Genomic DNA, 144,179 nt, shown 5'->3' with positions numbered 1-144,179 from the left:
TCCATTGGCTTGCATAGGGGTAGAACTGGGAGAAGGTTCTCTTCCAGAAGATACACGTGCCACTGCGCTCCAGCAGTTACTACACTCTGGCAGACAGGACTCTATTAGGGTTCCATATCTCATTAGTCACACAGCGTCATTATGGGAGCGAGGTATGAGCGAGGTGCTAGGAAGGGCTCCCTTTGCCAAGGAATTTTACTTCTGGGACTTACCCACATTCCGAAACCTGGCTGAAGCTTTGGATATTGGATATTGCAGCTTGGTGAGAAGGGGGTTGTGAGACTCTGAGTGATCTATTCCCCAATGAGGAATTAATTAACTTTCAGGCAGCACAGGAAACCTTTGCAGCAGGAGGTGGCCATTTCTTATCACATGCTAGCATTGCCAACATAGCCCAGGAACTATGGCCCACTTACCCGACTGTCCCGCTCTCCTCACTTATGTTTTGAGCACTATTGGAGCTGGGGAGTACACAACACCTAGTTTCACATCTATATTCAGCCATGCTGACTGACAAACCTAAGACCCAATTTACAGACAGAACGGCATGGGAGAAGGAAGTGGGGACACCGATAGAGGAGACACTCCTGCAGAGGGGGTATTCATTGATTCGCACAGTATCCTGCAATGAGTGGTTTAAGCTGATGCACTTTAATAATCTCTATCATACCTACATCATTCCGGTACTCCTGCACAGAATAGATCCCACTAGGGCGAGTGGATGTCACCACTACTCCGAAAGTAATACTACATTCCTGCACTTAGCATAGCACTGCCCTTTGGTTGAGGCATTCTGGGATGCTGTGGTGCTGCATCTGACGGACATCTGTGGCATAAATATACAGCACGAACCGTATGTCTACTAGGGGACATAAAACCATGCAAGGGCAGAAAAATGGAATATAAATTCAGTAAGCGGATTGTGGCAATTAGATGGATGGGTCAAGTGGGCCAGAGTGTAGGTGGCTGGAAGAGGGATGTGACAGAATGGATGGTAGCAGAGGAAGTCCACCTCAGATGTAGGCGAGAGGACAAGGTGGTGGAAGATCAAAAGGTATGGGAGTAATTATTGGTGAGGTTTGAGGAAAGGGAAGGGGAGATGCTGGAAGGAACGACAGATGAACACATGGGCTGTTAGGACTGGTGGCTGCAATCACAGGAGGGGAGGGAATGGGGATAATTGTACAAGAGAGATATATGTAACATAATAGCCCATGAACCGAGATATTATGTTTATGCTGCATGTCAATTAGATGGAAATGGCAGCGATCTTTCTTTTTCTAAGGATTTGTAGAAAAGTTGTATTTCTGTATTGATTTTAGTGGTGGAAAAAATAAAAAGATTTGTTTTGGATATTTAGAGGGGGAGACGTTTAAATATAGTATATATTTAGTATGTTTTTTGTGGTCTATATGGCCTTAGCCAGAGTTTTAGTTTTACTGTGATGCGCACCTGTCTCATAAAAGCTGCCTTTCCAAATATATGTGTTGTGGTTCCTGGTTTGTCTTACCTGAGAGGGGATCCTGTGGGGGAAGATAACATAAAGCACTCTCCCTGGGCACCTCCTAGGGCAACAGGACGTAGGTATTGCTAGGAGGTTAATAAGGAGTGGTACTGGAGGGGTCTTAGGTGACATGCTAACAGGTTAGGGTCCTCTTTTGTCTCATGCAGCCAGCCCAATCGCCCCTTTAGTAGTAGTACCCTGATATTCTTGTATGTATAGATACATGTTAACTTAGTTAAGAAACATACATTATTCTGCAATATGCTTCCCTTTGTTGTCGCTACCATTGTCCCTTGATGTAGCTTTCCTTCTCTCTTCTCGCCCCTTGTGCTCATTGTTTGGTCCCCCAGACTCTTTGGGTAAGGACATTCATTGCGACAAGTGGAAGACTCCTAAGGGAATGTTGATGCAATGGGATGCTTGTCCTGCTTACAGCGTCAGTGAACTTTAGATTATTCCTGAGTGCAACTCTTTAAATGTCATCATGGCAACAAGATAAGTACATAGGACTAGTCTAATCTTCTAAAACCACAGAAATAATTTTCACAAGCATTGCTAGCATCAAGCTACTCCGTGGAATGGATCAGCAATGAGGATCTTTTCACCGCGTTGACGCCCCAGTGAATTCCACCATGCATTATGGAAGTGTTCAGTAACCTTTTGCAGTGTTACAAACACAACAGCCACATATAGTTTTCTGCCAGAATTCCAACCGTGTTGAGGCCATAAAGTGTTTTTCAAAATATGCACATGTTATAAACTAATGTTATATGGCATTTTGTAGCTATTCTCCACCGCCCTGCTATGATGGAACTGTGCCTGCACCTTCTAGCTAATGTTCCCGCCTATGTACAGTGGACAACTGTCACTTGTCCTGCAAAGTAAGATCTGAGAAAAGGCTCTCAGTGTTTCACATCTTGAACACAATGGCATCTGATGACTTCCGGTTTCATTAAATTCATGCCACGGTGCCATCATGCGGCAATTTTTTGTTGTGTATATCTGCGATGTGCACAAGATAACATTAAAAAAGGAAGTGTTATTTATTTGTTTAACATCTGCTAACAGTTGCACTGGGTCATGTCAGATGTTCTGTGCTGTCATGCAGAAAAATAAAGAATTGCATCATGTCATTCTCCTCGTCCATGTACATTTTTGGGTTAATAATATGTTTGAAGGAGCATAACCTGGCTGCACCATTATGCTTCTTAAAACGTGAGAAGAAGGGGTGGTTATTTTTCTTTTTGCATGCGTAAAAAGAATTGTTAAATGTACTGCAATGAAGTATATTAGTAAAAGTGCACAATGAAGTTAATATTTCATGTAGGCCATATATAATCTTGGTTTGCAAGAATGTCTATGTTATAGTATTTTAAAAATATTTCTATTCCACAAGCTAGACATTTAAAGCATATTTGAATTTCAAGTATATTCCTTTTCCTTTTAGTTGGTCAGAGTGAAGGCCACATTATTTTTGTATGTTCTAATCTTCAACGTGAAAGCTTATTTTTCCAAAACTTCAGGTGTTGAAAGTCCCAGGGAACTCATTGTACACCAGAGATAAGAGAGTGTGAGAGAAGCGCGAGATGGAAGGAGTATCCTGGCATTGGCAGTTATAGCTTTTGAGATTTCTGAATGCAAGGGTGTATCAAGGTCACAGAATACTAAAATGTTAATTATAATAGATTTGCAGTATTGTATTTCAAACAAGAGTTTAGGCTGTGATGTCATCACACCTGGAAACTAAGATTTAAGAGCGGTTTAGCTGGTGAGAGATTCATATTCTCTTTGCCCCTTGCGAAGGGTGGATCTTTTTGAAACTTTAATTTGGACTCTGAGGTTTAATGTGTGACTATTCAGTTGCACTTCAATTGATTTTAATAATCTGGTAAATTATCTCCCCACCCCACGGAGCAGAGAAGAAAGATTCATTGGACCCCAGAAAAAGAGATATGGCCCGTGCTGGATCATATACAGCGTGCACACACAAATAGAATGCCCATCAGAATAATTAATAAGATTTCTGTGATCTGCACACATTTCAACTTCTAAACCATCAGGATCCTGCATCTACAGCAACAATGCAGTTACTTACTTTATTTTGCAGTCATTGTTATTCTGCACTTGATGTGTTTTATAGCAGCAATTAAGTCAACAATGCACATTTTCCATAATACTGTTTCTTTATTGATATTGCATTTATATTAGTTCTTTAAGAACCCTGTTGCCATATTACAGCTCTGTTACATTTAACCATGTTGATGGTGCATGATTCAATTTGTTGGGTGTTTTTGTTGGTTGTCAATACATAAAATTAGAGACTCCACAAAAACAGTTATTGTAAAGGAGGTCCATCTATTCCATTAGAAAAGGTGGAAGGAAAGCTTCCTGACTTATTTATTGGCAATAGAGGCTTATAAAAAGCAGTAGAAATGACAAAATGCATTGTATACCACTGTTTGGGTTCTGACGGTCAAGAGATTTTCAGAACATTGCCTGGAGTAGTTCTAGCTGAGGACACATAGGGGGTCATTACAACATCGGCGGTAAAAGCCGCTTACCGCCGTGCAGAAGACCACCAATACACCGCCGCGGCCACGGAATTCCGCCACAGCTATTATGACACACATCACGGAATCCGCCGAAATTGAGACACCCACACAAGTCCGCCACACCAAAGGTCAGTGATAAACTGGCGAAAACAAATCCTCCACCGTCACGCCAACAGAAACACGCCCATGCTATTACGACCCACGAATCCACGCAGCGGTCTTTCAACCGCGGTATTCCATTGGCGGTACACACCGCCGCGCTCAAAATACACACACATCTCCAAAACACTGCCACATTGGACAATTCAAAATACACACACCTGATACACATACAAACACCACTCCCACACACCCAACACAATATAAAACACACACCCACATCACCCACAAACCCTTACGACCACAATTACTGAGAGAAGGCCAGAGAGAGACACCACCATCAACAATACTAGCATCCACGGGCACACAACACCATCGACCACACAACATCCACGCACAAAACACCCCACAACACTACACATCACCACACTCATCACCACATACACCACCCCACACATCACCCACATCAACCAATGGCACGCCAAAGACACCCCAGGTTTTCGGAAGAGGAGCTCAGGGTCATGGTGGAGGAAATCGTACGGGTAGAGCCACAGCTATTTGGATCACAGATGCAGCACACCTCTATAGCTAGGAAGATGGAGCTATGGCGAAGAATCGTGGACAGGGTCAACGCAGTGGGACAGCACCCAAGAAATCGGGAGGACATCAGGAAGAGGTGGAATGACCTACAGGGGAAGGTGCGTTCCGTGGTCTCAAGACACCACCTGGCGGTTCAGAGGACTGGCGGCGGACCCCCAACTCCTCCCCCACAACTAACAACATGGGAGGAGCAGGTCTTGACCATTATGCATCCTGAGGGCCTCGGAGGAGTCGGTGGAGGAATGGACACTGGTAAGTCAAATCTTAACTATCATATCCCCCACCCTACCTGCATGCTATCACACACCCCCACCCTCACCCCTCCCCTATCACTCCAACTCCTCACTAATGTACTAATAACACAAACCACACATCCCAACACCAAGCCCTGCATGACACAACAAAGCATGGACACCCATCACTTAAGCATGCCCACTGCACATACCCATAACAACCCCTAACCATCATCACACAAGCCCCCACACAGGAATGCTAGCACTGGGGTACACGCTCACCCACCCATTGCACACCATGACACACACACATGCAATAATCGTGCTTTTATACCCCTGCAGGACCACTACCTAACGTCACCAGACAGGAGGGTCCAGACATCTCTACCCCACCCACAGAAGAGGCCCACAGTGATGATAGAAGCTCTGGCCAACTGGATCCAGATGACCAGCCCGGACCATCGTGGGCCTCGGGACAGTCGGTTCCCCTCGCACAGGCACAGGCCAACACTGACCTTCCACCCTCTGGAAACACCAGTACAGCACCCACCCAGCGGGCCCATACCTCCGTCCCCAGGACACGTCAATCAGCTGTGTGTCCACCACTACAGGGAACCCAGGATAACCCACCACCCCAACAACAACAGGGACCTGGGGGCAGTGGCAGTGGGCACACGGTCAAGGGGACGGAGGCACAGGAACACAGGGGAACTGGGAGGGCTGCTGTGCGACAGGGGGCGGACAGGCCAAGGGAACCCACTCTCCACGAGGCCCTCACCTCCATCATGGGAGCATACCACCACTCCCAGGAGACGATGGCTACGGTACTGGCCAAGTTTCAGGAGACCCAGCGCATGCAGGAGGAACAGTATTTGGGGTTCAGGGAGGAACTCAGAACCATCAGCTCCGCCCTGGGCACCATCGTAGGGGTGCTGAAGGACATACAGAACACCATGAGGGACACTGTGGCACTACAAGGGGCCCCTGACACTAGCATGGACGATGAACTGCCCACCATCTCCGCCGGCGCTAGTGGACAGGACGCCCCGCCACCGGACCACCACACCAGCACCCCACCCCCTGCAGACGGAGAACCACCCCACAAGCAGTCCCTGAGATCCAGGAACAGGACAGAGCACGATGGCAAGACCCCCGCCAAAAAATGAGACCACCCTGATTGTCATCCCACTGTCCCACTTTGTAACCCTGTCCATATTGGAACTGCCCCAGCTCCACTTCCTATTTCCATATGGGCAGTGCACCTGTGAGACTAATAGACTGGACTCTGCCATGGACATTCCTCCACCATCACCCATCACCATTTTACCACCACCTCCAATAATTAGCACTTCAATAAACACCCTTGAAGCACAAAACAATCTGGAGTCAGTCTGTGATTTTGAAAAAGTGTATTAGCTATGACAATGACAAAATCCGTTCTCAATAATAATGTCAACATACCTATGCCACACATCACAAGTCCATGAAGGATGCAAGCAGATGACACACGTTGGTAACCACACCTGTGAAACCGTAATGGAAATGTACAACTCAGTTACCCAATACTGCTTGAAATTGACAGACAGGATAGAGGTAGAAGTGTGAAAGTAAATGTATTAGTAAAGAAAGTGTTCTCACCTGTGTGTCACTGGAAGTATTGCTGTATGACTGAGTCCCTGTTGTCAATGACTTCTTCCTCTGCTTCCTCTTCATCACTGTCCACAGGCTCCACAGCTGCCACAACACCGTCATCTGGACCATCCTCCTGCAGAAAAGGCATGTGGAGTCGCAAAGCAAGATTGTGAAGCATAGAGCAGGCGATGATGATCTGGCACACCTTCCTTGGTGAGTAGAATAGGGAACCACCTGTCATATGGAGGCACCTGAACCTGGCCTTCAGGAGGCCAAAGGTGCGTTCGATCACCCTCCTAGTCCGCCCATGGGCCTCATTGTAGCGTTCCTCTGCCCTGGTCCATGGATTCCTCACTGGGGTCAATAGCCATGACAGGTTGGGGTAACCAGAGTCCCCTAATAGCCACACCCGATGCCTCTGGAGTTGACCCATCACATAAGGAATGCTGCTATTCCGCAGGATATAGGCGTCATGCACTGAGCCAGGGAACATAGCATTTACCTGCGAGATGTACTGGTCTGCCAAACATACCATCTGTACATTCATCGAATGATAACTCTTCCGGTTCCTGTACACCTGTTCACTCCTGTGGGGGGGGACCAGAGCTACATGGGTCCCATCAATGGCACCTATGATGTTAGGGATATGTCCCAGGGCATAGAAGTCACCTTTAACTGTAGCCAAATCCTCCACCTGAGGGAAAACGATGTAGCTCCTCATGTGTTTCAGCAGGGCAGACAACACTCTGGACAACACGTTGGAAAACATAGGCTGGGACATCCCTGATGCCATGGCCACTGTTGTTTGAAATTACCCACTTGTTAGGAAATGGAGCACTGATAGCACCTGCACTTGAGGGGGGATTCCTGTGGGATGGCGGATTGCTGACATCAGGTCAGGCTCCAACTGGGCACCCAGTTCCTGGATTGTGGCACGGTCAAACCTGTAGGTGATGATTAAATGTCGCTCCTCCATTGTCAACAGGTCCACCAGCGGTCGGTACACCGGAGTATTCCGCCATCTCCTCACATGTCCCAGCTGACGGTGCCTAGGGCGGACAACAGCGACCACAGAGTCAAGCAATTCAGAGTATGTACCCACATCTACACAGAACACGAAACAAACTCCAAAAAGTTGTCTGTATGTGTGTTGAGTCCAGGCCTAGGTATGTGTGACGCAGTTGAAAATGAAGCCATGTGGGCCCCTGAAATGGCGGCTGCCTGACCTCTAAAGTGGGACAATGGGATGTGAGGTAACTGCGCTGGCGTTGTACACCGTCGCGGTAGGCGGTCGTAGACCGCTGCGCAATGCTGAATTGGTTAACATTAGACCCTATGGGTCCCAGGAGCCAATGACGCAGTGCGCCGGCGGTGATGATACGCACCGCCGCGGACGTGACCGCCATTTTCTATCTGTTCAATCACTCGATACCTGATCTTCGACAGGAGAGGACCTACACTGCAAGTGCTGCTGTGACCTCGGTCTGGAAGAGACAATGGCTTGTGCGTCTGGGGAAAGGGCCCCTGCCTTCACTGCACAGGAGTTGGAGAAGCTCGTGGACGGGGTCCTCCCCCAGTACACGCTACTCTACGGTCCTCCAGACCAACAGGTGAGTACATAGGGTGCAAGTTGTATGGGCTATGCCTGTGAGGAGAGGGCTGGATGTAAGAAGGAAGGGAGCTGAGTTCCGCGAGCATGAAGGAGTGTGAATGCATGTGCCACATGGCAAGGGCAGGGATGTGGGCCACTCACTTCGACGGTGCAGTTGTTAATGACTTCTCTTCTTCCCCTGTACATGTCATGTAGGTCAGCGCCCACCAGAAGAAGGATATTTGGCGTGCCATCGCCAAGGACGTCCGGACCCTGGGGGTCCACCAGAGACGGAGCACCCACTGCCGTCAAAGATGGGAGGACATTCGCCGCTGGAGCAAGAAGACTGCGGAGGGTCAGCTGGGGATGGCCTCCCAACGTGGGAGGGGTGCCCGTCGCACCATGACCCCCCTGATGTTCCGGATCCTGTCGGTGGCCTACCTGGAGTTGGATGGGCACATGAGGGCATCACAGCAGACACAAGGGGGTGAGTACACTCTCATTCTGCTGACTTTGCGCGCAGTGGAGGGGTTTGGGTGGGGGAGGAGGGCTGTGGGTTTCCCTAGGCCAGGGCGAGTTAGGTAGGCAAGGCCCCTCCGTAATGTAGGCCATGTGGCACTCTACCCCACCTCAGCAGAGTGCCAAGTCGAGGTACAGTTGTCCCTGTGTCATCTATGTGTGCAGATGTCCACCATAGCCATGTAGGCCATATCCCAGGAACTGCATCTGTAGAGCCCAAGAGCGCGGCGTAGTGCAGGGGGCTGCTGTGTCTGTATTGTCCGCCAAAGGTAGCGGTAAGCCATGCACTCAACCTGTCTTTCTTCTGTTTCCCAACCCCTTTTTGTGCTCTCCCCATTCTTTTGTGCATCAGCATCATCAGGCGGAGGTACAGTGGCACAGGAGCACCAGGGGGCTGCATCCCACATGGCCATGGAGGGCCACACCACAGACTCCGAATACACCAGTGGGACGGAGGGCGAGGGGAGCTTCACAGCGGTCACCGGAACAGCAACCAGCGACACGGACTCGTCCTCCGATGGGAGCTCCCTTGTGGTGGCGGCACCATCTGTGCCCCCCACTTCTACAGGTACAGCCGCCACCCCCCCTACCAGCACCGCCCTCCCAGCAGCCCCTCAGCCTTCGCCACGTGCCCGCTCACCCAGGAGGGTGGGCATCACCCTCGCCCCAGGCACCTCAGCCCCTGCCCCTGTCACCCCTGCTGCCCTCAGTGAGGAGGCCATTGACCTCCTCAGGTCACTCACTGTTGGGCAGTCTACCATTGTGAATGCCATCCAGGGTGTAGAAAGGGAGTTGCAACACACTAATGCATTCCTGGAGGGCATTCATTCTGGTCAGGCTGCCCATCATCGAACCCTGCAATCTCTGGCCTCAGCACTGAAGGCAGCCATTGTCCCTGTGTCTAGCCACCCCCTCCAACTTCCTCCACCCAGACCCAATCCCCTGTACCTCAGCCTATCCCAAGCAAACCTACAGACCAGCCTGCACACACCTCAACACACAAGGGCAGCTCAGGCAAACATAGGCACCACACATCCCACAGGCACTCACACAAGCATCACCCACATACAGACACAGCAACATCCACTGCCTCCACTGTGTCCCCCTCCTCGTTGTCTCCCTCCTCCCTCCCAGTGTCGTCTACACTCTCACCTGCATGCACTACCACTACAGCCACTAGGACTCGCACCAGAACACCCAGCACCACACCCCGCTCACCTGCACTCACCACCCCCACTACCATTTACACGTCCCCTGTGTCCTCTCCCAGTGTGTCTGTGACGCCCCCTCCCAAAGTACACAAACGCGGGCACAGACACACCCAACATCCATCCACCTCACGACAGCCTCCAGAACATGCACCTGCACCCAAATCATCAAAAGTTACACCTCCTACAACCACCTCCTCTTCCTCCACTCCCAGACCCCCTCCAGCTACCCGTCCCAGTGTTCGTCAGAACCTTTTCCTGAGCAACGTTGACCTCTTCCCCCCCCCCCTCCAATACATAGGTCCCGTAGTAGCCCCTCAGCCAAAAAATGTCCGGTACCAGTGGTGCCTGTTAGAGGTATGTGGAGTGCACCGGGCACCAGGGCAGCCAGTGTGACACAGAGCCAAAGCACAGCGAGTCCCCCCCCTGTGAAGCACCAGAAGTTGGACAGTGCCCGACGGGAGAGGGTGAAGACTCCTGCAGGCAAAGCCGCTCACAAGGGTCCCGGGGGGAGTGTTGAGTCAGCTGTGACTCCTCCCAAGGTGGGGAAGGGGCAGAAGAAAGCGCCAAAGTCTGGGAAGAGCAGCACGGCGGAGAAGGCCGCCATCATCCCCGCTGCCCAGGACGCCACCGCCAGCCCCATCGTCACTGGTCAGGAGACCACCGCCAGAGTCAGTGCCCAGGAGGGCAGCACAATCGTCACTGGTCAGGAGACCACCGCCAGAGTCAGTGCCCAGGAGGGCAGCACAATTGTCACTGGTCAGGAGACCATCACCAGAGTCAGTGCCCAGGAGGGCAGCACAATCGTCACTGGTCAGGAGACCACCGCCAGAGTCAGTGCCCAGGAGGGCCCCGGCAGCCACAGCCCCGCTGGGCAATGAGGGACCGCCATGACACACACCGCTGCCCATGTCAGAGACAGCAAAGTCAAGCACCGCTGAACAGGGCAAAGACCGCCATGGCAAGCACCGCTGAACAGGGCAAGCACCGTTGAACAGGTCAGAGACAGCAAAGTCAAGCACCGCTGAACAGGGCAAAGACCGCCATGGCAAGCACCGCTGAACAGGGCAAAGACCGCCATGGCAAGCACCGCCAACACAAGCATCGCTAGCCCATGTGCGGCAGGGGCAGTGACGGAACTGGCACCGTCAGGGGGAGAGTGATGCACTCTGGGCACCAGTCCCCCTCCAGAACCAGTGGAGAACAGCATCCACTACCTGAGTCCTTAATAGGATGATGCACTCTGGGCACCAGTCCCCCTCCAGAACCAGTGGAGAACAGCATCCACTACCTGAGTCCTTAACAGGATGAAGCACCTTGGGCACCAGACCCCCTCCAGAACCAGTGGAGAACAGCATCCACTCCATCTGTCCTGCACAGGATGAAGCACCCTGAGCACCAGTCCCCCTCCAGAACCAGTGGAGACTGTTATCCACTTGAGAGACTGTGGCTTTGCACTCCCCAGGATGGTACAGTGGGCAAACCACCCACTGTAGAGACTTGAGAGACTGTGGCTTTGCACTCCCCAGGATGTAACAGTGGGCAATCCACCCACTTGTGAGACTTGAGAGACTGTGGCTTTGCACACTTTTGTCTATGTTGGCGGTTTCCGCCACGGTCATAATTCCCTTTTTTTTCCGCCGGCCTGTTTGTGGTATTACCGCCGCTTTAACACCGTCTGCCAGGGTTGTAATGACTCCCATAGATTTTAGGGACTTTGACAAAGGCATAGAAGTAAAAAACTGTTTCAAGCACCACATTTAGTTGACTCTAGATGTTATCATTTTTATAAATTGGTACAAAACCGAACAAAGTTTCTTACTAGTTAGAGAGAACTAGCTGAATTTTAAGAGATGAATTTTTCGAAGTAAGCCTCAGCAAGGCCTACTAGTGCAAGGGGTTCGCCCTTCTATGCACAAAGTCCTCAGACCATATAGGAAGAAGTTGGCACAGAAACTGAAATAAAAGACAAAGTTTATTAAACCTAATGAGGTGGTACTATAGTTCAAACTGCACCCTTCGGTAATGTTTGAAGTAGCACACTGAACTAAGAGAGCATGGTCCTTTTATACCCACGCAGGGGCTAAAAGAAGGTGGTACAGTTATAGAAGCAAGACTTATATACAAATAAGGTCATATGGAAATGCACAGTTGACAGGTCGGAGGGGCTAACAGTTTTCAAGGACTAGTAGACACATTACTGTCAGTTACTAATTACTAACAGCTGCAGATCTTACTGGGCATTTGCGAAAGTGGGAGATGCTAAATATAACTTGTCACTAGACAGATTTTCAAGAGTAGTTAACAGGAAGGTAGGACAGAGCACATGGCGAGCACATGGCAGCATGTGGCAGAGAAAATGGCTGCCATGAATACAAAATGGATTCCGCGAAATGTTCACAATAGTTGCTAAATACAAGATGTCTTCTGCTAATGCTTAATCTAATCGCTACTAAATTACAACAGACAACCCTTTCAGCATTAGCTGAAGACATTCGTCTTTCTGGGATAATCTAAATATTCATCTTGTATATTTATGCTCATCATTTCAGCTATTTCCTTATCTAACATGTGTTGTGCTTTCATTTCTGTAATATCTCTTTTGGTAGGCATACAGGCAGTAATACACATGGAGCAGAACATTGGACCACACTGAATACAGATACAGCATGTGAAAAATATTGCAATCACCACACACAGGATAGTCAGTAGTTTACAGCCCCAAGCGGAAACAAGAGCCCAAAACCATCCAGAAAAAGTCCAAGTACCAGTCTCTGTGAATTTCTGCAGCAATTTTATGCAATTTAGATATTGCATCATATACTGAAGGTGAGTGATCTGGAATGAAAACGCAGCAACGACTGCGACATGCACCACCTCGATCAGCTAATATCACATCTAGTACCATACGAGTTTGGAGCGCTACAATCCTCGCAATTTGGAGCTCCTTGGTAATATTCCCAAGTGCCAGAGCTGCCTGATTGGTAACAGCTTCCACAACCCTAGTCATTCATCTCACTTTCCTACTGTTTAACGCAGCACCCACAAAGGAGAACAACCCTAAATTAAAATCAACATATTGTTGCAGGCTAGTGTCCGTTTGGTGTACCTCATTTGTACTTATTGTCCGTTTATATCTATTTTTAATAACGTCATTAAACAGTTTAAAATCTTGGTGATATGATGCAGGTGCCAAAAACACAGGGGGTAATAGAAAAGATACATAACACACACCTGACCACCCAACAGGTAGTTGGTAATATCCATAGTTACCACAAACAAAATATGTATTATGTGAAGCTGTAAAACTACTATTATTTACACCCTCAATAGTTAAACTCAAGGTACAATCGCTTGTCCCCACTGGAATTCGCCCAATGCTACGTATACATAAATCTGCTTTAGTTTTTGTAACAGAAATCACAAATTGTTCTTTCTTGTCAGAGTCTCTTATATTTGTGAAGACATATGGTATTGAAACATTGTCCGGTTGATACTCTTCCCATTCCCATTTAGTTCCTTTGGCTTGGGGATACCCATCTTTGTCTTGGTAGCATACTTTATTAAGGCGAAAAAGAAGTCCGCCCTATGTAGGTTTTCCAGATGCAAACAAAAGCGTATACCAAGCTTGACAAGAACCACTGTGTGAAAAAGGAAGAAGAATGAAAGGTGTTCCTCCTTTCTTTTGATGCGCAGGTATCATTCCACATACCCAACAGTTAGTAGTATTTGTAGCATTATGAGTATAATGCAACATCTGAATGGAAGTATGATTGACGGTGCTTCTGCTCATGATAGGGAAGCGTAAAGTAATAGTGATCCTCTGGTACTGGAATAGTGGCAACAAAAAACTCACGAGCCGGAGCCATCTTTTCAACAAACCAGGTGATTATTGCCATAACCACCAAAACAACAACAAACCCCATAGTACTAATGATCACTTTGTTATTCATTTTAGCAACAGTGATAATCGACCCTTCCTGAAATTCATTAAAAACAATCGTTGGAGCTCTTATCCCTGGGCAGCCGCTGATTTCTTCACCATGGGCCAAGATGGGTGTCACTACTCTAATGCATGGCTGATCCCCCCCCCCCCTTGCCACATTGGCTCTCTGTTTCACTAACCCAGGGAGGTAGCTCAACCAGTTTTTTTCAGCACTATAGATTCTTTCCTCGGTCTCAAATTATATTGCGACACTCCAGAAATCATATGGTCCGGGAAGAACTCCGCAGATTCGTCAGGTGATATAGCACAGCCTTTCTCCGTAGTCAAGATCTCTCGATGATCGGTCAGCACAGCAGGTTCCACCAAGGTAGGTAGCACTCTCTTGCAGTGAGTACTATGGACCCAATTCTTTCGGTTTGTCACTCGAAATGCTGTCCTTGTCGCAAGGAGCACCTGCTCTGGGCCTCGCCACCTTGGTTCCAAGCTGCTTGATCGTTCAAAGGACTTAATCATCACCTGGTCACCAGGTTGGAGTTCATGGCCTTCACCTGTAGATCTATCAGGGAGTGCTTCTCGAACCTGTTGATGAATATAAACCAAATTGTCGGTTAACTGTGCCAAATAATCATTCATCAGGACACAAGGTACATCATATACAGAATTTGGCTTAGGAACTCCCCAAATGTTCATTGGCCTTCCAAATACTATTTCATAGGGGGTAAGGCATGTTCGAGAGTGTGGCACTGACCTAATAATGCCAACCGTAATGCATCCGGCCAAGTTAAAGATGTGGAAGCTTGTATCTTCGCTAACTTCAGCTTCAAAGTAGCATTATACCTTTCCACCAACCCTGCTGATTGTGGGTGGAAAACCGCATGGAACTTCTGTTTGATCCCTAATCCTTTCAGGACATACTTAATAACTTCCCCAACAAAATGAGGTCCGTTATCATTCCATAAAAGTCTGCAAACATCAAACCTAGGGAAAAATAATTTCAAAAGCACCTTTGCTGTGGTAATGGCAGTATTATCCTTTGTGGGGTACGCCTCTATCCATTTACTGAAGGCACATACCACCACCAAGACATACTTTAAATTGTTGCAGCGTTCAAGCTGAATCTAATCCATTTGTAGAACTTCGAAAGGTGCAGTTGGTGTAGCAAACCCTCCCGCAGGCGTTCGTGTCCCTTTTCCAGGATTGTATTGTAAACAGATCAAACAAGACCGTACTACTCTCTTAGCTGTACTGGAAATTTCTGGATGCTCCCAAACTTGCGTAAGCAACTTCGTTATTGTTGAAGCTCCAACCTGTGCCAGCCCATGTGCCATCTGAACCATAGGTTGTACAAAAGCTATAGGCAATTTCCATTTATCCATCTGCTTATTCCGCCAACAGCCCTCATCATCCAATTCTCCTTCTTCAGACCATTGCTCACGTTCTTTCACAGAAGCAGATTTCTGTATATCTAATACGTCTTGTCTAGCATTATGCCAACGTTCAGCTTGTGACTTCACTACATACATAGAAGTAGTACTTTGCTGCATCGCATTCTCTCGTGCCACGTGGTCCGCAAGGACATTACCTTGCCCTATCTTATCGGTCACTTTCTTGTGTGCACTACATTTCACAATAGCTATTTTCTTTGGATATGTCAATGCAGTCAAGAGGTTATGCACTAATTCTCCGTGCATTATCTGCATCCCGTGGGATGTGAGAAAGCCTCTCTCCTTCTAAAGCAAACCAAAATCATGAGCCACTCCAAAAGCATAGCAGCTGTCTGTATAAATGTTCACACATAAGTCAGTACTAAGCTCACATGCTCGTGTCAAAGCTATTAGTTCAGCTGCTTGAGCTGACTTCTGTGGTATACGAGCTGTCTCCACTACCGTGTGTATTGTGGTGATTGCATATGCAGCTGAGGTCGTACCGTCTGGCAACTTCAAACAAGACCCATCAACCCACAATTCCCCGTCTACATCTGGAAGGGGCGTATCTTGCATATCAATACGACCCTTTGTCTGTTCTTTGGTAAGGAATATACAATCATGTGTTTCTTGTGACTGAGGCTGAGTCACCGGATATGGCAACAAAGTGGCTGGATTTAGTGTTGCACATCTCTTCAGTGTAATGTGAGGAACCAGCAATGTCAATTCATATCCTGTCAGGCGAGCGCTAGTTAAATGTTGCGTCTTTGTTTGATTTAAAAGAGCATCAACCGCATTGGGTACTAACACCAACAGCTTATGTGACAAAACTATCCCTTCACTCTGACGTATTGACACAGCTGTTGCCGCAACTGAACGAAAACACCCATGCAACGCTCGAGCGACAGGATCAAGTACTGCTGAGAAATATGCACAGGGACGCTGCTTATCGCCATGTGTCTGTACTAAAACTGACAATGCACATCCATCTTTCTCATGTACGTAAAGTGCAAAAGGCTTCGTGTAATCTGGAGTACCTAACACTGGTGCTGAACAAAGGGCTTGTCGTAGCTACCGGAAAGCAGTCTCACATTCATCTGTCCATGGGAGGGGCAATGGAGTATCTTTAGTCAAAAGTGCTAGCAAAGGTTTGACAATGTGTGAAAACCCTAATATCCATTGCCTACAAAAAGAAGTAAGACCAAGGAATGCACAAACATCTTTCTGAGTAGAGGGTACTGGTGTGTCTAAAATTGCTTGAATACGATCTGATGTAAGTGCACGGCCCTCCTTAGACAAAAGGTGACCTAAATAGGTTACCTTTGGTCTACAATATTGCAATTTCTTTTGTGACACTTTATGATGTTGTGACGAAAGAAAAGAAAGTAAGGACAAAGTGCACTTTTCACATTGCTCAGGGGTATCAGCTGCCAACAAAATATCATTGACATATTGTATGAGAGCCACACCTTCAGGCAAAACAAAAGAATCAAGTTGCCGTTTTAACGCTTGACTATAAATACTAGTACTCTCAGTATAGCCTTGAGGAACTCTGCAAAATCTATATGATTGTTTATTCAAAGTAAAACCAAACAAATATCGGCTGTCAGGATGAATAGGGATCGCAAAGAAAGCATTCTTCAAGTCTATCACAGAGAACGTAGTTGCTGTCGGGGGAACCAAATATGTCAGATACCACAGGATATTGTGGTACCACAATCTTATTCACTTCTCGTAAATCAATAATGAATCGGTAAATCCTAGTATCAGTATCCTTTTTCAGAATAGGAAGAATCAGACTGTTTCAAACATTATACGAAACTTCCTCAACAACTCCAACTGCAATAAGATCATGCACAATTCGTGTGAGTGCTTCTTCGCCCTCCTGTGAAATTGTGTATTGTGGCAAACGTGGCAATACAGCTCCCTCCTTGACACTAACATGTACCGGTGGAATAATCATTTGTCCCACATCAGTATCTGAAGTAGCCCACAAAGTACTAGGGAGTGAAGCTAATGTAATATCCTCTTTAACAAGACAAACTCTTTCCATCACAGGATGATTGTCATTCAAAATAACACGCACCCCTTCAGGAGAGCATTGTATTGTAGCCTTGAAATACTTGAGCATATTAAGACCCACAATATTGTCTGGTGTATTTGGAGAAAGCAAAAACGGACATGGAGCAGTAAATTTATCAACATGGAATGCAAGTGGTTGTGACAATGGGCTAGGGGAAGGTGTTCCATTGAAACCTATCAATGTAATGGTTAAGCCAGACAGGGGAGCCCTTGGAAACAATTGTTTAGACTAGGCGCTACGAGTAGCTCCTGTATCAACCAGAAACTGATCAGTAGAACCCAAAACATGTGGTGTAACATAGGGACCCCTCTGATCTACTGGAACTTCAACTGATTCCTTACCCCATCCTAGGCAATCCTAAGCATAAGCAGAATCTTGGAAATCAGGCTGCACATAGTTAGACATCTGGTATTGGTTCCGTCTATCAAAAGTGTTAAACCCATCCTGCCTTCGTACATTAGCATCAAACCTAGCATGATCATTCGTGCTTCTTCTAGGCCCTGAATATCCTGAGCGATTTCTCATTTGTCCCCGACCACGTGAACACTGCTGAACACGTAGTGCTGGACAATCGGTAACCCAATGCCCAAATTTCTTACAATACGCACACTGATCAACAGACAAATTTGAACGAGTGTAAGAAGAACCATAAGATCCACGTCCACCTCTATCACTACCTCTAAAAGGCAGACCATAAGCTTGAGCCAACATAACCTTCTTCTTTAATTCTTTAATCTTTGTATCCTCGCTACCTTTTGCTTCTAATTCCTGACGTTCATAATACTGAGCCATAGTCAAAAGAGAAACCGGAGTAGAGGTAGTCCATGAACTTTCACTAGCTTTTAGACGACTAGCTATTCCTGGTAACAGATTTGCTACATATTTATCGACAAACAAATGTCTGCCCATATCATCTGACAATAACTGGCCGCTAAAATCATAAAATGCTTCTTCTAAGTGTGTAAAGAAATCAGAGACCGATTCATCTGCCTTTTGCTTACAAGACACTAAAAAAGTCCAATCTATCTTTTTAGGGGGAATAATCATTTTTAACTTAACTAATATGGCTGCGGGAAGATCTAGAATCAACTGATACGGCTTTTTCGCAGGTTCCCTATCCCCGTCTATCTGTTCTAGTTCTTTCCATGACGCCCCAAAAACTACACGATCATTAACTTTACGAACAGTTCTCCAGATATCTGGCGGTAATATCAATCTGAAAAATAAATCAATGTCAGCCAAAGTCATAGTACAAGACCTAATTGCTCCCTCAACTTCCTCATAAAAGGCGGCTGGATTTTTCCGCAGGTCAGGTAATGCTGTTTTAAGTGCCATTACATCTGCCCTATTCCAAGGAGTATACGCCCAATTATAAATAAAATAACCCTTAGCATCAACAGAAGTTTTATCATCACTTGTACCCGATCCTTTAGGAGGAACATACAAAGGCGCGGCCTCCCGCATTGGTTTCGCGTGAACTATCATAGTCTTATCTGTTCCGAAGATGGAAGCTTGCACCCCGCCGGTCTGAGATGTCTGTGCAACTACGTCCATGGCACTTTTCTCCTCTCGCAAACGGTCTGCCGCAACACATAATTTCACCAAACGCCTGATTGCATCAGCCACCTGGGACAAAACAAAAAGACCATCATGCATTCGCTTACGATCAGCTGCTACATCATCAGGCTCTAACTCATCAGAATATTTCCGAAATAGTTCAATAACTTCTGTGCCAAAAGCCTCAGTAAAATATAGCTGCTCCTTTTCCGTCCACCCTTTAATGTTGTCTAAAAGTTCAGAAGCAGAGACAACGCTACGAATTGCTTTACGAGCAATAGATCTAATCTCAGACGCACGGTCAGCAGGCAACATAGAGCGACTGTCTCGCACCTTCTGTTGCTCCGAACCGGAGACCTCAGCTAACTCATGATGGGTAGAAGGAACTACATACGGAGGTGGAGGGCGATCTAGTAACAAAAAATCATTGTGCGGTTTATTAAGGATAGGATAGAGAGGTTGCCGAACAGTGTATTGGCCAGTTACCTGTAATTTACGTTCTTTCTCTTCTATCTCCTTTAAATCATTTATTTCTTTCTTTCTCATTTCCAATGCTTTCACATATACATTCTTCCGCTGCTCTTTCTCAAGCTAGGCTTGCTCACGCTTCACTCGTCCACGCACTTCTTTCTCCCACATTCGTACACAGTCAAACATATCTTGCCTAGACCTTCGCTTACACATACATTGTTCCACGTACTCAATCTTTCGAAAATCAAATGACCCATGCATAGGCCAACGTAACTCAGGATCCGCACGAGTGTATTTATTCCATAATGTGCTGTACATTATAGAAGAAAGACCATGTTTAATACACATATTTATATTGGGGGTCCTCTCTGAGGGTGCCAGTTGCGATTTTTCCAGTCTCAAATTGTTACCATTGCAAAAGCAACACATCCTACGAAGTGCGCTAAAAACAGGCATGCCAAAAAATAGTGCTGAATATGCAGTATTATAATCAAAGTAGTACTTAAGGTGCCGTTCAAATAAAAATGTAATTGGAGAAAATTCTCCTCATTACCTGCCTATATAAATTGCAATTTATACATCAATTCAAAGGACACAAATTGACTAGTCACCCAAAACACGAGAGCCAAGGTAAGAGGTGAAACAAAGACATCAAAACCCACAGCAAGTGCCGTAAAACGGCTCTTACCAATCACAGGGCGTTCAGGTTCCAACTGCCAAGTTCTAAAATCGACCAAATGGTCACTGCATGACGAATGAACAAAAAGGATCTCACTCGAGGACTGGCGCCATCTGGATGGTCAAATCAGAAAGAAGGGGAAAGCGCTGTGGTTGCCAAGTCTCGGGTCTCCTCAGGCATTAATCGTCCGCAGCGAGATCCCAATCCTTCGTCGTAGCCAATCCGTCAGACGTCCGAGTCGCCGATGAGTCCCTGTTCGGGCGCCAATTTGCCGAAGTAAGCCTCAGCAAGGCCTACTAGTGCAAGGGGTTCGCGCTTCTCTGCACAAATTCCTCAGACCATATAGGAAGAAGTTGGCACAGAAACTGAAATAAAAGACAAAGGGGGTCATTCTAAGTCTGGCGGGCGGCGGAGGCCGCCCGCCAGTCTTCCCCCCTCCAAAATACTGCTCCGCGGTCGCAAGACCGCTGAGGGTATTTTGGCTTTTGCACTGGGCTGGCGGGCGACCGCCAAAAGGCCGCCCTCCAGCCCAGTGCAAAAACCCTTCCCACGAGGACGCCGGCTCAGAATTGAGCCGGCGGAGTGGGAAGGTGCGACGGGTGCAGTTGCACCCGTCGCGAATTTCACTGTCTGCAATGCAGACAGTGAAATTCAAAGTGGGGCCCGCTTACGGGGGCCCCTGCAGTGCCCATGCCATGCCCAGGGGCCCCACGACACCCCATACCGCCATCCTGTTCCTGGCGGGCGAACCGCCAGGAACAGGATGGCGGTATGGGGTGTCTGAATCCCCATCTGCGCCGCCATGGAGGATTCAGAAGGGCAGCGGAAAACCGGCGGGAGACCGCCGGTTTTCCTCTTCTGACCGCGGCTGAACCGCCGCGGTCAGAATGCCCTGCGGGGCACCGCCAGCCTGTTGGCGGTGCTCCCGCCGACCCTGGCCCCGGCGGTCTAGTACCGCCGGGGTCAGAATCACCCCCAAAGTGTATTAAACCTCATGAGGTGGTACTACAGTTCAAACAGTACCCTTTGGTAATGTTTGAAGTAGCACACTGAACTAAGAGAGCATGGTCCTTTTATACCCACGCAGGGGCTAAAAGAAGGTGGTACAATTATAGAAGCAAGACTTATATACATATATGGTCATATGGAAATGCACAGTCGACAGGTAGGAGGGGCTAACAGTTTTCAAGGACTAGTAGACACATTACTGTCAGTTACTAATTACTAACAGCTGCAGATCTTACTGGGCATGTGCGAAAGTGGGAGATGCTAAATATAACTTGTCACTAGACAGATTTTCAAGAGTAGTTAACAGGAAGATAGGACAGAGCACATGGCAGCATGTGGCAGAGAAAATGTCTGCCATGAATACAAAATGGATTCCGCAAAATGTTCACAATAGTTGCTAAATACAAGATGTCTTCTGCTAATGCTTAATCTAATCGCTACTAAATTACAACAAACTGATGGTGAATACCATCTCAAAAAACCTCAAGAAGTGTTCCGAATATGGTCATCCTAAATTACATGAGGTTGTAACATCCATGAAGGCGTTAGAACAATACGTTTCCTGGGTGAAAGAAGCAAATAAAGATAAGCCTGTAAAAGGGCCAATGACCATGTGCTGTGGGAAATAAAGGAGCTGATTTAGATCTTGGCAGTGTTACTGCCAAGCCACGTCAGCGGCAGACCCAAAAAGACCGTCAAGTCTACGGTGTTCTGCCTGCCGTATTTAGATGTTACAGCTTTGCAAGCAAATTGACTGGTGAGGGATTGCTGACAGAGAGAGAAGGCAGCGGGACCCAATGTACTTCGTACAATGGCAGGAGCTATGGAAGAGAGGTGAGTGACACACACATTGTCCCTTAGTCATATGAGTACCTCTGCACTACACAATACACAACACACCACATTCACACAATAACCCATTGCCATTCCAACACAACACAACCCCTACATGCTGAAAACACTTGACTTACATCCTTGCCACAACATGCACACCCATTGACACAGCACCCACACATGACACAACCACAACAGCCAACACAATTACACACTCAGCTACACAAACACACTCACACACAAGCACAACTACACACATCATGGCAACGTCTGCCACACAACAATAACACTCACCTGAATGTGTCAAACAGCAGCACAACATACACAACAACATTGATCCCACATGAAAGTGACACAAATACAGACACAACCACACCATCCACTCCAGCTCCCTTCACCTTAACCAGCCAATCCACACACACACAAATTGACTCACATGCACACTAGATAGCACAATCGTACCCATACAGGTCCCTTTGCAATGTGCACACTTGGACACCGTTGTACAGTGTGAATATACAGTCATTGTGGTGCTAGCATTTATTTTGCAATGAATGATGACACTACAATGACAGTTGTGTATGTGTGCAATATGCATGTTGTGCCCGTGTGTCCCCAGCCATGTGTGACACCACTGTGTAACCCACATGTGCAGGTCAAAGTGGTTTAAAAAAATTACTGTGACATGTATATGCCTGCAGTGCTGCTGACCTCCTGTACGTTGGGTGGGCACTGACCTCCCTGTGCAGTGCGCAAGATATAGACTACTTCTGTACACTACAACTGGTGAATTTCAGTGTTTTTTGCAATTACAATGTTACCTTGTGAGTGACATTTTCACCTAGCTCTGATGCCACTTTAACCTTTGTTTTTGTTCAGTGAATTTCTATGTTTCTTATATGTAAAGTTAGATATTATTACCAAACTTAACGTCACTTTATCTCTTGGCTTCTTCAGTGGAAAATATATATATATATTTACAAAGTATCCCATGGGCCTAGGCGCTGGTGGTGCGTTTATGGATGTTTGCGTCTGTAATGTACAGTCGAACTCCTCAGTGGTATCAGAAAAAGATTGCACTCACGTTTTGGCATTGTCCTTGTTCACGGGTAGGGTATGACCAACAGACGTTATTTTTTAAAGTGCACAGTGTCAACAAGAAAGATGGACATACAAACAAGGCATTCATACAAATGGTCACAATCTTAAAGTGTGTGCAAGTCTTTACAAATAAATGGAAAAACTCATGTCAAAAAAATAATAACAGAATCAGGATGGACACTAATAATAGACAAACAGAAAAAAACAAATAAAAGCACATACCATGTGAATTATATGAGAAATATTCATAAGCTATTCCAGTAATAGTCCTTGCACCACATGCGTGCTCTGAAGTGCACAACATAATGACAGAAAAACCTGTCAGCAATGCCAGTGAACCTTTGAATAGCTTAGAGTGACAAAATATGTGGAAATGCATGGGGTCAAACTGGACATGTCAATCTGGCATAATTGCCACTTCCAGGGCCTAAGCATAATGTGGTGTGTATGTTATTAGAGTCATAATGCCCAAATCAATGGTTACCAAGGTGAACATATACCCAAACAGACATCACTACATGAGGAGTCAAAATCAGTACCCATGGATCATGAAGTGGGAGTGTGACAAACATCACAGTGCCAATCCCACATTCGACTGGTGACTGAAGTAAGTATATGACCAAGGGTGCCAAAGAGATATAAAGTATTAAGTATGAGAAAAAAAGGTATATGTCTCCCTGGGTAATCAGAAGGGATGGTGCAGCTGGGGGTACTACCCCACCCCAACTGAAACAAAACACACTGCCCAAGTAGGTGTATATCAAACATAAGGGCAGAGACGAAGTATCAGAAATACAGAATGGTCAGCAGATTCATGACATCCCTATAAATGTACACCGAAAAACAACTACCACATTAATAATGGTCCAAATAGATAGTAAGGAACAATCCAACGGTCTTACTGCATAGTTCCACCTCCAAAGATAAATAGAAAACAGGTCCCGGGCACAAGAGCATCTGTGAAAAAAGTTGAAAACTTAAAACAGGAGTAAAATTAAGTCCAGGCAGATGTTTTACAAGCAAGCAAAGCAGCATAATCTCACAAATATAGTAGGCAAGATATCTAGTCAATTCTTCATCAGAATATAAACCCAGCAGGGTTAAAGTGCCTACTTTGATGATATATCTAGACTCCAGTTTCTTTGGGATGCTACTGTACTGCCATTCAAAGTAATTGGTCGGATTCTTTCGCCCTTGCTGAATTCTCCTAAAACAATACAGTACATAGTGCAGCCGGAGCAACACCTTTTTATTGCACCTATGTTTTCCATCCTAGGGCCATTTCCACTATTCCTTGTAAGACTTTGCTTGTTCCTGCAGCCACTTCCTTTGCACAACAAATCCGGCAAATCCAAAGCCTAATCCATACCACTCTTTTGGCCTCTAAACAAGCAATGAAACAGAAGGAGGATTGTCAACGTCAGAAGGCACCCTCATATCAAGCAGGACACAAGGTGTGGCTTTCCTCCAGATTTCTGCCCTCGCGGTTTTCTCTAAACAAATTTAAACCTCGTTTTTATGGGCCCTTTCGGATACTGCCAGTGTTGAAACCTGTTCGACTAAAGCTGCCTCATACCTGGAGAGTTCATCCTGTTTTTCACATGTCCGAGTTAAAACCTTTCATTCCTGATCCGTACAACTGACGTTTTCAACAACCTCCTCCCCTTTTTGTGGATGGCCATCCTGAACATGAGGTGCAAGAAATCTGTGATTCTCGATTTTTCCGTAACAAACTGCAGTTTTTGATCCACTGGAAGGGTTATGCCCTCAGTGATTGCTCTTGGGAGGATGCCTCATCCGTCCATGCCCCCGGTTTGGTTTGCCTTTTTTATTCCCATTGTCCTGAAAAGCCTGGGGCCTCGGGGAGAGGACCTACTGTGACGCAGCGCTTAACCGCAGCATCTCTTTTTTCGGCTGTGGTCAGACCGCGACTCCGATTATCGGAGCGCCATCTTCTGCGTTTCTGCACCACATTTACGATGCATTTCGGGAAGCACAGTTTGTGCTCCCGGTCGCATCATCCTTACCTACTCCCATGACATTTCTTCTTGCTTGTCGGTGGTGGACTCCTCTTCTTGTCTTTTTCCTTCTTTTCTTCTGGTTTCTGTGCACTTCGTCTTTTCTTTCTCCTGGTGTCCATGCTGTCGTCTTGCTGGTTTCCATGTTGTCTTCTTTCTGTTCCTTTTTCCCAGCATGCCTTTTTTCTTTTATGCTGCTACCTTTTTCCTATTCTTTTCTATGGGCCTTTCTCAATCCAAGATGGTTTTGTTTTCTCTTTCCTGTGTTGTCACTTCCTGTCTTCCAGTATATAAGTCACTCAGTCCTGATCTGCTTTGCGTTGCAAACACTTCCTTCTGGTTGTGATCCTCGCTCCTGTTCGTCGTGTTTTCTCCACTTCCTGTTGCTCTGATTGAGATTTGTTCCTAATTTTTTTCCCCTTTTCACTCTTGGTTTTTCCTCTTTCAGGAGTTCCTGCTTTGAGGTGTTTTCCAACGTTAGTTGGGTTTTTTCCCTCTGGGACTCCTTCTGGAGGATACAGTCTGCTTAGGCATTTCCTGTCAAGCAGCACCGTGGCTACTAGAAAGGATCGCCCTTTTCTTGTCCAGTCCAGAACCAGCAGAAGACCGGGTGCTCTTTCAAATCCTTCAGTCAAAGGTGAGAAGCATCGTGCAGATCGTGACATCGCCTTGCACTGCTCATTACCATAGATATTACAGCAATCATGGTATCTTTCATAACATCATTAATAATATCACTGTAACATTTGCTGTAAAATAATTCATAAAGAATCTGTGCATGGTAAGTTGTAGTTACCTTAGGGTACGAGTTATAGTTACTTTAGATAACTCTAACTATAACAGGTGAATTTCTTGGGTTTGGTACATTTAAAATGTGAGCTTAACTATAAAGTACCTGTAACCCTTGTTTTTTTTAAGTGAATATATATGCATGTATATATGTGAGATTGTGTGTGTGTGAGTGTGTGTGTGCACACGCGTGCAATTAAAACATGTGAACTAAAATCCTGTGTGAAACCTGACAAACCTGACCAGTAATTGGGTGCCTCTCTGAGAGTCTTCGGTTATGCATCCAAATATACCAGATAACAAAAAACAAACAAGTTATAGAGACATCTGTCCGCATATTCCTCACCTTTGAATTTCCCAGACGTAAGACTAGATCTAGAAGATTTTTGATGAGCAGTATCGCTACATGCCAGTAGGTGGTTCCATGCGTCGTCACTGTCATACCAGTCGCAGTCACCTATATATGCACCACCTCTGCGCGTGGACGTCAGTTCTTTTCTTTCCACGCCAGTTAGCGCTGATCCGAGAAGAGCTACCCCTCTGCCTTTTTTGACAGAATTTTTCGACATTTTGTCAAAAAAACATTTTGATGTTTAACAAAGGATACACTCTGCACGAATAAAGTCAAGGTTTTCAACGTATTCAGAACAAAACAAAATCCTTAATAGTGAGGATGTGACGACAAGCACGTGAAGCTTTTATTGGCATCTGATCTTAATCCTCAATAGCCGACGTGTTTCATCACCAATGTGACTTTTTCAAAGGCTAATGTGTGTTTCCCAAGGACAACAAAGTAGACTTGCAGGAAAGGTCAATTCGTAAAATCGAAAATTCATCACATCTAAGTAAGTAGCCACAAGTGCTTAAAAACAACAATGTTTCATAGCTTGTCAGTAAGTCCTGTTGCAGATATACTAAACGTCTTCTTAAAATATTCAGGAGCAACTAGAAGTGACGTAAAAAGGACCAATGAGGGGCGGTGTATCCCCCAAGCTCAGTCTAGGTATTGTGAGGTACCAAAAGAGAGCAGCATTCAGAGCATGACTGTAGTGAGGCCACAGTCTGAGGTCAGCAGCATAGCAATGAAGCGTTGAGTCAATTGCAAGTGCTGTGTGGAGGATTTCTTCGAGGAAGACAGGGTTGTCACCCAGCTGTGTGACACTTGTCACCACACCAGGTAAGTTACATTGGTCTGTTTATGGTGTCTTGAGTGCGACCACGACACCAAGTTGTGCTTGGGCTACAAGGCCATAGCACTAACGTCTTTGAGGGAGTGATTCCTGAAGCTGGTAGGGACCCGGCAGGCGACACTACATTATGTCAGTTCTCGGATGTCTCGGTCCCAATCGAGGGGAATGTCGCAAGACTGCTCCAGGAACCCCAAGTCCTCTTCATCCCATTGGAAATCCTCTGGACACTCTGAGAAGAGGCACAAGAGATATAAGAAGTCAAAGAGTGCTTTGACTTCTCCTCGTCAGTCGGTCAATGATTCGAGTAAGGAACATTGGCGTTCCCGGCACGGTTCTGTGAGCCCACTCCTGCGGTTGACTTCATGCCTTCCCGCGTTTCTGTGAGCCGGAGAGACCACCTCTCAGGTAAAGGAGTTTTACAAGGTCATGTGCCATGTATTTGAGCGGGCCGACCCCTCCTGAGCGCTGTGGGGTCAGAGGGAGCTCCATCAAATTCCATGCCAGTAACTTTGGCCCCGATGGGCCCCAGTGGATCCCATCTTGGATCTGGACTGGAGCCGGTTGTGCCTCCATGACCTTCCCTGAAGCTGGTCCTGATGCTCCTGGAGGCGCCGGCACCCACCAGCTGCACCAACTCTATTCTGATCCCACACAACTTAGAGTCGGAACAACGTCGATCGGCGTCGATTCTGGTGCCAATAAAACTCAGAGATCCTAGGTTACCGCATGAGTCCTATTCTAAAAGGATAGGCATGGTAGAAGAATCGGAGGGGTCACTGGACCCTTTGGAATACCAGTTGGAAGGACAGGTGTCAATGGATCTGGTGTGAGGAGATGCCAGTGGATTGGATACCTCTCCAGATATTGGCTTGCTTTCTCCCCCTACTGTGGCTACGGAGGAGGGAGCATCTTGGTGGTGGTGGAGGGCAGTGTAGGTCCTTGACCTCGAAATGCCCTCAGTGGTAGTCAACACTAACATCTTGATGAAAGTGCTTCAGCCCGGATCTTCCTCTTCTAAATCCCTGCTCCCCTTTCCCTGTTGGGAACCTGTTCCAAGCCCAGCACAGGGGCTCCTGTGAACAGGACAATCACCCTTGGCCACTGCCCCTGCCCTCGGTGACTCACCTTTCCTCACCCAACACCCCACCCCAGAAAGCTTGGTGGTCCAGGCTTCCACTTCTCATGGCGCGTTCCCTATCACTACCTCAGATAGGGAATCCAAAAGGCTGGATACCTTAGGCAAGAAAATGTTTTCTTCCACCAACTTGGCATTGAGGTCGGTGAACAGTGCATGCCTCTTCAGCCACTACTCTCACACACTGTAGGACATGGTTGCACAAGTGCTGCCACAGGTCCCGGAGGCAGCCCTGGCCATTCTCTCCCAAGCAGTCAAGGAAGGGAGAGATGCAGCCAAGTTCACCATCAGTTGTGGTTTGAATACGACCGACTCCCTGGGCAGAGCGGTTTCATCGACGGTGGCACTTCAACGTCACACCTGGCTGAGGACATCTGGCTTTTAAGGAGATGTCCAGCAAACCTTATTGGCATGCCCTTCAATGGTGCTTGTTTCTTTGGAGAGAAGACAGACTCAGCACTGGCAGGCTTTAAGGACTCATGGGCTACAGACAAGTCTTTGGGCCTCTCAGTGACTACACATCCCCAGTCTGTATTTCGGCCCTTTTGTGGCTATAGAAGGGGTGTGCCACCGCACCAACCCTATGTCAGCCACCGTCCTGTGCAAGCTTGTTAAGCTTTGTGTAGGCGCGTTGCATACCGACCCCATAGGTCAGATAGCCAGAGTTCGTCCTCAACCACCAACCTTCCAGCAGCAGCAGCCTCTAAGCTCTCCTAATATAACTCAAAAAGATCATGGCTGTCCAGTGGTGGGAGAATCCACCATCATCCTAACAACTGGCAGTCCATTACGTCAGACAGGTGGGTCTTATAGTTCAATAAGAGGGGCTACTCCCTTCCCTTCAAATCCTCCCTTCCCCCTATACCTCCAACACATGTTCGTTTGGCAGAGGATCATCTTTTGTTGCTCTGCGAGGAAGTCACAGCTCTCTTTGCCAAGGGAGCCATAGAGAGGGTTCCTAAATCAGAAGTAGGCAGTGGTTGGTATTCCCGCTACTTTCTGATACCCAAAAAGAACAAGAAGCTTCGGGCTCTCTTAGACCTCCTCAAAAAGGAGAAATTCAAGATGATCACTGTGGCTCAGGTCTTGTTTGCCCCAGGCCATGGTGACAGGATGGCAGCATTGAACTTGCAGGACGCGTATTTCCATATTCCCATCCTGCCTGCCCACAGGCTTTACCTGTGGTTCAAGGTGGGCCACAAGCACTTTCAGTTCACCATGTTCCCCTTTGGCCTTACCAGCACCCCTCGGTGTTCACTAAGGTGATGGCGGTGGTCGCAGCTCACCTGCGGAGATTAGGGGTTTTAGTCTTACCTTATCTCGACGACTGGATGTTGAAGGTGGGCTTGCCCCAGGCTGCATCACCCATCTCCAAACTGCTGCGGACCTCCTGCATTCACTGGGGTTCACTTTAAACATGCTGAAGCGAGACCTGACTTCTACTTAGATGCTCCCTTTCATAGGAGCTCTTCTGGACACAGTGCAGTTTCGAGCTTACCCTTCAGAGCAGCGAGTTCTGTGTATTCAGGCTATGAGACCGAAGTTTCAGCCTCTATCCTGGATTGCAGTGAGAATGACTCTGAGGCTGATAGACCTCACGGCCTCAAGCAGGTGACACATGCCAGATGGCATATATGGGCTCTGTTCAGTGGAACCAGAAGTTCCAGTGGGCCCAGCATCAGGGGAATCTCTCCGATATGGTCCAGATATCAGAGGGTACTGAAAAAGACCTGCATTGGGGGCTAAAGACCCCTGATTGGGTCAGAGGCAAACTCCTCTCCATTTCCCAACCAGATTTCACAGTTGTAACAATTGCGTCACTCTTGTGATGGGGGGCCAGCTGGGAATGGTGGACATCAAAGGACTCTGATCTCTGGTGGAATCCGGAATCCACATCAACTTGCTGGAGCTCCAAAAGATACGGCTAGCATTGACAGCATTTCTTCCCTATATCAAGGGAAGGATAGTGCATGTATTCACGGACAACTCCAAAACCATGTGGTACTGCAACAAACAGGGCGGATGGGTTTGTGGCCTCTTTGTCAAGAGGCCTTTTGTCTCTGGACGGGGCTAGAATAGCAGGGCATAACCCTGATGGTTCAGCACCTGGTAGGTTCTCTGAACACCAGGGCTGACGAACTTAGCCTTCGATGCCTAGTGGATCACGAGTGGTGTCTCCACCCAGAGGTCACGCAAGACCTCTTTCAGCAGAGGGGAGAGCCTTGGTTAGATCTCTTTGCCTCCAAAGAGAACGCGCAATGTCAGAGGTTTTGCACATTGCAGCTTCCAAGATGACTATCGTTCAGGGACCCTTTTCAGCTTGAGTGGAGTTCAGGCCTTCTGTACGCCTTTCCACTCCTGCCCAGAGTTCTAAAGAAGATCAAGAACGACTGGGCACAAGTCATCCTTGTGGCTCCGGTCATGGCATGGATAGTCTGAATTCCCGAACTCCGATCAGGCTGCCCCCTTTGGGAGGATCTTCTATCGTAGCAGCAGGGGAGGGTTCTCCACCTAAACCTGTCAACACTCCACCTTCTTGCATGGAGTTAGAGCGGCGACAGCTGACAGCTTTTGACCTTCCTCCCAAAGTCTGTTATGTTATTCTGGCATCCAGGCATCCCTCCGCCAAGACGGTATACGCTTTTAACTAGCCAGTCCGTATGCCTTACTGATGCTTTTTTTATCTTAGCGAGATAAATAAGTAGTGACAGTTATGTTTTTGTGACTAATTATAACTGAAAATGTTTCAATCTGAAATTATTACACTGTGCATTAAACATTATTAAGATTTGTGGAAGTGGTATTCCTAGTGTCTCAATTATGTATGTCTCCCCCTTACCATCACAGTCCTCTGCAGTCTTTTGCTCTGTTTGACACTTAAGGGTCTATTCTCAAATGTAAATCTACATGTGTAGATTTACCTCACTGAAAATTACTCTGACGCTTTTGAGCAACTTTTGGTTATTTACCATTTAATTGTATGAAGTTACTCAAATGTGTAGACTTACATGTCCCCATTCCCTAAAATAGGGGGTAAAGCCAATAAAAAAAGTCAAAAACAATGTTTAAATTACTACTAGTAGTGACTTTAGAACTGTATTTGCCATTCCACACACATGTTGAAGACCGCCACAATCAGAGCAGAGATCTCCATATTGTAAACTATATGGAAAAGATTATTATTTTTTTAAATAAAAATATGAAAAACTATTTTGTTAAATATTTATGTTAATTCTTTTAACATCTATTCTAAATGTAGAATAATATAAAAAGTTAAAGCATTCATAAATTAATTTTGAATGTAAAATAAGTATTTTGACTACATAAAATTAAAATAAAAAAAATATTTTTCTGAAGTTGAAAATAAAAGAAATGTCCATGCAGAGTAAAAACATATTTGTTATTATGTATTAAAAATGATTGATTAAAAGTGATGTATAAAATGAATTAAAAGTGATTTAATGATTTTACTAAATATTACCAGAGTATTTTTAAACTTTAAAAAAGTTAATGAAATATCTTAGAATTAGATAATATTTATATTTATTTATAGATAATGTTTTAACATTAAATAATATCTATTTATATTTTTAAATAGTTTAAATAATGTAATAATTTTAACATTAGTTCTTGTGGGGGTTCTATTTTATGTCTCTACATTCATTATTATATATGGAAGGGTGTTTCAGTACCAGTGGTAGGCCATGTCTTGTGTTGAAATTACTCCATCTCTGAGCTGGAATACATTTATGACTGTTTTGGGTCCTCTTTGGCTGTAGTAAATATAGAAAAGCAGTTTGTGAATATCAGTGTGCTTACTCTTTTGTGAGTGGGTGCATGCCCCTTCCTAAACCTCACCTTATCCTTCTTTAAAACCCCTCCTGCCTCCTCCTATTAGCCCCTGTCATTTAGTAGTTAGTATTCCCCATTTTCCAGCCACTCCCCTCAGTCTCTTCCATATTTACTACTAAAATTGATATTTATGTGTGTGGAGAGCTCAACAGTTGGGGCAGAGATCTTTACACAGGAAAGATAGGAGAGGCTGAGGCATAGAACTCTCCCTGTATGTTTGTGAATAGCATTTTGTATGTTAGCAGTACTATTGTAGTACTACTAAATGTACTACACAATGCAGTTTGTAAATAGGCCACCTTAAACCCTTTTCTCTGCTAACATCCTTTTAAAATCCTCCATCTGCATATCTTACACATCACCCCCTTCCTCTTTATCACTGTCTTTTCACTCGGCCTTGTCTGTACTTCCTTGAGCCTCCCCTCCTTTACCATGACCCCACTCCCCCACACAAACACACATTCACACTTGCTCTCTCCTCTCACCAGTAAACACTGGATTTATTTTCCTTTGCAATTGTTTACAGCTGTGAATACGGCCTTGTAGTATTTTGTTCTGAAGTATTTGCTGTGTGACTGGAATATGCATGTGTAGGCTGAGAGATGGAAAGTGTGTTGTACAGTGTTCAGAGCGTGTCAGTATTTCACCGGACGTATGGATATCATTAAGCAAAGGGATGAGTTTACATTAACACCTAGCTCATTGTCAAATTCTCTACATACAGAATTTACTTAAGAATGTAAATAAATGTATGCATAGTTACACTTATTGAAGTGAATCTTCCTTTAAATGGACTGTAACTACTACACTAGTTCACATTTTTTCACATAAATGGCAACTACAGGCGGCATATATGTGACCATCACTCTTCATGTGCTCTGCAGATAGGCCAAGGGATGGATGGGCATACAGTCAGATCACCTTTCTGAATTCCTGATAGGAATTGTGAGAAACTCACATTATCTTTTGCCTCAACTCCAGAGCTCTTAAATTGTGCTGCGTCATGAACAGTCACCCACAACTTGAAATCTCCAGACATGTGAAGGCAACTCAGTTCACAGTATGACCTATGTAGAGTGACAAAAAGTAAAGAAACACAACGCCTGGAAAAAGCAAATACTCATAGGGAATACAAGGTGAAGTAAGACCTGTGAAATATAAATGGGGACAACATCACTGAAATTGATTATCTGATGGGTTTTTGATCATTTTTGAGAAATGGAATACACTATGGCAAGACCGTAGGCTTCGGGCTATGCTTCTCCTTCTTTGTTGTTTATTGTTATACACACAGAGCAGCCAATCAAATTAGACTTTAATAAAACTACATTTCTCAAAAATCTTTGATGACATCATGGTCCCCTGCCAATGATGGTCAATGCCACATATATAGGTCCTCTGGAGCCATTTTCTTCCTCTTTCTTTGCTGGTGCAAGACAAGTGGTTTTTCATTTCTCTCTCAATAACCTCTATTACTATTGCTTGTTTGGATTGTATGCAAGTGGAACACGCGCTTAATCACTATTGGCACCCAACGGGGGTGCCCGGAGGCAGGAGATGAAAAGCATAATTGCAAGGACTGTCCATTCCTCTTTCTAGCTTGGCATGCGTACTCTTTGCGCGGCGGGCATTTCCCTTACCGATATTGGGAAGCGAGCTCCACGCTTAGGCTCAACAGGTCAGAGCCAGCTGCTTGACACCCGAGGCCTCATTTTTCACCTCGACAGCAGCTTCCAAACGTCTCACCCGTACCCTATGCCAGTGCAAGTACAGGCTACAACAGGATTTTTCCCGAGGGGCTCTACTTCCTGTCAGTCTACAGGTTCTCTGTAGCTGGAATAAATATATATATGTTCTGGCCTCCTGAAAAGCGACCTACATCTCAGATTGGCTGCTCTCCCTCTGATTGTCAGTCTCACTGAGATAGAGATATTGCCATTCTCAAACATGCATGGCACAAAGGGACCTACCTGAAAAATCTCCTGCTTCCTCAAGACGATAAGGATCTTGTCCATGCACTTGTCACGTCTTGTCACTCAATCAATGAATAGAGCATTAGCAGTCGCACTACAATATATAGCCCGCCAATTAAAAAGGTACGCCCTTACGATTCACAACCCAATGTCACATCACCTCCCCGACAGACTGACGACTCCGCACAGTCCTCTAACTGGCCTCACCCAGAGGCCATGTCCTGCATATCCCAATCCTTGACTTCAGACCATACCTATTCGGCACCCAAAGTGTCCACTGGCGCCTACCCCTCAGATTGCCATTCTCCGGATGACACTGGGGCTTCCTGCTTCAATTATTTTGATTCCGATGACAACACCTACTGAGCCCCCAAACGTTGTCATGAAAACCCACGCAACCTGTCCTCTTCCCTTTCAGGCACCTTATTGACCGAGGACTCTACACTGGACTTTTACCCTGACAACTTAGTTCATCCCTGCTCCTCCGACTGGTCACCCCTCCCAGCAGTCTCAGACTATGCCCATGAAAGACTGCGCAAGGCCTTGGATTAAATCGGTCCGTAACAGACTTTGCTTTGAGTGTCCATGCCCAGACATTCCACATAATGTCACAGAAGCCCCAGAGGTTGACGCAAACTTGGCCACTTTTCTCAAATTATCCTCCAAGGATTCCATTAAAGGGATCGACATATCTTGAAAAGCCTGCCAGGACAAGCTCCTTGATATATCTCGCCCCTTATGCAAAATACACAACATGGCTGTGGCAGTAAAACAATCAGACACCTCTGTCGACCCTGACACTTTGGCGGCAATCTGTGCTCATGTGCATAGACCCTAAGCTAACTGAACTGGTCAATGGGTGCCTTGGCAAATGGGATGCTTTTTGGCAATAAGTTCATCAAGGACCTTGGAAAGTTCGTATACCCATTTATGGCCTTGGACAAGACTCAGAGTTCCATACAAAAAACACTGAATCAATTACTTTTTGCTAGGGCCGGCCATTTCAGAGGGTGACCGTCAGGCCGCTTTTCCTTTCGCAGCCCCCATCCCTTCACCTCAACCGGAGGTCATGGTAATACCGCCTAGAACAGAGACACCTTCTACCCAGCCAGAGCATGAGGTGGTCGATCTCGTTACAGAAGAGGCTCCCTCCGAGAACAGTCTATCCACAATTCTGGAGCGAACACTCAAGGTAAGATTGATTTCACCAACTAATGTGATTTGGGGAGGCAGGACACATTTATTCCTAGCCAACTGATCTTTTCTGACTTCAGACCCTGGAAACAATAATGGGGTTCAGACTAAAATTCTTTGGAGTTCTCCTCCAAACCAACTCTCAAAGAAAGAGGCAATCTGCCCTTGTCTACCAGACCCCTCAGGTTTCTGCAGCAATATTTTGTAGTAACAAAGAAAGGGGGAGGCTCCCGCCTGGTCCTAAACCTGAAGGGTTTTAACAGTTGGATTCTATACTGCCACTTCAAAATGAAGGGAATCCACCTTTTGAGGGACATCCTTCGAGAAGGCGACTGGATGGTCCATCTGGACCTGAAAGAGGCTTATCTCTAAATCCCGATCTGGCATCCACACTGGAAATTTCTCCAAGTCCAATGGAGGGGCCAATGGTTCCACTTCCAAATCTTTCCCTTCGGACTCTCTTCAGCCCTGTGGTGTTTCACCAAGGTCATGTGCCCAGTGGTAGAAAGACTATGCTCCAAGGGTGTTTGTCTGATTATTTACCTAGATGACATTCTAATAATAGCCCAAGAGATTCAACTCCTCCTGGACAAACCTTCATTGGACTATCCAATTCTTACAGGACCTAGATCAATACCTCTTCCTCCCTTCTATCTCTTCCCCCTCTGAAACTAATAAACAGTTCAAAAAGAAATCAAATCCGTCCTTCACAAGGAACAGTTCTCTCTGAGGACTTTGGCCACAATAGTGAGTCTCCTGGCCTCCTCCATCCAAGCAATCTTCCCGGCCCGCTACACTATAGGATCCTACAACGCAAAGATACGACATCTCCAAAATGCTGTGGATTATTCAGATCTCTTCTCACTCAACCCCGAGACCAAGGATGAACTTCAGTGGTGGCTAGACCACATGTCAGCTTGGAACAACAGAGCTATTTTCAGTTCTCAACCAGACATTGTTCTGGAATTGGACGCCAGTCAGTGGGCCTGGGGCGCCATGTGCAGAGACATTTCCACCAGGGGGTGTTGGCCCCAAGAGGAATCCCAGTTGCATATCAATTGCTTAGAACTCTTAGCCAGTTATTTCACAATTCAAATGTTGGCTCCCCTCTCCAAATGTTGCATCCAGCTGAAGCCTGTCCCACCAGTTGACCTGTTTCTTCTCTTGGAGACTGGATCCACTGCCTAGTTTCAAAGATGCCTTCCTTCAACATTGGAACTGTCATCTTCACTACACTTTGCCTCCATTTCTAATGATTCCAAAGGTTGCAACTCAAGCCCTCTGTCCACAAGTGGAACTGATCTCGGTCACATCATTGTTGAAGGCTCAGCCTTGGTTCCCTATCCTGTTAGAAATGTCTCAGGATTTTCCAGTCCTAATCCCCTCTTTACCAAATCTTCTGATGGACCTGATGGGTCGCAGTCACCACCTTCTTCTACAGGGCAACCTTCAACTCATGGCTTGGAGCATTTCTGGGCACAATTACCACTCTGCTATTTCTGCAGGTCATACTTTTCTCGAGGGTAAGCCTATTGGTGAAAACTCACTGGTAAGTAGGGTCATTAGGGGTATTCGTATTTCCAATACTCCTCTTCCGAAGTATTCAGCTCTATGGGATGTTAAAATCGATTTTAACTTTCTGCAGCGATGGCCGTGTAATGCTAACCTGTCTAGTAAACAGCTTTCAGCAAACTAACTCTTCTACTGTGCCTTGTGTAGTGCAGGAAGGTGTCAGGCGTCAGAGCCCTGACATCTTGGGCCGCATTTTTCCCCATATGGGGTCACCTTTTCCAAATCCAGATGCACAAAGAACGTTTTCCAAACAAATCACTTACTCTAGTTTGACCTGAAATCCAAAACTGTGTACTGTTCATTGTCTGAAAGAATATGAAGATTGTACCAGAGAGTTTTGTCAGTCTAACGGGGTCAAGTCCTAATTGCCCTCCAGAAATCTTTTCACCCTGTGTCTTCCGCTTCATTGGCTCGCTGAGTGAAACTGATTCTTTCAGAAGTAGGTATAGATACTTCTAAGTTCAGAGCACATTCACTGAGAGGAGACATGGCTTCTAAGTCATTCAGTCTGGGTTACCATCTACAAGACATTATGGAAGCAGCAGATTGGTCTGTCGATTCTACATTTAAAACTTTTTACTACAAACTGATTCTAGATGTAGCTTCTTTAGTCCTACAACAGTTTTGAGCAAGCATAATCTGAAGCCTCCAGTCCTGCCATAGATTGAAAAATGTCTAGCTTTTGTGTCAATAATTTTCAGTTCTATTAAGGGCACAGAAGTGAGGATTATCCCACCCGTCCGTTCATCAATACAATAATATATGAAAATTGTTTCTATGCAATCATAAACGCAATTGTATTGCTGATATTTTCCCTCCCATTTATGTAGGTGGCAGTTGTGATGATCTCTATTATAGAGTTCTGGGTGTTAAGAGGTTTTATTTTATCTTATTGCAGATTCTGAGCAAAAGAATTGTTGAGAGGAGATTAACCTTTCTTCTCACTTTCCAGTAATGGACCCAATTGGTCCTTGAATGAGTTATTGGTTACCTTCGCCCCCCTGAGTCAAGCTGTAGTTGTTCAGTTCAGAGGCCTATCCAGTTGCGTGTGAAGATTCATGGATCACATCATGTGGTCAGGCAAAGAAAGAGGAGGAAGATGGAGCCAGAGGACCTTTATATGTGGCAGGGACTGTCATTGGCGCAGGGGACATGATTTTTGGGAAATGTTGTTTTTATTAAAGTCTAATTTGATTGGAAGCTGTGTGTGTTTAACAATAAACATCAAAGGATAAGCATAATCCTCACCTCCATGCCCTTAATAGAATTGAAAATTCTTAAAGCGAAAGCTGGAAATTTGTTTGTGTTTTTGCCTGTAAAGTTAAGGATATGGCGCCCTATTTTGATCCATGTCTGGGCCAGAGACTTGGAAGCGCTGCTCCCACCTAAAGCTCCAGACACGTCTTTTTAAAACACAAAAACACAACTTTAAGGTGACTGCTGGCAAGTGTGCTGTGTTTTTAAGAACTGGAGTTGACCTCTATAACAGGTTCAACCCACGGCTTCCTCAAAAGCAGTGAAATTATTCGGAGCAAACGGCAGGCCTTTAGTATTGCCTCCAAAGCCACCTAAATCAGCAGGGCCGACAAGGGTGGATTTCTGATTGTGCGGTTGCTGTTGCGTAGTTCCCATGATGCATATGCCTGCTTTAAGCGCAGTCCCGTGCCCAGGACACTTGGTGACTGTCCGCTTTAAACCCAGGCCTGCGTGCTGTTTCCTGTGTCCGTTTTAAGCGGGCCTGTGTGCGTGGTTCCCTGTCTGTGCCCGGGGCCCGCCCCCTTGGAGGGCCCTCCTTTGTCCTTGATCTCTGTGTGTGGGAGTGACGGCGGCGGTGGGGGCGCAGGAGGCGGTGGACCCGTCGGCGCGCCTTCTGGAATACGCAGACTGGCGCGCGGAGGCAGCGCCCTTTTAAGAGGGGAGGAGCCCGGATCTTTGATGTGCGGAGCTGGGCGGCTCACGTGAGGGGTGGGCGCGGCGGAGGGGGCGGGGCCAGAGCCCGTCCGCAGCCCCAGCCGAAGCCTCGCCAGTCAGGCTGCAGGAAGGAGGAAGGAAGCAGAGTCGGTCGCCGCCCGCCCGCTGCTGGGCCTAACTGATCAGTCCAGAGGGAGCCGCCGGAGCCAGGGCAGCGCCAGAAGCTCATCGCCGAGGGGTGGAGGTACGGCGCGGGCCGGGGGCAGTCCTGCGACCGACTCTGTTTACAGGAGAAACAAGATGGCTGAGGCTAGCCACTGATCCCCTGCCGCCTCCGAGCATCGGAGCTTTCGGGGCGAGAAGCCGAAGGTCCGGAGCAAACTGCCTCCACTAGCCTGCGTCGCCCGTCTGTTGTACCCTCAGACCCACACACCGCCATCTGGGGCTCGGGAGGAGAGCGCCCCCACCCCCGCCTCAGGGGCCCCCGGAGCACTCGCGCCCCTCTCATGAACACAGGAATCATTTCAGGGCTGAGCTGGTGGTTTTAAGACCGGCCTCGGGCTCTCGTTTGCATTTCAGTTTTGTTTTTGATGAAAACAGTGCACAGTGCTTTTGTTCCCCCCCCGCCCCCCTATCCAAACAAACCGGATAATAAAAGAAAAACAAACTTAATTCATCCCCCCAGTGTACCTGGCTCCGTGCTCTTCAGCAGGAAGACCGATTCACTCATTATTGAAAGAATTACAAAACAAGATGGCTGAAGGTGGCCGTGATGAGTGTGTTGGATTTTTTTGATCAGATGAAAAAGGCACAGCAGCAGCTGCGAGCTCGCCGTGAAGTTTCCCTTCGCTGAACCGAGACCAGTGCCGTTAAAACAAAATAATCTAGAGCCGGATGTCACTGGAAGCCGTTTTATTTTCCTTTTTTGAAACAGTCTTCTGTGGGTTGGGGCTGTCGTTTGCGTCGGTCTACTCCCACTCTCGGTCTGAAATAGCTTTCATGTCCGAGGGGGAGGGAGAGTGAAGGAGGCACCGAGGGGGGAAGGGTTATGATTAACAGCGGACACATTCCTCCTCACTCTGATCAAGGCATGCCTGCTGACCAGCACAGCATTTCTCCATCCTCCGCCTAAAGGCTACAATGTGCATAGCCTAAAAGACCCAAGGCTTTTTTAAATGTATTTTCCTCTCACGAGGATACATTGTATATTCTTATTTTTTAGTGAGTGATACACAAGAGATCCTGCTGGCCATAACCTGTCTTGCCTCGTTCGACTAGGTGGAAGGACTGGCTTATTGTTTTTTTTGTTTGTTTTACTCGCCCAGGGCTGGAATTTAATACACGTGATTAGCTGGTCTCTCCCACGGAGCTGCCTCCCCCTAGCAGTACAGTTTGCCGAGCAGCCTTCACAGTTTTGAGACTCTTTTCTGGCGAGGCCTATTTCCTCTTCCTCCCTGGCCATTTTTCTAGACAGCCGGATTCACCCACATTGATTCTGTTAAGGAAGGGTGTTCTGAAGCGGTTCAAACGCAATTTATACCACTAACCATATCAGCGCAGATCCTGTTTGACCGCTTGTTTGGCACTTGGACTTTTTATGTTTCTTCGTATGGGTACAGAGTGCGGCTTGGGGATCTCACGCTTCTGGAATTGATATGCTTGTATTTTCCCAGGAGCCATCTTTTAAGCAACTTTGCCTCGCAACGCTCTTCTAATTGAAGACACAAATATCTATCGGCACATGGTGAATGTACGTACTGAACTGCGTGATGGTCACGAACTAGCAGAACCTGAGCACTCGGTCGTTAAATCCGTGCAGTGAGATAAAATCTCATTACTTAAAAGGTGCACGTTAAAATCGGCCCATCTCCCAGGTGTCTTCTGTTCTTTGCTAGGACTTTGCTTGTCCCTCATTCTGATGGAGATGGCAGAGAACTGGAAGAACTGTTTCGAGGAGGAGCTTATTTGCCCCATCTGCCTACATGTCTTTGTGGAACCAGTACAGCTGCCCTGCAAGCACAATTTCTGCAGGGGCTGCATTGGCGAGGCCTGGGCCAAAGAGACTGCTCTTGTTCGCTGCCCTGAGTGCAACCAGGCCTACAACCAGAAACCCACCTTGGAGAAGAACTTGAAGCTTGCCAACATTGTGGAGAAGTTCAACTCGCTCAATGTGGAGAAGACTCCCTCGGTCTTACACTGTGTGTTCTGCCGCCGGGGGCCGCCCCTGCCCGCCCAGAAGATCTGCTTGCGCTGCGAGGCGCCCTGCTGCCAGTCACATGTACAGACACATCTCCAGCAGCCCTCCACAGCCAGAGGCCACCTACTGGTGGAGGCAGATGATGTTCGGGCTTGGAGTTGCCCTCAGCATAATGCCTACCGACTCTATCATTGTGAGGCCGAGCAGGTGGCTGTTTGCCAGTTCTGCTGCTACTACAGTGGAGCCCACCAGGGACACTCGGTGTGTGATGTGGAGATCAGACGAAATGAAATTAGGGTAAGTGATGTACCAGTGTTGATGCGATGATGAAGTTCATAATGCCGAGTGGTAGAGGGACTTTCTGGACATAGATCACTTGCTCGCTGGTAGCAAGCAAGGCCAAAAAAGTGTTGGGGTTTCTTTATATTGCACACAAATTGAACATCACCTGGCTGTGCTGGCATGTTTCTATTTTTGTGCAAGCTTTGACTTAACTTTGCTTGTAAATGCATCTTTTTATAGTTAGACTAGTGATCGTTTTTTTGACGTTATGAGGACACAGATAACTTGCAAACCTGGAGCAGCCCCTTACACTCAATTAGAACTGGGGTAAAAGTGGAAAATTAATGCATAATGTCCTGTGTGATCCATTCAAAATTATTTTACCTGTAAGGATAAGTCAATATTGCAATAAAAATGTAATCAAGACCAGTTATTTACAGTATGGCTACTTGAATTGGAAGGTTAGTTGAGAATATTCATTTAAGTTCAGGCGGTACCTCTAGGGCGTTGCATTTGATACATGGTTTTTTCTTTGGGGTCAATCTGGATGTCGTATGACACTTTTTTTTTTTTAAACAACCATCGACGTTTGTGTAATATTTTTTTGGTTATGTGTACATTTTTGTACCACTATGAGCACTGCACAGTTTATTTGATTTTTTTTTTTTTTTACATTTGTTTTGCTTAACCTAGACTGAGGTCTCATGCCCGGGTAGGTCATTAATACTTTGACCCATCGTTTCCATTGCTTCATGCCCTGAGGCCAAAGCTTGAAATTGTCTTTCCCCTTGCTAGTCATAGCAACGACTGACCCATACTGGGTTTGGTATGTATTCTTTGTGTGTGCTTGCATGTCCATGGAAAGGTTCCAGTTAAGAGATCAGTTCGGGCATGGTCTGTTTTTATAGACATGGACGCATACAACGGATGGCCCCGATATCAAGAATTGAATGTAAAAGCCTCATTTGTGTCCCTTTTCGTCTATGTTCTGAAGTACTGTCACTGAACAATGTAATACATTGGCCGTCTCGGACAGTGAGAAAGACCGAACACTGTCGCTACAAAAAGACATAAGATGCTGGTCTCATTTGGTAAAGGTTGATAAAAAGCAAAATGGTGGTGAGTTGGCTGCATGCCACCAGGGAGTGAATCTTGGGCGATGTTTGGGGGAAGGGTGGCAAGAGTGAGTTCATAAGAATGTAGTTCCTGGCAGTGTGCTGGTGGTGGGGGTTGCATTGCCCACGCGCCCATGGCAGAGATTCAAGGGCAATGGTAACCTTAGACTCGCCTAGCTAAGTGGCAACCACCAGTGGCCAGGCTATCCTAGGCATTTGTTGGTTGAGTTGTATGGCTGAGTAGTTTGTTAAATTAGAGCATGTCTTGCCAGAGGTAATTGGAGAACAGGTTTGGATGTTGAGCTAATGGTTATTAAGGACCAGCATATTCAAGTGGCTATGCGGTAATACAACATTGTGTGCCACCGTCAAAGGCTTTGGAGTGATTTCTATGCATTGGATGGGCCTCAGACTAATAGCATCTATGGACAGTGATTAATTTTATTTTAAATATTTTTTTATGGTATCTAATAGCCTAGACAATTTTACTATTTCGTACATGATTCAGTCACATTTCCATTTCCATTTTTTTTATTTTTGCTTTATTAATTCACTACTTGACTGGCAATTTATCTGGGAATTTCAACACTTTCTTACCCAATAAGCTGTTCTTGCATAGCCAGATGAGTCACTTTCTTTACAATCTGATTAGTAGGTGCGAACTTTGCCCCAGTTATATATAGATGTAGCCCCTTAGAAAACTGATATGCTTGTCAGTCCACCTGAATTTTTTTTTTTTTTTTTTTTTACTTGAGAACATTAGGAGAAGCCATGCCTTTCCTGTGAAGTTGAATTTTGTCCCTGGCTGGCTCAGCATTGTGGCTTCTTTGTTGTGCTCCTGTCTGAGTAGAGGTTTGAATCGACACTTCTTAGTATCCTACTGGTGCAACACCCATCCGGCTAAAATTGTTCTTACAAAACAAGATGCCCTAGAACTTTCATATTTAGATGACATTTTTATTACATCACACTTTGTGTGACGAGTTTCTTTAATGTGCCAAACATTGTATTTTGGACCTGCTGCCAGGAAGAGAACAGTTAGAAATGAGTTGGTGAACTTGTTAATTGCTTGGTTATGTACAAGTCGCACGACTCCCTCTTACTGTGACCTCAAAAAAACAAACCATATTGGACGTTGGACTTTAGAGTGTAGTTAAGACCAGTACGTGGATGGGAATTTTTTTTGATAAATTTATTTTGATTGTTTCCATCCCAGTATTGTCGAATTTTTCACACACCAGGTGTCTTCATTGATAGTATGGTCACTAAATGTTCAAATGATTTTCTACGTCTGTCTCGGTACTTTTGGGACTTTCCAGCGTGTGTTGCATTCATGTCGTGTTGACGTTTTGAAGACAGTTGAAAAATCGGATACTTTTGGTTCTCTTTTACCATGTCTCTCGCGCCATATTACAAGAGGGCCTACCATATTCTAATCTCACCAAGCTGTGCACATAAACTAGGACGATCAGTGTTACTTTTGTGCATTTTTGCTTGCATCTTAGCATCGCCCATGTCACAATTTAACTTATTCAGTTAAAATAAGCATTTTTTTGCCGAAGTGGGAAATCAGATAGGTCAGAGACGCACTGTACAGTAAACATGTAGATTAGATTAAAAAAAAAAAAAAATTATAGCACAATTTGTGGTCGGCTAAATCAAGATTTTGCATTACATTTTAAGGGACACAACGGCGCCCTGTCATTGGGTTCATTTAAGTAAGGTGTTGAGAACAGACCGGAAGCTGCACGATCTGCTATTTGGGTAACTAGAGACCATTTGCTACCTTCGTTCCACTCCACCACAGAATCTATGGTTATAATTTTCTGTTTTTAGGATCTGTGTGGTTCCCACTCCTTTTTGGTGATGCTGGCTAGTCTTTGGTGTCCCAGAACCGCCCCAGCTATAAAGAAATATGGTAGTGATGTAGTCTTGTGCTTTTACTGGTAAATGTTTTTTATCAGAGCCCAAGATTTTAGGAGGTGGCTAGTTTTGTGCTACTTAGAACAAAAGCACGTAGATTCTTATTGAAGAGATAAAAGATAGGATGTAGCCAATCAAGGACGCTGAGAAAGTCTGAATACCATTTTAGACATCCTGAGGAAAGTGTGGTGACTCCTATGTCCATGATGCCACCCTGCACAGAAAACAAATGAGAAGTGCAAATTCTCCTGTTAGATGATCTCACAGACCACCATATTGGAAAAGGCCATTTGTGTGCCATGCTGAATTCTTGAGTGCCACTGTTGCCCTTTGTGCACCATATGGCTTGCAAAAAAACCCTGTGGGTCACAATGAGCATGGAAGTGCTGAAGCGACATTGGCATTAAGGACCCTTCACATCAGTCTGGACGTGGAGTCTGGCAGTGCACATGTAACACTGATTTTGTCTGAACTAGTATGTCTCTTGCCCTTGGACCTGTCTTGAGTAAAATTGGGAACAAGCCTCAAGGTCAAAACATTACTCTGTGCTGCTCTAGACTAGGAAATTTCAAAGTTAATACACTTGGAGTGATATCTGCCTTCAAATTGTAAGTATATAATCACTGTTGTGTCGCTGGGCCTCTTTCAATTGGCACCTGTCCTAGCTCCTTAACCAGAGATCGTTGGCATTGGCCATTTTGCATGTGGCTCCCCTTTCTTGTTCATTTTGCATGTGGCTCCCCTTTCTTGTTATTTCCCTTCTCTCTCGTTTAAACTCTTATTAAGCTGTCCGACGAAAATCAATAAGATTCAGCATCTTGAGCAGTCACCTCTATCACTCTTGGCCCATATACCACATCCAATCTTTGGAAGCTTTACTGCTTGCTTCTCCATATGAGAATTCAGTGGAAAAATGGACGCTTGTATGTAAAATGGTCTGCAATAGTGCCCAGGGCAACCCAACTCAAATTACAAGCCCCTCCTAACCACCCAAGCCTGAACAGCAGAGTTAACAAATGAGCTGCAGAACTGGACCAGCAGGTCTACCACATCTTAAGTACATGTTCAAGTGTGGGTCACCTTTTGTGCTAGGGTTCACATGCAAATCATGAGAGGGAAGTTGAACCATGGAGTGTTCTTGGGAAATTGTGTAAATGTATAGGAGTGCTTTGTATTTGCCCCTTACTGTTACATGGTCCGTATATAATATAGCGAAGAAACTAAAGGGTAAAGTGACACGAGTGTTGGGTACGGTTAGATTACGATAAAATAAATACAGAAATGCATTGCAAAAACACGTTTAAGTGACGTTATAGTTAGCTGTTGAAATAACACACTAAGGAATGTTTAAAAACCAACCAAACACATTCACACATTATAATTTACTGAGCTAACTATACCTTGTGTCCTTGCCATGTACATATTTCATCCCTGATTTCATCTAGGCATTGGTAGGGCGCCCTAAAGGGTTTGTGAACTTGAAGTAATTCAACATACCACACCTGTGGCAATAAGTCTATTCATCCTAATCTGATTACTTCCTTTAGACTGCTAGTGTGTAATATAAACATGTATATATGCCACTAGTAATACATATTACACACTGGCAGTTGCCACTGTGTAGTTCTAGTTGGTCAGATTCTATAGGAATATATGTATTTTTTTGTTTTGCTAATATCTTTGGCTCCGGTTCATGAGTATGCATGAAACTTTCCCTCCCAAAAAATCATGCATCTCTTCTGGAAAGTGTCAGGGTGATCCATCAAGCGGAGGTCAAGAAATAGTGGGTGCCTAAACATTGATTTCCCGTAATAAACCTTGGCCACAGAGGCAAAAAAGTAACAGCTGAAGGAATGACACAATTTTTGGTAGAAAGTGAAAACTTCACCCAAAATGCGTGGTTTTTGTGATCTGGTGTAAATCCGTTCTGCTGTTTGCAAAAAAAAATGCACTTAAAGAGGTGCTTGGGGAGGTCATGCTAAAGGTTTTCTTAAAATCCTGATTTGGTTGCGGTTTGGCAGACACACACCAGAATTGTTTACAATCCTGTGTGCCTATTAATTTGGCATATGAGCCTCTAATTAGTTATACGAGGAATGAATGAGCCATGTGCGAGGTGATTGAAAGCAGCAGTTCACATTATAAAATATTGTCAAATGTACATGATTTAATGTTATCACTGTTAGCCAGAACATTATTTACCAGTGTTCCCGAGATAGTGACATAAATTATTTGTCAAAGGGTAAAGATGTGTCCCTCAAAACCACACCATCCATTTATTCGATATCTGGCTCTAGACATATCATAGTGGTTAAAGCTAATCATTTAAAATCGTTTCCTAGGTGTGTGGTGTGGTGTTTTTTTAAACATCCGTTTGGTTCTAAAATCCTATCTCAGTATAGGTTAATTGTTAAATAGTTTTATTGAAATTCAAGGCAGAAAGCAAAATATTAAAGATTAAAAGAAAGATGCGAGCTTTAAGGTGTAATGGGGAGAAAAACATGTTTTTGAATAATTGAGGCTAGAGTACTTAAATATTTTATTAACGTGAAATAGCACAGGAAGCTTCCACCCGCCAGTGTTAGTGGTATAACTGTCTTCACCTTCCAATTTGTGGCTTTAATGGGTAAGGGTGTCATGGTGCACAAGCCAGCAATCTGCCTTTTGTTGTTGAAGAAACAATATTTTAGAGGACTTGGAATTAAAGGGGACATTCTCAGTAACGCAAGTCAGGATGAAGGGTTCCATGAGGGTGTTCTGAAGTCGAGTCGCAAGCTTGTGATCAGACACAATGCTTTGTGTTTATATGTAAGAATTTCTCTGAAATAGATCTGCAAACCTTTATCCCAAAGAAAACATTTACACCTCTTCCAAACAGATCCTTTAAAACTTCAGGTTCTTGCTTTACTCTCATGTATCAGAAAGATGTGTGACCTTTGGAATTGACAAGGCCATTGTCTAGGCACGTCTGGGTAGAAATGTGGAAAACAAATCTTTGACACTTTGTAGACCAACAACTACAGACAGTTCACTGTGCATATTCATAGAATATATTTTTCATCTCTTAAAATTTGAAATTGTAACTTCACAATGGTAATAGTTGGTGATAAGTGATTTTCCTGCCAGTATCCTAGTACATGTGATTTATCACTGTAGGCAGGTTGGCAGCTTTTAGAGGGAAGGCATACATACGTTTTTGTTGGTCTTCGGAGGACAGGTCAAAGAATCAATAAATGATCTTGGCTTACCATTGGAAAAAGTGGATGTGTAATCTTAAAAAAAAAAATACCTCGGTAACCTTGTGCCCACTAAGCTTTGAACTCATTTTCTTTGTATGTTCTGCTTCACCTTAAATTGAAATATGGATTTGTTGTTCAGGATTATCTGGTTAATCTTCTTTGCCTCACATTTTGAGTTTTCTCCCAGTAGTATTAGCCGAATGTTTGCAGATGTTATATTTATGGCTAAAAGGTTAAGGGCTATGTGGTTCTGCCTTTTCTATTCAAGCTTATGTGTACCTCTTGATCTCATGCAAACACAAATGTAGATGTGTTCTTGAGTAGTTACTTAAATCACTCGCCTATATTGCCATAATTGGTTTGACATTGTTGAGGTTGAACCCATTTTCCAATGCCACTTTCATATGCCAGTTAAGACACCAGTTCTAATGTCCAGTTTTAGTTTCAATCTATTGAGCTTTAAATACATTGCAGCTAGCTTTCCAGTCCGCATACTACTACTTCCTGCAGCCTTTCGCACACTGCTTCCTCTCTTCAACAGACTATTTTGTGAGTGCAAAATAAGTTCAGACTAGTTGTTTGCCCAATTATGTGATCATAGTACGGCATTATAATGCACCCCGAAAGCTGTATAGCTGTTTACATGAATGCAGTTGAGCTTCTGTGTGCTTAAACCCTTGAGGTGGCTCACCTATCAGCTGACTCTTCGTGACGATAGAAATATTATTTCCTGGGGGTGCAGTCATGAGGGAAGAGATTTGTTTGTCATGTCAGCTGAGCCACAGAAACTGAAGACCTTCAGAGAAGTTAATTCCTTACATTTGTTTGGTTGCTAAGATTAGTTCATTACAGCAGCGATCAAGCAAAAATAGCTTGTCTTTATTTATTAATTGATGTAATGATCACTGGTGCCTTTGGCATACAAGATTTACACTTGTTTTTTTTTTTTTTTTTTGGTATGTTGACTCTAAAGCCCATTTTCCCACTAATTCTACATCACTGCTGTGTTGCTAAAAAAACAACAACTTTTTTCGGCATAGCAAATGAAGCAGTGCCTGGGAAAGTATAACTGAATTATTCAAATTATGATTATAACCTTGATAAATGTCTATGAAAAGTACCTGGTGAGTTCATATGTTAACTTTTATTTGTCAGATAAATTATCCATTTCTTGAAAACGGACCTCAACTTAAGACAAAAGAGTGCTTTTATAATATAATCACAAATTGTCAAATTTACATTTTAAACTTTGCAGAGGAGCTGCCCCATTTAACCAAAAATGTGCGGACCAATTATGTTTGGTGTTCCAAAGGTTTTGTCACGGTTGTTGTGAAAAAGAGATCTCCTAATTCAAGCAGCATATAGTGTGTGTGTCATACTATCTGCTGTTGTGTCTAAAAAGCTTAGATGTAGTTATCAAGAAATCTGGATTTCTTTGCAAAGTGTGAAGGCAGAGGCTACTGGGCTGCATCTATGGAAGTTGAGGTCCTTTCAGCTGGTGTCCTAGGGCCTGTCTTACTATGGCTCTGCAAATTGGACCAGGCTTTGGTGTGGGAGAATAAGAGCGCAGAGCTCAACTATCAACCAATAGATATGCAATAAGTGACAACCAAGCCAGATACTTTTTTCTCCTTCTAAAAGAAGTACTTTAATAACCAAATGTAATATGCCCAGTAATGGGGTTCAGGTACAGGGTTCGTCTGCGCGCAGTGGACTATAATCAAGTTGTGGTACCTGCACCACCTGTGGATCTGATTAGGTGTAGTTATCGCTGCCTTACTACAGTCATATCCTCTTCTAGCTGTAGCGCCCACCAATTTATAGAACTTCTACTCAAGGAGAACATCAGCCAAGAATTGGCTCAGGTGCAGTACTCCACCCTGGCTAGAAGATTAGTTGCACAGTGTGGATACCCATAAGTCATTTATTCTCACATCTTGGTAAGAGTTCTAGTGGTCCCCTTGCAGAATTAAAATATGCAGTACTATGGTAGTCTCTTAGACCTTCCTACATGTTTTACCGGTCTGAATGAAGTGCAGTAGAGCGTGTGGTCATCTGTGCTCTTTGTAGTACTACCTCAAGAGTCTTTCAGGAGCAAAGCTGTAGAGGTGGCCTTCACAGCAGACTAGGATCACCTTTCAGTCTGAGCCCTTCAGTCACATGGTTACATCCTTCAGCAGCATAACCAGTGTGACTGAAGCAGCCCTGCCTCTCTTTTCACTCCAGGCCGTAATCAGCGGTTCTTTGGTCCTTGTCTGTTGAGGCCTCTGAGTAGTCTGGGCCGTCTTCAGCTATAAGTGTGGCAGTGTCTGGTCACACGTCTAGTCGGTGGTAGCAGGCCCTTCAGGTCATAGAGATTCCTGGCTGTTAACTGGTGTTAAAGATGGTGGTTCCTTATACATAGTTTAGCAGATGAACCATTCAGGGAGGTCGGACGAATCTCTTATCTGGTCTGCACTGCTCATACTCCTGCACACAAAGCGGATTCTTCCGAGTGTTGTTCCCCTCTCTGAGCAGGTATGCTTCTGGCGATGATTTTTAACATCTGGGAAACTGGTTGTCAGACATACACCTGGCCTGGTTGCACAGCCACTGCTTGAATAGTCTGAGGTGCACCCTCTTCTTTGGTCAAGAAGAAACCAGCACCAGAACAATGTGCAGTGGTTTGGGTCCTAATTGTGATCCATTTATTTGAGGTTGTGGAACACATTTGGGGTCTTTCCCTTTTTAGATACCATTTTCTGACCGTAGTCAAAACAAAGCCTTTTTGCAGTGTGCTGGCTCTCACAACTTGTGACCAGGGGCATAGCTTTGGGTCTTACACCCTCTCCTCCAAATAAATGTATTTTATGGTATATAGTTGGGTAGGTTCTTCTAGTTGGGTATGGTGAGGTCTGTCGGATCGCACCAGGAATTTTTACATACACAGACAAACACATGAACACCCACTCTCTCCTTCTGTTTTGAATATCTTCAACATGTTGGTTATTTTACCAAATATTTTCTCTCCCTTGGTACCCCTACCAATCCGCATTAATCTCCCTTCCCACTTACCCCTTTCTTGCACCCTGCTTTTCGTAAAATGTATTTTAACATATGCCAGTGATTGTTGAAAAATCCTGACCACCAAGCTAGACCCTTTGCCTGTGCATGATTCAAGCAGGTGTATCCGAAGCATGCCACAGTGTAGTGTTAGCCATCTGCACCTGGCTACACTCTCCTGAAGTAGGTATCTCGAGACAGATGAAGGGGCATTCCATGTCTAGAAATTTCTTCAACCTTCAACAGAATCTGCTGACCCGTGCCCATCAGCAACCAAACAGCATTGCTCTGGAAGGACTATTGATTAATAACTTATATGCACCTTCTATCTTATACCGTGTTCAAACCAAGGACCTTCCTGCATGGATCCCACTGGTCACAGCAATCCTACTCAACTACTCATGGAGTCTTGTTAAGAGGTGTACCATATAAAATCATTACAGTTCTTAGTAAAAGATAAGATGTGTGTGAATATCCAAAGTGTTTGAGTGTGTACTGTTCACTTTGCTGTTTATTTCATTTGCAACTGTGAACGGTTAGCGACTGTCCAGGCATATATGTTAATATGAAACCTCTTCTTTTTTTTTTTTTTTTATTATTTTTTTATTTTATTAGTTTCTTCCAAAAGTGGATTGTAGCAGCATTTTGACTCTTGTTTTTTGTCTTGGCTTCATGTTATATGCTTGAAGGTTATAGGAAGGTCTGGGCGATCTAGTTGATCAGAGTTGAACGAGAGAGTGCTGTCTACATAGGAACTCTGCCACTGTGATTTTGATGTAGTGGGCTGAAGAAAACGGTACATGATACAATAACAGACCAGTGGATGAAGAGGACTGGCTAGAACCACTCTAAGTAAATATATTATACATATAATATTAGTAAAATAAAAATGTGTTAGATAAAACCAGACCTAAAGATGACACTAATGATCCATGGAAGTTGGAAAACTTTTTTTGTATTCTATCTGCTGGGGCAAATTTGCAATCTTTTGAGGTATGCCATTTATTTTTTTCCATTACAAATATGGCACACGTTTTTTTTTTTTTCTCTGTATTGAGGGAAGTTATTTTTGATACATTTGTAACTATAGTGAGAAAAAAAGGGGGGGCGTGGCAAACCTCTGACGAAGATGACCGCTTTGTGTATCGGCTCTGTGGCCCAAGCTCTTAATCATCTAACATCTGCTTAGCTGTCCATGCTCTCCAGGCTAGTTCGTGTGGCTGAACCCTGGAGAAAGATTGTCGTCTGGCTTTAAGCGTGCCCTGTGCAGCAGAGCAGCAGTCTGGAATCGCGATGACCTTCCACAATATTGGATGCGCCGGAGCTTGTGCGCAGCCCTGCGGCTGGCATTGCTGTGGTGTCTCTCCTTCTGTAGGCAATCGAGGGAAGCCCAGCGGCTGCTAAGAGCAAGGACAGAAGGCAGGAGCCATCAGCTGGTGCCACCATTACGGGAAGCGCGGTGGAGTAACAGATATGGGGCGAGTTTTCGTGCTGCAAATATAGTATGTTAACTGCATTTCTCAGAACAGCCCCTAGAGGACACCACAATAAAAACAGCATTTGGAAGAAACATGGTCATGTAACCATGCAGTCAGCCCTTAGAGAGCATAATCACATGGAAAAAAATGGTGAAAGTAATGCTGTATAACTATATATTTGGATCCTAGAAGATATAGTGCATTACTTTTTCAAGGCCAGCAGAACTATTACAATGATATTAAAGACAAGGCCCATAAAACATAACTTATCTCGGCTGTAAAACAAAGGTTCCAGCCATGGGAAAACTTAAAAATAATGAATGGTGGTGGGGACTATCATTTTTAGTCCCCATTAACATATTATGAGAACCTAGAGATGATGTAGACAGAACACATTGTGGTCAATGTTTTGAAGGTGGTTCCATTGTCCTAGGAACACCACACGCTGAGTTATGAGCAAAAACATTTTTTTTAAGTTTTTCCCCTGCAAAGCATTCTGGGACAAGTTTCTGTGCCATGAATATTTTAATATGTTGATATGACAGTAATGCTTACAACATACCCTAGAGGACCCCACAATGAAAATAGCATGTGTAAGTAACATGGTCATGTAACTGCAAGTATGCTGCCCCTGGACCAACACCGGGTGACCATAGTGGTCTTCCTCAAGGAGGGTAAGTTGCTGGATGACTGCGCTTCATATAGACCAAACTCGCTCATGAATACAGAGGCCAAAATACTTTCCAAGGTGCTAGCTGGACGCCTGATCATGGTGATCTTCATGTTAATACACCCAGATCAATCAGGCTTTATGCCTTGGAGAAGCACTGCTCTTAATCTATGTCGTCTGCATGGGCTGCTGGGGCAGTTGGCGACCCTGTGAGAAGAGCAGCCACTGGTGTTATCCATAGATGGCATTTGACAGAGTGGAATAGGGAATATTATCTTTAAAGTCTTGGCCAAATTTGGTTTTTGTCAACACTTTTTGTCCTGGGTCTCTCTCCTCTACACCGACCAATTGGCACAAGTCAGGGTCTGTGGTAGCCAGCCCTGAGAATTTGAACTCCGAAGGGTAACCAGACAGAGCTTCCACCTTTCCCCATTAATATTCGCCTTGGCCCTTGAACCTCTTAACGGCATGGATCTGTCAGGACCTGCTGATCCAGTAAATCCATTTGGATAGACAGTAGAAAAATAGAATATTGCTGTAGGCAAGGTGATATACTGCTCGTTGTGACAAACCGGGATCTCACCCTGGCCAGATTAATGCAGATGATCACAAATTTTGGGAAATACTCAGGCTACACCATAAATTGGCACAAGTCCACCATATACCAGCTGAAGGGCCGTATGACGCAGCTGCTGCCTGACTGCAGCAATGGTGGCCATTGAGGCGTGTTGATACCTTGGGCTCTTTATCACACCGGACTCTGATCTTTTTTACCAGAAGAACATGGCCTCTTGCTGGACAGATTGCGACTGGATGTAGGCCACTGGAGATCAATGCCATTCTGGTTATTGGAGAGAGCGACGCTGTTCAAAATGATGTCCCTGCCCTGCTTCCTGTACGCTCTACACAATACCCCCTGTGAAGTCCCGGGCTCCTACTTTCAAGCGATAGTGGGGGAAATCTCACTCAGCATGTAATCTTACTGGACGTAACCACCAATGAGAATGGACTTGGCTGCGCAGGTGCCTCATGGTGCAACTATGGCACACGGTTGCAGTGTTTCTGGGGGTGGAAGAATAAGGTGACACTAGCGACCTTGCTCTGAACTGTAGAGGCATTCGGGGTTTATAAGTGGGACCTTATAGGCATCTCCAAAGTGGGAAATCTTTGGACACATAGCAACATTATCCCTTGGGAAAACCTCAGGCAGGAATACCCACTAACTCTTACTGAGGCATACAGATATTTGCAAGTTTGTCATACGTTATGAACTTTGCGACCCAGAGACACTGACGTACCTGATGCCTCACCCATAGAAGACAGACTGCTAGATGGTCTACTGCCTGATAATTCACGTCCCTGATCTAGAAGAAAGATCCTACATAATACACCAGATACCCTGACCTAGCTGAAAAGAAAATGGGACCAAAAGATGGGCTGCTTTGAGGCGGGGGAGTGGGAGGAGGCCATGGCAAGCCCGAGAAAGGTTGCAATAAGATCAGGGTTCCGACTAATCCAGCTGCGAATTCTACATTGCTCCTACTACACCTGAACCATCTTGGTAAAAATGGGATGAGTGGAAGAGGTGCACTGCCTCTGCAGTCGCTGCCAAAGGCTTGCATTCTTTCATATAATGTGGAACTGCCTGGTGGTGCAACGCTACTGGACGGTAGTTGTAAACTTCCTAAAAGAGGTGGGTGGAGGGGGGTCTGAGTCTCTCTGCGAAACAGTGCATACTGTATATTTGGGGAGACACCGGAGCCACAGGAGCCCAGCGGCTCCGGATGAAAATGGGGTTGGTGGTGACCAAAAGAAGCATTGCTAGGTTGAGGAGCTAGCCTACGCCTGGGTTTAGAGGCCTGGAAACGGGACATGCATGATGCCTGAGCAGGGTGGTTTACGAGGGTAGAGGTCCCCCCTCCCCCAAAATGGGGGAAAATCTGGAATGCTTACAGAGGCAGTATTTCTGGGGCCGTGCACAGGCCTGAAGATAAGGGCTAGCCCAAAGACACTACAGGGTCCGAACTTACAATATAAGGGTACGGGAGTGGGGCAAGGGGGACCTGCCAGTGCAATGGTGCTGTACAATATATGCCCCTTGTTATTCTGCAGGCTATGGTTATAACTGTGTTAAAAAGAAGTCGGGAAAAAGTATTTTTTTTTTTTTAGTCCCTGTTAGAGTATCACACTGTCTTGAACTCTAAAGAATATTAGGTGCTAGGCATAATAGGGCCCTAATTTTTCTACACAGTTTTAGAAAATTCTTTTCCCCTCCAAGTACTGTGCACTTATAGCGTTTTTTCTTTGTGTGCAGTAATATACAATGTAATTATATTTTTGGGTAGATTGTAAATATTCCTTTGAGCCGCGCCACTAGTGGTTGCTATCCTCTTTGTACATATGTATATACACATACCAAATATTTTAAACCTGGTATGTTGAAGGGGAAATGGCGTCATCTGTCAAGTAACTCAGCGGTTCCCAGAGTAAAGTTAAGTTCTTCCTAAATTCTCCTCCCTGGCTAATAAGTTTGTTATTGGAGGTGGTAGCAGTGATCGACGGAGAGTAGTTCCACTGTATGGAGGCACATGGCAACAATGTTCTAATCTAGTCCTGAAATTCTTCCACAGTACTTTTGTGACCGACCTCCATTGCTGTAAATTCAAATCATATCCCTGGCTTTTGTATTGAAAACTTAGTGCACAGATCCATGGTCCGTATCCAAGCGAAGGCCTGCATTGGCGAAAGTACTATGGCTGAGATGAAGCAGAAAACCATATTCTTGTAAAATAACACAAACTATTTAACAGAGCAGTTTAAATAAATGGCTTTACTGCTGCATATTCCACTAACACAACTGTCCAAGCATAGTTTAAGGCTGCTTCTGACGCAACACCTTAACCACCTATGTCCATTGACCTTGTCCAACACCCTCCGCCCACTTAATGCATTATTCTCCAGTTTGTCATTGTAGTAATTTTATTCATCCTATCTCCCATTGCTTTTACTTGAATGCACAACCCTACATCGCACAAATCTGCGCTTATAGAATCAGTTGTGTTTGCGCTCTTCATAATAGCTTTCCTTCTCTTCTTGCATTTCGTGTGAACACTTCTGTCCAGTAGCGCTGAAATTGGCTGCTGTCCTACTATAAGCGGGAAATAGATCGGAGTTCTGGTTAGACAGGTCTGATAGTTTGTATGGGTAACTTACATTTAACTTGTTTGTGAAGGAGCGAGTGGCTGCCACATCTTGTATGCTGACCTCGTTATAAAAGTTGGAGTCCTGCACCAACGTGGGAGTCTTGAGTTGGAACCTTGTCAAAAGATCTGAGAGGACACCACACACCCCTGAACAGACCTGGAATCGTACATTACAAGACAGTGACTTAAATGGAACAAGTGAGCATGCATCCAGCCACTTAAAGCCTCGTTAAGTAGTCGCCAGAAGGGAATGAGCGACATACAATCTAATCTGTGCTTGGTCTTCTTTGGAACTAGAAAGCATGGAAAGAAAGGGGCCTGCTGCACAAAGGTCCAACTCGGAGCACAGTCTGTTTAGAACAAAAAAAACACACAAAAAACACCACGTATAAAGCTTGGTGGCCGTTTCATCGGGAAAACTGACAGGACATGTCTCTGTCTAAAGGATTATTCCTGTAATGAGGTCAAAGGTGGGAAGGAAAGAGCAGAGATGCAAGCTGAGGACGCTGCCATCGTAAGCACGATGACTGCTTTATTTAAATACCGAGGCTCAGACAGGGCGAGAAGGTTGCCAGTGAGAGGGCTGTCTGAACGTTGGGAATAGTATGACATCAAAAGGTTTACCAAAAGTGCTTGCCGTAACCATACAGAGACCAACCTTTACATCTCAAAAATCAAATGGTGGTTAAAGGTAAACAGCCTCCAAGAGGAACCCTCATCCGGAACCCTGAATTGCCTAACAGATGTATGCAAATATAAGCATCAGAGGTCTGCGTCAGTGTTCCCTTCAGTGGCACACAAGGTTACTACTTCTTGGGAACTGTTGATGGGAGCCTGTCCCACAACAGAATGCTAGACTTTCCCTGGAGTGATCATCCAGAGTGCGTAAACCGTGTCCTAATTTGTATAAACTTTGAAGGCTAGATTGTAATTCGGAGGCACAGCTAGTACAGTTCCTTTCCTAGTGCTTCTGCCAAACGCTGCTCTCTTTTATCCTAACTACCAGTGCACCTGGAGCAGTTGTGCAGGCCCGCTGTTTTTTATGTTATCATTGGAGGACCCCTCTTATTTCCTAGGGCTCTCTGGATCTCCAAACTGCCACGTTCTATGTAGATAGAGGATAACGGAAGGTTCCCAACCCACGCTTAAATTTGACCAGACTCGAAATGTGCACTCTCAAAGCACAGCGCTTGGAGCCAGGGTTAGTCTTTCCAGTTTAGAATGATGCTGGAGACCTTTATGGTAATGGCTACATTTGTGTGTAAACTCGGGAGCCTTCCTCGGGACGTTCTCGAGTCCTTTATTAGGCCAGATCCACCTTCTCTTAAATGGTCTGCAATTGCAGTGCTACATACGTTCTTTTTGGAAGCCTTAGTTTTGTGACTCTCCATGTGTGCTTTTTCTGGTCCGTTTGGCGAGCATGATTGTCTAATTCTTTCTTGAAATTTCGCGTGATCTGCTTCTTGGAGGGTGCGGAGTGTCATGTGTCGGGTGTTTCACCTGCTCTTTCTGCCCTAGCTAGGGTTTGATCGTAAAAGATATGAGGGTCTGTTTCACATTTTGCAGCCCGACGGCAGATGCATTTGGCACAGGTTTTGAACAGCTGGTACTTTGAAGGCGCTCTCCAGCATGTTCAGGAACTATGGAATTCATAAAGATTCTAATCTTTTCCTTTGCAATTCTGTGGAGCCAATCGGGACATAAAAGGCCTCTACCCCAACAGTTTTGGGAGCCAGTTGAGAACGATTTAAGAGTGCCGGAGCTTCCGTAACTTGGCAGTCTGCTTGGTCGTTTGCTGGGCGCTTTTATATTGTGATATTCTAAACCTGTTCATTAACACCAGAAGGATCACTTCTGACATTTGATTTTGCACTTAGCTTTACTCATTCGCTACGGGCATTGGATAGATTTTGTTTGCTAGCGGCCCCATCTCATGCCCTCTTGCTGTGCATCGGACTCCCTTGTGAGCTGCCTTGAAGAATGATTTAACCAAGGCGTCCTGGCAGTCTGAATTGGGTGACTTCTCATCCACTGTTAATCTATATATATTTTTTTTTTCATGCTCCAAATTCTGATGGTCAACCGCCGTTGTTTGTTTTACCCGGTAACTTTTTGCAGCCTTTATTTTTTGGAGCCCCAAGCATTTTTCTGCCACGATGGACGTTGGAGATCTCAAGTCTGCATTATTGTGCTGCATTTCTGTTCCCCCTAGGATCTGTTCAAGTTACAGTTGGTACAAATGCCACTGCAGAAATCTCTAATTTTATTCCGCCTCCGCAACCTGGCTTTCCCTCCACTGGCCTCTGGTTGCTTATGAGTGGAATTCAACGTCTTCTCTGCACACGGTTGGTTGTGAAGCATTTCATCGGACATTCCCCACTGTTGAGAAAACAAGCTTGAATGCTGTCCTGGCCAACAAAAGAACCCACAATCGTGAGGGTTTAGGGATGCTGCTGAAAAAACGTTTGTTTTCATGCCCTCTCTGGTTGATGTACAGCGCTGCCATCTTCACCTTCTATGGCAAGATGCTTGCATTGGTGATGTGGAAGCATTGTGCTTTAGAAATGAACAGCTAGAAGTCTCCAACATACTCAATCGTAGAAGGGAAAAGGGGCCTTTGAGTAGGTTGTCTGTGAGGAATCTGCAGCCAGTTTATCCTGCTTTCACCTTTTTGCGATCATCCAAATGTTCATCGAGACTGATTATAAGCTGCTTTCTAGCTGAGAAAGCCCACCAGCATAGGAAGACTCTAGTGCGGTGGTTCCGAACCTGAGGTCTAGGGACCACTTTGGGTCCGCGACTTCACTGCTTAGAAAATTCAATAATTTTAACAGATAAGGTCCCCAGCATTCAGTAATAACTCAGTGGGGGTCCCTGGGTTCCAGTATTAATAAAGTGGATGTCCACAGAAGTCAAACGATTAGGAACCACTGCTCTAATGCCAGAGCTACTCGTACGCTAGCTTCTTCAGGGGTTGGTTGGGTATCTGTATGAAACGAGGTTCCAGCTGGCCAGTTAGTGTCATTGGGCAGTTTATCTCTGTAGTGTCTTAGCTGTTTTTGGTAGGCCAACTTGTACTTATGAGGAACACAATTCAGTGTATCTGCACTTCAGGTATGGCATTGAGCTTGTGGCTGGCCATTGTGTGAATCTATATAGTTATCCATATGTGTATTATTTTTAAACTTGCATAAAGGCAATCAAAGTTAAGTGTGATGGGGCTGTTTTTGTTTCAGGAAAGTGAATGCTACTCAGCAGCAAATCTGTGAGACCAGGGTTAACTTGCGAAGCCATCCATGTTACCTGGAAGGAGTGTTGGTTGGTGGATGTCTGGTGCCGTTTCGAGACCCAGGGATGAGAATCTGTTACTAAAGAGCTTTTGGGAAATGGTTGGTAGGGGGTACCTTGGCTTAACTCTTTAAATGAGAAAGAGCGAGAGAGTTTGTGAGGATGTAATTAAATGGCCTAGTGTCCTTATGAACAAGGTGCCTTGGGCTGCACACACAAATATTTCATATAGGAAAGTAGTATTTTCATAGTCCTCTATCATTTCCTACCATAGTTCAATACATCTGTTGCTCAGGAAGGTAAAGCCCCATGTGCTTTAAAAAAACGCTTCCTTTCACGTGATGTGGTTTTCCGAGCCTTTTTTGCAGTCTTGTGAAATTTCTTGGAAGCCGTTGTGCAAGGCTTATGTGGCAAATACATGCATACGCTAGATGCCACTGGGTGAAAGCAAGCAGGGCAAGGATCTATCACGTTTCCACGCATGGGTGATTATAAATAATTATATAGTCTAAAACAGTCTTATCTGAGAGTATGTTACTCATTAAAAAAAACAACAACAAAAAAACCTATGCGCTGTAGATTTGAATGCCTTACAATAAATGACTATGCCCCACCATGGATCCAGTGTAAACAAAGCAGTGACTGCAGTTCAGGTGTGATGACCACTGACATGGTCTGCATCTGTCGCACTCAACTAGTCGAACGGGTCTCCCTATTGAGAAAACGTCTAAACGAAGGGGGTATCTGCAACTGCAGACAGGCAATATTTGCATGCCTGGACCCAAACAACTTGTAACGAAAAAGTGCTTTTACGAAGTTTATAATGTTGATGATAATAGATTAGCCAAGGTTAGCCAACCATGCATTTAATTTGGTTGCTCCTTCTTCATGAAATTTGTTTAAGCGATTCGTTTTACAGTTTTTGGCAGTTAAGTTTTAAGCTATATTCACGCTGTATTAACTAGTATTCATTTCGACATATACTTGTTTTTTTTGTCATTGATGACAATTTTTTTTTAGGCAAATCCTTGTCCCGCTGTTGCTGCTTTAATATTTTGCTAAGTGTGTTGGTCCCCTAAAGGTAGGTGACATGAAGTTATTTGCACTGGTAGGAATTTGCCTTTTTATAGTGAAGTTATTTTAATGTGGAGATTTGTATAGCACTCAACTGGCTGTTGGGCATTTGATTAGTGTTTTGTAATTGTATTAGCCATACACAGTAACGTTACTTACCTACACACTGGATGTAAGCCAATGGCAGATAGTATTTTTTTGCCAGTTTAATCCGCATTTGTGTTGGGTTTTTATAAATGCTACTTCTTTGATGGTGTGCTGTAGTTCTTCGATCTCAAAGGCAGAGACTCCTAACCCAGTGGCTTGTACCCAAGGACTTGGAAGCTGTGTTCAGTAGCCTAGTAAGGATGCCAGGGGCTCACAGGCACGCAAGGAACGTGGACGCACGTTCATCTGTTTGGAATAACAAGACGGCTGTAGTCTGGATGCAGAGGGCCCTTTGTACCCTTGAGCCAGGGTGCACCTACAATAGTAATGAAAGCTCCACCAAGGTCTGAGTTTGAAACTACAGGCATTAAAATGAGCAGGAGCTGCAGTTAACCTTGGTCCTGATAATAACCAATAATACTCTCAGCTTTTCAGAAGGTAAAGACTAGATCAACTGTGCACATAAGTGGCTGGGTGGCTTAAACTTTACTTATGCACCTTTTAGATGACGTTAGTATTCGTTGATTGTGACCTTCTAACAAAGACCTCGTCTGCCATATTCTTTGTGTGTTCGTTTTTTTTTTTTTTTGTTTTTTTTCCAAACGAAAGGAAATGCAAACCGGTAAACGTTATATAGCATCATGCAGTGTGAGTATTTCAGGGGGTTAGAAGGTGTGGTGAAACTTTGATAGTGACGTTACTAACAAGTCTTTGGGTGGAGTCATCAGCAAATCATTAACAAAACTTTCTGGCGTGGCCACTTGATGGGAGATGTTCACCTTTACCTGCGGTACAGGTGAGCGTTGGCTTTAGTAACGAGCCTTGCTTAACTCCTTGTGTTCCTAAATAAAAAATATATAAGGCGCTACATTTAACTTATTACGGAAGTCTCCTTTACATTAAAAGCATCAACCAGAACCTCGGAATTAAGTCTATTGCTGAAGTGAGATTCTGGACTTGCAAAATTTGAGAGAATTCATGTGAAGAGATTCGTTAGTGACGCGGGCCTGGGAAGGTATCGTGTGGTACATGGCCTCCTGGGATTTGTGTCCGTGATTTGAGCATGCCTTCGCCCGTAATGGCAGAGACGCAAAGCGAGCTGGAAGCGGCTGCCGCGCGAACAGATGCCGCAAGATTAATATCCGACTTGGCAGCCCCTTGCAGAAGGGAAGCCTGCATCATCCGCGAGGTGTCCCTGCGACCGCCATGTGCCTCCAGGCGCCGCGGAGGGGTGGGGGATGGGCGGGGGCTGCACTCGAGCCGTCGGCTCACGGGCTCCGGAGGAGGGATTGCCGCTGGTCGGAGCAGGGGTGCTTGAGGGGGCTGGACATCCCCCGCAGCGCCGGACCCGCCCTGCCGAGCGCTGAGAACATGCGCCCACATTCCGCGGTGCCAGCCCCGGGTGCACGGTTTACCCCGGCCCTCGCTGCGTGTACAGGGAAGTCCTTCACGGCCGAGACTCTGCTTCCACGTCAAGCTGCCACACGCACGGAGCCAACAGCCACAAAAAGCGGAGACATTAGGAGCGACCTTGGCGGCGCTTACATATATGGGATGTGAAAAGTGGCCGGGTTTAGCTTAGGAAGTATTTCTAAGGAAGTTCCAAGAGTCATCATGACCCATGTAAATAAGGGCGCGGTTTAATGCACGTGAAAAAGATTCACGTGCTTCGCTAACTCACGTGGACAGAGATTAGCGTGCACTCAGATATTTACTTGTTTATATAAATAACCATATTGGCCTGCGCCATAAGTAATAAAAACGCTTCTCAAGGTGATTCAGTCCAATACAATAGAGTATCAGCCCACCGATGCGAACGCCAGCATCCACCTTATCGGTGCGTCCCGGCGGTTAGTTTTTTGTTCCGGCGCGTTCCTTAATAAGAATTTAACGTTAATTTAAAAAATAATAATAATCAGTACTGTAACGTGTTCGCGTTTGTCTCGACAGTGAGTCCCAAACCTCTACCACTAATCTATGAAAAGTTAGGCTTTCATTTGAAATACTTGGGCCAATATCTTTCATAAAATGCGACTGTTTACCTAGAAAATGTGCAGTGACCCAAATCCTCGGCGTTGGACGGTAGCTCCACATGACAAAGTGCATTTTCTTTTCTATCCAAGCAGCAGTTTTTTTTTTTTTATTTCCATGCTGAATTTAAATTCGTTTGTAAACGCCCCCCACGAGAAGCCGGTGAGGGTCTGCTTCCAGTATTTCTCTTCTGCTGCTTTTTATGGTTAAAGGATAGAGTAAACTCTTTGAAGGGAGCAAAACAATCTGCAACATGTACGTGATATAGTGCCAAGAATCCTCTGGTACAGCTGGTTGGTGGATAAGTAATTCCACCGAGAGCCCTTTAAAACTCTTGTAGTAACCGTCAGGCAGCAGTGGTGTTTGTAACATTGAAGGTACAACGATCAGACCAGGCTCGGGCCTCCACGAATGCTTGTATGCGTTACAACTGATTCGCTGTTTTAAAAATAATATAATATAGTATAAACCCCCACCTCTATGAAATTAAATTTTCTAGCTGTTTGACTGTAGAACTTTTTTCTGAAGGGTCTGGGGAAGGTAGCTCGTGCTTCAGCACTACTGATACCTTGCCTGTGTTGAATGGTATGTCCATAAGTTTTTAAGATTCTTAGGTCTACACAACCCTTGTACCAAAAGCTCGGTTATGGATTTTCAGCCCTCGCCCTTTGCAAGCCTCTTTGACTATCCATAGATGGCTGTTGATGAGCCTGCCCCCCTGTACTCCCTATTAAGAGTTCTGACTGCCCTAGGTTTAATGAATGACCTTGAAGTAGAGAAGTACACTAAAGACATGCAGCTTTATTCTACAGATACAGTTTGGGGTGATCCTTCTTGTATCTTGTAATTTTTAAACTCTGTACTGGTTAGTAGTCTCCAGTTATATGCCACTAGAATTTAGGTTATAAACTTCAACGATACTTATATGCCACGAATTGAGAGGTCTTAATTCCACCTGACAACGGTAAAACGCCAGTTCTACCATCAGTGCTGACCTGTTCTTAAAGGGCGTGACTTGTGACTGCAGTACTTCTGCAAAAGCCTGAAAAATAGAGTGGAGGGCGGTAGGTGGGGTGTGGTGGGGGTGGCATTAGTAAGTTCTTCCAAAGATTTCTGCTATAGTCTAAATGCTGATATGATGCTTTCTTCTTATTCTTTTGCTTTCCTTGTCCGTCTTGGTTTTCCCCTCCCCCTGGACCATAGCCTCTTTACCATCTTTCTTATTGGCTGACTTCTATTCTTCCCTTGCTAACTTTTTCTTTTTGCTTAAGCACTTCATGACACCGTGTGTTTTCCAGCTCCTTTCCTTTGTGAGCTTCTCTCCCCTCCAAGGCGCACTGCGTTCCTGCCTCCTTATATGCTACTCTCTCCTGTGTGGTTCTCCCCCACCTCATGTTGCTCTTCATGTGCTGCTCTTCCCTTCCTCACCCACTTCCTGTTGCTTCTCCCTGCCCCATAGGTCCTCTGTTGCCATAGGCCCACTTTTTTTTATTTTTATATATATATATATCTTGTGCCTTAAAAAAATAAAACACTTTCTTGCTACTTTTTCATTTTTTGATCTTGCCAATCCATTTCGGGTTGGCACATAAAAATAAATAAAAAAATGATATAAAAATGTCGCCCTCGACCCAAAGGCATGACCTTGATTTTGTCAGTATTTGTTTATGGTTCAGAGCAGTTGCTGAAGCGAGCTTTGAACTGGGTTTGCCAAAGAGATCTGGTCCCACATACAGCTGCCTTAGTTTTCTTTAATAACTTAGTAAGGGTCAATAACTTCCTGTCACCAATTGCTGAAGGAAATGTGAAAGTAGAATTCCCACTAGACAAATGTGATGTGGCACCATCACTAGGGAGATCCGCAGAAGGTGAAGATTAGAACCTGCCTCCTCCCTTATTGCTATACTCTAATGGCTTACGACCTTCTGCTTTGCAGTGCCTCTTGCAATACTTGTGCACAGGGATTGCCCCCACAAAGGCTTAATTGTGCCTTCCGAAGAGCTTGGCTGACAGTCATTGCAAGATGGCAGTTTATGTACATTCAGTGAGGTTTGAAACTGAATGGCCCGTTAAGCACAAGTTTACAATGTTTAGTCTGGAGTTGTCATTACAGTTCCCGGTGCTGTCAGCCAGGCTTCTGTGGGCTGGGAACACTTACAATCCGCCCACCCCCAAAACTGAGATGAACCAAAACATCATGGCCGGTGCTGAATTGGCAGGTCCTTCTGGACATTGCTTTTTTTCTTTATAGGTCACTGAGACGTGTCTCCTGCAGTTTACTTACTCTTACTTCAGCACATCAGCCCCAAGCCTTGGCAGGTTCAGCCGATTTGTGTCTGTACTCCTATGCTAGGAACCTGCACTTCATTCATCCTATCAACATTCTAGGCAGTTCATCCGATATCACTTCCCAAGTCTAGCCCTGTAGACTGAATGTGATTCATAACCCTCTGCTGACGAATCTTGTCTTTGGAACCGAATGGCAATTTACTTCTGCCTGATGTTAAGCTCTTTCTAATTTATTTTTTTACTCACCACGCCCTTTTATGTTGGTAATTCTAAAGCTGTACCCCACGAGTGGCAGGTCCTGTTCTCCCAACTAGCCTTGCCTTTTTGAAGGCTCGTCGAAGGAAGCACATTCTGGCTCCGTTAAGTGTTCTTAATTGGACCCCTTGGGGCATGCACTCCCAGGTCTTGTGTTTTATTGATATATTGCCGAAATACTTCTCTTCCAGCTTCCTTGTTTGTTGGCAGGTGGCACTGAGTGAAAGCTGAAAAGATGATAAACCTAGTTATCCATTTCGGTTGGCAGCTGCAGCGTTAGGAATGGTTACCTTCTGCCCACTGTCCTAGCTTTATGCCAGACCTAATTGGAGAGTGTTTTTTGTACGTGGCAAACGATCTGCTGGGTTTCATGAATTTTCCTGGCAAAAAAACGAAATAGACCTTGTTTTAAAAAGTGTTCAAATTAAGTAGATTAGCTTGAAATTTGTGAAAGCAGATAAAATGTAACCGCAAAGATGATCTGCTGGTCAAAGAGATGTGGTTAATTCAGTGTGCATGATTGCGAGTGTTTCCCCTGTTGTGTGTTGCCAGAAACTGGAGGGAAAAGTACAGAAGAATGTTGGCTGAATAAATGGCCCATGGGAGGTTGCTTCTTGCATGTATTGTCTGCCATAACACATACTCACTAACTAGACTTGGATCCCCATGTGAAAAGAGGTTCCTGTGGAAAATGGACAACCAGACTAGTACATTTTATATATTTCCTCGCCCTACACTAAAAGGGCACATCTCAAGTCGGTTATCCAACTTGCATGTGCAAGCTTATCTATCTCTACAAGGGAACTTAAAGTTCTTTACCTGTTATTAGGTAGCTCCCGGCACCCTGTTAGATCAACAGCAGATGTTTATTTCCCCATCCACCAAAAAATTGAATCTTCCAAACGTTGCCTGACTGCATAAATCCATTTCCTCTGCCATCTTCAGTTGCACCGTGGTCTTTATGCCTCTGTGAAATATACGTTCCACCTGTTAGCCTTAGTCAGTTCTTATTTCCGGGCATAACTCTAGGGGGTTAGACAACGCAGTTAGTAAGGTCTCTGAATGATGGAGCTGTGACCTGGGTGTTGGTACGGATAAGGGTTATACTAGTAAAGCAAGGTTCCTATCGGCTTTGAGCACACTCAACATTATGCCACAAGAAGGCCCACATACCATGCATTTGAATTATCGTCCCAGATGTAAGGCCGAAACCCTGTTTTCTTTTTATGCTGTAGAGAATATATTTGTTTAATGCGTTTCTCCGCCTTGTTGTTTAGAAGTCTTGACTATTTTCAGTTATTGAACTTCTATTTCATACTCGGTCTAGCTTATGCTGCTGTGATCCGTTCTTTTGGCTCCGTTGTGCTACCTCCGCTGAGGACTCTTAACTTGCACCTGCCAGCTTGAGCTTCCAGCATGCTCTTCCTCACTTCTCCACTTTTCATTTTGCACCTGCATTCCTAAATGACCTCTGTATCGGTTGTTTCAGTATCTGAACTATCCCTGATGTTAAACTTTTCATATTTGTCTTGTGTAATGCCAAAGCATGCAAAGAAAAATGTGTGATTCATTCGACCTGAAGCTGGACAGTATGCTGCACAGATGCCGGATTACATCGTCTTTTTATCACAGAATTAAAGCATTCTTGACTGCGCATTCAGTTCCTCAGGTGTAGCAACATCCCTGATCGCCTACTGCAGTTCTGAAAGGTGCACGTATTTCTAGCTTGGACTATCCATGAAGACTGTAGGCTTGTTCGGTAAATTGTGCTGATAACTGTTTGAGCAAGACCAAGGTCTTCACCAATTTCAGCCCGAAACAGGGGGCCCGGAGCATGAGACTGACAATGATTTGAGAAGACTGACTTAATGGGAACATTTTATTTTCTCCTACTAATAAGGATTTATATCATTACTCCGGTTTCCTTTTTCCTTAATACGTCTGGCCCAATACCAATCCATAAACGTATGGAATTGTTCCTTCCATGATTCTTGGTACTAGGCGAGAATTTATTTGCCCCTGGAGCTGGCCTCCTTTGTGGTTAGAAGGCTACGAAATCCGTTTTTTTTCTTCTGTTCTCTTGTCTTCGGGACTTTAGTCTATCAGTTACATAATTCACACTAGTTCCAAACTGAGCCTTCGTGAACTCTAGATAAATATTTCCATGTTATCCCAACCACTGTATGTCGTTTTTTTGTGTATATGCCTCTGTCCGATGGCCGTCTAGTCGTATGTCTCTATAACCCGAGCGCATCCATACGTCGGGTCTGTCCAAAATAAAGCGCTAGTTAAAAATAATTAAAAGAAAAAAAGTGAAAAGGCGGTTTCACGTTCCATCTTCACTCCCGTTCCTCAGGAGTTGCAGCAGAGGCATTGAACGTGTTTTTGAGGCAAGCATAGCTTAATATAACTTCCCAGCGCACGCGCGAACTTCACAGTTTTGACGTTAACCGTTTTTGGGTGTGGACGAGACTACTGTTGTTATTACTAAGGTTTGCTGATATTTCGGCCTGTTGTTTCCCTTTTGAATAACATTAATCGAATGACTTTGACATATATCAAGTATTTTTCGGCTTCATGCGAGAGACGCAAGTTTTCTTTTGTATTTACTTTCTACCTTTGTACGCCGTTAGGAAGTTTTGGGTTTTTGACGTTAAGGATAGTTTAGCATATGGTTTCAAATATCAGTTGAATCGAAAACCTTTAAAACTCCAACGTGTATTTACTGGAGCCAATTCGGAGTTGGCTTTTATGTTTTACATTGGAACTATGATTCGAAAATGTATGCGTATTCTAACATTTTAACTTTCAGCTTTATTCCGCACCTCAGTCGAACAACTGAATATTGAACTAGCATTCAGGTGTTCCTTCTCCTCCAATGCCTCTGCCTGTTTCAGAGAGCAAGAATGAGTATTGCTGGTTTGTCACAGTGAGCAAGATCACGGAGTGTGCAAGTAGGTCACTGCTTGCAGGTCAGCTGTAAAAAAAAACTCTGGTGCAGATTTTCTCAGTCACATTCTTGAAGTTTATTTAGACTCTCCTGGAGGCTGGTTGCCAAGTCCCAGATTGGTCTCCACCAGCTCCCCTCTTCCGAAAAACAAGTCCATTAATTTCCTGTTTCTTCTCCCCTCCTCCCCCTTCCTTTGGGCCACCTTTGCATCGGTCTATAAAGGGATAGATAACACGTTTCTAAGTTGACCGTTTTGGGAAAGTTTCATTTTTACCTACTCATTGTACTTTATTTATCCTCGAGTGCAGTATTTTCACTTGTCTCTTAAAGATGTTCAAGAGCGATTTGGCCAATTTCCTGGAGGAATGAGTGCATGTTTTTATGTTGTCTATGGGGTCTTGCATGTCTTGATTGCCATGCAGGACATTAAGAATTCAGTGTTAAAGCAGAACTTTTTTTTTTTTTGACCACCCAGAAATCCGTTGTGACTAATTGATTTGACTGCACACGAATCTGTGTTCTGTCCAACTGAGCAAGTTTAGACGACAGTAACATGGCCGTTCTGCTGTTAACCTCAGAACGCGTGTTGGCGAATACCCTTGGTTTTCAGCAATTCTGTACAGTGGAGATGTGCCCTCTTAGTCTGTAGAAAAGCAACCAGACGAAGAAGTGGGTGATAGGTTCCTGGACCTGGCTCTGTGAATAGCTCATAGAGGCATATCACACCACTAGGAATCACAACACGGGCAGCTTCACAGTAGATGGTGGATAGAGGTAGGAGCATGAGCTTTAGCAGAATTGGCTGCACTTGAAGAATCAAGGGGTCTGCGCATAAAAGCAGTTGTGGAGCTCTGGCCAAAAGTGGTAGCTGGCTTCTTGTCTTGTGCCGCTCAGGATGACCCAAAAGGTGGGGAGGGGAGAGAGAAAGAAAATATGTTATCCTCTTGTTAAAGGGCACATGTTGGAATGCCACTTCTTCTATGTACGGTATACAAAGAGGGGGTGGGGGCGCCAAAGGAAAAACTCTTAGTACCATGGAGACGGACTGTCTGCAGATACAGCAGTGAAGGATATGGTTGGGCCAATCATACCGAATCTTTGGATAACAAGTGCATTGTCCAAGTAAAAGCTGAGTTTCCTGGTAAAGGGCTTGCAATAATGCTTACTACTATAATGTTTTTCAGTTCAAAACTCGATTAAAAAAAAAAAAAACCTCTGCACGAGTGTTTCTCTTTTGGCCCTTTGCACATCGCTATGGGGGTAAAAAGTTAATGTTTGAGGCTTCAAAATGAGAAAGTTTAGAAGAGCAGGGATTCTCTATAGTTGGCTTCCATGTGGAGGTCAAGGATTCTTCCGTTTGGGTTCCTGAGTGGATGAAATTTGTCATCTGCTGTCAATTTAACATGAAGCAGATGTCGGGTTCTAAAGTGTCTGGATGAATATGGGTTATAAGCATTTCTTGTGAACGTTAGCGTGAGTGTTATGAGCGTGTTGCTGCATCTTGTTACTATGTTCATACCATCTACCTTATATTTTCTCCACTTCACAAGTCTGTTTTCTGAAAAGACCATTCTGTTTGAATGCCATGATTACTGCTGAACGTCCTGCTGCCTGACCAGTATTTCAGTAGAGATCAAAGAGAAAAGCCGTCTGGGTAATGCGGGTAGGGAGATGTCTTGATTGACATACATGTGGACCAATAGGGACTCTACCATTTTGTGTGTACGTGTATCCTCCCTTCACAGACCCTTTTTTCCCCTGCCCTAGTTATTTTCCTCAAAGGTCTGACACTTGAACTCCAGTGTGACCCTTTGATAAGGTGCGTATGTTACTCATGGACTGCAAATCTACTCCAGCTGACCGTCGGTGAGATTACCAAAATAGAGCATGTATGATTTTTCCTCTTCAACATCGATCTTCAGCCTGTGTTCTTAGGGTTATGAAAAATCACGATGTTGTCTTGTTTCATATTCCTCACTTCCCTTTCCTGCTGACATTGTGTAAGAAGTAAAAATATCACTGGTATGCTTAACCTTTATCCCTTAAATTATATCTGCTAAGTGGAGAGGGCAAGAATCCCTTGAAAATGTTGCCACTGAAGCCTGACATCCTTTTAGAAGGATTGGCCTTGTGCTTGATGAGAGATGGTACTGCATGTTCCTTTTAATGCAATTCTTGCTGGGTGACGTATAGTTTTATATAAGGTAAATAATAAAATGCAATCATCTGAAAACTGAGCAAGGCATTAGAGTGAATGGATAGAGTCTGTAGGGTTCAGCGGGGTGGAAGCAGCAGGTAAAAGGCATAAACTAAATATGGTGGACAAAGTGTGCTGAGGGAAAGTCCTAAGGAGGGGGCAGTGTGACACGAGAAGGGGGTACAGGAAGCGAAAAGGACAAGCTGTACCTGTGAGTAAAGGTGAGCTGTGAGATCATTAGGAAAGGGGGGAGTGTAGTTAAGAGCAGATGGAGAAAACTGGAAGGTTGAGGTTAGATTATGGAGCATGCATGGGTCAATACCATCTACTTCCTTCCTACTTTCTATTACTTTCATTACACCTCTCAATTGATCACTTTAATAAAAAGAGTGAACGCAAAGGAAAAAATAACTGTAGATGTTAGTTGGTTGCTAGTGGACTTCTATATCAGCAACGCATTGCTAGCCTTGATCTCTGTGAGATTTGGCCCGTGTGGACAGAACTCTACCTTGCAATGGCTCCACACAGTGAGCATGCCCGTTTATAAAGTCTAGGAGTTCCACAATTGTTGTGTGCACTGACTGCATTGGTTGGATGATTTCAGTGCAGGGTGAACTGGTCTTTTCGCGTTTCCACCTTCTTCCCCTGTGCCTTATTAGATGGTTCAGCTTTCGCGGCCTTTTGAGTATTGTCACTGGCCACAGAAGTAAAATGAGTGTAGACGACCGTGGATTTTTGACTGCATGAGATGTTTAGGCTTGTTTTAAGATGGTGAGACTCTCTATATACACGGGCTGGTTGGTGTAGGGGATAATATGAAAGGTGTGACTTTCTATTGGTTCAGAAGTGATCATGTCTTCCCTAGGTGGACAACCATTGGCAAAGCCAGTAGGCCGTACCTACGTGACCTATTGGGTTTGCTGTGGTGTACAGCATACCCTTGCGTTTCAGCATGGCTAAAGAAGGAAAGGAAAAAGGCTATGGCATGGCCAGTTGTGCCATTTTGAATATGCGCACCAAATGCATGCATGCCTCTACACAATGATGTGGGCCCCCCTTTTTTAAAATTGTCTGTTCGAGTTGGATTGCTAAATAAAAAGAAAACTATTTATTGTGAAAAAAAAAATTCCCCAGCTATGGTGCTGGGTGGGAAAGAAGAGCAGCACATGGCCAAGGGAACAACCTGTTTTTTTTTTTTAAATGAGCAAAGGGGCAATAAACAACACAGGGGTGGGAGAACCACTTGTGAATACGTTTCAGAAGTGTGAGTGAGAGTGTGTGAGACACGTCTGATGGAATGCTTAACCAAAAAAGAAAAAAAGTAATACTTCAAAAATAAAAAGCACAAGGACACAAGTAGTGCGCCCATGGGGAATGCAACCACATACAAGGCAACACAATAAAAGCACTTGAGTGATGGGCATTGGGTGGGCTCGAAGTCTAAACTGACAATAGGTATTTTTGCCTACAGACTGCTTTCGCTGAGACCTAAAATTCTTTTGACCTTTATTAAAGGGGAAAGTAGTTTTTTTTCCACGCCCAAGTCTGGCTCAACACCCTAATGGTTTCAATGACCTTTTTTTTTCTTCTTTTTTTTTTTTTTAAATCTCACTGTGGTATATACATCAACTCCAGGCCATTGATGTGTCATCCTGGCCAGATGTCTCAGCCTAGCCCTTTGTTACACTGTTAAATGAGTCTGATTCTACGCCCCAATCTAGTGCTGTCATAGAATAACCAGCTAGGAGAGCAGTTTTCTCTAAACCTTTCTGTTGAACCCTGTGAGGGATTGTCCCATTTGCTCAGGCCACAAATATATGTTCCATATTAAAAGCGTTGAACCCACCTCGAACTACAGTATCATATTTACTAATTTCGTAATCTGGTTGGCCAACTTTTTTGCACACCTTCCAGTACCATTGGCTTCTGGTTTAGCCTTGCTCATGGTGAAATAAGTTCTCGCTTCACTTGAGAATTTCTGAGGTCCTAAATATTAATGTACAATAGCCGTTTTACACCTTGTTAAACAACTTAATGTACTTTCCCTCCCTCCTTCCTTCCTTCCTTTAGCAACCATTGTTCCATATCCTTTATTTCAGGACTCGTGGTAAAATGCTCTTCCTTGCAGTAAGAATGCGACAGAGCATGCAGTTGGGTCCTCAGTGCGTTTGTTGTAATTGTCCTGGCCGGGAAACAGGCTTGGTGTTTAATTAAACCCGCTCCCCGCCTTATACTTCTGGTGGCATATTCTGGGAGACTAAACATTTATCGTTTAGGTATGATGAGAGTAGGAACAGCTACACGCAGTGTTAGTTGCTTCAGGCCTTTTTGTCTCTAAACTGGCAATTATTTTGCCTTCTTCATTAGACACACATTCTTTATGGTGAGTACAGTGCTATCGTATTTGATAACGTCTAATCCATGCCATGTTGTTGAATTTCTTTATGCGGGTGCCGTACATGCATGTGACCTCAGTGGTGTAACCCAAGAGGGCACTTAAAAATAAGGAAACTGGCTTCCTGGAAACCTGAAAACGGTTCAGCTATTAAAAGTTCGTTTGAAACGACAGGGGTCCAGCTAGTGAAGTATTTGAGTAATTAATTTTAAACTATCTGGCATGTCGATTTTCACAGACTGTAATTACGTATTATGAAACGTCTTTAAAAGGCTGAAATAGCCGTCCAGGAATTGGAGACTTGAGGAGTCATGAAAAGGTCACAGTTCTTCCAAAGATTACATAGTCCTGAAGGTCATCCGGTATAAACGATTGGTGTATGGCACCTGAGCGCACACTCCTGCTGAAGTGCATTTTGTAGAGGCTACCATGGTTACTTCCCCTCCCCAGTGGATAGTGTTCAACATATTCACAAGTGAAATCCTAAGCCATTGGAACTGGGTATATGTTTAACTTCACACACCCACGTCTCCGTTAGAAACTGTTCAGGAGCACATTTACTGGAGTGCGGTGTATGTGATGACCGCGGAAATAATCCACAGAGTGATGTTAATTTATAAATAAGGAGGTGAGATAGGCCAGGATAACAACACTTTGCTATGTTGATTATGCACGTCTTGCAATATCAGTTCATTTGTGAATAAACCACTAATCTGATCGTTGCAGTGAATTATGTCCAATGACTTTATTGGTTGTGTTTTTTTTTTTTGTTCTTTCTAGTGGCAAGGCACCTTTGCCCCACATTAAAAAAAAAAAAATCCTTCGTTGTGACAATGTACCACTTGACACACCTTTCATGGTCAAGCTGTTGGGCACTGTGGTTCTGAGCTCCTCCCCTTTAAGGTCATGTGAACTTTAGTTTAACTTGTTAGTTACCAGTCAGTGTGGTAGACTTTCATGCAACTGACTGTCTTCACCAGCACCCCACCATGGACATATAGGTCTTTGGCACTTAGAATTGACTTTCTTTCATCAAAGCAACAGTTCAGCAAAAATTTAGGAAAAGCTAACCGGTCTAAAGTTTCCCTGCTACCTTTGAGGAAGAAGATAAAGGTACATCAAGGAGTAGTTATGCCTGGAGTTTGTAAGGTTAATCTATCTAACGGAATTGTTATTATTGGCCCTAATTCAACATTCTGAAATGTCTTCATTTGGCGTAAAACATTTGGGTTGTATCTTCTTTCTATTTTGGAGATCAGTCTAGTCAGGCGTTAATTTAGAAGCTTTGATGTATCCTCAGTAATCCCGCCTCTGTTACCAATGTACTGTGTGACTGCTGTTTCCATAACTTAGCTTCTCTTACATGGCCTGCACTTTGTCACTCATGCTATGAAGTATGGATTATGTCATTGGAGTTCACCTTGACGACATAAGTACTTGTCTCTTCTCGAGACTTTAGAATGTGCAGTCCCAAATTTTTATGTACCGCTTTGAGCAGTGGTTATGCTTCCCAAACCTTCTCCGTGGTGAAATCTATTCCAGGAATGCAGTGTCAAAAATCAACAGAGCGCCCTAAGGAGGCCGGCCCTTCCCATGCTCCCCTGTTAATGAACTGCTTCACAAATCTACTACTTTCTTATTTTTAATCAAGAGTAAATGCAATCGTTTTTGTACCATTTTTAGTAGTGTCATTATAGCATTTGTGGTAAATGTGTGCTGCAGAAAGAACGGTTAAAATACATGCTACTAAAAATTAAAATGGAGTATAATAGGAAATTGACTGGATGTTGAACAAAAAGATGACCTGGAGATGTTCTCTCTATTGATTAGCCAACAACCTAACATTATATTATAAGTATTGTTTTATTTCGGTTGGAAGATATTTTTATGAGTTAGCATGAACATTAAGGCACCTGTGGTATTATGGTACTGACAAATGATTGCTCAGCCCACCTCCTTTTTGGACTTCTACTACCCAGAACACCTTCTGCCACAGTTGCTGCACTCCCTCCCTGACAGTATCCACATGCACATTCTGCATTCCCTCATCCAGTCCCTGGACACTCTGCCTGTTGCATACTCACTCTGCACACCCTCACTTACACACTTCACACTCGGCAAGCATTCTCAGCCATGTTCTGCCTTTCAACCTGCAAAAAATCAACCACTCCCTTGATCAAGGAAACAAGAATTCTCATGTGTGCCTCCAAATTTTGGAACACCATTCCTTCAGCTGCTTGGACGAATCCCTATTTGAAACTTCAAGAAGGATATTAAGAATCTCCTTTTTCAATGTAAGGTCGATATTAAGTGGGCTCCTATTGATAAATTTAGCATTGCTCAGCTTCGAGGTCACAGAGAGCCAACTTCTTTAGTTAACTGGAGAAGTTATTTGGATATTGTAGTGATACCTCACACAATTAATTTGATTTATTTTGGATCGTTTAACCCTCAGGCTTAGTCTCTTGCTCTCCTTGCATAATTGACTACCAGCTCCTATGATGGAGTTTGATGTAATATCATTATCCTGCACAGGTTAGGTTTCATCCAATTGTTTAACCTTATTATTTGAAAAATAAAAATGCCATTTTAATGTATCGGCAGACATATTATTGATGTTGATATTAAATAGGTGACATTTCAACCGAGATTCTAGCCATGTAAGTTGAACATGTTATAATGCACAAGAATTGTGGCAGATCAGTACAAACGACACTGTGGCCCAGAGTATGGCAGTAGCAAAGTTCACACTGAGTCCTGTCTGGCTCGCAAAGACAAGCTGAGTAGAAACAAATATCATAAAGCTAAGAAAGCTAAACAGTGGAGAAACCAGGGATGTGAGGGGGAAGAGGGTATGGCCTTTGCTTAGATGGAATCTGGTGTTGCTGTTTAGTTACTAGGTTGAGTAGGCAGTAGTTCTACCACTTACTTGAATTACCAATGAGGGAAACGTGCTGGAGTACCAAGTCTGTATGGGTAACTTGACAAGCATTTTTTCACCCATGGGATGCAGGTTTTGCACCTTGCTGATCTTCTCTACAGGGTAAGCTTTGGGGTGGTGAGGGCAGGGGGCTATTTCAGCCATAATAGTTGTTAAGCTCTGTAGAGTTCAAGACTAGGTAGCCAGAGAGAGGGGAGGAGTGGGAGCCTTGGATTTTCAGTGAAAAGTAGTTACTCTCTTAGCAGGAACTAGAGCTAGGTTAGCAAGTCGTGAAGCTGCTCAATGTCACCTCCACACCCCCCTTTTCTTTTTCTTTTTCCTAGAGCTACAGTCTAGTCTACACCAGGCCTGTGTATTTTGAGGGTAAAGGCTTCTTGACAGTCTATCCTCCTCCACTCTGAAACAAGCATTTGCAATGCAATGGGTCTTGCGTTTGCTTGAGTTAGACCTGTTACCATTGTAAATCCCTAACTGGACTTTTATTGCCACTTAACTTGAAAATGAAAAGTAAAACAGTTGACATAAGCGAGCCGATTCAAAGTGCCCTGGCCTGCATGAGCACAAAGGAGAGACACAAAAAGAAAAAAAAATTGCTCGCAGTCAAACGTGTTGGCAATTGTGCAATTATTCATGCAACAGGAGCAGTCTGCAATGTGATAACAAAACCGCCCCAAGGAGGGATAAACGCCAAGCGTTTAACGATGATGATGACAATGGATTTTTGAAAGGCAAGCACATGAGCGAGTGAAAGTGGTGGGTGTGGTTAAAAGCCCACCAGACTTACAACAGGTCAAAGCGCTTTCACGCTTGACATAAAAATGAAGGAGTCATTGAAGGGATTGGTAAGCTGTACCCAGCCATAGAGTTATCCCTGGGCTCATCTCCCCATTTTCAGCTTTTGTCATCTCTGCTAATGAGAACGACAAAAAAAAAAAATCCAGGCCTTCCTTTCTAGCCTCAGCAAGGAGCTTGGCATATAAGTAAGATGCATGAGTCTCTAGGTCCTCTGCTGATGCTGGCCCCTCAGCATTTTCAAAAGAACTACCAGCGTACTTTTGTGGGTGTATTCCCCATGATGGGTCGTTGAGCTGCTTTTGGAGCTCATGACCACATAGGACAAACTGCATTATTTAGCTATGCCTTAATTTCACGCTGGATTTTAGTTCTAGTTGTCATTGCTGTAATTTTTTCAGGACAGCTTCACCAAAATGCTACCTTTTTCCTTAACTTCACTTTTTCCAGTAAAGTAGACATGCAGGAGATGCATGGGAACACTCCTACGTGAACTTGATTCTCTCTGCTAGCAAGAGACCTTTCTAGAGCAAATACTAAATTTGGCACTACTGCTCTTGTTGTATCATGGGTCAAGTAATTTCAGATGCCTTCCTTAGGGGTGTTCTTCTTTGTAATTGGCTCCCGTGAGCTGGAATAGGAGTGAGTTAAATGGTAGAGCAAGGGTGTTTCATAGACAGCCGAGTGACCCCTGTTCTATGTGCCCTCCTCTTTATCAACATTTTGCCTTCAACCAGATCAAGGCTGCCTTCGTGGTTTTACCGACAGAATGGCATCTTTTCAACTCAAGATGTAAATAGCTGGGGCTGTTTTCCAGACTTTTTGAACGAGCCTTTTCTTTGTGTATCGATTTGATACCAGTGACTGGTGAGTACATACTTTCCAAAGATTCACTCTTGTGACCATGCATTTTGGGACATACATGAATGTAGGCCTTCACGGCTATAAATTGATAAATGTCTGTGTTCTTACTGCTGTAGTCGTAGCAAAACAAGGAGTGTCTAACGCCTGCACTCTCGGGTCTAACTTAATACTTGGCTTTTCAGATCCGCCTGAATGAACCAGTGTAATATTTGCCAAATAACTTGAACAGTTTATTGTCCAAACGGAAGTATATTACATTAGAAGTATGAGCAGTTTGTGAAACCCTTTTGTTTGCTTCAGGTGGAGCTAGTATATTGAGATTGCAGGAACGCCTGACTGCTTTCTATGACAATTGGACCCTGTTAGTGCTCAGCTAGTTATAAAACTATCTGGTAGGCTGGGCGGTGACTCATTTCCACATAATTTACCAGCAATCTGAACGTAGGAGTGAAAAAATAAACTAAGATCTGTTATCCCTGCCTAGGCTGGATTCCTTGGTCACCAACCAAGGTAGCTTTACATAAGTGTGCAATCCATAGTACTAATGCTACACATCTTCTGCCCCTCCATCTCACAACGCAAAATCCTACTCTTTGTTCAAAGTGTAATCAAGAGGTTGCTGCTGATTAAAAGTAAGTGTGAAATGGCTGGCTCTACGAAGTCTTTATGGTGAGTAATTCTAACTTGCACTCGATGGAGAATGGGCATAAACCTACATTTCCAGCAGTATCTCTTATAGAAGGTAACATTTTGTAAATCAGGCCATTAGTTTGTGACTTACTTCTGAATTCCAGAGATTAAGGCTCCCAACATTGAATTGCTAATCTTGCTTGGCTATCTGTTGGGGATTTCACCTGTCCCATAGAGACCTAACGTGTTCCTTCACTTGTCAGTATTACAAGCTTCTCTTTAGTGTTTTCCAGAATTTTAGTCTTTCATTTGATTTGATTTTTTTTTTCTGAAATAAGATATTTCGCTGTTTAATCACTCTAAAATGTATAGAAAATTAAAGTCATGTCATGTAGTTGTGTTAACCAGGACAGGTTGGTCCCCTTTCCTTCTCTATTGCCCAACCAACTGGTTGCAGCCTTCTGTGGCGATTATTGTTCTTGAATAAATTTCACCTAAAACATTACAATTAATTGTAGTTGCCTTGCACCAGGCATATTCCGGCTGTGCCCATTGCTTCCTGGCACCATGTAGTGTTATCCATCCACCTTCAGGTATTGCTCGTAGTTTTCCCTTCCTCCCTATCTTAGCTATCTACTGACCACACTCCCTTCCCAAGTCACAGGAATGAAATGACTGGTTACCAACATTCATGCTTTCAAAGGTAATTGTACCGAACACGTCTTAATGACATTAAGCGACGCAACCACTGCAGAAAGTATTAGCTGTTATAGTATTAGCTGTATCATCTGAAATATTCTTCTGAGTTAAACTTTTGTTCAAGGTTGTGCACATACTACAGAATCCCTAGTTTGTGTACTCTTTTATGGCCACACAGGCTGTTGGCCCTTGCCTACAGAATCAAATAAATGCTGAAGAAAACAATCGATAAAATGTTGACCAACCCTCTTCAGTCATCTGTGTAATTAAGATGTGATTAATTAACGTCATGCGTGTATCCTATGGTTGTGCCCTCCTCTGATTTGCCTGTGACACCTGACTTTCGGTAATATTTTATTACAGGTAGTATGTGGTATCCCTGTTGTGTCCGAGGAAGCCCTAGCTGCATCATTTAACTATTATTTTTACACAGCAGAACATGTTTGTTTGGAACTTGAGGTAGAGAAATTAGTGGTACTCGTTTACAAGTCGGCGCAGGTGAGGGTTGGCTGTAATGCCCAGGAGAGGAACAGGTACAGAGGGACGCTTGACCTGGAGGAACCTAACGGGTAACTGACCTAAGTGCTGTTTGGGAGGCAGGCGCTACTTCTGACAATTGGAGGGAACAACAGAATGTGCCTGAAGCTTGTTTGCTTTGGTTCTGACAGTGGATTAAGGGTCGGTGCTGCTTGAGGCATCAGATTTATCATAGGCTACTTACTACTCTGAAGGTAGATTAAGACCACAATCTTCTAAGTATTGTAATGAGGATCACGTTTGCCGGAACCTCAGCTTTTTTTTCTTAGAAGTAGTGTTCTCGAAGAACATTTTACAGATGAGTGGACTGAAAGTATACCTTCTGAACAATCAAAAATTTTCTAGCTTATGCAACAAGAATTTTCAATACTATCAAGGACACGGAGGCGAGGATTATGCTATCTCTTCTTTACTGTCAACACACAGCAGCCAATAAAAAAACAGAACTACATTTCCCAGTATCATACAGCCTCGTTATGACCCCCAATCAGGGCCCACCATCTAGTGTGTGTGTGTATATACCTTCCATACTATAGTCCTTCCTCTTTCTTTGCTCAAGAATATCCAGAATCAAAGACGAACCAACACCAATCAGCAAATTTGTGGTGCCATCCCACTGAATCTTCCAGATGAGGGAGTCAAAACAGCACAATGGTGCAACTTAAGTCGAACAGCTCTCCATGAGGAACTCACAATGATCTCAGTGGAACTCTTTCAAGTAGCTTTCTCATCTGAAAAAGAAAAGCTGACGTAATACCTCATCTCTGATAAAATGCAGCATATTACATATGGTGGGACAAATTATCATAATACAATATGCCATCAACATTAAATATACAACTTTTGTTAATTTGTCACCCATACCACGGGTGGCATAATCCTCACCTCTGTGTCCTTTATAGAATTGAAAATTCTTGTCACATAAACTAAACTTTTGATTCTATGTCCGGACCGGAGGCTTCGGATTATGCTAGTTTAAAGCAGAGCTATTACCCCAGAAGCTAAATCTACAATAGGTTTATGATAAAATAGCTTAAAGGTAGAATCTGAAGACCAATCAGCTGCTGTCATAATATCTTCCAACCAAGAGCCTGAATTAAAAGCTTTAGAAGCCATAGCTCCTCTTAACAGAATGGGCTCCAAAAACAGAAATATTAATTCCTGCCTCTTGCAACAACCATCTGACCCATTTAGCTAAAGTTGCTGAAGACAGTGGTCCAAATGGTTTCTGTAATGAAATTAACAATTGACCAGAATGATCTCTCCTAAGTTCGCGAGTAACATCTTAATAGACCTTTAAACAATTCACCACACATAACTTTGAATTATCTGTAAAACTTGGGTAAGAAATGCATGTAGAATGCGACTTAGTTTGCTTAGAAATCTGAAAAGAAACTCCTGTAGGAATGAATACCCTACCTGCGATATCGAGGGCTTTAACATCCGAAACTCTTCGACATGAAATCAGGCAAAGCAACATAGTTAGTTTTGCTGATAATTGTTTTCGTGATAAACAATCATTAGCTGGCCAAGCAACCAGGAATTTCAAAATTATATTTACTTCCCATAAAGATGAATACTTAGGTTGAGGAGGGCATACTAAACGTATATCATGTAAAAGTTTATATATTAAAGGATGTTCTCCAATAGGTTTACCATCTACTCAAGGACGTATGGCCGACTGAAAATTATTAATCGTCCTTTAGGCTAGCCCTTGTGCCGCTAGTTGGTACAGAAAATAAGCAATCAACTGCACTGATGTCCCCAAGGGATCCACACTTCTCTGACTGCACCAATCCAACCATCACTTCCAGGTAGAGGCCTCTCTTATGTGTACTAGGCGCCAGAGATTGAGATAGGAAGAATCTAGTGTCTTCCGAAACCTCGGAGACCTGTTCTGACACCTTGAAATCCTCCAAGCCATGTGTGACAACTAGTCTTCCTGAATGAAAGGAAGAGGCTGCCCCGTTGGCTCCGATAAAAAGATCTGTCTAACTCAGAATGTGCACTGGGACAGCACACCACAATGCTACTGGAAACCGTTACTGGGCCTTCCAGCATGGAGTCACCAAGATCATCTATACCTTCTGACGAAGGACCAGGGAGAGAACTTGGTGAATCATGGAAAAGGGGGGGAAACGCATAGTTAAGTTCCCCGTCCAGGATTGCAGGAAGGCGTCTGATCGTAGAGCCATCGGATCTGGCCCCTACTATAAAATCTGGGAAGGTGAGTATTCGGGCGGGATGCGAACAGATCCACTGAGTAAGGACCCTAAAGATGATTCAGGAACTGAAATACTCTGGGATGTAATCTCCAATCGCTGGCATCTCGGAGATATTGAGAATTCCAATCTGCTAATACATTCACCTTGCCTGGAATGTATTCCGCTATAATCTGTCCACACCTGGCTCCCCAGCCCCATCGGCTGGCATCCGATCCTGCAACGGTCTCCAACACCAATGTATCGTGCGTGATCAACGCCCAGTTGTACTAAACTAAACTCACTCTGCCCCCACCAACAAAATCTCCTTGGAAGAAAGAATTGTTGCCTGATTGAGAGGAAACTTGCTTGCATTGTCCTCTGTGAGGCCCTCTTTGAATACAGCCTCTGTAACCTCTGCCTCTTGAGGGATAGAAGTTGGAGTTACTTTTGCCTCCGTAATAAGGACGTGAGGTCTGGGAATTGATGTGGCCTGGCGCTCGGCCCCTGAAGCGTCCTCTCCTGCGAAAAAGGTCACTATGGAAGACCTTCTTGATTGAGGTTTGGGCTTTATCCAAAGCCGAGAAAGTAGCCACGTACTTGGCCAGGTCTTTAACGAATCTGTCGCCAAACAATAGCCCATTAGCTGCAGGTCCTGCATCAGAAGGGGCTAACTCAGCCAACTTGGGGTCAATGCGCAGCAGGAGAGACTTCTGCGTTCCGTGGAAATAGAACAGTTGGCATTGTCTAGTAAAGAAATGGCTCTTTGGGCCCATTCAAGCAGGACGTCTGGATCAATGGATTCTTGAGTCTCCTTAGCTTGAACTGCCAAATCTAAGATCTTTTGTGAGGGGACCAGAAATGTCCAATAACTTTCTTGGCAGCCCCTTCATGCTCTGTCAATACCTTTTTTCGGGTCTCTAGTGTACTTCTTAAGAAAAGTTACCATATGAGGATCTAGTTCAGTAGTCTACGCGACCTTGCCGGATAGGGCAGGGCGAGGGCATTCAGACCGCAATGTGTTGAGGATGTCCTTTTCTAAACTTTTCCGGAGTCTAGACTGGACATACAAAGCCATCTTTTGACAAGGGGTCCATTCCGTAGATCTGGGATGTATTAAAGCCTTGGGGGTCAAAAAGTAAATTCTAACTAGGTTGAGAGCTCAAAGGATCTTCAGCATGTCTCGTCTTGCGTTTGCACTGGGTTTTGTCTGGGGACGACTTACCGTCCGAATCAGAAGAATTGGAATCAACAGAAGTGTTCTGCGTAGTCAGAAGACGGAGTATCTTTGTGGCTCTTAAAAGCTTCATACTCATGATCATTCAAAATCGCATTAATGGATTGGTCTAAAGGGTCATACGATGTTGACTGGTCAGGCTCATCTATATTGACCTCTGTAGGGGTGGGATTCCCCGAGCTTGTGCCAAAGCGCCTGCTTGTGCAAAAGGATGCAAAGCTTTCACACAGGTGCTGAACACAGGGAGAAACTCTCCCAGACGGTGTTTTTTTTTTGTTGAAATATAAATAATAATTATTATTAGAGGAGGAAGCACCAGAAACCCCCCTAGAGCAGAGCGCTGTTGTTTATTTTATCCCCTCTGGGCGTAAAACGGGGGTCGCGTGAGCACTACACTAACTGTCTAACCATTACTGAAAATGCACTCGCACTGAACTCGAAAAACGGGTTGGTGCGCATGCGTGAGATCGGCAACAGAGAGGACTGCGCTCCACCCAGCACGGCCGCCCCAGGCACTCCTCACCAGCACGCTCAGCTATGGCAAGAATTATGCCGATTTAATACCAAATGATAAGATTGCCACGATTCCCAAGCGGCAGTTCGCATAAACAAGGCGAATGAAGGCAGACGAGAGCCGCGCCACAAGTGAAAAACAGAAAAAATACACCAAGTGAATGTAATTGAAAATGAAAGTACTTAGCTCTGTATGAAGCAGCAAAGAAAGAGGGAGGACTATAGTATGGGAGATATATAAACGAGATGGTGGGCCCTGATTAGGCGTCATAACGAGGCTGTATGATATTGGGAAATGTAGTTCTGTTTCTTATTGGCTGCTGTGTGTTGACAGTAAAATAAGAGAGCATAATCCGAAGCCTCGGGTCCAGACATGGAATTGAAAATGGATAGAAACTTCATAGAAGTATGAGTTCACTTGGAGGCAGCTTGCCTTTTTTGTTTTAATGCATTTTTGGGTTGTGGTGCTGCTTCTCCCATTTCATTTCCGATACATATGATTCCACTAGTACCCGAAGAGCTGTTAAGTGTTTATTTGAAAATGGAAGGGTGGTGTGGTGCTGTGCGATCTGCGCTCTGTTTACTACTTTTTTCATGCAAATAAAACGAAAAAAAACTTCCATGAGCAACTTAATGTACAAAATTATACCAGTATTTGGCCCTGGTGATGGGTTCTCTATTTGACTCCATAGGCTGGTGTACCTTCGTTAATGCTGAACTTAAATAATCTTTTAGTTTAAAAATTATTTAATTCGGGCTCTACAATTGCCAACAAAAGCCCAAAGGTCCTTGATTACGTTTAGCCTTTCAGCTTGATCACACGCTCCTTACAGAACACATGACTTTCTGTGTAGTTAATATTCGAAACACGTAAAATCACTATGTACTGTTTTGCAAACATTGTTCCACTGTTTAGTCCAATAGCTGACATGTAATTTGGCTTGCTATTTATGCCAGAATTACCAGAAGTGGGTGTAATTTTCTCAACTTTGAGGGGCTCAAAGCGAACCTGTGCTATCATCATCGTTGTGGTCACCATGATGGGAGATGCGTTGTGCACAAACTCCACGGGATTTCTTTTTTCTTTGGAAGTCTTTGTTGGTGGGGGAGGGAGATTTCTTGATTCTCCAGGCTAGTGGGTAGTTGCACCCTCCAGTCACACTTGTTCCTTCCACAAATCCACCCTCTCTTAGCACAAATACTCCAGGCCACTGCTGAGTGCCTTGTTCAGACACCACCTCCCCACTCAGGATATTTCATTATAAATTGGCAAATTTAGCGACACGAATGGGAATTTAGCAGCTCAAAAAAACGAATTTTAGCAGCAAATTATGTAGCTTTCCTTTTCAAAATATTGCCCCTAGCGGGTCCTGTCGCGTGCTAAGGGTGGCAAGCCTGAATTATTTTTTATTTGGCAAAAAAAGAATAACATGTCTGCAGAAAAGCTAGTGTGTAGAGTGAAGCAGGGGTGTCGTTTTTTAATTTACAAAAAAAGACAGTTGACATTTACCTATTGTGAATGAATGACGTTGTGAGAGTTGACAATGTGCTAAACATATTTTTTCTCCCTTGTAAAAACGTTAAGTTTCAAGGTGTCCGCTAGTAAATAAACAAGGCTTCTCGACTGGCTGTCTGAGGTGTATTTTGTACAGTAGTTCTTTTTAACCGAAGAAAGGCATCACACGTCTTCTTTTTTTTGTTTTTTTTTTACGTATACCTCATCTAATCTTTAATTGTGGTGAAACTAGAAGAACTGTGCATACCATGACCCTAACACTCCACGTCCCACGTATGCCTGGGGTCTTATTTTCATGCTTTTAAGTGTCCTCTTTCTATAGCTCCTCTGTCTTCTGCTGGCCCGCCTGTTGGCGGCCTCTCTATTGTCTCGGCTAGCTGCAAATTGGTGTTGGTAGACCTGCGGATACTGACTAAATGACAATTCTTGCCTTTCTTTGCCTACGACTACAGATTATCTAACAAAAAACGCGCGCACACACGAAGGCATGACGTCAGCTCCCCAGTAAATATTAGATGATTGCATGAACGCTCATTTTCGTATTGATGTTTGTCGGCCATTTCATTTGGGAGTGATTTACCTTTTGGTTCTTATCAGAGGTGGTTTTCTAGCAACACAAATTCATTTCTCCTAGTAATCCTTTAAAACTTGCTAGATGGCCCAATTTCACCCTCCTCAAGGGAAAGTCCTTCGCAGACAGCCCCTTACCACCGGGCTGCCGGTTGTAAGCCGGAGTGAGTGGAAGGAAGCTTTTGATCTACAAGAGACGAGAGCACGAGCTGAAGCAGCTTCTGCACCATTCATTTTGAGCTAAACTAAGGTAGCAGAAACGGGACACGAGCCAAGGTATCAGGCCGATTTCGAATACAAGCTTCTTTTTAACCATTGTTCTTGCAGTGCAAGAACATGAATGCGTATCTGGTAGGCAATGGAATTAAACCTTTTATTTACTCGAAGTGTCTTAGTCAGTTGCATGCACGTGTCTATCCAGCATGATGCTTCTGCGCATACATTTGGCTCTGACACGTCTGACTCCTCTCCGTTCTAACTTGAACGGCAGGTTGAAGCCTTAAGCAGTGGTTTATTGCTATCCCGCCTGCAACAGCCTATTGTTGCTGCTGAGAAATTGGAAGATATTGAATATTGATGAAAAACATTCGTAACGTCCAGAGAGCTGCACTGAAATACATATGATGTAAAATTTCAAATAGCCATAACTGCAAGGCAGTGGGTTTTACTTCTTATACAGTCACACTCAAAATATTTGTCATGGTCACACAAGTGATAAGAGCAGAAGAACTATGCAATAACATCGCCTTAGTTTTACCGAAGTGTCCTACTGTTGTAAACAGGCGGTGATTATGCACAAGTACGGAAATCCAAAGGCAACTGAGCTATCCCTCACCAGCACAACTTGATTCAAAGCATCAACCCAGATATGTCACACAGACAGAAATATGGCCAGAATTGGAAGACTAACGTTTAGCCTGCTCAAAACCCCACACATTGCCTTTTGTAAAAGTGCATGTGTTACCAGTAGACTTGCATAAAGCTTAAATGGGTGCAGGTCCTAGGACGAAAACAATCCAACCAAATAGAAGCTCGCCCTTATCTGAAACAGCACAGTTGTCCAGATTGAGATGCCTCCTAATGAAGCCAATGCAGCATCTATTGACTTGTAGAGAAGGCATTACACAAATCCAAGCAGATATTGACACAGCAATAATCAACACATTTGTCAGATTCAGCCAATACCATTGCATTCTAACCCATACACGTTGCATCAGTAGGATATACTGCATGACTACTACCGAGCATGATGGCATAACCCTGCTCCGAGTGCCCAGCTGCAGACTACTTCGGAAGTGCCACTAAAGCCAGTCCCTAAAATACTAGGACTTCTAGGACACAGCAGTTAAAGAAAAGATAACCTCCATCACTGTCAGTAGCGTTGAATGAGTTATGTCCGTGGTTCGTAACCTTTTGACTTCTGCAGAGCCCACTGTATGACGAACGGAATCCTAGACTATATGTACAGTATGTACTGCAACAATAACACAACAAAACACGCAATCAAGTATGGACTACATTAGCTTTGCAACTGCATGCATAAATATCAGAGCGACTACGCACTGGGCAAACTGACAAATCAGATCATGTGAAAACTGAGCTTTCATCAGGAATGAAGCGAGACAAGTAGTTTATTTCAGCGTGATGCCCTTAATGCAACAGATATTCCCAGACATAGGTTCCATGCTCACTGTGCCAGTGAAACCAGGCTGCACCCGACTGAAGAGGCCAAACTAGGGCAAAACCCGTCTTTAGTTGCTTGTGCTCAGTTTCCAAGAGGATCTGGCTTGGCAGTTCGTAATGGACTGTTCCTTTTGGAGCAGGACCAAGGATGATTTGCACATAGCTGCGTCTTATCTGAGATTGCATGGTGGGCAACAAAACGATGGTTGATGGGATGTGGCCCAGACTAATGTTACAATTGGATGAGTTTAGTTCAGACCTTCTGCCCATCACTTTTTGTTTACTTCGTGACAAAAGTAGTAACTGTTTTGACACTTTCCTCACATGGACAAAGCTGGAGTCCATGGTGGGTCATTGTATCAAATGGTAGAAGACTAGGTGCTCACTATGCCACAGCGTGTCTTACCTCTTGATAAGTGGTACTCGCACTGTGGAAGTGTTTCAGGACTGCTGAAAAGTGCTGGCATGCCCTCTTGCCAAAGCAGGAACTGTAGATGTTAGGAGTCTGTAAGTGCCTGCAAATTAAAAGCCTTTGATGGGAGATCCTACAGCATGCAAGGGTCTTCTGAGCAGTTTACCCGAGTCTACATGCAAAGGTCACTGATCGCTTAGAACACTGAATTACAAGCAATTGAATTTTGAAGAAACAGATTGATCGCATTCAAACACGCTCTGACGTAAACAATCATTGTACACATTCACATCTTCTGTCTTGAATTAGCAGTCCGCTTCTGACTGAAAATGTTTAAATGCTTAGTTTTCTAAACCTATATTTAGTGATTGAATTCCCAAATTTAGCAAATACTATTGGGAGGCAAAATAGTGGATGTCAAGCAAGTATTTTTGTTTCTTGATGGAACTATTATCTTGTTAGGAAAAACTGTCTTCACACAGTTATTTAGCTCCTAATGCTCATGACTATTGACAGAAAATAATGGTTAGAGGTCACATGGGTCCATGGACACCTTGAATAGGCATTGAGGGATCCCCATTGGTTCGCATATGACGTATTATGAACTGTTGTGTTATGTTTGTCCAAGATGAGCACAGGTGTATGCAAACACGCATGTCAAACACAGCAACCGCCACACTTTATCACTCTAGCCTTGTCACATACTGCTTTTTGGGGAAGTCTGATCTGGTCTGAGAAGGAAGAGAATGTATGATGCTTTCACAGAGCTTCAGCCACTGTCTATGCTACCTTGTGACCTACCCTAAAATTGAACTTAAAAACAGCCACATTTAAGGGCACGTTTGTTAAGACCCACCAATGAAGGTGGACTATTCCAGGTAGAAAAAGAATATCTAGAAACTTAAATATTTATCTAAAAGATGGTGGCAGATGGGGGTATTGCCATATCATGAAGATTACTTATGGCACCCCTTTTTCGCTTGGCAAGTGGCTAATAGCTGATGGATGTAAGCAGGTGTGTTTGCTGTCACATCCATGTCCCTGTTTTACCTGCTATCGCTTTCCTTGATTATTGTTGTCCAGTTGCCATATTGGTCTTGCCTTGCCTTGCAGATCTTTTAGATAAATATTTAAGTTTCTAGATATTCTTTTTCTCTGTGTATGTGCCTCTGTATTGGTTCTTTCTTATACCTAGTTGTAAGCCTAGTCTCATTTAGCTTTTAGCAGTGTGTCTAATCAGTTTGCTACTGTTTGTGCTGGTGTTCACATTTCACCCTACTTGATCTGGTTGCTTGCTTACTTTATGCAAATGAGACCTTGGTTGCCACTTTTTTCTTGACTTCAAGCCCTTTGTGTTTGACCGGACACATAATGTCTTTAAAAAAATGACCATGCTGTGCTCACCATTGCATTTTGATGGCTATTGCGGCAATGAGCCTTTTAAGGGATAACTGGATCATTTGTCACTGACCTCATTCCCTGCGTGACCCTTGTGTACACACTTTGGTGGATTCTGTGATCACGTCCGAGCAATCCTCTTCTAGAACAGTCTGCTCTTTTGATCTGATAGTCTGAGCTTGTTCTAGACCAGCCTGATCGTTTGACCTGATATTGAGAGCTTGGTAAAAACGAGTCGCGCTTTCAAATAGTAAAGGGTGATGTAACTGATCCTGTGGCGGGTGGGATTCTGTTGATGACTGATATCTTTCTATTTAATGTTTTTCAAATCTTTTGCTTATGTTTTCTTACAGAAAATGCTAATTAAGCAGCAGGACCGACTAGAGGAGCGTGAGCAGGACATAGAAGATCAGTTGTACAAACTGGAGTCCGACAAGCGTATGGTTGAGGTAGGCAAGGCATGTCTACTGGAGACTGGGTCTCCTTTTATTTTCATCCACTGTTTAGGGCGGCCTGAACCATTTGGGAGTTTTTCAGTGATATGAGTAAAATGCGGCCTTCTACCCTCCATGTGACATGTACTTGAACATGTACAGATACTCATTCTGTGACTGTAAAATGCATGCTTCTGATGAAGTAGGTCCACATTTCGGAAATGTAGTAGGCTGGTTCTTGTTAGTTGGTCTTCATCTGCTATTTGGGACCAGCCCACCGACCACTGTTTCGCATGGGATGCTAGGCTGGAGAAAAGTGGTGGTATTGCTCCTTACCCTTTCTGCTATTGCTTGCATGCCCTCGAGTGAAGAGAGAACAGCATTATTTAGTGTTATACCATTTGGCTTGGCTCTCTGCAGCACTGGTACATGAATCATGTCCCTTCTTTTTCTCATGTAACCTAGGCTAAAATAAATGTTTTTGTTGTTGTCATTTATTGCCATAGCAGGCCATGGCTCCTGTGCAGTAATACTTGATAATGGACACTTTTGAGTTGGAACATTGTATTGGTTTAACACAATTATTTTGACACGAGTTTTTATTGTATTCTGGATTTAATGAGCATTTTCTAAAATTGGGCCACTTGTTCTCTAGTGGCCAGCCCAAAGGTGGGTAACCAATAGCTCGTTTCAGCAGTAAATACAGTGGAACTGGGAGAGGGAAAGTAGACAATGACAACACATTCTCGGTATTATGGAAATTTTTAGCTAGAACTCGTTTTCTGCTAAGGCTTTTGAGGCACATTTGCTTGTGCGGCTGACTCGGGAACAGAAAGACCTTTAACTGTTTTAAAAAATTAAGGTTGATATAGACGGAGTACCTACCATTGATAAGACTACCTTTTGGTGTTATGCAATAAACTTTAATTCCATTGGTTCCTTGAAACATTCAGTCAGCTGTCAATTAAGCAGTTCTTCATTCCTTATTTAAAGTCCTTGCATTAGATTTCATGGAGACCAGTAAGTCATTGAAGTAAGGAGGGTGACTCACGGCTTAGTATTTTTGATCTGCAGTTCGGTACGAACTGAAAAATTGGAGACTGCGAGGCCAATCCGAGGTGGAATCATAAAGGATAACGGGATCCAGTTATTGCAAGACTGGCAACATTTTAGAAAAGGACAGCGCTTGTCAGCATGCTGTGTTTCCACCAGGTTTCAGGTGGTTATTCTTTCTTGAGTGCCGGTCAGAATAGGTATGATGTCTGGGTCCATTTAATGCCTTACTGCAGCATGGTTTGATTTAGGGGGGTGGCGTGTGTGTGTATATATAATGTTTGCTGCATGTTATTGTAGATAAGCATGCTGTGCATACTCAGTGACTCAAAAGACTTATTTGAAAACAAAAAGAAAACTTGCAAGTGTCCAAGTATATATTGACTCTTTACTTAGCTGGCAGTGCACATCGGTACTGATTCCATTTTAGATTACTTTTTTCCATGATTGAGTTTAAACATGGATGGCATGAGCTCCAAGTTTAACATGTTTCCTCTTTCATTCGGGCCTAGCCAATATATTCCTAAACTCTAATATCTGGAAAACAATGGCTGTTGGCTTTTTTTCCAACCGTTATCTTTGGGGGAATGATCTACACAGAGTCCACCAGGCATTATGCCCTTTCTCCTCGATGTACATAAGGTGATGAAACAGGTGCCCTTTCAGAATTGTTAACCTCGGAACATAAATTTCCCCTGGACCAACCATGTCCAGTTGTGCAACCTTTATTGGTCTCCCAAGCACAGCAACACAGTGTGAGGCCTGCCTGACCTTCCATTCGAAGAAGACTTGTTGATTTTGGCAGGAGATTCGGTGGACACATCGCAAGATGCAGAGGCAGGCTTCCGGTGACACCCCTGACATCTTTGGTGAACAGCCTTCCCAAAGCGTGAGGAAGGTGAAGAGGACCGAACCTCGGGCCTTATACTCCACCAATTCCCCATCAAGTCCAGAGGCCATTTTTACCTTGAGCTCTGACTGTGAGACCGAAGACCTCCAGGCTCTCAGTGACTCCACGCCTTTGGGACCTTGAATGAACATCTGTGCGCAGAGCTCGAGTATGGCTGAAACACACCAGGCTCATCAAAAGGCCTCTAGTCGAGGCAGAACACTGCCTTTGAGGAGTTCAGCATCCAGCCCTTTGACAAAGACTCATCCTCCTGGGGCCCTATCACCCTTTGCACTGGTCAGGATCTACCAAAAATCTTGCAGCTGTGGAAGACACCATTAAATCAGAGACCTGCATCCAAGCAATCGGTGAAGAAAACTTACGTTGTGCGCAGTGTTGACCGTCCTGAAAAACCTATCCTTCAACCGCTTCATAAGAAATTGAACTCAAAACAAAAAAGTCTTTATTCAGCCTCACACCAACAAGATCTGCATGAGACTGCATCCAATCCTGGGTGATACTTGGCCTTGTAAGCAAAAATCTACCTTTGATTAGGAGCTTGCCTTTGAACCTCGCCCACTGCCCAGACCGGCTTCCGCTACCCCTTGTGTCAATAGCAGTGTCTTGGTCCTGCACCACGACTGGCTCTGCATTTTGGGCTTTAAGACCGAAGTTCAGCATTTACTCAACCTGTGCGTTGATGGGGAGCATCTTTTTGGGCCCCAGGTAAATCAAATAATAAAAGTCAAGAAAACTGAGACAGCCAAAGCCATGGGTGAATTCCGTACGTCTGCCCCGAGGAGCTCCTCCCGAAGTCACCAATGCAGGCCTACCAGCAATACACACAACAGGGTTACAGAAGAGGTGCCTCCAGAGGCAGTAGCACCAGAGGGCAGGAACAAAAGGGGCTCTGGCAAGGGGGCTTCTGCCACCAGACCTTGACTCCCACCCACCCCAATCACAAAACACATGTCGGGGTAAGACTGCAGTATTTCATTCCACGCTGGCAGGAAATCACAACTGACAAGTGGGTTTGACACAGTCACTGACTATGTCTTACACCATCTCCTCCCAACACCCACCCCCGTAAACATAGAACCAGAAGAGAGCATCTCCACCTTCTGGAAGAAGAGGTGCCATCGCATCTTAAAAAAATGGCTATGGAACCGCTCCCTTCCCTACCCCCCCCCCCCCCCCCCCCATTAACAATGCAAAGGGCTTTACTCTCCCTACTTCCTTAAAAGGATTGCTCCCTCAGGCCCCTCTCACAGTGCATCCTGCCCGAACACTTCCACATCTTAACCTTACAGGATGTCATGCTTCTGCTGTTCCAGGCTGATTTCATGATGGCACTAGACCCCAAGGGACACTTGCTTCTACATTCCCATCCATCTCGCCCTCTGACACTTTCTGTGTTTTGTAGTAAATGGCCCTCAATATTAGTTCAAAGTGTTACCGTTCAGCATCACCACTGCCCCAAGGGTCTTAAATGCCTGGCAGTAGTCACCACACATTAGAGAGGGGAGGCATCCAAGACTTTCCCTATCTGGGTGATTGGGCTCACCAAGATCGGAAGCAAGCCACAGTGCTTAGTGCACACCCTGGCTATCGTCTCCCTCCTCCACAACTTGTGGTTCACTGTCAAAGTCACCAAGTCCCATTTGTTGCCCCAGTAGATAAAACTCACCAATCTCAGGCGGAAAAGCGTCTCTGCTTCACAATAGCTAGTGCCTGTCTTTCGACCATATTGTTTCCATACAGTCAGAACTGTTATGCAGCCCTTCTACATAATGGTAATGGCCTCATGCATTGCCATAGTGCCCTACGATAGTCTGCACGTGTGCCTGTTGCAACAGAGCCTCTCAGCACAACGGTCACCTGGGGAGTTTATTAGAGCACCTAGTGTTGGGGAAAAGTCAGCAGAGACCACTGTCCACATTGGGGTAACAGCAACTATCTGTTGCATGGCCAGCCTTTTCTAGACCCCATCTCTCAAGTCACCATTACAGCTGGAGAGCAGATCGCAATCTCACTATATAGTACAAGAAGTGTGGGACCCACATCAATGGGGGCATCGCATCCACCTCCTCAAGTTGCAAGCAGTCAAGCTTGCCCTCAAAGTCTTCCATCCTCTCACTAGGGGCAGAGTCATACTAGACAGGATGTATAAAATGACTGCCATGTATTATCTACAAAAAGCAAGGCAGCACTCATTCTTTATCCCTCTTTGTTAACTCAGAACATTTGGCATTGGACACTCTGCCACTGCATTCACTGGATAGTGGAGTAACTTCTGGAAGTGGATAGTGACCTTGCGGACGGTCTTGCTTAGCAGAGCACACCAACAAGTTAATGACTGGGAATTCCACCTACAAGTTACTTCCACTACTGGGTCACTTCACAAACTGACCTCTTTGCCATCACCAAAAAAGAAAAAAATGCCCAAGGTTTTCCTTAGGTACCCACGGTCCCTGAGCAGCCCCCTATGAATAAACCAGCCGGGAATATTTGCTTAAGCTTATCCACCTCTCCCAGTCTTTAAATTCGTAGTGGCTAAGATGCAGCAAATGTCTGACCCTCATCCTAGTAGGCACCCACTCCCGGGTCAGCCACCCCTCGTACATACCACGCCTCAAAATTTCTATCAGTCCCCATGAGAAGCTCCCCAGCAGGCAGGACCATCTCACCAGGAATTAAGCCCAGATTTGTATCCCTCTGTACTTCAATATATCTTGTATCCCTCTATATTTGCATTATATTACTGTATCTTCATTCCATTGGATTGAAGGTTCAGTGTTTTCGTTGTTTCATCCAGACCCCAAGCAATTCAATCTGGCACCTAACTTCCTTAAGTTCAGTTACCTACATCTCTCCAAAAAAGTATGGATATCTTGCGCAAGACCTGTAGACCAATTACACAAGCCTGTTACACAGCCAAGTGGGAGAGATATGCCAACTAAAACATTTGTAGGCACCTGGATCCCTTACAACATGCTGTCCAGGATGCCATATGCTATTTATTCCATCTCCAGAAGTCCGGCCTACCTCACACTTCTATATGCCTTGATTTACCCGCTATAGCAGCTTATATGCAGAATAGAAAACACTACTCCGTCTCCTGCATACCAGTGTTAAGTCTCTGCTCCAGTGTGGAATGTCAACTTAATTCCCATCAGACTCCTAGGATCCCCTTCTGATCTCCCTCCACTCCTGCCTTCTCCAGTACCTCCCCTGGAAAGTGTCTTTGTAGTGACAGTTACCTCTCTCAGATGCATTAGCGAATTGCAAGCACTCACATTGTAGCAATTCTTTGTTCAGGTGCATAAGGAAAGATTAGTATTTAGAACCAATCTTTAGTTCCTGCGTAAGGTTCTCGACCTTAGCCAGCCTATAACAATTCCCCTCTTCTTTCCACAACCAGAATCTGTAGCAGAGAGAGCCCTAAACACTTCAGACATTAAAGATGCTTTCAGGTATTACCTTGACAGGATCAAGCCTTTCCATAGGTCAGACCAACTCTTCGTAGCCTTCACAAAGCCTCACTAGGGTCAGCCTATATCCAAAGCAGGTTTTGCTAGATGTTTAAGTGCATTCAAATTGCAAAGCCAAGCAAGCCCTCCCTGTTACATCGAGGGCACTCCACTGAAGAAAGCTGTGGCTTTTGCCTTATTGGGGAACATTCCCCTAACAGAAATATGAGAGATGGTGACCTAATCCACCCCACTTACATTTATAAACAGTCCTGTGGGGATGTCCTTGCTAGATCATGAGCTGTGGTTGGCCAAATGGTCCGAAGTACCTTATTTTAGAACTCGGCACCATTCACATGCTATTGACTGCCTGTAGGAGGTACTCATTACAGTCTAAGACACATGCATGGCAATAGATAGCAATATCTGCAGTGAATGGTAAATGTTACCCTATAAGCATCTGATAGTTGCATGCAGTGCTGTAGGTTCATATGTGCCCACCCTCCTCCTCGGAAGCATGTGACTCTGATCCCAAATCTCTTTCCTTTTACTAATTAAGTTCCTTTCACAATACACATGTGCACCACATTATCTCTTGCTGGGCCAAAAACATCTAACATGGCATCTGTGTCCATGTGCATTAGCAGCTAAGGGAGAAGTCACTATATACCTTGTAACTCGAGAGACTTCTGAAGAAAAACAACTTGCAAGTGTCGGAGCTCAACACTAGATGACAGGAGTATGCAGACCATGTGAATCTACAGCACTAAATGCTACAAACTGAAGCTTACAACGTAAGTAAAAAAATTCTTATTTGTTTTATCAGCTTTTCTATTTTAAGAGGTGGTTAATTATGCGTTTTGTGTGTGATTTCTCATTCGTCCTTCTTTATAGATAGACCTTGATATTGCTGATTGGTTATAAAGTTATATTCTTTATTTCTGTGAGCCTCTTTCAAGGCTAGTTTTGAGACCAGTATTGCCATTGCTGAAACATCCACACCAGCAGCTTGGGTTGAACATTTCTGCACCCACTGAGATAGTTTTTTCTCCTGAGTGCTTGAAAAATGTGAGGCAAAACATTCTTTGGTTTAAGTGTCTGTTTGTGTTACTTCCTTTACGTGCACCATGCTTGAGTGAATGTTGAAGAGTAGGGAAGGTGATGCAGTGGCAGGAAGATCTCAGTAATTGGCTTCACATGATTGCTTTCATCTTGCACTGCCTTACGATGTTCTCTTTTTCAGGTAAGAAAGTTGACCCCCATTAAATCTAAGCTTAATCACTTTATTATGCTTTCCTAGCTAAATACAAGGATTTTTCATGTGAATGGTCAGTGGCATGCTCAGGACGAGCCAGCTCTCTACTTAAAACATGAACTCCACAAAATACGTTCTGTAGTCTGAGAGTCAATTCATTACTATTGTCCTAAAGAATAAGGGCCTGATTCTGAAGTTGGTGGTCCGACGCCATGGCTGTGTCCCCGCCTTGAAAAGGCAAGTTGTGATCAGCTTAGCTGGGCCGACATCAGCACCGCCGTGGTTGACTGTGGCTTTCCCTACCGCCAACGCTTCAGGATCCAAGATCCTGGCGGTGGCGGCGATCTGACCGGCAGCATCATAATCTGTCGGTAGGACCACCACTGCTGGAGTCCTCCTGGCCTTGTGCCCGACATTCAGTAAACCTTGCACTGCCATTGTATATCTTGTATCCCTCTACATCTGCATCCTACTGTATCTTCATCCCATTAGATTGAAGGTTCAGTGTGTTCATTGTTTCACCCACATTATGGAAGAGATTATTTCTCCAGTGTTTTTGTTAAGTTTGGTTTAAAAAAAAAAAAAAAAATCATTTTTGTTTTGCCACGATGAAACTTATAAAGGCTGTAATTTCATTTTACAGAAGTCAACCAAACTTTAATTTTCTTTGCTGTAGCATGGTTTTAACAGCTTCACTAAACAATAACCCCTGTGCTCTAGACTGTCGGGTCTCAGCCACTTTCAAATGCCACATATTTTATGTTGATCTTACTTATATCAAGCTCGACTCACCCCAGGAGAAGTATCTTGGCGCCAGGCAGATCACCAACAGGGTAACGAAACAGGTCACGAATAACAGTTTTCAGAAGTTTCCTAAATTTAAAGTGGTCCTTGCATTGTCGTACTTGGAATGGAAGCTTATTCCAAAACGCGGGATCCAAATAAGAAAATAAATGCTGTAGTGCATTCTCGGATATGGGGTTATTATTTGGGAAAGGGCGCCTGTGCCAACTTTAACATACTCTGCCTTACTGTAAAATTACCCAAGAGCCCCTGCTTCAAGATCGTGGGGCCCAGCTGCCACCAGTCAGGACAGTCCTTAGCTTCTTGGCTCCCCCCTCTCCCCCCCCCCCCCCCCCTTTTTATTTTTTTAACAAGGTCAAAACTGGTTTGCTCTCCGACTATGACTGAAGCTTAGCTGTCTAGGAGGGTTGTGGGGTAAGTTTGAGAAACCCTCCTTGGCATCTTCCAAGTTGAGAGGTAGTGCTAAAGCTGCATTTTGTACTGTCAACTGTTTTGGTCTATCCCCAGATAGTTAAACCTGTCAAATTTACAGCATGTTACACTATTGATTAACCTTTCCTTGGCCCAGAGGAAACATTTCAACCAAGGATGTGTATTCCAGATCTGGGATGGGGGGTGACGATTGGCAGAACTGGTCTTCTGCCTGAAGTGCATTTTTTTTTAACAAGGTTACTTTTACTCAACTTATAAAAAATCTGATTTCACCATTAAGTTTTAAAAACTAAGCAGGGAACAACTTTGAAGCATTTTTTTTTTTTTTTTTTTTGTAGCCCTTTCCTAAAAGGAGGTGGAAAGTATAGATTTTAATGCCACCTAGTATTCGAGAAACATCTAGCCAGGCCTACAACGTGAAAAGTTTTTGCCTTTTACATCGCTGCCTATTTTTATATATTGGCACTCAACCCTGTGAGCTTACAGATCTCTTTTTAGGGGTGACTTATGAATATATTTATAAAATGGGCTTTTTCCTCATAGCAAAGGGAGTGCCGTGTGTCACTGCAGTGCTTTTTAACTGCAGCCCAGCCATAGCACTCTGGTGCTTCTTGGAGAAATGTTTGTCAGACATGCGGGTGGTGAAAAAACACACTGCAGCCCACGTGTTACTATTAGCTTTCTATGCCATCGGTGCACTTTAGACCCCATTTGCAGTTGATGTATAGTGGAACAATATGCCAAATATTGAGTTCATTCCACTGTACAGACTTCGTTTTAGAGGGGAGGCTAAGGCAATTTACTGCCTTTAGCGATTGTGAAGTGCATATAGCTCTAAAGTCAGCAAAATAGGGTCCAGAAAAAGGTAAAATCTGAGGTCACGTGCAGAAAAAGGCAAATTTGCTGCATGTGTGCTGCAAGCAGATGCTGATCAGCGTGGTATGGCCCTGTCTATATATCCAGCCCAGCCAACACTTCAAAGACTGTCTATTTTATCTTTGATCATAAGTCATGGTATAGTGACCCTGATCAGGGATTGCAAAAAACACTTGTCAGTCTTTTCACTCGTGGCCTGAGCAGTTTTGGGTCTTTCTGGTTTGCCTGGTGGCTTCAATTGCACTTGCTGCAGGTCTTATTAGAAAAGATAATTCCTCACAACAGCGATTTTTAAGTCAGGCTTTGTGGGTTAAATCCTCTTTCAGGATTGATTTGTTTCTTCTTTGCCTATGGTGAGACTTGTAATGAGCATCTGCTCAAGTTTGGTTGCAGTGGGTGCGCTGCAATTTCTAATTACGGTGGGGCCAACTGCTTTCTATCCTTTAGCCGCTGGCAAACTGCGGATCAGTGAGCAAAGGCTGTTTTGTGATTACATATACACCTAAAATAATAGAGTAGTCTGAATTTAAAAGGCAGATAGACCCATCAGAGCAGTGACTCAATACTCCGACAACACAAGAGAATGCAAAATCTGAACATTATGCTGCCAGATTTGCAAACCAACAAGTGCAGGGGAATGCCCCTTTGATCGATTAGTCAGACATTTGCATACACTTTTCCGCCAGTTCCTCTGATACCACAAGTAATAGAAAAAAAGCAAACAGACCAGACAATAATGACACGAATCCTTATCTGCCAGCCGTAGGCAAGAAGGACCTGGTATTCATATCTAGGACTGGCACTGGGCAGGAGGATAACACTGCCAGTGCTACAAGACGATGCAGAGGGGATGCCTGTTTCACCCACAACTGCGCACACTCAGCCTTGCAGCTTGGCCCTGAAGAGTTGGTGTACATATAAGATACTTACAATTCCAAAACCTAACTATAAACGTTTTATTTTTTTTCTTGTTTTTGTAATGAGACATGATCGAATGTTGAAAAAAGATTCACCAGTTATAGCTTAGTAAACTAACTAACGTTGTGCCCCGTCATGCACGCCTAAAGACCGTGCTTATTACATCACCCATGTTAAATGACATCATTGATTGTTAATTTCAACAATGTTACTTAAATATAGTCAGTGATCCCGACAGTGCGATAGACTTTGTGTCTGAGATGAAATACAACAACCTAAGTCAATGGTTGTGGACTCCTGTAAACTTATCTGGTAGCTTTCATGAGATGCGATAGAAATTGGATATTTCAGAAGTGAAGCACTTTTTGATGGATGTTTTTGTCTTTCCGCTTGTATTCACCCAAATGATGGCATGAGTGGAGATTACTTCTGGAGAGCTGGCTGCTGAACATCATTGAACAATGTTTGCTGTGAACAGCTGAAGGCTGAGCAAGTAGGGTTTTACATGGTCATGAAGCAGTGGGTGATGATCCTGGCCATAAGTGACACTCTACAGTCAAGCTCTGGATTCACATGGCCAAAAGCAGGGGATTCACATGGCCAAAAGCAGGGGGATGGCAGAAGTCAAGGGTTGGGTGCAAAATCCTGCCATAGAGCAACCCCCCCAAAAAAAAAATCTTAACATTATGCTGCCAGATTTGCAAACCAACAAGTGCAGGGCAATGCCCTTTTGATCGATTAGTCAGACATTTGCATACACTTTTCTGCCGTTAGCCAAGGACTAACCATAATTTCAAAAAGAACCCCCTTATTTTGTTCATTTCTAAAGGAAATGCTTAACCTTTTACTGCTTTGGGTCCATCAAGATGGCTGACTTCAAGTGTCAAATGCAGAAATTTAGCACTCTAGTTAATTAGAACACTGTGGAAACCTGCTGTGGGAATGAACTCAGACGGTTGTTGCTGTTGGAAATGTATGTTTTCCTCAAAATAACAGACTTTATTCTCACATGGCTGTGAAAGATAGTGTGAGGAAATAAGCTAATTTGTTTTAGTTTCTGTGACACATCCCATCACCTCTCAGAGGAAACGGTTTTGTCTCAAACGGGGTTCACCAAATCCAAGCATGATTTTTATTTTAACTAAAATCTTTTTATCACCCTTCATGTGTGTTCCTTTTTATGACCATCAATATCGGGCCTTCACTATAATGCGTTTCAGTGGGGACCATTACCCCAAATCCTTTAATGGCTACCGCAGCATGTCTTACTTCTTTTTGCCAGCCAATCCGAAGTCCCTTTGGACCCACACAGGGGTTAGGGTGGTCCCACCTGCCCCCTTTTATTGCCAGAGGGTCAGGTTACTTATTTATTTGAGAACAACTTTGGGACAAGTGTACTAAGTCTCTATATTCTATAATGACAGTCAGAATATTGTTTCATCTTGCAGCCAGCCAATCAGATTGCTGGGTACTGCAGTGCCAGTTCTGGTACCACTGTACAACAGGCATTGGAAAAGCCAATAGGGTCTCGGCAATGGGCGACATATTGCCTTTGGCATTGTGGTGGGGGTGGTGAACGGGAATGCGTTGAGAGAAAAGGGGAGGGAGATCAGAGGTTAAAAGGGTGTGATAGCGAGGTATCCTCATAGACCGCAGTATAGGCAACAGAGTGGGGACATTTTATGGCGCGCCTCCCTGCACAGAGACACAAGCAGCTGCTGTGTTCAGACTGCTTTTAAACTGACACAAAGAGCACACATGGTGTCAGTATGCCGGTGTGGGTATTAGAAGGGGGAACGGAGGGAGGAGGCTCTTTCCAAACAGGCTGCGGTTTTAACAAATGGCACTTCCCGAGAAGGCAACTAAGAAGGAGGGTCTATTTAAAGAAAAGGACCACCATATTTGAATGTTCGATGGCATCTGTCGCTGTAGATACGCATGTTCTGCAATAGCTCGCCATCTGGTGTTGGGCCGGAGTGTTACAAGTTGTTTTTCTTCGAAGAAGTCTTTCGAGTCACGGGACCGAGTGACTCCTCCTTTTGTCTCCATTGCGCATGGGCGTCGACTCCATCTTCGATTGTTTTTTTTCCGCCATCGGGTTCGGACGTGTTCCTGTTGCTCCGAGTTTCGGAACGGAAAAAATAGTTAATTTCGGAAGATTTTCGTCGGTATTGTTGCGTTCGGGATCGGCGTACTTAGATTCAACACCGCATCGAAGATCGAAGAACTCCGGTGCCCTTCTGGGTAGTTTTTCGATCCTCCGTCGGGGCCTGGTCGGCCCGACCGCGTGCTGAGGAACGCCGATGGAACGGACCCCGTTCCGTTTCTGCCCCAAATGCCACAATAAATACCCCTACACAGACCAACACTTGGTCTGCAACCTGTGCCTGTCACCTGAGCACAGCGAAGACACCTGCGAGGCCTGTCGTGCGTTCCGGTCCCGAAAAACACTCCGAGACCGTCGAGCCAGAAGACTTCAAATGGCGTCCGCACCGACAGCCCAACGGGAGTTCGAGGAACAGGAAGAAGAAGGTACCTTCTCGATCCAAGACTCAGACTCCGAAGGATTCGACGACACACAAACCGTGAGTAAGACGTCGAAAACCACACAAAGAAACATTTACAAGGCCCAGGGGACGCCACTGCCACCAGGCCATGGCTCCACCCATAAATTCGGTGACCGACCGTCGGCACCGAAAAAGGCCCAAACAGTGCCGAGATCGTCCGACTCCGGTCGAGACACCGGCACGCAGCCTTCTCGGGACCGAGAAAGTGCTGGAGACAAGCCTCGACACCGAGATGCCGGTGTGGACACGGCTCGACGCCGAGACAGCGGCACCGAAACAGATCGACGCCGAGAGGTTTCGGCCCCGAAAAGGAAAAAAGTCACCTCGGAGCCGAAAAAACACGCAGACAAAGTTTCGACGCCGAAACAAACTGCAAGCGACCCAGCTTCAGGCTCTTATACAGAAGAGCACTCGCTAACCTCCCAAATGCAAAAGCATAGGTTTGAGGAAGAGCTACAAGCAACTGATGTGGACCATACGCAAAAGCGTATCTTCATTCAGCAGGGGACAGGAAAAATAAGCACCCTTCCCCCCATTAGGAGAAAGAGAAGGTTGGAGTTCCAGACGGAACAAGCACCACAACCAAAAGTGGTTAAAAGAATTACACCACCACCCTCTCCTCCGCCCGTGATTAACGTTTCACCAGCACAAACTCCATCTCACTCCCCAGCTCACACCACCATGAGCCAGGGTGACCAAGATCAGGACGCATGGGACCTATACGACGCCCCAGTGTCAGATAACAGCCCGGAGGCCTACCCTACAAAGCCATCTCCACCAGAAGACAGCACCGCGTACTCTCAGGTGGTGGCTAGAGCAGCACAATTTCATAACGTAAGCCTCCACTCAGAACAGGTCGAGGATGATTTCTTGTTCAACACACTCTCCTCCACCCACAGCTCCTACCAAAGCCTGCCTATGCTCCCTGGTATGCTCCGGCACGCAAAAGACATATTTAAGGAGCCGGTCAAAAGTAGGGCAATCACACCAAGGGTGGAAAAGAAGTATAAGCCGCCTCCTACGGACCCGGTTTTCATCACTACACAGCTGCCACCAGACTCTGTTGTTGTAGGAGCAGCTAGGAAAAGGGCCAACTCTCACACATCTGGAGATGCACCACCCCCAGATAAAGAAAGCCGCAAGTTCGATGCAGCTGGTAAGAGAGTCGCAGCACAAGCTGCAAACCAGTGGCGCATCGCGAACTCCCAGGCACTACTTGCGCGCTATGACAGAGCCCACTGGGACGAGATGCAACATCTCATTGAACATCTGCCCAAGGACTTCCAAAATAGGGCGAAACAAGTGGTTGAGGAGGGACAGACCATCTCCAACAACCAGATACGTTCCTCCATGGACGCTGCAGATACAGCTGCACGGACAATTAATACATCTGTAACTATCAGACGGCATGCATGGCTCCGAACGTCTGGATTTAAACCAGAGATTCAACAAGCAGTTCTCAATATGCCTTTTAATGAAAAAGAACTGTTCGGTCCAGAAGTGGACACAGCGATTGAGAAACTCAAAAAAGATACGGACACTGCCAAAGCCATGGGCGCACTCTACTCCCCGCAGAGCAGAGGGAATTACAGCACATTCCGTAAAACGCCCTTTCGAGGGGGGTTTCGGGGTCAAAGCACACAAGCCAGCACCTCACAAGCAACACCGTCCACTTACCAGGGACAGTATAGAGGAGGTTTTCGGGGACAATATAGAGGAGGGCAATTCCCTAGAAATAGAGGGAGATTTCAAAGCCCCAAAACCCCTACTACTAAACAATGACTCACATGTCACTCACCCCCTCCACACAACACCAGTGGGGGGAAGAATAGGTCATTATTACAAAGCATGGGAGGAAATCACTACAGACACTTGGGTTCTAGCAATTATCCAACATGGTTATTGCATAGAATTTCTACAATTCCCTCCAAACATACCACCAAAAGCACAAAATTTAACAACACACCATTCCAATCTCCTGGAGATAGAAGTGCAAGCACTATTGCAAAAGAATGCAATCGAATTAGTGCCAAACACACAAATAAACACAGGAGTTTACTCACTGTACTTTCTGATACCAAAGAAGGACAAAACACTGAGACCAATCCTAGACCTCAGAGTAGTGAACACTTTCATCAAATCAGACCACTTCCACATGGTCACACTACAAGAAGTATTGCCATTGCTAAAACTACACGACTACATGGCAACTTTAGACCTCAAGGATGCTTATTTCCATATACCAATACACCCATCGCACAGGAAATACCTAAGGTTTGTATTCAAAGGAATACATTACCAATTCAAGGTACTGCCTTTCGGATTAACAACCGCACCAAGAGTCTTTACCAAATGTCTAGCGGTAGTCGCTGCACACATAAGAAGGCAGCAAATACATGTGTTCCCATATTTGGACGACTGGCTAATCAAGGCCCATTCGTTCATACAGTGCTCAAATCACACAAATCAGATCATACAAACCCTCTTCAAACTCGGGTTCACCGTCAATTTCACAAAATCCAAAATTCTGCCACGCAAGGTACAACAATACCTGGGAGCCATAATAGACACATCAAAGGGAGTAGCCACTCCAAGTCCACAAAGAATTCAAAATTTCAACACCATCATACAACGCATGTATCCAACACAAAAGATACAGGCAAAGATGGTATTACAACTCCTAGGCATGATGTCATCATGCATAGCCATTGTCCCAAACGCAAGACTGCACATGAGGCCCTTACAACAATGCCTAGCATCGCAGTGGTCTCAAGCACAGGGTCACCTTCTAGATCTGGTGTTAATAGACCGCCAAACTTACCTCTCGCTTCTGTGGTGGAACAACATAAATTTAAACAAGGGGCGGCCTTTCCAAGACCCAGTGCCACAATACGTAATAACAACAGATGCTTCCATGACAGGGTGGGGAGCACACCTCGATCAACACAGCATACAAGGACAATGGAACGTACATCAAACAAAACTGCATATCAATCACCTAGAACTTCTAGCAGTTTTTCAAGCACTAAAAGCTTTCCAACCAATAATAGTTCACAAATACATTCTCGTCAAAACAGACAACATGACAACAATGTATTATCTAAACAAGCAGGGAGGGACGCACTCCACGCAGTTAAGCCTGCTAGCACAAAAAATTTGGCATTGGGCAATTCACAACCAAATTCGCCTAATTGCACAGTTTATACCAGGGATACAAAATCAACTCGCAGACAATCTCTCTCGAGATCACCAACAGGTCCACGAATGGGAAATTCACCCCCAAATTCTGAACACTTATTTCAAACTCTGGGGAACACCTCAGATAGACTTGTTTGCGACAAGGGAGAACGCAAAAGGCCAAAACTTCGCATCCAGGTACCCACACAAACAATCCCAAGGCAATGCCCTATGGATGAACTGGTCAGGGATATTTGCTTACGCTTTTCCTCCTCTCCCTCTCCTTCCTTACCTGGTAAACAAACTCAGTCAAAGCAAACTCAAACTCATATTGATAGCACCAACTTGGGCAAGGCAACCCTGGTACACAACGCTGCTAGACCTCTCAGTGGTACCCTGCACCAAATTGCCCAACAGGCCAGATCTGTTGACACAGCACAACCAAAAGATCAGACACCCAGATCCAGCATCGCTGAATCTAGCAATCTGGCTCCTGAAATCCTAGAATTCGGGCACTTACAACTTACCCAAGAATGTATGGAAGTCATAAAACAAGCAAGAAGGCCATCCACCAGGCACTGCTATGCAAGTAAATGGAAGAGGTTTGTTTGCTACTGCCATATTAATCAAATACAACCATTACACACAACTCCAGAACATGTAGTGGGTTACTTGCTTCACTTACAAAAATCTAACCTAGCTTTCTCTTCCATTAAGATTCACCTTGCAGCAATATCTGCATACCTGCAGACTACCTATTCAACTTCCCTATATAGAATACCAGTCATTAAAGCATTCATGGAGGGCCTTAGGAGAATTATACCACCAAGAACACTACCTGTTCCTTCATGGAACCTAAATGTTGTCCTAACTAGACTTATGGGTCCACCTTTTGAACCCATGCACTCCTGCGACATACAGTTCCTAACCTGGAAGGTGGCATTTCTCATCGCCATTACTTCCCTGAGAAGATTAAGCGAGATTCAGGCGTTTACTATACAGGAACCTTTTATACAACTACACAAAAATAAAGTCGTCCTAAGGACCAATCCTAAATTTTTGCCAAAGGTTATTTCACCGTTCCATCTAAATCAAACAGTGGAACTTCCAGTGTTCTTTCCACAGCCAGATACCGTAGCTGAAAGGGCACTACATACATTAGATGTCAAAAGAGCATTAATGTATTACATTGACAGAACAAAGAACATCAGAAAGACTAAACAACTCTTTATTGCATTTCAAAAACCTCATGCAGGAAACCCAATTTCAAAACAAGGTATAGCCAGATGGATAGTTAAATGCATCCAAATCTGCTACCTTAAAGCTAAACGACAGCTGCCCATTACACCAAGGGCACACTCAACCAGAAAGAAAGGTGCTACCATGGCCTTTCTAGGAAACATCCCAATGCAAGAAATATGTAAGGCAGCCACATGGTCTACGCCTCACACATTCACCAAGCACTACTGTGTAGACGTGTTATCCGCACAACAAGCCACAGTAGGTCAAGCTGTATTAAGGACATTATTTCAGACTACTTCCACTCCTACAGGCTGATCCACCGCTTTTGGGGAAATAACTGCTTACTAGTCTATTGCAGAACATGCGTATCTACAGCGACAGATGCCATCGAACTGAAAATGTCACTTACCCAGTTTACATCTGTTCATGGCATCAGTCGCAGTAGATTCGCATGTGCCCACCCGCCTCCCCGGGAGCCTGTAGCAGTTTGGAAGTTACCTTCAATTATCTATATATGTATCATCTCAACCTTAAATAGGTGCATACTTAGTCACTCCATTGCATGGGCACTATTACTACAATTCAACTCCTACCTCACCCTCTGCGGGGAAAAACAATCGAAGATGGAGTCGACGCCCATGCGCAATGGAGACAAAAGGAGGAGTCACTCGGTCCCGTGACTCGAAAGACTTCTTCGAAGAAAAACAACTTGTAACACTCCGGCCCAACACCAGATGGCGAGCTATTGCAGAACATGCGAATCTACTGCGACTGATGCCACGAACAGATGTACACTGGGTAAGTGACATTTTCATTTCCCGTTAAGGGGAGGGAGGTGGACCAGGCTTGCTGGGCAGGCAAGGGAGCGCAGCAGTGAATCAGAAGTGGTGGAGGACCGACCAGGAGGAACCCTGAGTTAGAGGCATCGCAGATACATACTGCAGCAATATAGCAATCAAGAACAAAGTAAAACGTGTGGCTGAGTAAAAAATAGTTGGCAATAATTAACCCAGAAGATATTTTTGATTATAAAGGATATGCGCTCCCTGCAGTCCTTTGCTGTTCAGCTGACCCCCTGAGTGTCCTTAAAAGCATGCATTGTCTTAGAAGGGCTCTCCTTCCTTTGCCCATGAAATCTTTGGCGAGAGAAAACCCTTTCAAGATGGCCACTGAAAAGTGCACGTTCGTCTCTAGACGTCTTGTTGTGCTTTTCCACTTCTCTGTAGAACATCTGAAATAATGTGAAAACTCTAGCTGGGAAGTAAAAATTGGACTGGCCCTTTAGAGAAAGAAAAGTCAATGGCCCTCAGTAAACAGTGTCTGATATTTTTCCTCGTTTTCTAAATGCAGAGAGAAATGGCACTAGGAGCAAGCGCTCGTGGAAAGCTCTAAAAATAAATTTTAAAAATAGTCCCAAGAATAGTTGCTTTTATGGGGCTTGTGGATGAATAGTAGTAATTGGTCCCTGATCTTGGGCCAGCTAAACAGATGCAGAGACATGATGTATGTATACAATAGGGAAATGTGGGTAAAGAACTGAAAAGCGACAATGGTGCCAGCAAATTGGAAGCTTTTGGGGTGGCTGAAGCACACATACTACATAAAACATGTCTCCTTTTGATTTTTCAGTCTGCATGTGTGCGCGATCTAGAGGCAAGACCTAAAAAAAAGGCCAATGGGTGAAAAAGCTCTCTGCCACTCTGAATTATTATTATTTTTTATTTTATTTTTTAAGTTTACAGTATCTCGGGTCAAACCGTTCCGGATATCACTATAGTTTTAACCCTCTCATGACCACTATGCACACCTTCTTAAACACGTTCCTTAAACCAGCTGAACAGATTTACATCATATAATGTAAACGTTTTTTTACTAAAGTTATGAATTTTTGCCAAATTTGGTGCAACTCCGATCAGACTTGTTTTCTGTGTCGCTTTCCAAATTTTCCGATGGGAATCAACATTGGAAAAGTTGCTCAGACTTTTGTTGAACAAAATGGGGTGAAGTTTGCTTGAGGGATTTGTCCTTAGCCTCGTCTACATTGACGGAAAATAAGTCGATTTCCTGCTTAACAGCCAGAGTCCTGCATCGACGGATGCTCGAATCGGACACAGTAAAAAAAAAAAAAAAAAGAATTGGTCAACTGCTGCTTGTGTAATCGGACTGTGGTTTTGAATCCGCCAAAGTCCTTAATGTTAGTAAAGTTCACCTATCTCACGATTGGCAGCTGACCGGACACTTGTTTCGGGAAAATGCGTAGAGTGAGGTGTGCCCATCAAACTATTATCCACTAGCAGTGCTCTGTTTGAACCCTAGTGCAGTCGGCCAGAATCGAGAGTATTGCAGAACAAGGAGAAGCTGTAGACTCTGTCCTCAACAGACTGCCTGCTAAATCTTTAAAATTTAGTTGCAAAGTAGGTTTCCGATCCTCACATGCACAGGGGCACCGAGAGAAGACCGGTGTGCGCAGAGTAAGATGAGCCATGTGCATGGTCATGGAAACTTGCTTTCCTTTAAGTTCAACCCCAGTTGTCATAACAAGTTGATCATTTTCCCACTAAATGGCTCAAGAGAAAATATACAGGTTAAGTTGACTTGAGTTACTGTTTAATGAAATCCTTTTGACTTTCATTAATAGTTAAACATGTAATTGTCCTTTGTGCTCCATATAAAGGATCCTGATATTTAGACTTCAGTATTCGTTTCATAAGCAATGACGAACATGAAAGGTTAGTTGTACAAGTTGCCTGAAGCAGTGCTTGAGACAAGGGAGAGTTCAGTCCCAAATGCTACACTTGATTTGAGAGGGAGGCTGTTAAGCAAAAGCACAGAAATGTGGAATGAGTTGTTCTAGTATAGATATCCTTGGAATTTGTGTTGTGATTGAAGTGTAAAGCTGCCTAGTAAAATCAAAAATAAGCTTTCACCCCCCCACTACCGTCTCGTTGTATGGTCACATAGCAGTTTAATGACCCAACAATTCTGGTGCTCCGGGATGTAAACAGGACACGCCTTAGAGCATGGGTACTCGCAAACATTTTCCCAGGGGCAAAAAAGTTTGGTCTGTGATGTGCCTGGGGGCCACATTGATGCCAGGGCAGTGGCCGTCGGGTGGGGTGGCTGGGGGGATTGGTGGCAAGGTAGGTGTAGGAGAAGCAAATTATATACATCTAGTGGCTGAAATAAACAATGGGAAACCAGAAAACCTGGAACTAATCCCGGCTTACTCACTTTTTCAAATTGTGTGATCCTAGACAGTTTAGTCTCACTTTCCCGCCTTTTTCTGCATTATCACATTTAATATGGCCTCGAAATACATGATTCATGGTGTGCTGCACAAAACCTGCTTCTATGGTTGATTTATTAAAGTGTAATGTTTTTCATGTATGATGGGAACCCAGGCCACCCATAAAGTGCACATACCAAGTGACTTGCCTCTTTAATTTACTGTTGGTGATGTTCTCAGGGCTAGGGAAATAATTGTTTCCAAATTTATGTTTGAAAACTATCACTTTTAAATGAATACATCTCAATGCACTGATAAAATAAATTGTACTAAGGCGAAAAGGTTCTGCATGTTAACTAAATACACTTTTTTAATTTTGAAGAGGCTGTCTTAGTTTTACATTTGTGTTGCAAGATGTCTTTAAAATGAAGGCGTTTCTAAAGTTAAGTGCAGGAGTCCCTACTCACTTCCTTTCTTTAAGACCAATTGAGCTTGAAATAAATGATTATGCGTGTATTTCATATTTTTATTGTTAGTGCAGAGTCAAGCAAACAGCTGCCCAGTGCTCCTGTTGCTCAAAGGGCCGCATGTAAAAGTCAGAGGGGCCGCATGAGGCCCGCGGGCCGTACTTTGAGTATCAATGCCTTAGAGTGATGAAATATTTTTTGTCAGTGTGGATCTTTGTCCTGAGGTGCCTGGATGAATGTATGTGCTTTCCTCCAGTTTTATTTTGAGTGTTTGTTTTTTTTTTTTTTCTTTTCTTTTTAATAGCTCATACCTCACAATATTTCTACCACTAAATAACAGTACTACACAGTATTCATCAGGGTTATATCATGTAACCAATGATATCATCCCTTAGCTGTCAACTTATTGTGACGTTCTGATAATTCCAATTGGGGCGAGAGTGATGGTTTGAATGGTGTCCGCATGAGTTATCCTTTGTGCGATCTATAACTAGTCCATTTCAGGGGGGGTCGGAGTCTGTTTTAATTTGTAACGTAATCATAAGTTACTGTGTGATGTGCAGAAGAAACCGAAAAGTCCCCTCCATATATTCCAGTTAAATTTGGGTGATGCTACATTCACCTCCTATACAACCTACAGCCACTGGTCACAACCTTTAGCCTTGTGCAATTGGGAGTCAAGCCAGTGGCGTACAGGCAGATAGATCCCTCCCCCCACCTGCCAATTTAATTGTTTCTGGCTGACCAACCTCCATTGCACACAGGCCTTGGCTGTGCACGGTAGGAGTCGGTGACCTGCTTATGGCAGCCTCAGGGCAGCCAGCCAGGTGCCATGCATGGTTTTGGAGTGGGTTTTGCACAGGGTCTGGCCTTTTGCAAAACTCTGAGTGACAAACTCCTGTTCAGTTTTCGGCCATTTACACCTAGCTGTAGGCCAGGACCTGCATGCATGCAGCTAAGGCCTGGTTCATGTAGGTATTTTGGGGGGGGGGGGGTAGAGTTTTTAGACTTAAAGACCATGGTCTTTAAGCAGGTGCTAGGGGGTCCATAAAGCCAACTCGGGTTTGCGAAGCCTGTGATATATATATTTTTTTTCCTTTCTTTTTCTAACACCTTGAGATCCCCTTCACACCAATCCAAGTGGGCCAAGGGATTTGCAGATGCTTTCTCTTCCACCTTCAATTTTTTTTTTTTTTAATAGAAAAATGTCTTGCAGTGTACGTCACAACAGAAATTGTCCTCTTGTATCTAGCCAATCGGATCACTCTTTTGCTGATACATATGGAATCTACAAACCCTCACTTGACGATGGGAGGAATTGGTTCCTCATCCAGTGGGATTAGTTTAGTGTTCAAATTATCGGGTCCATTGACAGTCCCAAAAAAAAAACTGGTTTGACAGTTGTGCACATAGCTTATACGTCAACAGAAGTCCCTGGCTGATAAATGCTTCAAATTCCACCCATCCAACACCTTTTTGTTACGCAAATACCTCAAAAACTACCAACTACGCTATGGCATAACTTGATTAGCTTTCTAGTTTCATTCAAGGTTTGGGTATTTCCTTCAGTGCTTTTAGCTATAGTAAAACTGGTTCCTTTGTGAATTAACATTGAAGAATCCACTTTTTTGGCCCATGCCGCCCTGTGCTTTTTGACCCCCCCCCCCCCCCCCCATATTCCCCTCCCAATAAATAAAGATTTAAATGACGTTTGAAGTTTTTACACTTACTGTTAGATACTCAGTGCAGCCAATGCATGGTTCGCATGTTTTGACACATTTAATAGCTGCTTCTTAAGCATTATGAGTGGCTTAGCCTTGTGTAATCCTGCAAGCTAGGTATACTAAGTTGTTCTCTTTTAAGTGTTTCCGGTGGATTCCCTTAGTACTGAAGAGCCCTTAACCAAAAGCTGCAGTGATATCACATACAAAATGTGAGTGCCCAGTGATGTCTATGATTGCGCTTAATGGATGCCAGTGTGGATGTTTTTGAGATCAGTGTATTCAGCTAATCCACCTTCCTCCCCTTCCCCCCCCAAAAAAAGCACAGTTGAGAACAAGGGCAGTTTCATTTTACATTTTGAAGTTTTTCTTTGCATAGGACATTTAATTTACACCAGTTTGCTAAATTTGTAGAGTGTAGGGCTATTAGCTGGCAAACCACTGGTGGGACTTTGTTTTAAAATATACACTTATCACATGCATTAGGTTATTTTAACTCATTCAGCACGGCGAGTCAGTGTGATCTGTTTTTATCAACAAAATATCCTGGTTTGGTTGAAATCCTCGCACTCGCAGGCATTCAGTCATGCAAGAGGCAGAACTGCATGATTTTTATTCTTCGCTTTGTCAGTTCCATATTTATTTACATTGTTAAAATATTGCTTCCTGATACATATTTACATTCCCCATCAAAGCAGGTTTTGCAGATTTCAATGTTCCTGTATGAAAATGGAGGTTTTGAAATCGTGCTTAAAAAAAATAAAAAATAAAAAAAATACTCGGCAGCAACATAAATAAAGGGTGACCCTCACCTCCGAAAGCATGTCCTCCACTTTCTTGGTACCATTACTTGACTCGAGCTTTTTTTAAATCGTCAATAATGCTGCATAGGCACTTGTCCATGATACCTGACCAGTGGTTATTATACTGATGAAAAGATAGCTTAAATCCGTAAGCTAGGTACCCCAAGGTCTGATCTGCCTTGTGCGTGATATTGGACATATCACATAAAGGCAGTTATGTAGGTAGCAGTGAAAGTCATTCTGTTAAACTGTATTAAAATGCTATACTTTTTCCCCTTTCTTCTGTGGAATTTTCATCCACTCCAGGGTTTAACAACGGTCCCATAGAAAGGCTTTCTATTGTGGGGGCTTTTATCAAAGAATCTAGCTGTCTGTAGAACCTAAGACATACAAGTAAAATGTTGTGTACTTTTTCTCTAGGAGAAGGTGAGCCAGCTGAAAGATGAGGTTCGCTTGCAGTATGAAAAGATGCACCAAATCTTGGATGAAGATCTTAGGAAGACTATGGACATCCTGGATAAAGCTCAGGCTAAGTTTTGCAATGAAAATGCCGCCCAAGTTCTTCACCTGAATGAGCGCATGCAGGAAGCTAAGAAGCTGCTTAGCTCTGTTCAGGTCATGTTCGACAAGACCGAGGACATCAACTTCATGAAGGTACATTATTTTGATGGTTAATGACTTAACTACAAATGTCTAAGACTTTGTGCCCTGGGCACTTTACTATAACAGAAGAGGCTGCAGATGCTTGCATGTCCCATTTGTAATACACAACCTGAGTGCTGGCATGATCTCAAGGGGGAGGTGTTACCCCATTTGCATGGGGGCTTAGCTACTCACAAATGAGGAAACATTGCCTCCGCATCAAATTATAGACACTGGTGCAGAGGCAAAGCCTGCATCAGGAGGCACATTTACTGTACGCCACAAAGAGGCACTCTGGGAGCCCACAGAGGTCACGCTTGGGAGGGGCTAACGGGGTGCCTATGGATCCCCTCCTAGACAGCACAAAGAGGCACTCAGTCTGCCCCACTACCCCCTCCCCGGGGGGACAGTTTGAGGGGGCTATGCATTGTCTATAGATTCTCTCCTGCTTCGCTCCCAAATCCACCACACACTCCCTGCTGGTGGTTGCAGTCACACACTGTCCCCTAATGCAGGGCTAGCTCTGCCTCAGTTTGAAAAGGAGACCAGGATGGAGCCTCCAGTGACAGGGCGGGCAGGTCTTCCACCGTTCACTAATGTACTCCACCAAGGTAGGTTGCTTTGCGTCTGCACTGGGTGCAGCACATTCATTATGATGAGGTGCACAGACTGGGTCTGCATTCACGACACCAGGTTAAAGATGAGCCACGCTGCATTGCGCATTATCTGTGATATGGGCCACTAAATACTATCTCTTACAAAAGTACTATTACAGACTGAGTTTTTAAACAGAGGACTCCCGAAACTTAAGGTTTTCATAGGAGACCGCAGGGATTTTAGCTCTACTAGCAGGCAACTTGAATCAACAGCTTCACTTACAGTGGAACACATTAAAAACAAGAGAAAGTACAATAAGTTTGAGAAATAGCAGTGGTCTTTAAAAAAATATATAGGGTTGGAGTAGAAAAAGAAGACCGAGTAATAAAGTAAGCTATAAGGAGGAGTTCTGGTCACTGCAGAGCATTAAAGGAAAAGTGTAGAGGAACTGGCCCCATAAGATGTAAAAGCGAAATGCAGGAGTGGGCATAGAGAATGTAAGAAGTTAAGTGGCATCCTGTTTTTCTAGGGGGAAAACAAGAACAAAGTCAAGTGGACACTTGTGGTCCACTGCGAAAGGGGGGTTTCAAATTATTTGAGTACAAATCCTTGCATTCGGACAAAGTTCTCTTTCACATTAGGTTCATAGTCATGATTTTGAAAATAAAATGGAGTTTATTTTTCCTTAAATGTAAAGACTGTTTGTCCACTTGGAACACCTTCTGTTGTAGCCATTGCACATAATGTTTACACAAAGCTGAGCTTTAGTTGGCATTGTTATATTGTGATGCAGAGATCTGATCTGGCATTGCCTTTGTCTCTACAATTTACGTTGTGGTAAGGCCTACTACAGATGTGCACATTTTTGTTTGAGTTTTTTTCAATGCTAAATAGTAGACAGGCTTTGCAAAATTGATTGTGGCAAGTCAGTGGAATAGATTTCCAGCTTACTTTTAGGCTCTTCCTGTGACTTTTCTTTTAGAGTGATGAGCATGCAGGGTCAGCTTCTAAAGTTTGATGCACGAGCACTCGAATCACATAACCTCACAAGCAGTCAGAACCTACAATATGCTTACATTTGCTTTAAAAGAGTCACCCATGAATAGTTTGTCAAAGTTGTTCCCCAAGGGCGACTGGTTCTCAGTTATCTGAGACCTATTTGCCCTTATGCTGGCAAACTACTGCCACTAACTGCTCTTCTTTTTCCATCCTAGAATACAAAGTCTGTGAAAATCTTGATGGACAGGTAAGAGCCCCTGCTTTTTTGTAATAACTGCATGCAGTGTCAAATATGATACCTATGTAATATGTTAGTCATCTCGTGACTAGTTGGCTGGATAGTGCATCATCTTAGAGGATGGTTCTATTGTGTGAACAAGAACATGTTACGGATTGCAGGCTATTGCACTCTCTGGCTGGAATTGCTAACCTGTAAGTATTGCCTCGTGTCACGTGAAAGCTCTCCTAGGAAGAATAGACTGAACACCCACCAAATATTACTACCTCTGGAACAACCCCTTACCTAGAAAAGCATTTTGGTATGGACTCAAATTCGCACATACCAAATGGTAGCAATCTGAAGTGAAATGCTGTCTTGTCACCGGCGCAATACTGCTTAATCGTAGACTGAAAGCTTCGCACTTTGGTCAGGTGAGCCCCGGCACTGAATGAGGACCTCCAGTTAAAACATATTGTGTATTTAAAATCTTACCTATTGCTATCTTTACTGCATGCAAAGTAAGGGATCGTGCAGCAAACATAATGTTTGCTATTAAATGTCCACTCACTCATGGCTTAGTTATGGATGTAAACAGTGAAAATTTGAGGAATCAATGGAGGGAAATCACCAAGATTTTAGACCACTAAAACTGATGAGCGAATTTCTGAAACTTGAAATTCCCGAATACCTCTGAACCTCCTTCTACACCTCATTTGTGGCCCAATGTTGGTGTTGATGCCCGTCTCTCCCCAGCAACACATAAACCTACCAGGAGGGATGTGTCCTCATGCCCGAATATCTGCAGCATCGCAGTCCTTGCCTCCTGCCCCCTTTGCATGTTTGTATCCGATAGCGTGCACTCCTTTCTGCATTCTACTATAAGGGATAGGAAAGTGGACTAAGTTGATGGTGGGTGTCATTTCTGAAAAGACTCACTGTCCTGGTGCCCAGTGTATCTGACATTATGGCACCAGCGTAGGCGGGTGACAGTGGCTCTTTGTACCCAAGTTATGCTATTCAATCAGGTTAGCACTGCTTGCAGTGGAGAATGACTAAATGTAGGTTCGATACGCAAAACCCCACATTACTGAGGACTTTAACGCGTGTTTTCAATAAATGCCGAATTTAAAAACTCCTCGTGTAGACAAACTGGAACTGCATTTACCACAAGTCCCATGCTGTCTTAGTTACCACATGAATTTACTTTTAATTTCTGTATCACTACTTCTACCAAAGGCCTTTAATTGGCACCCTTGATTCTCTGCTGCAAGAGCCCGCTGCACAGCCATGCCTGCTGGCCAGCTAAGAAGCTATTAGAATTACCAACTAGGTCTGTCAGTGCCCATCACTGTTGCCAATTTATGGTAATAGCTGCCACTGGCGACACCTCCTTGCCATAGTCCCTCCTACTTCCTTTTTAGTATTTCAACAGAATTTCTATCTGCCAGGAAAGTGATGCATATAGAAAAGTTGCAAGTAATTTCGTACATGTTCATAGGCTGTGGAAAAGAAGCCACATGGGAAGTGTGTGAGGAACCATAAAATCGTAGTTTTCTGCAGCAAAATGGGCGCTCTCGATTTGGACTGTCCCATGTCATTGATCTCTAAATATAGGTATTGCTCAGTGATAGATGTCTAGATAACCACGTGCGGTGAATGAGCTTCCTTTAGATTAATTATATGAAAATTAATTTGAGGTGGATGTCCTGAAAAAATGGCATGGATTTGGCGCTAGGTAATATTTTGCAAGGAAAGCAGCTACTATTCAGAGACACTCGTGTTATCCAGTAGGCTGTCGGTATGGGCTAGTTTCGTTTTCTGTCTCGTATGCATGCTGTCCTATATTTCCATTTAAGGGGGTTGATATTTGATCAGTCTAGTAATCGAGTTGTGTTATTTCCAGTGGGTCTGCTTTAGCATCTTTCTTCTTGATTTGCCTGACTGCTTTTATTCAAGTTTAACATGGTGTATTATGCACACTGGTAACTTCCTGAGATAAAATACATGCATGTTCATATCTTCCTTGGCACAATAGAACGCAGAACTGCACAGGAGGCACCCTTCCTCCTGCCAAAATTGGACACCTGAACTCCAAGCTGTTCCTGAATGAGATCGCCAAGAAAGAGAAGCAGCTGAGAAAGATGTTGGAAGGTAAATATGGTGCATCTGCTGGTTACATTGTGTGCATCAGGCTGCATTGTGTCGGTGTTCGTAGGCTGACACCAAGATGTGGAACTGGACACGAGGGGTCATGTTACGTTTGGGTTTCCACAGTCAGCAGCTGTCTGTCCCCTTTAAAGTCCCTTTTAAAGCAACTTACTGTGGAGTCAGTAAGATGCTTTCAGACCCACTGCTTCTGCCCTGATTCTTGGGTAGAATCTGCTGATTACTGGATGCGCTACAGCTGAATGGCGTGGAAGTGTTTTTTTCATGATAGAACATAGGGGTTGTGTGCCACGCCACATACTCAAAATGGGAAAAGTCCTGTGCTGTGTGCCCACTTCTTAAGCTGTTGGTTTTCTTGGTATAGAATAGTTCTGAGGAGGCAACATGGGTTTATAGAAAAGAAACGAGAGGTAGTATATGCGTGTGGAATGTGGACCTTCTGAATTCTTTCTGCCTTGAATTACAAGAGGGCTACATACATATGGGGTTTCATCTGTGGAAACATAAAAGTAATGTGTGATCAGTAGGCAGGGCGACATTTCCCAAGAGATACTTCCTAACAAAACGACGACACAAAAAACAAGATTGTGCCATCTCTCACTAAGATTATAGATGTTGGATTTCAAAGACAAAGACATTGTTTCATGCTGGTTGTGTATTTGTGACGGTGCAGATAATAGCTGGTTGTTGGGGACGTGGGTGGTGTTCTCGTTTTTTGGTCTCCTGTAGATCTTTCATAGTTGCAATTTTCAGTATCCTCTGCAGGGAATGCTCGAGTGTATTCTCGGCACCTCTTTAAATGTGTTATTCATCAACGGAGCATCTCTTAACCCTGGTCTGATCTTAATAGAGCGTCCTATCTTGCAGTTTTGCTACCTGGGACCTGTGTGACATGTTTATTATATTTTTTTAAGCTCCTGGTCCTAGTTGTTTTATATTTCTCTTGTTTCAATGCGCCCTTTTCACTGTGTTGTCCATTTTAAATTGCTGAGCACATTTAATGCCCTCAATATGCTGTTGGTGCTCTTTGTATAATCCCCAGCTGTCGTGGTATGGGCTAATGGGTGCTGGGGGCACATTTACCATTAACAAAACCGTCGCAAGAGGGAACAGAAATGCACAGATTTGGCGTGTGCTTGAACTGTAGGCATATTCTTTTGTAATTCGGAAAACTGGAAACAGCTGGAAATAAAGGTTTCTAATAGGATAAAAACAAATCAAGAGACCTTACTTGGTGATGCACAAATGATAAATATTCATACGAAAACGTATTTACACACATTGCCATTTGTGTGGTACATAGTGTTAGCAAAACGAAGTATGTGCAAATTTAGTGGCCATTTCAGTGAAAATGTGCGGTCTGTAAACGACGGTGGCTACACGCGATGCTTTAGTTACATTCAAAAATCGCTCAGCCTCGTGTCTGTTACAGATAGATGGGTCACAAATGTTTGTCGTTGTGAAAATTGGGTCGTGGTTCTAAAAAGCTTGATAAGCACGCCCTAGGCAGAACCCCATCCCAAGACTAGTCCCGGCTGCCCCGTAGGCCGTGTGCACTGTGAAACCTCTAACTTGGCATAAGGTCTTATTTGCTGAAACATACTGTGCATGTGCTGATCCAGGAGGGGTTTCCCACACGGTGGCGAGTGGTTACTTTGTGTGTGACAAGGATATGTTCAGCTGAGGGTGCATGTTGAACCGGCTGACCTGCCTCTCGTTTATGCTTATTAATTACACTATCAATGTGTGTTTGTTTTTTAGGTCCTTTCAGCACGCCGGTGCCATTCCTCCAGAGTATCCCTATGTACCCCTGCAGTGTGAGCAGCTCTGGAGCCGAGAAACGCAAGCACTCCACGGCCTTCCCAGAAGGCAGCTTCCTAGAGCCCGCTTCCGGGGCGGTGGGGAACCAGTACATCGGCCAGTCCGCATCCGCCGGAGAAGGCCAGTCCGCACAGCCCATGGTGCCTTGTAGCTCCACACAGCACATTGTTGGACTTGCCAGTGGGCCGCAGTCCGTTCACTCCAGTTCAGTTTTCAATCCATCTCACTACCCCAACAGCACATCGTCTCAGCAGTCTGTGCTTTCGCAGTATGGCGGTCGCAAGATTCTGGTCTGCTCAGTAGACAACTGTTACTGTTCCTCTGTGTCCAATCACAGTGGGCACCAGCCCTACCCCAGGTCAGGCCACTTCCCATGGACCGTCTCTTCACAGGAGTACTCGCATCCGCTTCCGCCAGCTGGCTCTGTACCTCAGTCGCTTCCGGGACTTGCAGTGAGAGATTGGATTGATGCTTCACAGCAGCACGGCCGGCAGGATTTCTATAGGGTCTATGGTCAACCTTCCACAAAACACTATGTCGCCAGTTAACCAGGAAAGAGTGTGCATTCTTGTCCGGTGTGCATTTAGAGTGAACACTGTGCCCACATACCTATTTTTGGCGAGGGGCAAGTTTAAATTAGAACAAAGCTAAAACTCGTTTTTCGTTTTCTTTTATTAAAACCTGGTTTTGAGTTTGACCAGTTTTGTCTTCCCTCTTTTAGAGCTTATAATAGGTAGTTTCCACATATGTTAAAAGGGACAAACACTCTAATATATAATGTTGCTTTCCTCCCTCTTTGTTGCATCACTGGACGTAATGTCGCTAGCAAGGTTCCATAGGACTGGGCTTCGGAGTTTAAAGGCCACTTATCAGTGACTGGAATTATGTTTATTGACCTGTAAATACATAATGGCAGGAAAACAAATGCACAGAACAAAAGGGAAAATAAACTCTTTTAAACGTGGCATTAGGCTGCTTCCATACTAGTTCCTTTGTTGGTTTCGATGCAAGATCCTCCAACAAGCACTTTGTATAAATGACGGACTTCCTGTTATACGGTGCAGCGGTATTTATTCTGTAAGCAATTTTAGACACCCGACGCAGACATTGAGATAAATGTGATCATTCAGAGGTGAGGGCCCCTCTGCCTCCTCCAGCAGCCCCCGCTCCCACAGCCTGTGCAGGGGAGAACGTGTACTTGAATAGACATCTATAAAGAACAGAACAGACTATTCTATATTTTTTCAGGTGTTGGAAATGATCGAAGTAGAAATGCAGGGATCAGGGAAAGAAGTGTTTTGAAGGAACACTTGCTTGTAAATAACGTTAAGACAAAATACAGGGTATCGTTTTATAACTGTAATTCTGTATCTAATATTTTAAAATTAGCTAAGGGAAAACGATGAATTGTTTATTCTTACAAAATTATCGGTGGACCAAGTTTAAAGCCGTACATACTGAATGCATGTGCGTTAGATATGTGTATGTATCTATAAATCACACACATGCACAGACTTTAAAAGGTCTTAGCTTACAATTGAAATAATTCTTTCTTTGAAACATTATTCCAAAATGTTTAGAACATTCCAAATCTGATATGTATGAAAAACGTGCAATTGAAAAGTTCCTTCACTTTTAGTGCTTCTATTTACTGATTGGAAGTATTTTTGTTTTTAATATTTACTTGACAGTTTCTGTCTGGAGTGCCACAATCATACCTATAACAAAACGTTTATGTATCTAAAGTGTAACTAAGGTCCAAGCACTTTCCTTTTTCTGCAAGAGCATTGATGAATACATTGTATAATTAATGCCAGATTGAAACAACTCACCAAGCAATACTCATCTCAAAGATGAGCATCAAAATCTGAACTAAGCTTGTGCGGCTCTGCTGAGCAGGCCTACTGTGGCGTTTTTTTTTTTTTTTTAAACTGTTCATAAACCTTTGTTTTGGATTGTCACCAGAAGAGGTTTTAAGGAGACGTGTGGGGGTTGGCAGAAGAGACCGCAGCAAGGCGTATGGTTCTCCCACCCATTCCCCCCGCTAACTTTCTGCTGGAAGTGATACCTAGGAGTGAGACATTTCCTTTCCCTGTTGTTGAAATTTCTAATCACTTCTTTATTTTTTTCCACTCTTTGTAACATGTCCTGATGCATAACATATATTACACAAGCTGGTCTTTGGAAAAAGAAATATACTATTTATGCAGAGTTCAATTCTTTATTAGTTGTTTTTGTTTTTTTTAGATGTTATCTTTACTTTTTTGTTTTTTTTCTGTGCCGGAGTTGGGGCGTGTATGGTTTGTGGGTAAGAGATGCGAAGAGTTGAGGGGGAGCAGCTGTGAGAACAGCGGCCTGCCCCCTCCTTTCCCTTCGCTGTGGTCTTCATGCACTTCTTTCCTGCTCGCAGGCCTGTCTTCTAGTCTGTCACCCTGCTACAGCCAGATGAACCTTGAAAATGCCAAAATGGGAGGACCATGCACTAAATCCGTTAAATTCCAACGCTTCTTACCGTCAAATGAAGAAGTATAATATGCTGTGAAAAAGGCACTGGACCACTCGGTGACACCAGAGTTGTGGGTGGGGAGGAGAACAAAATAATACAAATGTATATACTTAGTCGTCTTGGCAAGTTTCCTTCATTGCGTGCTGTAAAAACAATGGCGCATACCAAAGTAGACTACTTACAGAACATGTTTGCTCAGTAGTACAGGAACATTCATTATCTGCTGTAGCAGTTGAACTCTGAACTGCATCACCGTTGCATTATTAACTATCTGGTGGCCGTCTCCAACTGAGCAGGACGTCCATTTTTGTATTCAGGCACGCACAACTGGGCTGTGCTGCACCCATGGACCGACTTTTAACGAGCTGCACAGGAGGGTCCGTGAAGGTGGGTGGGACGGTAGCTGTCCTGTGCCACAGTTTTGGAGGAGCCGAGTGTGCAGGACGATCCAGTTGGAACTGGTTTGACGTGACACGTTCTGCCTGTCTGCCGCGAGTGTGCTGCTGTCTCCCAGGGAAGGACAAGGCATTTCGTTTGTCCCACCACAGTCCGATATGAGTATCAGATGTGTGTGAAGGCCTTGAACTTGCCAAGTCTCTGAAAGAAGGGGGTGGTGTGTGGGGGGAGGCGTGGGTTCTGAAGTAAAATGTCCAGGGAACTAAATTGTAAAAAATAAAAAAGGTAATAGCTCTGGCAGATTTTGCTTTTGTTTAGGTTTTTTTCTCTTTGCATTTAAAATAGCTGGTTATGCAGGAGTTACCTTCATAACCCTGATTTCATGTCACTTTATCAATATTCTTTAAATAAAAACGTATACACCGAATTGACTGCTTTTCAGTTGTTTTTTTTTATTGACACTTGTTACAAAGCCTAGTAATCGCGGATTCCAAATATAAATTGACATTTATTGGTGCTCAATGAAGGACTGACCGCTTCCCTGCCGAAGTCTGAAGGACCGGGTTTACAGGGGGGGAAAAAAGCAGATGCATTCGGCATTCCCCAGAAAGACTGACGACATGACACAGAGGCAGGTCTAGTTCTGCAGATGCACTGTTGGTGCCATTAACACAATCGGATCAAGGGATAGTGGCTCCCGGTATGTTCAAACCACAATATACTTCGGTACCATCAAGAGACAGGCATGAATATACAAAGGAAAGTGAATATGATATTGAGTATGATGCACAAGTATTATTAAGATTATAAATCAGAGGACTTCGATTTTTATATAGTGAGAACGTCAACACTACATACTACAAAAGTCTGATACAAAAAGATGTTACCTACATTTAATGTAGCTAGGTAGTGGTTAGGGGAATATTGCTTCTCAGCAAAGAGCAAACCAATTTCTGCATGTTGTGCCATCAATAGTGCTCCCGCCTTTACCCATATTTATTATTTGGTAATTTTATCAGTTTTTATCCATCGTTATTTTGTGTTTAGTGGAGAAAATGTAGCTCCAATGGGTACATATCATTGTACAGCTGTACTGTTTTTTTAAAATTTATTTTTTACCTTCCCTACCTATCAACCTTCACAGCTATTGACCTAGCACTCATGACTGATAGTAGTATCACCCAAAAGAAAACTTATTTTCTGTATTTATCCATATTTACAAATAAATACAGACAAAATAGTTATCCGTCTATTTATCTGTACAAATCAGTAAAAACTGAAAAGTGGAAGCCTTAATTATAAATGAGTCAGACAATAGTGGTACCCTGGTCACTATTGAGATTACATACAAACTTGCACCAGAAAGCTTTACATACATCAAGCCTGAATTGAATGTGATTCAGGCATTTTTACAATGGCTAAGAAGAGGTCACTGAAATCTTGTGCAACCACAGTAATATTGCTAAATGGAGTAAAAAGATGCTGTAAGAAGGAAGATTAAATGTGGGTGGTACCGTATGGTAAGATCATGACATTTTACAGTGCATGCCTGAAAAGCACAAGCAAGCTGCAACCACCTTTGAACAAGATACGATAATAGCAAACATCAGCATTAAGTCATCTCTTGGTGCCTCTGACAGTGATGGGGTGATAGATGACAAATGTGCTGCTGTCGATACACATGCCTGGCATACTCCTGCCATCTGGTACTGAGCCTAGACGTTTGCAAGTTGTTTTTGTTCAGAGAGTCCTTGTATATGGTGTGCTTCCTCTTGTTGTGCATTGCGCATGGACATTGTCCCTTTACTACATAGTTTTTTTTAAGGGGTGGTGGGGATGGGGGTGTTTCAGGTTTGAACATGCAACAGCTGGTCTGCAAAGACATTGGGTTTAGAATATTTTTTTCACCAGACTCGTTCGATATCCTTGTCTGTCGATGATAGAGCATCAGTTTTCGCTATGTGCCGTTGTCATTGTTTCCTCGAATGTTAGAGGCTAAATCAGCATCCAAGATAGTTATCTCTGGCAGGGGGCGTAGCTTGGTCAGTGAAGGGGGGTGGAGGGGGTTGGCTTCAGGTTTTCCTGGTGAAATCTCTGGGGAGATCTCTGAACTACTTGCTGTAGTTAAATCCGGTTCTCCGAAGGATCCCTGCCCCCGCGGATTCTTAAGTTAGTTCCCAATTTGATCTCAACTGCCCTGGAGCCAGTATATGCAGCCATCTTGCAGGAAGGATCTTTTCTGGATACCTGGAAAGAATCTATTGTGATTCCACTAATTAAGAAGCCAGGCAAGGATTCCAATGATTTTAACTAATTTACGTCCTATTTCTTTGTTACCCACCCTAGCTAAGATCCTGGAAAGGCACTTGAATACGGAATTGGCGGACTTTCTACAAGCAAATGGCAGATTTGGTTCTTCCCAACACTGGTTCCGTTGAGCCCATAGTACGGAATCCGCGTTGATATCCTCAGCGGATATAATCCGCAGAAGAGTGGATCAGGGGGATGGTACCATCCTTTTTCTACTTGATCTGTCTGCGGCCTTTGATACTATATTTCCGCAACACCTTATTCAGTGACTTTACCAGGCAGGAGTAAGAGACAAAGCACTTGATATTCTCAAGTCTTTCCTTACTAACAGATCTATTACAGTGGCCTGCGGGGATCATAGGGCTACCCCCTTTCAATTACCTTGCGGGGTTCCCCAGTGGTGTTCCCTAAGCCCTACTCTGTTTAATCTATATGTTGCCCCGTTAGCCAACCTGGTGCGCTCTTTTGGCTTTCACATCGTGTCATACGCGGATGATACGCAGCTGATAATCCCGGTCTCTCGTAATTGGGAGAAAACAGCGGACAGATTCCAGCAATGTATGAGAGCGATTAATAGCTGGATGTGTAGCAATTGGCTCAAACTTAACGGAGATAAGACGGAAATCTTTTTTTTTGGTTTTGATAGCAAACTTTGGAGTGCACGTTGGTGGCCGGAGTCTTGCAGCGAGTGTCTGATTCCGCGCACTTCTTCTAGAAATCTGGGGATCATATTCGATAGCTCCCTTTCATTTGAGCAACAGGTTAATCAGACGGTCAAGGGCTGTATTGAGCTCCAAGATCCCTTAAGAAAATTTGAAAGTGGTGGTCCTGGCTCTGGTTATATCCAAACTGGACTACTGTAACACTTTAATGCTAAATATTAGCAAATCGGCTCTTCATAAATTGCAACTTATCCAGAACGCGGCAGCCCACCCGATCTTAGATCTACTGTGCTCGGCATCGGCAAGTAGCTGTCTTAACCAACTTCACAGGCTACCAGTAGATAAAAGGATTACGATTAAGTTTCACTGTTTAACTTATAAGGCCCATCACTTGGAGGGCTCTGAATATCTGACATCAGTTCTTCAACCTTATCAACCATCTCGGACACTTAGATCATCGTCCAGACAACTTATTTCAGTACCTCGTTTTAGGGTTAGGTGGGTGGGGGTTGGAGGGGGCAAAGCCTTTTCTGTGGAGGCTGCCAGACCTTTAGGAAGAAATTAAAAACCTGGCTCTTCTCCCATTATAATGAGATTCCTGGATGACTGTCTTTCTAGGCATGGTATTGGTTCCAATATAGCTCACTAGTACTAGCGCTTCGATGCTACGGCCGGAATGCGCTCCATAAAAGATCTACAATAAAATACAAATCAGAGACATTTAACAATATCTATCAATACCAACTACTGATCTGAAAATACCTGAAACACCTCCCCCCCCCCCCAACCCTCCCCAAAAAAGGCACTACACCTCTGATCCTTGGGCAGCTAGTCGCCTGTGCCCCTATGGGGCCGTAATCCTCCTTTAGTTGGACTCCATCAGAGAACTGCTCACAGTGCCACTCCGTAGAAGGTGCAGGTAGATCGTCAGGGGTGTAATCTCTTTTGCTCAACAATGATGATACATCATGTCCCTCGTATTCAGATCCTAGAAAATCACAAGGAATTGGAAGGAGCGGCACTGGGAGCACCAAATAATTATCAACAAGTCACATCCTAGGCCTCGGACATTGTTGTGGACGAACACCCAGTAAAAGGGTCTACCCCCACCAAGCACTGACTTATCACCTCTTCCCCCTCTATACCATGTCCAGAGGGAGGTTGTGTTACTTCCTCCCTCACTGGGAGGAGATCACATTCGGCAAATGGGTCTTAGCCAACATCCAATGTGGCTGTTGCCAAGAATTACGCACCGTTCCTCCACCATCCCACCTTTTTCACACACTCTCAGCACAGAGCACGTAGCTTCTTCAAGGTAAGGTGCTTGCTCTCGTGTGGTTAGGGTGCCATAGAAAGGGTACCCTGCAACAAGAAAGCATTGTCTACTCACTCTGCATGCTAATTCCATAAAGTGACTGCTCCCACAAACTTATTTTCAACCTGAAGCCACTCAAATGTTCCATCATATCAGAACAATTTCGCATCTACAGGATGTTCTTAACTTCCTTCAGCAGGGTGATTACATCACAGCGCTTGATCTCAAGGATGGTTGTTTCCATATACCCAACCTGCTCAGAATGTATCTTCACTTAGTGGTAAGTGGTCAGCACTACCAATTCAAAGTTCTTCCTTTTGGAGTCAACAAAGCTCCAAGTGTGTTGGCTATGGGACTTGTAGTGGTGGCTGCTCATTTGTGAAGGGTATGCATTTACATCTTTTCCTACCTTGATAAGTGACTAATCAAGAGGAGCACTGAGCTGCAGTATCTAGCTCACACTGTATCAGCGATGTTCCTGCTCAGCAGCCTAGTGTTTACCATAAACATTGCCATGTCCCACCTACAGCCTTTCCAGATACAACCCTTCCTAGGGCCAATCTTGGATACCACAATGTAGAAGGATTGCGCCAAACAGCAGTGTGTCACAGCTTTTCAGCAATTGATTCTTTTTCAGCCCAACTGTCCACTCTCCATGAGGACTGTGGTGCATCTCCTAGGGATGATGGCATCCTGCATCACCTTTGTGCCCTATGCAATGTTCTATATGCTCCCCCTGCAACACTGCCTTGCGGATCAATAGTTTCAAGCAGAGGATCAATGTGAAGATCTTATGTTTGTTCAGGCCAAGGTCTACCACGCTCTGCAGTGATGGAATAGCAGCCTTTTGTTGCAGGGCAGACCTTTTAAAGACCCAGTAGCGCATATGACCATCACTTCTGACGCCTCTCGCAGAGTGAGGCGTGCACCTCAACAGGGGATATGGCAATCCCACCTTCAGGGTTGCCACATCAACTTCCTAGAGCTATTAGTTATCAACTTGGCTTTAAAAGCCTTGAAAGTAATCGCTCACCAAGTGGTGCTTATTGGGACATACAACATGAGTACCATGTAGTGCTTTCAAAAGCAGGGAGTGACACGTGCTCCTTTGCAATCTTCGATTGCCCAGATTTAGTATTAGGCAATTCTCCACAACATTAAACTCTTCAGGAGTCAACAGTAACTTTAAGGGCATGCTCGGCACACATAAATGGATGCACAAGTGTGAAATGTATCCCCAAGGCTTACGGAGGTGCTTCTAACATTGTGACACTCCACACAGACCTGTTTCCCACTCACCCAAAAACTCAGAATGCCACAATTTCACCTCCAGGTTTCCACAGTCAGTGGGCAGTGCAGTATTAACAAACAGGTGAGGGATATTCAACTGTGCTTTTCAGCCTCCCACTACTTCCATATATGGTGAGAAAGCTCCAATGCTCATTCCAGTAGCATTACCTTGGGCCAAGCAGCTAAGTTACTCTAAATTAGAGATGTCCCTCAGTCCTTCTTAGTAGCTCCTGCTCAAATCAGACCTCACACAGAGGGAGGGGGAAAGAGAAGCATCTAGATCCCAGGCAGATCAGTCTTGTGATTTGGCAATTGATGTACTAGAATTCCATTACCTTAACCTCCTTCATGAATGAATGACCATTTTAAAGGCATCCCAGTGGCCCACAAAATGGGCAGGTTGCATGTCATAATGGAAAGTTTCCCACTGCTTCTATGAACCAAGGTCCCTTGAAACCATTAGTACAGTACATTGATGGCTACCTTTAGCCTCGCCTATACCTCCATTTTGTTTTGCATTTTGCAGTCTACATGCAAGATAAGGAGCACCAGTTCTTTTTCGGATTATAGGCATTAAGGCTTTCATGAAGGATCTCAAAAGAATAATTCCCCAAGAGTACCTACGTTTGTGGGGAACCTGAATGCAGTCTTCACTGGGTTCATGGGGCTGCCTTTTGAACCAATGCATTTATGTCCCCTTCAATTTCTTTAATGAAAGGTGGCTTTTCTAGTGGCTATTGCCTGTCTTAGAGTTAGTGAGCTGCAAACACTAATTATCAGAGAGCTTTACATACTGGTACACAAGGATATGGTGGTTCTTGGTCCAACCATAGGTTTCTCACTAAGGTGGTGCGTCACCTTATCAAACCATAGAGCTCCCAGTTTTTTCCCCATCCCCAGAATCCATTGCAGAGACAGCACTTAAATCACAGGATGTCAAAGCATCTCTTATGTACTACACAAACCGAATCAAATAAGCTATTTGTCACTTTGGCAAAGCCACAGAAAGGACAGTTCATATCTAAAGCAGGAATAGCTAGAGGAATTATGAAATGTATTCAGATCAGGTACCTCAAAGCAAAGAGAATTCAATTTGCTCTACCTCGGTTGCACTCGACTGGTGAAAAGTTAGCAACCATGATGTTTTTGGGAAGTGTTGCATTCTGGGATATATGTAACGTGGTAATCTGGTCAACGCCACACACTTTTAAGAAGTAACTATTGTGTAGCTTTAGCTATTTTAGCCCATCGAAAAGTGGGTCAGATAGTGTTACGATCCATATTTCAAGCATCTGCGTCATCCACATGCTTGCCAGCTCTTTAGGAGGGAACTGCTTTAAAGTCTGTGCTAAGCATGTCTATCTAGTGTTGGGTCTGGAGTGTTGCAATTTGTTTTTGTTTGAATAATTTTTTCGAGTCACAAGATTGAGTGTCTCCTCCTCTCAGTAACTGCACATGGGCATTGAGTCCTTTGTTAGATTGTTTCTCTCTGCTGTCTGGTTCGGATATGTGTTCCTCTCGCTGCGGTATTCCTTGGCTCAGTCTATTCCAAATTCTTCTTTTCTATCTTTCAGTGACGGTAGTGTATTTCAATCACGTTTTCACTATCTAATGTAGTCGATTGGAATTTCTAAGTTGGATTACCACCCTTTGGGGCACCCACACCATGTGATGTCGGGATATGCAGGGCTGATGGAATGGATTCTGAAACAGAAAAGGCTATGGGGGCCCTACTCACCATGCCACAAAGGGGTAATTGTCGTTGCCTACAATTCAGGGGAGGCTTAAAACCATCATCTACTGAGCCTTCTACCTCACAAACCAAGCAAGGCACCCATTTCTATAATAGAATTCCTTTAGAGGTGCAAACAATAAAGGTAGTGGAAAGGCATCCACCTATAGAGGGTCTGCCTCTGATACACACCAGTGACTACTTACACCTTCCACTAGCTCACACCTCTCATGTAGGGGGGGAATACTAATGTATTCCTATCCACAATGGTCCAATTTCACCACAGATCAATGGGTTATAGCAATTATCCAACATGGTTACTGTCTAGAGCTCATTTCCACCTCACCAAATATTTCTCCTCACATTCACAAACTTTTACAAGACCATCTTACTCTTTTAAAAGAAGAGGTACAATCCCTCCTTCTCAAGAGGGCTACTGAGCCAGTTCCTCTCTCACAGCAAGGGTTCGGAGTATACTCCCTATACCAAAGAAAGATGGGTCCCTAAGACTGATTCTAGATCTCAGACCACTCAAAGGTGACTTTGTCAGCTTTAGATCTGAAGGACTTATACTTGCCCATTCATCCAGCACACCTCAAATACCTCAGATTTGTCATTGCAGGGAAACATGATCAATTCAAAGCACTAGCATTCGGAGTGACAACCACCCCCTGGGTCTCCACAAAGCGCTTAGCAGTAATTGCGGCATTCCTCAGAAGACAGTACATCCATGTTTTTCCTCCTACTTAAACGATTGGCTCATCAAAGCGAGTACCATACAACAATGTCCGTGTTAGAAATGGGGTCTCCAGTTGGCAGTCTGTTTGCACCCTGTACAAGTAGGGACACTCACTCTAGTCAGGATAAGGGAGATACCCGCTCAGATAACCCCTACTCACCCCCTTGGTAGATTGGCACGAGCAGTCAGGCTTATCTCTGAAGCAATGTGTAAAGCATTTGCACACAGTAATAAGTGAAAACACTACAAACGGACACCACACCAGTTTTAGAAAAATAGCCAATATTTATCTATATAAAACAAGACCAAATACGATAAAAAAAATCCAACATACAGTAATAAAAATATGAATGCTGCAAGATGTTCTTAACAATACAGTTCCTTGAAGTCGATAACTCCACCTGGGGCTATCACGGCGTCGTGGACAACAAAACCAAAAGTTCAGGCTGGCCTTGGCGTCGCGGACCAGCTGAGGTGTTGGGAAGACCCACAAACAGTACCCTGGATTCACAGGGCATCGTGACCCTCACGGTGAGCGGAGTCGGTGCAGGAGTCGTCGGGCCCTTGAAGTCACGCGCCTCGGGGATCGAACTCCGGGCTGATGAAATGAGGTGCGCTGGCGGGGATGGCGTCGGGGCTGCGGTGTGAAGCGGGACAATGGGATGTGCGGTGCCCACAGGTCACGGTGCAGGCAACGGCTCGGTGACTGCGTCGGTAAGACCAGGGCTGCGGTGTGAAGCGGGGCGGTGCAATGTGTGGTGTCCACAGGTCACGGTGCAGGCAGCGGCGGCGGCGTTGCGGAAGCGCTGTTGTCGGTAGGCCCGAGCCAGCGGTGTGGGATGGGACGGTGCATCGTGACCCTCACGAGCGGTGGCCACGGTGCAGGCAAGGATGCCTGGTGACGACACTGGAGCCGATGGTGCTGGCATCGGTGGACCGGGGCTGCGGCGTGGGATGGGACGGTGCTTCGTGCTCCTCACGAGCGGTGGCCACGGTGCAGGCAGCGGCGCCGGTGTCAGCAGGAGCGACGTTGTTGGGGATGCCCAGGCTGTGGTGTGAGCAGGTGACGCCGGAGTGCAGGGCCCTCAGGTCGCGGTGCGAGCAGCGGCTCGGTGAAGTTGTCTGATGACGGCGTCGGTGAGACCAGGGTCGCGGGGGCAATGTGACTCCGTGTGGCGTCGGCAGGTCACGGTGCAGGCCAGTGGAGTAGTTGGCGGCGTCGCAGTGGTTTCTCCTCTTGAACAGCACAAAACACACAGTTCCCAGTGCTGCAGGTCGAGGAAACTGAAGTCTTTGGTGTCCCTGAGACTTCCAACAGGAGGCAAGCTCTACTCCAAGCCCTTGGAGAATTTTCTCAAGCAGGACACACAGCAAAGTTCACCCTTTGCACTCTTTGCACTCTTTTCAGGCAGAAGCAGCAACTGCTTCAGCTCTTCTCCTGGGCAGAGGTTCCTCTTGATTCCAGAAAGATTCTAAAAGGCTAGGATTTTGGGTCTGCTTCTTATACCCAGTTCTGCCTTTGCAAGATCCTTCCTTGTCCAGGTCAGGCCCCAGACACTCACCAGGGGGGCGGAGACAGCATTGTGTGAGGGCAGGCACAGTCCTTTCAGTTGTGAGTGACCACTCCTCCCCTCCAGCACAGATGGCTAATCAAGATATGCAGGTTACACTCCAGCCCCCTGTGTGTCACTGTCTAGAGGAGAGGTGTGAACAGCCCAACTGTCAAACTGACCCAGACAGGGAATCCACAAACAGACAGAGTCACAGAATGGATTAAGCAAGAAAATGCCTACTTTCTAAAAGTGGCATTTTCAAACGAACAAACTTAAAATCAACTTAACTAAAAGATGTATTTTTAAATTGTGAGCTCAGAGACCCCAAACTCCACATGTCCATCCGCTCCCAAAGGGAATCTACACTTTAATCAAATTTAAAGGTAGCCCCCATGTTAACCTATGAGCTGGACAGGCCTTGCAACAGTAAAAAACGAATTTAGCAATATATTTTAGTGCTAGGACATATAAAACACATTACTATATTTCCTACCTTAACCATACACTGCACCCTGCCCTTGGGGCTACCTAGGGCCTACCTTAGGTGTGTCTTACATGTAAGAAAAGGGAAGGTTTAAGCCTGGCAAGTGGGTACACTTGCCAAGTCGAAGTTACAGTCAAAACTGCACACACAGACACTGCAGTGGCAGGTCTGAGACTTGATTACAGAGCTACTTATGTGGGTGGCACTACCAGTGCTGCAGGCCCACTAGTTGCATTTGATTTATAGGCCCTGGGCACCTCTAGTGCACTTTACTAGGGACTTACTAGTAAATTAAATAGGCCAATTATGGATAAACCAGTCCACAGTAAAGTTTATATGGGGAGCACTTGCACTTTAGCACTGATTAGCAGTGGTAAAGTGCGCAGAGACAATAAACCAGCAAAAACGGAGTCCAAAACCAGGAGGTCAGAAGGCAAAAAGACAGGGGAGACCCGCCAAAAAGCTGCCAGGTCTAACAGTCAGTGTCACACTCAAACCACAGCAGAGTTTCTCTACACCCTGGGATTCACAAACAACTTTCTCAAATCCCACTTCCAGCCTTTACAGATACAGCCCTATCTGGGGACAGTTCTCAATGCTCAGTCAGCTTTGGCATATCCAAACCCAGCTCAAATTCAAGCTTTTCTCTCTCCTAACTACAAGAAAACCATACTTGCACAGTGAGAACAGTGATGCAGTTAGTAGGAATGATGGCGTTGTGCATTGCCACCATTCCTGATGCAAGAATACACGTGCGTGCCTTACAGCAGTGTCTATCTAGTCAGTGGTCTCAGTCACAGAGCCATCTCCAAGATCTAGTATTGTTGGACCACCAGATTTGCAGCTCTCCGCAATGGTGGAATCCCACCAACCTTTCAAATGGGTGGCCTGTTCAGGACCCTGTGCCTCAAGTCACTCTGACTACTGCTGCATCACATACAGGTTGGGGAGCTCACCTTAACAACCTCCTCCCAATACAAGGTATATGGGACCCCATTCAACAAATGTCTCACATCAATTACTTGGAGTTACAGGCAGTCTTTCTAGAACTCAAAGCCTTCCTACCTCAACTTTCTGACAAAGTGGTTCTAGTATGTACAGACAACATGACAGCCATGTATAATCCGCAGAAACGGGGGGTGGGGGGCACAGTCTTCTCAGTTGTCCCTTCTTGCTCGGACAATTTGGAAATGGTAATTTACCACCACATTCACTTACTGGCAAAGTATCTTCCTGGTATGGACAACCAGTTTGGAGATCTCCTCAGCAGGATGCAGTGACAAGTCCACAAATGGGAACTTCACCAGCACCTTCAAAGGTGGGGGAACACTACAAATGGACCTGTTTGCCACCACAGAAAATTCAAAATGCCCAAACTTCGCGTCCAGTTACTCACACTTTCAGTCCAAAGGCAACGCTCTATGACTGGTCAGGGAAATTTGCTTACACTTTTCCACCTCACCCTCTCATTCAGTTTCTAGTTTGCAACATGAGACAAACACTCACCATGATCCTTGTAACTCCCACATGGGCACATCAACCTGGGTTCACAACACTGTTGGATCTGTCTGTAGTTCCTCATGAGAAACTCTTCGGGAAGGCTGGACCTTCTCACCCAAAATCTAGGTCAAATCAGGCGTCCAGAGCCCAAGACACTCAATCTTGCAATATGGCTCCTGAAGTCATAGTATTTGGTTATTTGACTCTCCCCTCAGATTGTGTGGAGATTCTAAAGGAGGCACACAAGCCTACAACTAGACAGTGTTATGCTGCAAAATGGAATTGTTTTGGCCGCTAATGTCAACCTAAACACATTGACCCACTCAACGCCTCAGTTCAAGACATAGTTTATCTGCTACATTTACAAAAAGCAAACTTGGCATACTCATCTATTAGGCTTCATTTGGTGGCTATAGCTGCTTACCTCCAAAATAGACAACCTAACTCTTTATTCAAGATTCCAGCTATCAAAGCCTTCATGGAAGCCCTCAAAAGTCATTACACCCAGGGTCCCCCCAGCCCCATCATGGAACCTTAATATTGTAGTACTCATGGGTCCACCTTTTAAGCCTACGCATTCCTGTCCTTTGCTATTTCTTTCCTGGAAGGTCGCCCTCTTAGTAGCTATCCCTTCTCTAAGATGTGTAGGTGAAATGCAGGCTCTAACTTTAGAAGAACCATTTTTTCCTTTTACATAAAGATAGGGTAGTTCTTAGGGCAAACCCTAAGTTCTTTCCAAAAGTAGTTTCCCCTTTTCACATTAATCAATCGTTACCTGTCTTTTTCCCACTGCCAGACTCAGTTGAAGAGAGAGCTCTTCACACACTAGATGTTACATTAATACTACTAAACAATTTAGGAAATCTAAACCGCTTTTGTAGCATTTTCCATGCCTCATAAAGGCAATTCAAGTAAAAAAAATGGCATAGCTAGATGGATAGTCAAGTGTATTCAAACTTGCTATTTTAAAGTCGAAAGGCAGTTGCCTTTTAAAGGCAATTCAATTAAAAAAATGGCATAACCAGATGGATAGTCAAGTGTATTCAAACTTGGTATCTTAAAGTCAAAAGGTAGTTGCCTATTACTCCCAGAGCACATTCCACTAGAAAGAATGGTGCTTCTATGTTTTTTATTTTTTTAATATAACATTCCAATAGCAGACATTTGTAAAGCCACTACTTGGTCTACATCTCATGCATTTACTAAACACTATTGTGTAAATGTTTTAGCACAGCAACAAGCTTATGTTGGCCAAGCAGTGCTCAGGACACTTTTTCAAGCAACTCCAAATCGCTAGCCACCGCTTACTTGCAGGAGACTGATTTACAGTCTTTGCAAAGCACGTGTATCAACTGCCACAAATGCCATCCAACTGAAAATGTTACCTACCCAGTAGACATCTGTTTGTGGCATGTAGTGCTGTAGATTCACATGCGCCCTCCCTGGAAGCCTGTGGTAATTGTAGTGGCATTCTCATATAAATAGTGTATGTATGTAAATACACTGCATAGGCATCTCTTTTTCTTACTCTCTATATATATACTACTTACCTCACCTGCCTGGGGAAAAAACAAAGGGCTCCATGCCCATGCACAGTATCACTGAGAGGAGGAGTCACTTGATCTTGTGAGTCAAAAAGATTCTTCGAACAAAAAACGACTTGCAAAACTCTGGACCCAACACTAGATGGCGGACATATGCCAAGCATGTTAATCTACAGCACTACATGCCAAGAACATATGTCTACTAGGCAAGTAACATTTTACTTTTCTATCTTGCAGTGCACATTATGCAGCTCACACTTTATACACTCCATACATAATACAATCTGCTGTTCAAAAATCATATAATATGTAGTGTATGTCCAGGCACAATGACGAGTTGCACCATATCCTGTGTTCAAGAGGTTACTTCAAACAAAAAAACACTTGCAAATGTTCGAGCCCAACACTAAATGTCAGGGGAATGCTAATCACGTGAATCTCCAGACCTAGATGCTACAAACAGATGCTTGCATCAAGTAACAGTTTCCTGCACAGGGATGTAGAGCCATCAACAGTTTACTATTGCATCATTACTAGCCAGTGTATGGACATGGATCAGTACAGTTCCCAGTAGAATAGAACACCATATTAAAGCTCTTCCATTGCAATAAGAGGTTTTTGATGCCCATAAACTGCTGTCAAGCTGCTATAACACTCCGCACCTTGCCTATCTGGTTTCCTGGTTGTGACTGAGGTTATGCCATCAAGTGTGGAAGGACAGATAACCTCATACAAATGGGTATCCAGACTTTAAAGTAAAATATTTGTGTAAAATAAAAATAAAAGATCACAATTTAAGTGCACGTGTGTCAAAGAATTTCATATAACCCTTCAAACTCTTCTACAAAGAGGATGTTGGAATAGGTGCCTTTTAATGAAGATTGCAAGAACGGTTGCAAGGAAGATCTAAACGCAGGACAAAGTTGAAATTACATCTTCAACTGCTCATTTCAAACATGCAAGCATAGTTCAAGGTCCCAATGTGGTAAATGGTCATCTGGCTGCTAGAGTTGGACTTCTTGGCAACCGGGTAACAATATTATAATTTACAGTCTCTTTAAATCAGATTGTAGGCTCACCCCTCACCCCTTTTACTTGAGCTTATTCTGACAATTGCAGTCATTGTCATTTGCATGAACATTCAGTTCACGTCTAATGAACCCTTTGCTGTGAACATTTTTTTTTTTTTTACATATGTAACTAGTTGGAATTCTTAACTCACCTTGGCATGTGGGTAGGCTTTCTCCTTTGCATTGTGTAATTTGGCTCACTACTTTCACCAAGCTGTAGATAATAGTAGTGTAGAGGAGAGTGGAGTGCCGTAGAGTGGAATGGTGAAGAGTAGAGTGTTGTGTATTGTGGTGGCATAGTGTGGAGTCCTGTAAAGTGGCATTGAGTAGAGTAGACTGGTGTGTGCATTGGCGTAGTTTTTCAGTATAGTGGTGTAGAATGCAGTGGCATTGAATTCAGCGGCCTACAGTGCAGTGTCATAGAATTCAGTAGTGCATAGTAAACAGTGGCATAGAGTTGAATGATGCAGGGGGCAGTGGTGCAGAGTAGATTTGAGTGTCGCAGAGTACAGTGCAGGGGCATAGAGTGGAGTAGTGCAGAGAAGAGTGGCATACATAGCAGTAGAGTACAGTGATGCAGAGTGCAGTGACAGTGCAGTTGTGTAACATGCACTGGTGTACAGTGCAGTGGTTTAGAGTCGAGTGACAGTGCAGTGGCATAGAGTAGATTGGCAGTAGAGTGAAGTGGCGTGGAGTGGTGCAGAGAAAAAGTGAAATTGCATACTGTGGCATAGTGTAATGATGTAGAGTAAAGTGGTGTAGATTTCAGTAGCATAGAATGTAGTGGTGCTGAATAGACTGCAGCAGCGTACAGTGGACTTGCGTAGAGTGCATGGCCGTTGAGTGCTACAGAGTAAAGTGCATTGGTGTAGAGTGCATTGGCATTTAGTACAGTAGTGTAGGGTAAATTGGTGTGGCCTAGATGAGAGTGGTGTAGAGTGCAGTGGGGTAGAGTACAGTGTCGAAGAGTGCATTGGCATAGAGTACAGTGTTACAGGGTAGAGTTGAGAGGCATGGTGTGAAGTGGTGTAGAGTACACTGGCATGGAGTGGTGCAGAATAGAGTGATGTGGTGTAGATTGGAGTGGCGTAAAGTGGAGTATTCATGGTCTGGTAGCACACTGCTGTTAGAGACAACATATTTTCAATTGAAATGAGCATTACATTAGCACAGAGATTCCCCTTTACTAATTAAACTATACAGTCCATGTAGAAAAATGTGTGGAAATGGCACCACCTATGTTAATAACTCAATTTGGTCATATGAAAGTGTTTGTTTCCAACACACTTCAGAAATAACAAAACAAAAAAAGTGCTTCATTTGTGCATACATGACTCAGATATTCTGAAATACATAGTTCATTTAAATGTTATAGAGTGTTAGAAAAAAACTCTTTCCTACACCCATTTCCCACCAAGATTGTCACATAAGTCTTCTCACTTTGAAGGTAAAGACGGAAAAGTAAACAAGTGCCCTTGGAAGACACCGCCTGGCATTTGACCTCAGTCTTTTAATGCACAGAAAATGTGATGAGATAAGAACACTATTTAAGTGCTTGAACTGAACCTAGAGAGCCTAAAGGAAAAAAGAGCCAGCAAATAAAAAGCCAGAAAGTGAGAGTTACAAAACCAATGGTAATCAACAAGGAGAATGCACCTTGTAGGTCAACTTTCTGAAAGTCCCCAAGATGCCTTTAGCAAATGAGACCGCTGCAACCAAAAAACTTTTCACTCGTTTTATTTTTCCAAACCAGTAGGGAAGAAAGGGCAAAACCCTCTCTTCCCCAGAAGCATTCCATGTTTGGTGCTCCAACCTCTGATTTGATATATCTTACCCTTGATCTTTCATACTTGCCTGTTTCCAAAGATTTTCAGAGAATTGTGCCTGTTTATTGTAACTTAATGTTATCTTGTGTGTTAATCTGTACTTCAATAAAGTGTCTAGGTATGTACTTAGATACTTCTTGGAACGCTGGTGTGCTATATAAAACTGTCAAATGGGCCAACAAACTGATTATAACACTCAGTGAATCTATCACAAACACGTGGTTTTAAAGCATGAATTAATCATTTCTGGATTCACATGTTGTGCATCATTTCCCTGTCTAGTGGTTGGATCTGTAATTTATATATATACATATGTATATATGTTTGGTGGCATGTGTAGATGCAGATACACATGCTGTGCATTATCCTGCTATCTAGGGTTGGGCTCCGAGTGTTACAAGTTGTTTTTCTTCAAAGAAGTCTTTTCGAGTCACGGGACCGAGTGACTCCTCCCTTTCGGCTCCATTGCGCATGGGCGTCGACTCCATCTTAGATTGTTTTCTTTCCGCCATTGAGTTCGTACGTGTTCCTCTTCGCTCCGTATTTCGAATCGGGAAAGTTAGCTAAAGTATCGAAAATTCGATGGTATTGTTATTGCTCGGTACCGGGTTAGTATTAGTGTATCTGCACCAACATCAAGACTGCTTCGGCGGCCCTTCGGGGCTTCCACTCTTCACAGAGGCCTGGTTGGTCCGACCACTCCCGTCGACCCAGACTAATGGACCGGACCCCCTTCTGTTTCTGTCCTAAGTGTCACGCAAAGTATCCTTATACAGACCAGCACCGGGTCTGTAATCTGTGTTTGTCACCTGGACACAGAGAAGATACTTGTGAAGCTTGCCGAGCGTTTCGATCGAAAAAGAACTTAAGAGATCGACGCACAAGAAGACTGGAAATGGCGTTGAAACCGAAAGCGCAGCTCGACGTCGAAGAGGAGGAAAGTATCTCCATCCAAAAGATGGACTCAGATGAATCCGAAAGTGAACGACCCTCGATGGTGCAACGAACTGTGAGTAAACCTGCCCCGTCCCAAACTCAGGGTCACACCAAAACACTTAAGGCCATAGGGACACCACCGGCAGCAGGCCATGGCTCAACCCACCGAAAGGAAGGTGACCAATCATCAGCACCGAAAAAGGCCAAGGAGTTGCCGAAGACTTCAGACTCCGGTCGAGAATCCTGCACCGAACGATTTTGACACCAAGTGATCGAATCGAACAAACCCCGAAAAATATCATCGGAACCGAAGAAGACTATAATAGCAGAAACTTCTGTACCGAAAAAAGCGGCCTCGGAGCTAAAAAGAAGCTCTTATACAGAATAGCAAGGACTTTCCATGCAACTCAAGGAAATGCATCGATTTGAGCAAGAGTTAGGTATGGAAGAATCTGACCATACACAATGGAGGTTACATATCCAAAAAGAGACTGGCAAGATTCAGACTTTACCTCCACTCAAATCGAAAAGGAAGCTTGCATTTCAGGAAACAGAAATGCAACCAAAGGCCAAAGTGGTCAGCGACAAATCACCACCACCACCACCACCACCAATGGCCTCACCACAACCATCCCCACTGCACTCACCACAATTGTCGCCAGTGGGAACACCTATAATGCAGTCACCCACACATACTGGGATGACCCAGGATGATGCTGATGCATGGGATTTATATGATCCACCAGTATTGGATAACAGCCCAGAATGTTATCCAACCAAGCCGTCACCACCAGAAGACAGTACTGCATATACGCAGGTACTATCCAGGGCAGCTACGTTCCACAACGTAGCAATGCACACAGAGCCAGTGGAGGATGACTTCCTTTTTAACACTCTGGCATCCACCCACGCATCCTATCAAAGTCTGCCAATGCTCCCGGGCATGCTCAAGCATGCGCAACAGGAATTCCAGGAGCCTGCGAAGGGAAGAGCTATCACGCCTAGAGTTGAAAAAAAGTACAAACCACCCCCAACAGATCCAGTGTTCATAACACAACAGCTCACACTGGACTCAGTGGTTGTAGGGGCAGCAAGGAAAAGAGCAAACTCTCAATCGTCAGGAGATGCTCCACCACCTGACAAAGAAAGTCAGAAATTCGACGCTGCAGGCAAGTGAGTGGCATCACAAGCAGCCAATCAATGGCGAATTGCAAAATCACAAGCCCTACTTGCACGCTACGACAGGGCACACTGGGACGAGATGCAAGACATCATACAGCACTTGCCCAAGGAACACCAAAAACGTGCCCAGCAAGTAGTGGAAGGAGGACAGGCCATATCTAACAACCAGATAAGGTCCACACTAGACTCGGCAGACACAGCAGCACGGACTGTCAACACGGCTGTAACCATTTGCAGACATGCATGGCTGCGAAGTTCTGGATTCAAGGCAGAGATTCAACAAGCATTGTTAAATATGCTGTTTAATCAACAACAGTTGTTTGGGCCAGAAGTCGATACAACCATTGAAAAAATGAAAAAAGACACGGACACGGCCAAAGCCATGGGCGCACTCTATTCCCCACAAGTCAGAGGCACCTTTAGGAAACCACAATTCAGAGGGGGGTTTCGACAACAAACATCTGAACCTTCCACCTCTCAAACCAGACCCACCTATCAATCACAATACCAAAGGGGAGGGTTTTGTGGTTCCTATAGAGGACAATTCCCAAAAGGAAGGGGAAAATTCCAACCAGCCAAACCAAGCCAGACCAAGCAATGACTTCAATGTCACAACACCCCAACACTTGTCACCAGTGGGGGGAAGGCTAACCACATACTACCAAAACTGGACACATATTACCACAGACACATGGGTCATTTCAATTATCCAACATGGTTATTGCATAGAATTCACAACATTCCCTCCAGATGTGCCACCCAAAACGCACAGACTGTCTCAGCAACACTTAGACCTATTACAAATAGAGGTCCAAGCACTGCTAGAAAAACAAGCAATAGAGCTCGTACCCAATCACCAAAAAGGAACAGGCGTCTACTCACTATATTTCCTAATTCCAAAAAAAGGACAAAACTTTAAGACCTATCTTAGATCTCAGAACACTGAATCTCTTCATCAAATCAGATCATTTCCACATGGTAACACTTCAAGACGTAGTTCCCTTACTAAAAAAGGAGGAATACATGACAACATTGGATCTCAAGGATACGTATTTCCACATACCCATCCATCCTTCTCACAGAAAATACCTAAGGTTTGCAATGCAAGGCAAACACTATCAATTCAAAGTGCTACCATTCGGAATAACAACAGCCCCCAGAGTATTCACGAAATGCCTAGCAGTAGTAGCCGCTCACATAAGAAGACAGCACATGCACGTATTCCCATATTTGGACGACTGGCTAATAAAAGCCAATGCTCAACAACAATGTCAATTTCACATGCAATATGTCGTAGAAATTCTACACAAACTAGGGTTCTCTATAAGTTACCAAAAATCACATCTGCAACCATCCCAAATACAACAATACTTGGGAGCAACACTCAACACACAAAGAGTCCAATCGTTCCAAAATGTAAGATCAAGCATACAACCAAACAAACACTACACAGTAAAGTTTGTAATGAAACTTCTAGGCATGATGTCCTCATGCATAGCCATTGTCCCAAATGCAAGATTACACATGCGGCCCTTACAACAGGGCTTAGCAAAGCAATGGACACAAGCACAGGGTCAACTTCAAGATCTAGTGTTGATAGACCGCCAAACACACTCCTCGCTTCAATGGTGGAACCCTATAAATTTAAACAGAGGGCGGCCATTCCAAGACCCAGTGCCTCAAGCTATTATCACAACAGATGCTTCCATGGTTGGGTGGGGAGCACACCAACAATCACAGCATACAGGGTCAATGGGACAATCAACAAAAACTACTGCACATAAATCACTTGGAACTGCTAGCAGTATCTCTAGCATTAAAAGCGTTTCAACCACTAGTAGCCCACAAACACATTCTTGTCAAGACAGACAACATGACTACAATGTACTATCTCAACAAACAAGGGGGGACACACTCGTCACAACTGTGTCTCTTAGCACAAAGGATTTGGCATTGGGCAATTCACAACCACATTTGCCTAATAGCACAATACATACCAGGCATTCAGAATCAGTTAGCCGACAATCTCAGTCGAGATCACCAGCAAACTCACGAGTGGGAAAGGCATCCCCAGATCCTACAGGATCACTTCCTCCGCTGGGGAACACCAAACATAGACCTATTCGCAACAAAAGAAAACGCAAAATGCCAAAACTTTGCATCCAGGTACCCACACCCTCAGTCCAAGGGCAATAATCTAAGGATCAGCTGGTCAGGGATATTTGCTTACGCTTTTCCCCCTCTCCCACTCATTCCTTATCTGGTCAACAAACTAAGTCAAAACAAACTCAAACTAATACTCATAGCACCAACCTGGGCTCGCCAACCGTGGTACACAACACTGTTGGACTTATCAGTCGTACCCCACATCAAACTACCAAACAGACCAGATCTGTTAACACAACACAAACAACAGATCAGACACACAAATCCAGCATCGCTCAATCTAACAATCTGGCTCCTGAAGTCTTAGAATTCAGACATTTAAATCTTACACAAGAGTGTATGAGGTCATTAAATAAGCGAGAAAACCTACAACAATACATTGTTATGCAAACAAATGGAAAAGATTTGTTTGCTACTGCCACACTAATCAAATTCAACCACTACATGCCTCCACAAAGGACATTGTAAGCTATTTATTACACTTACCAAAGTCTAATCTAGCATTCTCTTCCATTAAAATCCATCTCACTGCAATATCTGCCTATCTGCAGATTACACATACAACATCACTTTTTAGAATCCCAGTCATTAAAGCATTTATGGAGGGACTAAAAAGAATCATACCCCCAAGGACACCACCAGTACCTTTGTGGCACCTTAATATTGTATTAACACGACTCATGGGCCCACCATTCGAACCCATGCATCCTTGTCAAATCCAATATCTGACTTGGAAAGTAGTCTTTCAAATAACTATCACATCACTTAGAAGAGTGAGTGAAATACAAGCATTTACTATTCAAGAACCCTTTATACAAATACATAAACATAAAGTGGTTCTCCGTACAAATCCAAAATTCTTACCAAAGGTCATATCACCATTCCATCTTAACCAAACTGTGGAACTCCCAGTCTTCTTTCCACAACCAGACTCAGTAGCTGAAAGGGCCTTGCATACATTAGACATAAAAAGAGCACTAATGTATTACATTGACAGAACGAAACAATTTTGTAAAACAAAACAATTGTTTGTAGCTTTCCAAAAACCTCATGCAGGTAACCCTATATCCAAACAAGGCATTGCCAGATGGATAGTTAAATGCATTCAAACTTGCTACATTAAAGCAAAAAGAGAATTACCTATTACACCAAGAGCACATTCCACTAGAAAGAAAGTCGCCACAATGGCTTTTCTTGGGAATATACCAATGACAGAAATTTGTAAGGCAGCCACCTGGTCTACGCCTCATACATTTACTAAGCATTACTGTGTAGACGTTTTAGCAACACAACAAGCCACAGTAGGACAGGCTGTATTAAGAACATTATTTCAGACAATTTCAACTCCTACAGGCTAAACCAACGCTTTTTGGGGGAGATTACTGCTTTGTAGTCTATGCACAGCATGTGTAATTGCAGCTACACATGCCACCGAACAGAAAATGTCACTTACCCAGTGTACATCTGTTCGTGGCATGAGACGCTGCAGATTCACATGTGCCCTCCCACCTCCCCGGTAGACTGTAGCCGTTTTTAGTTGCATGAAAATTGTAAATATGTAAATAAATATTATTTTAATAGAAATTAGTTAGTTAAATTACTACTCCATTGCATGGGCACCTCTAGTATACTCACAACTCCTACCTCACCCTCTGCGGGGAAAACAATCTAAGATGGAGTCGAAACCCATGCGCAATGGAGCCGAAAGGGAGGAGTCACTTGGTCCCGTGACTCGAAAAGACTTCTTCGAAGAAAAACAACTTGTAAGACTCCGAGCCCAATACTAGATGGCAGGATAATGCACAGCATGTGAATCTGCAGCGTCTCATGCCACGAACAGATGTACACTGTGTAAGTGGCATTTTCCATATATATATGTTCGATGGCATGTATAGCTGTGCATACTTCTGCCATCTAGAGTTGGGCTCGGAGTGTTACTAGTTGTTTTTCTTTGAAGAAGTGTTTTCGAGTCACAGGATCGAATGACTACTCCTCTTCGGCTCCATTGCGCATGGGCATTGACTCCATGTTAATTTTCTTTCTTTTTTTCTTTCTTCCGTCAGGCCCGGACGTGTTTCCTTTCGCTCCGATAGTTCGATTCGGAAAACCTTGAAAACGCTTAATTTCTCGTCTGTATTCTTTCGATCGCGTTACACCTTCTATCGACACTTCGGTACCATTGGAACAAACATCTCTACTCGCCCTTGGGGGTGCACGCGCCCCCAACTCGGGCCTGGTCGGGCCGACCGCGTGGAAGCCTCATGGATCGGACTCCATTCCGATTCTGTCCTCGGTGCCACACTAAATTCCCTTATACAGAGCAACACCTCGTCTGTAATCTCTCCCTTTCCCTGGACCATAGGGAAGAAAATTGCGAGGCCTGCAGATCCTTTCAGTCAAAAAAGACACTTCAGGACAGAAGAACACGAAGACTCGAGATGGTATCAAAAAGCTCCGAACATCTCAACGTCAAAGAGGAAGAGATTATGCAGACCGCAGTCTCTGTTCGAGGATCCGACTCCGACCAGGATTCCGAGGAGGACCGACTGGTCACGGCAGGACAGCACGTGAGTACGCCTGTCCCTGTACCATCTAAGCCGAAACATAAGGCCTTGGGGACGCTACTGCCAGAAGGCCATGGCTCTACCCGAAAGAAGATACACAGTGACCAAACCACCAGTTCGGCACCGAAAAAGGCCACTCCTCCGAAGCCATCGGAGTCGAGCCGAAGCTCCGTCTCTGACTC

At 44.3% G+C, this 144,179-nt stretch overlaps 1 protein-coding gene across 1 annotated transcript; it reads left to right on the top strand.

Moving 5' to 3' along the window:
- Positions 1 to 38,789: 38,789 nt before the first annotated feature.
- TRIM8 (tripartite motif containing 8) lies at positions 38,790 to 121,551 on the top strand. Its single transcript, XM_069239510.1, has 6 exons — positions 38,790 to 41,169; positions 88,797 to 88,892; positions 112,198 to 112,431; positions 114,231 to 114,262; positions 116,271 to 116,386; positions 118,163 to 121,551. The coding sequence occupies exons 1-6, from the start codon at positions 40,594 to 40,596 to the stop codon at positions 118,768 to 118,770; spliced, it is 1,662 nt and encodes a 553-aa protein (XP_069095611.1). The 5' UTR covers positions 38,790 to 40,593; the 3' UTR covers positions 118,771 to 121,551.
- Positions 121,552 to 144,179: the final 22,628 nt, after the last annotated feature.

The sequence above is a fragment of the Pleurodeles waltl genome, chromosome 6 (genome assembly GCF_031143425.1).
Source record: "Pleurodeles waltl isolate 20211129_DDA chromosome 6, aPleWal1.hap1.20221129, whole genome shotgun sequence".
Taxonomy (NCBI): Eukaryota; Metazoa; Chordata; class Amphibia; order Caudata; family Salamandridae; genus Pleurodeles; species Pleurodeles waltl.
Note: the sequence above shows the minus strand (reverse complement) of the source record. Positions and strands in the feature narration are given on the sequence as shown.

Coding starts and splice junctions, on each gene's coding strand:
- TRIM8 (XM_069239510.1), top strand. CDS start 40,594: ATGGAGATGGCAGAGAACTGGAAGAACTGTTTCGAGGAGGAGCTTATT. Junction 88,893..112,197: donor CCGACAAGCGTATGGTTGAG/GTAGGCAAGGCA, acceptor CTTTTTCTCTAG/GAGAAGGTGAGCCAGCTGAA. Junction 116,387..118,162: donor GCTGAGAAAGATGTTGGAAG/GTAAATATGGTG, acceptor TTTGTTTTTTAG/GTCCTTTCAGCACGCCGGTG.